Genomic DNA, 141,127 nt, shown 5'->3' with positions numbered 1-141,127 from the left:
CTCAGGGTCACCTGAAATTCAACATGTCCACAAGTGAAGCCATCATTTTCATAAAACCTACTTCCTCTTCTTACTTTCCTCAACTCAACAAATGATTAAGCTCTTAGTTCAGTTGCCCAGGGCAGAAATCTGGGCATTCCCCTTGACTTCTTTCTGTCCCTCATCCTCCCAGCCAATATTGAATACACCCAGTTCTCCCCATCTCTGCTGTCTACACCCTGTCCTAACCCTGGTCAGTTATCCTGCAGCTGGACCATTGTAAAACCTCCTAAGGGGTCTCCCCTTTCCACACCTGCCCACTCAAATCCTCTCTCCCTCCTCTAAAATGACCTCTCCAGTCCTTACATAGACTCTTTCAGTGACTCTTCTTGCACTTGACATACAGAGCACAGTGTAATGTGGCCTGTAGCCACCTCTCCAGCTTCGAGTCACACAACCTCCCATCTCCGTGCAACCCAGCCATAGAGCTTAACTACGCCAGGTCCTTGACAGCGTCTTACTCTCTTCCATCTGCTGTGCTTAGCTCAGGCTAACTCCTCAAGCATCATTTCCTCAGGAAGACTCATCCAGGCCAGGCCTCTCCTCTCAGTGCACCTGTCCCCTGGCCTGAGCCCCCAGAGGGCAGGGACCCCATCTGTTCTGTTCACTGCTATTCGCTAGCTCCCTGCATGGTACCCAAACACCCACTGTTAATAAAAACGTCTCTACTCACTGATTAGCACCAAGCCCTTTCAGCTCCCCCTTCTGAACAGGCCGCCAACGCCATCTCAGTCTGGATTACTGCACTGGCCTCTTAACCAGTGTCCTCATATCTCTCTCTGCATCCTTCCCTCTGTGCCAGCCTTTCTAAAATGCTGATTGCTGATTGCATCAGCCTCCACTGCCTTTAGGATAAAATCTACATACTTGTCTGGGCACAAATTACCAAGCCTTTTATGGCCTGTTCCTGCTCCCTCCCCTGCCTGGCCTCCCCTCCCTCCCTGCCTCACACCCCCCACTCTCCCCTGGGGTGGGTCTCATACTGGCTATGCTCTCAGACCCTCCCTCTCCTACCCCCAGCAACCAGTCACCAGCTTCCTATGGGAAGCCTTCCCTGATAGGGAGGGCTCTTCCACTGGGCTGGCTACCCCACTTTGTCAGTGCACATGGTTAGGTCACTAAATGGACCCTCGGCCCAGACAGTCCTGGTCTATACCCGCAGATCTGGCTTAGTTATTAACAGCTCCCCTGTTCACTCTCAAAACCTACTGCTCTGGCTGATAAATCACTTGATCACTCTAGCAATGACTATTAATTGCTTGTCCGATTGTCTGCCCCCCTCCCCCCCTCCCCCAGACAAGGTAAATAACTATGTGTTTTATGCACAACAGCAACAGGCACAGTGCCTGGTACATAGAAAACACATCTGGGGGCGCCTGGGTGGCTCAGTTGGTTGGGCGACTGCCTTCGGCTCAGGTCATGATCCTGGGGTCCCGGGATCGAGTCCCGCATCGGCTCCAGTCCCGCATCGGGCTCCCTGCTCAGCAGGGAGTCTGCTTCTCCCTCTGACCCTCCCCCCTCTCATGTACTCTCTCTCTCTCTCATTCTCACTCTCTCAAAATAAATATAAATAAATCTTAAAAAAAAAAGAAAACACTATGTTTATTAAACAAGCAAATGTACTTGTATACTGTAAAAGCATGCACTTTCATTAGGATACTTATCGGGTTCTAGTGTTTGCCACCAAGAATCAATTAGCTGCCCCACCCCCACGCACCTCCAAAATTTAACTTAAAAATTATGTATTTCACCAAAGGATTTTAAATATATATTTGGAAGAAATTTTGAGATTTTCAAAGCCTAAATCCAAAATATATAAATCACCTTCTGCACAAGGGCACACTGTGACCAGCTCCTCTCCCATCAGTGCTGACACATTTGCAAGGAACCAGACATGTGCCCACCCTGACCCTTGTGGCTGGCGGCACACGTTCACCAAAGGGCAGACGGCCCGTCAGGAATAGATGGTCAGCACCCAGGGAACTGATTTTCTTTCTCTGACACTAAGGGCTCATTTGCCAACCAACCCTGGTCTCCTATGCACTAGGCTTTCCCAAAGTCCAAAAGAAAATTTGTTTTTCACCAGCCACTTTCTTGAAGATACTTACATCAGATAGCATCGGCTCATCAAGTTCTTCCACTCTGCTCAGGTTAGGTGCCCCATATCGATCACTAATTTCAGCTAGTGTTTTGCCTGAGTCTGATGTTACATCCTACAATTGTTAAAATTCATTTCTTAATTTTAAATGAGTTCAAAAGTAAGACATTAATTTTCTTTTGATTTCGCTAAGAAATGTCTGAATTATAACATCAAAATTCAACATTAACGGAATGCACCACTACCTGTTAATAGAGAATTCTAGAAATAAATGCTAAAACTTAATTAAAAAGTACATTAAGAAACTTAAGATATATCATTGTAAGTAAACATATGGTCAATGAATATCTCGTGACACTCTGGTTTTTAAAAATACAAACAGAAACCAAATGTCCCATTTTTATCCACTTTGAGATATTGCTTTAAATCACATCGTACTTGTGAATTTTTGTTACTAGAACACATACTTGGACTATCAATTTTGATAATTTCCTTATAAAAAGTTTAGCTAGTAATGCAATGTTAAGCTTTGCCTTCTAGGACACTCATTCATTTCACTTAACACAGAATAACTTTTCCTTCTCACCTCTGAATGTGAACTATCTTCACTCTTAGCTATATTTTCTATATTCATTCTCATCTCCTATAATATATAAAAATGAAGAAAAATATTTGAACACACTTTCCGTTTTGATTCCATGTTTTATTTTCAAGAAGTTTTATTTTTATATAATGCTATGATCAATTTAACAGCAAATAGGTCATCACTCTTAAAGGGGTGATGTGAATACATTTAGTACAAAACTGCCACTCGCAGTCTCATTTAACACTTGCTACTAATAGAAAGCTATGTTTTATTTATAATTAAACACAATGCCTTAAAAAATGAAATGATCTGAAACTTTAAACCTGAAGCCAAATTATTAGCCAATGTGACAAGTGACAAAACAGAAACCTTTCTTCTCTCATTTTACATCACTGAATCTTCGCTGAAGAGAAAGGGGGTCTATATCTCCATGGATTTATGGGCATGGGCACATGTGTGTTTATCTTTGCACACCCTACCGCACTCCGACTAAGATAAGCTTAACATCCCTGTTTTTGTTAACTACGTGTTTTTTTAAACTATGTATACAGTTTTGAATTTCTCTTTTTAAGAATCTCATTTTTTTAATTCAATTCATCCTTCCAACTTTTAAAAAAGTGCTTTACATAATGATGTTCTCGTTTAAGCCATGAATACCCATATTTTATAAAACCTACTTCTGTTTTTAATCTTAATTATGGAATAAATAGAGGAGTCACATATGAACAAGAGAGACCAACCGGCTGGGGGGCGTCTGGGTGGCTCGGCCGGTTAAGCCAAATACCCTCACTATTACAAAGAACTTAACCTTGCGCATCCGCTACCCCAGTTAGGAACAGCTGTGCCTGGACTGGAAGGTTGCTTTTACCACCATGAGAGAACTCTGCTGCTCGCAGAGCAGTTTCACACATATGACCATAGCTGATCCTTACAACAAACCAGTGAGAGACTGTTAGTAATATATTGCACTGTTATCCCTCTTTTTCAAAAAGGCGAACTGAGGTTGAAAAAATTGTAAGACTTGTCTCAGCCACGCAGCTAGTGGGTGGCACGTCCCTGAATTCCATGTTATAACAGCTGCAAGAAACACTTTGAGGGTTCTATGAGGTTTTAAATAAAACAGACTTTTTCTTTTTTTTTTTATAAAACTTCAAATTACCGTCTCTAATTGTTCTTGAGCTCTCTGTAGTTCTTCTATTCTTTGTCTCTCTTTCTCTTGCATTTCCAACTCCAGCTGGAACTCCAGCTGTTGCTGAATATTCAGAAATAAATAAGTCATATTAGCGTCAGATCAATTGCAAGGAATTAACTCTAATCACTCTGAAATGTCCCCGGATAATCAAGTTTATACCTACCTAAATTTCAGAAGCTTACAAGAATAAATGATCACAGCCACCTAATACTTTAGCTTTTACAAATATTTCCTGAAGTCTAACATAAAAAAGGAAGCTTCTTTAACCGCTAATTGGTAGCAAAGCACAATTTGTACAAAATCAAGTTATTTTCTCTGTTCTCCTTGAAGCAACAAATGAGATTGCAGTACTTTTTTTTTTTTTTAGATAAAATCCTTTCAAGCATAGATGGGTGTTCAAAGAGCCAAACCTTAGTTGCAGAAGAGTGCATGAGAAAATCTTAAGTATATTATGCGAAACTATAGATAATCAAAAATATACTGGTCCCAACTCAACATATATGACACACTAGAATAATGGTCAGCAAACTAAATTCTGTGGGCCAAATCTGACCCAATCCTGTGTTTGCATAGCCCATGAGCTAGGACAGGTTTTACATTTTCAAACGGTTGAAAAATATTGAAAGAATAATAGTATTTCCTGACACTATAAAAAATTCAAATTTTGGTACCTATAAATGAAGTTTTATTGAAACACCATCATGTTCATTTGCTTACTTATTGTCTGTGACTGTTTTTGCACAATAGCACAGTTGAGTGGTTGCAACAGGGACCCTAGATGGTGCTCTCATCACTTTGTTGCTCAGCATGCTACAAATCACAGCGATATCATTTTATCTCAGGAGTTCTTGGAGTGCCACGGTATCCCTACATCATGACAGTTTTTAAATTGGTGTGTACCTATCATGTCATAACAAGAGAAGAAGTGGACTTTGAATGGTGCCCCTTTAAGATACAGTGGAGAGTATTTTATTACCAAATTAAACGGCAAAGTATGGTGTTTACTAAGCAAGAATACTTTACTAAAAGAATGCAATAAACATCAATATTACCAGACTAAACACTTACCATCACAGTATTCTCAACTCACATGAAAACAAAGGTCAGACATATTAGAATATTTTAAACAGAATTATTTCATCATAGTAAAATTTCTTCACAACAATTAAAAATAAAAATGAGGCTGCAACGAAAGAGGGTTTCCAAGTGGCTCATTTGTCAGCCAAGCAAAGAAGTTCATTTCCCAATGGTGATTTAATTAAAACATGTTTGATTTCAGTGTTCCAAAAAAAATAAACTTAAATTAAGATTATTAGCCTTTTGCTGAAAACAGTTGCTCAAAGAGTTGATGACACTGGGAGCAACATCAACAGTCAATTAAAAACAAGGCAAATTATTTTGAGCAATTTTCCTTGGCTCTTGATGGGTAGACAAATGTTCCCAACACTGTTCAGTTGTTGTTGTTTACTGGTATTAATGCTAAGTTTGAAGTGACTGAAAGATCAGCCTCTATGAATGTCTTCATGGGACAACTACAAGCAAGAGATATATTTTCTTTTTTTTAAAAGATTTATTTATTATTTATTTTGAGAGAGTGAGGATGAGAGAGAGAGAGAGAGTACATGAGAGGGGGGAGGGTCAGAGGGAGAAGCAGACTCCCTGCTGAGCAGGGAGCCCGATGTGGGACTCGATCCTGGGACTCCAGGATCATGACCTGAGCCGAAGGCAGTCGCTTAACCAACTGAGCCACCCAGGCGCCCGAGATATATTTTCTTTATCTTCTTTCTTTCTTTTTTCTTTTCTTTCTTTCTTTTTTTTTTTTTTAGGAGAGGGAGTGCAGGCATATACACTGTGGAGGGGAAGGAGGAAAAGAATCTCAAGCTGGCTCCATGCTCAGCGTGGAGTCCAACCCGAGGCTTGATCCCACCACCCTGACATCATGACCTAAGATGAATGAAATTAAAAGTTGGACTGAACCACCAAGGTGCCCCAAGCAATATTTCCAAAGAAGTTGAGAAACATTAATTCAGTACAACCAGCAGTGAAACCTGCTAAGATGTGTTACAACCAATGGTGATAAAAAATGTGTGTGGAACAGAAAGAGGCTTAGTTGGACAAATTTACAAAGCTTGTGAAAATGCAGTGTTGAAAGCCTAAGAGTATTCATCATGTTATTCAACAGCAGGTGCTCTGCAGAAAATGCTTGAATCTGTCATGTGCTATTGAGCCAGCAGAGCCAACAGTGTCCTTCATTCATTCTTAAGAATGCAACCATCATCGGTTCTGTGGATTTTGTCAGAAACAGAAACTGAATAAATCTTGGCTTGCCCCAGCACACAGCAGTTGCATATGGCTTCACGGTGCTGACGTGTTACTGTGCATTGTGGGGCTCAGGACCAAGACTGAAATTTTTTGGAATGAGAAGAATCATTCTCAATCATTCTCAATCACTATTATCAAACCTTAAATGGCTTTGGAAATAAGCTTTGCTGCAAACTTAATAATATTTTTAAGTCAATTAAAACTAAACTTACAAGGCAAATAGCACTCAAATGTAAAACTTCACACTTGGGGAAAGCCATTTCAACAACTAATGTTTGAATCACAATGTCAAGCTGCTTTATACACTTCCCATGTAGTCAAAACCTAAAACAAGAAACTAGATCCCCCAAATTCCCACACAAATCTGCAGCAGGTATATTTCCCAAGCTCAAACTATAGGCCCAGAGTATTTTGTGGCCTTGATTTCAGTGCAAATGAAATTTCCATATCCCCAAATCCAGTTAACTGGGTAATTGAGAAGCTTTTACCAACCTTCAATTGGAAGTGATTAATCTACAAGGTAATGACATGCCAAAAAGCAAAACAAGATAAAAATCTAATAGAATTCTACATATGCATTCCAAGAGATAAACATGGTCAAAATTATGTGCACATGGACTGATATCAGCATTTGGCAGGACTAATCTCTCAGCTATTTTCAAAGAGGAAATACTAAAATCTCATTACAGATCAGCATTAACAGATAAATGTTTTCAATCAATTTTGATGACAGGGAACGTTTTGAACTCCAACTAAATGAAATGTTATCTCTAAAAAAATAATTTAATTCTCCTCAGCAGTAAGCCTATATTCCAAAAGGAAAATTGTATTCAATTATTATTTTTAAAAAATTTTTATTTCATCGATGTAAATTTTGTGGAAATTTGTTCTCTCTTGCTATATCTACATAATATATCATAATACATACATGTCCCAGTATGTCTTGCAAATGCATTTTTAAAAAATAATATATTCTTATAAATAAAGAGATATAAACAGTGGCTACTATTTATTTACAGAAGGTTGTTAAAGGGAATTTCTTAGTAACTCTGTATTATCCACACTGGGATAAAAGTGATGGGGTAGATGGTTGAAGTGCAAGAACATAGCATTTGATCCACTTTCAGAAACTGGTGGAGGAAGTGAAATGACTAATCTCTCAACAACACTGCAAAATGCAGTTGTTAAATACCAACCACATTGGTCAACAGAACCAGTTTCTTAACATTTTCAGGAAAATTTCAAAGCTCAATTTCTTTCTTCACACAGGAGTAAAACCATTAGAAATATACTCCAACAAGTCAAACAAACAAACCAAAAAGCTTTTACTTCCTCAGTGAGCTCTTAGGTAGAAAATGGCAGTCAAAATACTTCTCTGTTCTCAGGGCCCTGGGCTTACTGGAGAGTGCCTAAACTTTCAAGGAATTTCAAGTCAATGGCACTGACTGTGAGAACAACAGGGAGGGGACCGGAGTCCTGATGCCCCAGCTCACTTGACTCAATGGTGGGCTCAGAACACCTGTCTCTTTGCATCTCCAGCTCACTCTCTCTTAAGCTCTTCTCCAGTGGACCTTCTCTCCACAGGTCCCTTTCTCCTTCTCTCATCTATTTCTGGCCACTACACTGTTTCTTTAATGGGTCATAAAATCTTGTGCAGACTGTTATTGCCATCTTCCACTCTGGACCCAATGTTCAGGGTTCAGTGCCCAGGGTTCAGTGCCCAGGGGATCCCTTCATACTGATGAACACAATACAGCTAGAGAAGTGCTTGATTTCTACCATTGCCAAATTTTACCTAAGTGAGATAAAGTAGATGAGCCAAAGAAAGTCAAGTACCCCCACATTTGTGATGGAATCGTCTTAGGGAAGAAGAACTGCTGAGTTCTCCTCATTCTGAGAGACAGGGGACAGATACTAGCTGTAGAACCTATAAGAGGAAGGGCAGATTCTCACTCAAAGTTGGGGCAATTCTGCAGCAGACACTCACCCATTTGGATGATTGTTTGACACCCAACTCAATACTCTGCAACCTCCCCATAAGAATAAACCAAACGATTGAAAAACGAAGATTCAGGAACAGTAAAGTTTTCAACAGCCATATCCATCTCGGGTGCCTAGAAAGTTCTACCCCAGTGTCAGGGATGAGAGGTTAGGCAGAGAAGCTATTTGCCATGTCTATATTTTCCTTTTTATGCACACACCCAGATAACAGGCTTCTTTCCCTTTTACAAGTGTATAGATTTGAGTCGAGACTCTAGGGTTAAGTACTATGTGGTAGAACAAAAGGGATAACTTAAATTTCAGAAGCTCTCCATAAGATAAATTAGTCCAAAAGCCACTCTGGAACTTTCCCTATCTAGTTTACAATCCGTGACTCATCCCTGAAACCATCTCTTACCAATATCTTCAGCTCCCCAATCCTGCTACCCCAAACGTACTTTAATCAAAAGTTCTGCCCCTTCCACATCGTCACTCAAATCTCTAGGCCTAAGTGGAGAAAATCACAGAATCGTAAAACCAAACCAAATGGCAACATTATAAATGTCTGGTCTCTAACTCTGACAGGGTACTCAGTGCTACCAAGGAAAGCTAAGTTTCCCGGTCAACCCCACCATTCTTCACAGTTACCATTTCAAACCCTCCCCACTCTCCTCATTCCTGCCACTTTATCACCTCATTCTTGGAAGACGATCACGGTCCCTACTTCATAAAGAAGAAAGAGTCATACAGAAACTGTTTTAGACCTTGTGCCACAAAACCTATACAACCACATGTACCTAGACCATCCTCTCAATATCTCTTAACATCAATCATCTTCTGCCCTCTGCTCCCCCCTCCAAAAAAAAAAAAAAACCCAACCTCCTTCCCTGAAAATCTCCTTGAAAGCATTACCTGCACTCACCATCTCCCCTGTTCCACCCCACCCCATGCACACTGCTCCCTCCAAGGTCACCAGTGGTCTTGAATGAGCACTTTGCAGTCTTGCTCTCACTAAACCAGCAGTAGGCATGGTCTCTCCCCATGGCCTCCATGAGAGCACACTCCCTGGGTCTTCCTCCCACCCCACTGCTGCTGTTTCTCCAGCAAAGAAGACATAGATACAGAAATACAGAAACATGAAGATATAAGAGAGCCATTCCTAACTCATTAGAGATAGGGAATTTTTCAACATTTGGGTTGCACCACACTGAGGCGGACACCACTAACTCCAGTCACCCCTGAACTCCCATGCTTGTCTCACCTGCTGGAACAGAAGCTCCTCTGCTTTGAGCCTCTCCATCATTTCCTGCTGTATCACAGCTAGTTCTCTCTCACGCTCCAAGTCGACCATTTCCTTCTGTCTCTAGCAGTGTTTAAAAACAATGTCACGTGAATAATTTGATAGAACAATTTATAAAAACAATCTTGAAAACATGTTAATCACCAACAAGAGGGAAAGGGGAAGCAAATTTTACTGCGCTCCATTTAGAAAATGTGTAATAATTTGGGGAAATGTGTGTTTTATTTGAACAAAGAGCATAAAATTAAAATTATACCCCGGGTATGATCACAATTGTGTAAAAAAAAAGAAGTCTACAAATGCATAGAAAATCTATAGAAAAAAGATTAGAAGAAAATACCTAAAAATCTAAAAAGAGGTCTTCTGTGAAGTATTTTTTCTTCTTTCTGTTTTTTCCATATTGTCCAACTTTTTCATAATAAACGTACTACTTTTATAATAGAAATAACATTGAACTTTTTTAAAAAGCAGACAAATGGGAACAATTATTTTATGCTTCTAATTTTCTAAAAGAAGATCCCTACTTACCAGTTGCTCCATGGTCACATTTTCCTTATATTTGTAAATCCACAATGCTAAATATTCTATTGGATCCACTGGGCGAATTCTTGCCACTTCGGCAAGACCTTGAGTTAAACATGTCCCAAGGCACTTTTGAAGATATATCGACTCCATTTCTCACCTCTGACTTCTAAAAGGTAAATGTTTTTGCATTAATGCAGGGAATGTTCAATAAAGCACAATAAAAGTACAGTCCAATGAGGCCAACAAAGCATTGCACCCTGGCATGGGCACCTCCCATCAGGGATGACACAAGCAAGCTGGCTCCATGAAGCTTCTAACAGTTTCCAAAAAGACTCCACAAATGTCACAACAGCTACCTCTAAGATGTACTTTCAAAATCCTGATGGCTCTCAAGGCCAAGAGTCAGAAAAGAACAACAAACAAAACCCCGAACCAGCAAAGGGAAGGAAATAACAAAGATTAGAGCAGAAATAAATGATATAGGAGCTAAACAAACAAAAAACAATGAAAAAGAAAAGAGTCAGAAAAAGGGATACTGTCATTATTGTGAAATGGCTACATGCCAAGTGCATGTCTCACTCGATCCTCACAACATGGGTAATAAATCAGTGTCATTACCCCCGCTGTGTAGATGAGGAAGCCCAGGCACAAAGAGCTTATAAGTCAACATGGTGAACATGGGATGCATATCCAAATCTTGATTCCAGAGTCATTATCTTAATGATTCAGATGTTCCTACCAGGCCACGAGGGTCAGTTTTAGAAAACATCACAATACTCCACCTCAAAAAAACACAAAAGTCCATGAATCTCCAAGGACAAAGGATAAAAAAAAAAAATTCAACCATCAAAGAATAGCATATGAAGATCCTCACACTTTGGCCCCAATTTCTTCTCAGGCTCACCTCCAGACATCTCTTCTGCCTCCAGCATATCCTGGGCTCTAACTACAGTGAACATTCTGACATTCTGCCAGCATACCTTGCACACTTCCATCTCCAAGACTTTTGCACATAATTATCCCTCACTATCTCCCAGCTTAGATTTATCTCCTCATCTGCAAAATGTAGGTCATCTCTCATTCCCTGAGCCTTCCCAAGCAATGCAAAGGAAATCCTCCTTCTCCAAGCAACTCGCACAGCACCTGTCATCCAACCTGAGACTCATCTGTGTACACACACATCTGTCCTCCCAAGACAAGTTCCTCCAGCTCCTCAAGGAGTGTGTTTTAATCACAGGGTGAGCACACTGGCTTCCCTTGGAGGCAAGTGAGTGAGTTTCTCCACTTTCCCAGTAATGTTTCAGTATATTCAGTTATGATGATGGACAGGAATAATCTTAGACCAGATTTGAAGGAAGGAAAGAAGGAAGGAAGGAAGGGGAAATGTAGCAACCACTGTACTTTGGGTGCTTTGAAAAAACTGATCACCCTCAAGTTATCCTTATGGAATCCAGTCATTTCTAAGAATCTAATGAAATGTATTCATTATTCAACAAATATATACTGAGTACCTACTATAGGTCACGCATGAGCTGAATATGAAGGAATAGAATGCCAGCATGTCTAGTCCTGTCCCTGTACAAATAAATGCACTGAACATTCTGCATAAAATTTCAGAAACAACAACCTCCTGAGGTTCATAAACCCCAGTAGCGCTCTCTCTCACTTGATGGTGGTGAGTGTATAAATTGGTATAGCCCCCACAGAGAGGAATTTGGAAATATCTAGAAAATTACACAGGTATTTACCCTTTGAGCCATCGATCTCACTTCTCACATGTTAACTTGCAAAAATACAGAGTGATGGGCACCTGGGTGGCTCAGTTGGTTAAGCGACAGCCTTCGGCTCAGGTCATGATCCTGGAGTCCCGGGATCGAGTCCCACATCGGGCTCCCTGCTCAGCAGGGAGTCTGCTTCTCCCTCTGACCCTCTTCCCTCTCATGCTCTCTATCTCTCATTCTCTCTCTCTCAAATAAAAAATAAAATCTTAAAAAAAATACAGAGTGATGATATATGCACATAGTTATTTTGCCCCGTTACTTAAACTAGTCAACCCCATCCAAAAGTTCATCCTTAAGGGACTGATGAGATACAGCTGCACAATGGATCACTGTGCATATATATTATATAAAAGACGTGAAGAAGATCTCTAAAACAGGGAGTGATCTCTAGGACATAGTGTGAAGTGAAAAAAAAGCAAGATGCAGAAATTGTAGATAGTATGCCACCTTTTGTATTAACAGCAGTGGGGAAAGGAATGTGTATGTGTGTACATAAATGTAGTCATAAAAACTTAGACTCTACAAACTGGCACGAATGAACTGAATTTCCTTTCAAGCTGGCATTGGTGTCTAACCATACAGAGAGAAGGATTATAGTATTACAAATGAGTTTGAGACACAGTATCTACACTGTGCTTCTTCAATGGGATATACTCTCAAGACAAAAGTAACTGCAGTGACATCTCAATGTCATCTGAAACGTAAAGCAGGTTTCCTGCTGCTGTTCCAGAAAGATAATACATGGGAAAGGGACCATGTCCCCAAGGGAGAAACCTCTGGCCTGAGAGTAGCATCCGATCGAGGGTCTGTCTCATATCTATGAGCATAGATTAGCTGAACCCAGGTAAGCTCGTTACTTGGCTTCTCATGTTTCCTGTCCATGAAATGGAGGTAATAGCCATCTCATAGGTTGTTGTAAGGAATGTTAATTTTCATATACACCAACAGGCATCTCGGCTCAATATAAGAAAGCCCTTTCCCAGAGAAACAGCCACCTCAAGCCTGGAGAGGTTGTCACAAGAAATAGAAAGAAGTCCTTTACCCATGCCTAGGAGAAAGCCCGCCAGCCTAGTGGGAAAAGAGGGGATTCCGGATTCGGGATTGCCAGACGTAGCACATAAAAATACGGGATGCCCAGTTCAACACAAAATTCAGAGAAAGAAGGAATGACGTGTTAGTACAGTGTAGTATAATACAAAATCATTCGTTGTTTATCTGAAATTCACAATGAACTGGGTGTCCCGTGTTTTATCTGGCAACCCTTGTTTGGGGGCGCTTGGGTTCATTTTCCTATCCTGGGTCTACCGAAGAGACTCCCGCCTTCCCCGTCCCCTCGATCCGGAGCGGCGAGGCCAGCGGAGGAGATAGGGGTGGGGGGGGAGGAGGAGGAGGAGGAGGCGCTCCCCAGGGGCTGCACTAAAACTTCTCTCCGCCCGGAGAAGCCTAAGCCCCACACCGCTCACAAGGTCCAACGGCCCAAACAGCCGCCCCTGCGGGAGCCCCGCCAAGCACCAACAACCTGCCTGGGCGAAGGGCGCCCGCGCTCTGGACGCGCACACTCGACGCGTGCGCCTACCCTCGCCCCGCGAGTCGCGTCCCGTCGCTAGGCAACGAGCACGCGCGCCTCAGAACCCGAAACGGCGCACTGCACAAGGGCAGGGGCGCGCGGAGGGGTGAGCGCGGGGTGGGGCGCCGGGAGCGGGTGAGGGGTGGAGAACGCGCGGCGGAGGGGAGGGGCCGCGACAGTCGCGGGCAGACGGCGCGCGCGGGGTGTGGCGGGGGCGCCCCACAGAGGAGGGAGCGCCGGGGTGGGCGAGCAGAGACTCGCCACCTGGAGGCTGGGAGGAGGGGGCGGCAGAGAAGAAGAGTCGAGCCGGCTAGGCCGGTGCACACTGGGAGAGACAGGGGCGGCGGGCTCGAGGGGAGGAGCCGCAGGGGGGCCACCTGCCCACCCAGGGCGAGAAACCCCCACAGCCGCCGGCCGGAGGAGACGATCCCCGGAGTTCGATGGCCCGGGATTTTCACGGCTTCGCACCTTTGAGGTTGCTGGTGACCTCCGCTTGGTTCCTTTCAGAACCAGCTCAGGCGCCCCCACCTCCGGGAAGCCGTGCAGCCTCCACCAAGCCAGAGCAATTGCAGTCTTCCCTGACCTAGTGTTTTGTGTACAGCACTCTGCTAGCATTTCCCACGTTCTGTTTTAATTTATGCTGGGCAGTGCTGGGCAGGAGAAGCCTCCGTAAACGTTGGTTGAGACAATAAGTACCAGAGTGGGCACTGACAGATGGACGGGAGCTTGGGCTCTTGCCTGGGTTAGCAAGAGCCTTCACTGGATTAAGTAAAAAAGTATGTCCTGAGCACCTACTGTGTGCCTAGCACTGGTGATACAGTGTGAACAAAGACCATCTCTATGCTTGTTGCCCTGCCTACTGAGTTGCAAGGCCATGAACAAGGAGGGGCAGTGTGAGCTGACTCCCGGAGGAGCTCTGGGAAGAATAGGCCCCTCCGCCTTGGTAAGTGTGCCTGGTGTTTGTGGAGAGAGGGCTGTAAAAGGCATCCCTTTGGCCCCCTCCCTCTCCTGGCCTCACACTGTGGCTCTGTTATTCTGTCCCTACTGTCTTTGCATCAAGTTTTAGTAACTGTCAGGGCCCCTATTTCATTGAGACCATTGTTGAAAACGTGCAATTTAGAGCAGAGACTTACTTCAGAAAGCCTTAGCCATACCTACACAGAGAAGCAGGCATTCGAGGGTTGTGGGGAAGTGGAGAGCTTTTCCGGAATGCAGAGTTGGTGATCTGTAGATCTGTAACTGAATCATCCGGGGATTTTGTTAGAATACAGAATCTGAATATGTAGGTGTGGGGTGGGACCTGAGAATCTGCGTTTTGACAATCCTCCGGGTGATGCAATGCTGCAGATCATGGACCACACTTGGAGTGAAAGGGAACTGGATCCCAGGACCCTGAGATCATGACCTGAGCCGAAGGCAGACACTTAACCAACTGAACCACCCAGGTGCCCCCCAAATTTAGTAGCTTTAAACACGCATTTATTCTCTTGGTAGTTTTTGAAGCCAGAATCAAAAATGAGTCTTACAGGGCTAAAACCAAAGTGTCAGCAGGGCTGGTTCCTTCCACAGGCTCTAGGGGAGAATCCACATCCTTGCTTTTTCCAGCTTCACAGGCTACCCACAATCCTTGGCTCAAGGCCCTGAATCACATCATCTTTTCTCTCTCAACTTCCACCATCACATCTCCTTGTTCCCTGTCTGACCTTACTGTGTCCCGATTATAAAGACCCTTGGGATTACAGTGTGCCTCCAAGGATAATCCAGTATTATCTTCCAATATAAAAATCTGTCATCACATCTGCAAATCCCTTTTGCCAGACAAGCTAACAGATTTCATAGGTTCCAGGTATTCGGACACTTTGGGAAGCCATTACTCAGTCCTACCACACTGTGTATTTCCAAAGAAAAATTACATTTTCTTACTCATATTTCATTGACCCAAACCAGGATATTTAACCGTGATACACTTTTTGGGGGGGGCGGGGAGGGTGGACATGAGGGCAAGGACATGAGGGCAAGCAGGGAGAGGGGCAGAGGAAGAGAGAGAGAATCTTAAGCAGACTTCACACTCAGCACAGAGAACTTCATTCACACTTAGCACAGAGCCTGACGTGGGGCTCAATCTCACGACCCTGAGATCATGACCTGAGCCAAAATCAAGAGTCAGACATTTAACCGACTGAGCCACCAGGCACCCCAACCTTGATACACTTCTATTATGTCATGTACAATTCACATTCAGTTTCCCCAACAACACTTTATAAAATTCTTTTTTCTGGTTCAGACTCAATCCAGAATCATGTGTTCCATGAATTTGTTAGGCCTGTTTAGGCTCCTTTGATCTGGAATGGTTCCTCCTCTTTTTTTGTCTTTCACGATCTTGACATTTCTAAGAGTAAGGGCCAGTTCCAGACTGTCTCTCAATTTGGCTTTGTTCGTATTTCCTCAGTTAGATTCCAATTTTGCATTTGGGCAAGAATCCACAGAAATATATTTCATCCCCCTAAGAAGTGCATCCCATCAGGAGACACATGATGTCACTTTGTCGCTTTCTTAATGATGTTTCCTTACATGGCTTGATTAAGGTTGTATCGGGCGGGTCTCACCACTGTAAAGTTCCTGTATTTCCTTTCAGAATTAATACATACTTTGTGGGGAGAAACTTTGAGGCTATATGAATATCCTATTCTCTATCAAATATTCATTGAGTTTTAGAACTCACTGATGATTCTGGCTTGATGCAGTTATACTGTGATGGTTACAAAATGTTGATTTTTTTTAAACTCCATTATTCTTCCCATGTTTATTAGTTGACATTCTACCTTAAGAACTTGCCTTCTCTCCCATTCACTCACTTACCAATTTTTTCTTATATCGATTCACAGATTTTTTATTTTACCCAATTAGTTACAATCCATTATAGCCAGTATTTATTTCAATGGTCTAATTGCGCTAGATTGGGTGAGTAGCTGCCCAATCTGCTGGCTCTTGTGTCCTTAACCACTTATTTTCTAGCATTTTTCTACTTTGTGGGACAAGAAAATGCTCCAGGCTTCTTGGACCTTTCCTGCCCCAACCTTAGAATTCAGCATTTCTCCAAGGAGCCCTGATTGTTCTTAAGTGGTGAAGGCTATTTCAAAGCAAGTTCCCTACACTCAGTGTGCTCATTGCTACTTAAGTGTTTTTGCCTCTAGCCTTTTGCAATGAAAAAAGCTAGGAAATATATAACTTTTTTCTATATACTTATCTATGTATCTTTCCTTCCTTAAACTGAAAAACGCCTCCAGGAAATGTTAAGACTGGAAACGAGCCTTTATTATTCATTTTATTATTAACTCTTTTGGACTTAAAATGTGTAAATTTCAGCAATATGGAGGTGATCAGAAATAGGTGTTAGTCCATTGTATGTCACAGTCTTCCACTATAATAGCTAATATTTGTTAAACACGTACTAGGGCACCTGGGTGGCTCAATCGGTTAAGAGTCTGCCTTCGGCTCAGGTCATGATCCCAGGGTCCTGGGATGGAGCCCCACATCAAGCCCCGCATCGGGCTCTCTGCTCAGTGGAGAGCCTTCTCCCTCTCCCTCTGCCCCTCCCCTCTGCTCATGCTCTCTCTCTCTCTCTCTGTCAAATAAGTAGAAAATCTAAAATATATATGTATATATTTATTAAACACCATGTGCCAGGCTAAGTGCTTTACATGTATTTGTTATCTCTTCTAACCCCCACAATTATGAGGCCCATATCTTTATTATTTTGTTCTACAGATGAGAAAAACAAGTCTCAGAGAGACCGGATGACTTGTTGAAGATCACACAGCTAATAAACGGCAGCACCAGGACCAGAACTTGGTCTGTCTGTTCCCGGAGTCTATGTTCAGACTGCGGTTCTACGTGGCCACCCCTAACTTATGGTCTGACTCAGGCTACATTGCCTCTAGCTCTGGAAATCTGATTAATAGTAAATGCCGGGGCATCAGTTCAACCTCAAGTAGTTTCTTGCTTGAGCACTAGAGTAGAATAGTGTGTTATGCACTGGCAGAGCTCATGAGCATGGGTAGCTACGGTGCCTGCCATTCTCCCTCCCTCTGCTCCCCAGGGCTTCTCCGTGGCCCCTTCTGAAATAAATAAGCCTTTCTTATCTATGTCACAGATGACTGTACCTTCCAACCTCACACAGCTTACCGGGTCCTTAGAACCCCTCCTGGGACCTCCTGCCTGTGAAATTATTTCCTCCCTAGAGATGTGTGGGTAAGGGGTAAGTGGAGACCTTAGCCACCCTTAACCACAACTATATCAAGCTCCCCTCCGGCCTCATGACCCCCAGGACCTATTTATTATCTGACCTAAGATGGTCGGAGAGCTTTTAAAAAAAAGTCCATTTAAATATAAGAGCAATTGGCAAGTATGTATTTACTGTTTCTTTTGGGAAGGGTGGCATCCAGAAGTATCTCATATGTATCCTGAAATAAATCCGAATTGACTAGAATGTGTCTATTTTAAAAATCAGATTCCATTTATAAGGTAGTGTGACCCCGGGCCCACAAGGATGGAAACTGACTATCTGAAGAGGTGCTTTGGCAATTGCCTGAGCCGGGCACTGGCAGAGGTGGCAAAGGTTCGGCCCAGTGATCCCGTCGAGTACCTGGCTCACTGGCTTTATCATTACAGGAAAACCACTAAAGCAAAAGAAGAGGTGTGTATGTGCTCAGAGTTGTCTTGGGGAGGGCTTTCCAGCTTTCTCACGGTAATTTGAAATCCAAAGCAAGATTCCAGAGCTAGCCCAGAAAGTTTCTTGGTTTTTTCGACTTGTGAGATCCGTTAGGCCCAGATATTCCTGAAGAGTGGGGAGTCTGGGGGCTGAAGAAGGACTCCAACTCAGAGGAGTTGAGGGATTGGTGGGTTTGGAGCTACTGGCAGGCAAAAGCTGATCACAGGAGCAAACAGGGCCCCCGGCCTGTGGTCTGTCCCAGTGAGAGCAAGCCCATTTGTACAGGCTTCCCAGGGGCTGATCTGACGCAGCTCCCCTCTCACCTCAGGAGAGCCAAGAGATGATCCAGCTGAAGGAAGAACATGATAATAGCCTCAAAGAAACCAAAATGACAGAAATGCTGAAGCAAGAAGAGTGTCAGATTCAACAGCAGCATGCAAAGTGCCACAAGGTAGGGAGGGAGGAACCCAGCAGCGGGCAGGTGCACAGCCCAGAGCTGGATACCGGGAAATCCACAGGTCAGCAAGGCCAGCACCCAGCGGACCGAGGCTCCCAGAGCTTGCTTCTCTCCGTCTTCTTATGGTTATATGTCCACCAATCTTATTGACAATCCTGGTCAATGAAAAAAGGAAATGTCGAGAGGCAATTCCATTTTAGATTGCAGGAAATACCTTAGATGTTACTCATTTTAAAAAATCAGATTTTTAAAAACTCATAAGTCACTTGGAACTCATATATATTTCCTTACAAGATCCTTTGAACCCTTTTCAAAACTTATTCAGTATTTCAGAAACCAAATATGGTTATCAGTGTATAATTCAGGTATATTGTTTTATTTATTATCTACTATATACCTCAGTGTTTTAGTTACTGTGTGCTATTTATTTATGTATCAAGCCACAGATTGTGTCTTCTCTGTGATGCTGTAATACTGGTTGTAAATTATTACCTTCTTGTAGTTGGAAACAGCTGTGTGTTCATTAGCCTGACAAGCTTATCTTTTATTTCCCATGACTTTTGCCACCACCTTCTGAAAAGTACTTCGTGCAGATGTTGTGCTTTCTACAAAGTGCATGATACTGGACAGGGAATCGACTCACGGGGCTTGATATCTGACATTTTTCCAACTATCACTATATCCGGTGCACTAAAATCTTCAGTGCAGTCTCGTACAATTCACGAGCTTTTGCTAGTTTCCAAAGCCGCCTCTGATGAAGAGACATGAAACCATGTCTAACCGCACTAATATGCTCGACTCTCCTCAATAATTCATAGATTTATTTTCCAAGGTTGGGTGTTTTATGGGTAAATTAAGTCAAAAGAAAGTAGTTTCATACTACTGTTTGTCACTAGTCTAAAGGAATTCTCACTCAGGAACAGTTCATTCTTTGAACAGGTGCCAGGAGACGATAAAGGGAAGGTCATGACGCAGAAGCTGTCATCCCCTTGTTGCCCCTTGCTAACACCATGCTTCCCTGTTAACAGAAATATCAATATATATAAGGTAGGGAAAGACTTCCGAAACTCCACCCTGGTTTCACGATGCCTTTATTAAAGAAACCTTCGCTCACATTAACGTTTGGAATTGTCCCACTGAGTTGCACCCTGGAGGTTTTACACCCTGTTGTGATATTCCTTTGCAAGATTTAGATGAGTAAAAGGTATGCTGTTCTTTTGCCAAGTGTGAGACAAAGGCCATTGTCAGGGAAGTTGGGAATGAGAGCCAGCAGGATGCCTGGACTAAGAACAAGTTCTCACTTTTAAGAAAGAACTCATCCACAGATTGTGATTATGGAAGTTGATGCCCTTTGTTAGAAGGAAACAGAGAGGCCCAACAGGGATGTTAAAACAAACTTGCCAGGGAGAGCTACTCTCATAGTAAAAATTGAAAGAACTGGGTAGAGGGCAAAGAGGTGAAGATACCTCAAATAGGATGAGATTCTAAGTTTTCATTTCTCCTTGGCTCAAGGCAAATTGCAAACTATTCCTTGCTTCTGGTCATTTTCAGATTTTGAGTCACTAGTGCTATAAAACCTGGTCTCAAATAGGTCTAAGATGGGTTGCATAAGATTTCAGCCAGGCTACTGATGGGTTTTTATGCACATACTCAAAGCTTTGCAAAATTTCCCTTCATATCTTAAAACCATCATTGCTTGCATATACCTTAGAAAGCCTTTCAGTACCCCAGTGGATTTGTCAAAAAGAGGAGTAGAAACTGCACTATGTGTGGTAGAAATCACATCCAATTATAGCACTCAAGAAGAGATGTTCAGAGGAGATAACGTTTGAGTCAGACCTAGAAGATGCTAGCAAAAGTTGCCTTTGTATTGGTTTCTCTTTATTAAGCTGAGGCAGTTTTGAGTAAGTAAGCCATGATTCTAAGTTTGAAAACAGCCCCTTTGTTTATAAAGATGTAGCCATACAAATGTTTTATAAATACATTTTTACGGGGTCAATTCATAGATTTGCTGCATATAGTTAGAAGGGTCTTACAGATCACATGGACAAATATTTCACAGACCTCTCTGCAGTGCCCCACAGGATCCATTGTACATAGTATCCACTGGACAGTGCACGAAAATGGAAGTAGAAGTGGCTGGGAGAGCATAAGCTCCAAAGATTCCTCCCTAACCAGGGACTGCAATCACATAGATGTAGACTATGGGATATCCTCTTATACCTCACTGAGACCAAATTTATTTTTTCAATCTTTTTTCTCTGTTTTAGTTAGGGTCATTTCTATTGATCTGCCTTCAAGTTTACTGACCTTGTCTCCTATAATGCCCAGCATGCTATTTAGGGAGTCAGTGAATTTTTTCATTTTAGATATTGTACTTTTCAATTCTATAATCTCTATCTGGTTCCTTTCTATAATTTCCATTTTCTCTGCTTATCTACCCTAACTTTTCACTCTTTATGCCCATTTTTTCTCCTTTAAATGTTTGAAAATATTTGTCATAGCTGTTTTAAGTCCTTGTCTGCCAATTCCATGATCATTGTCATTTTGGGGTCTCTATTAAATACTTTTTTTCTAGGATATGTTTTGCATGTCTAATAATTATTACTCGTGTGCCAAACATTGTAGATGATACTTTGTAGGGAGTCTAGATTATGTAGCTTTCCTTTAGACGATGTTGAGTTCTCTTCTGGCAGGCAGTAGAATTATTGGTGAATCATCTTGATCCTTAATCCTTGATTTGTTTTATACTTTTGCTAGAGCAGATCTGTTACAATTTTGTTATTAGTCTTGGGCACAAAAATGGCAGTGTTGTGTTCTTGGCATACTGAGTGTGTTTCAGTCTCTGCCAATGACTCTTTTGCTTTTTTGTTTTGTTTAGCCGCTGGTATCTGTAGCTAGTTCCACAAAGAAGACCGCATTCATACAAGAGAACACAAAACCCCTTGAGAACGATGGCTTGAAGCAGGAATCTCTGCCAGGTACTTCCAACATGATTCCAGGAATGCCTCAGTAGATTCCTTCTCGAGAGTCTTCTGGCTAGACTGACTGCTGTGTCGAAACTCCCCAAGAAGTAAATTCCTAGGCTTTTCAGCATGAAATTGCTCCTCAAATGCATCCTGGCTCCAAATCTCCTTCTTATCAAAAGGTGGATGATTCTCATGACTCTTCTCTCAAAGCTACAAACTGAGAAAATGGCCAGCTAGGGCTCTGACCTCAAGATGGTAACTATGTGAATTAAACCAAGATTGGAGGGGCTGTGGAGTATCTTGCAGGGGACAGACTCTCCAGCCGAGGTTCTGTTCTGGTAGCTATGAAAACCCCTTAATCATGTAAGCATTTGAACTACTGATAGGATAAAATAAACTCATAAGGATTTCAAATAAGTAACCAAAAGACTTTTTCCTCTTGATTTATTTTTTTATTTTTATTTTTATTTTTATTTTTTTGTATTAGACAGTGAAAACACATCCATCTCATCATGTGTTCAAGTCTTGACTTTAGGTGAACTTTCCAGTCCGGCCTAGAGTGTTTACACATGTCCTAGAGTGTGCCTGTGTCACTGACAACAGGTATTTTAAAACAGATCCAATGACAGTAAAGCTCAAAGAGAGGGTGTTGTAGCCACACACCAAGAGGGTATGAAATGGTTATTACTTCCACGATGAGGCTTTTGGATGAGAAGAAGATGGGCTTCCCAAGCTGTCTTGAAAAATGGATTAAGGTAGCAAGGAAAGGAGACTGGCTTGGGGTTTGTACCTCCATCAGGGGTGGACCCAGGTAGGAGTTCCCGTCCTTGGGGAGAGGACTGCCTGGCTTGAAACTCTCGCTGTGCCAAAGTTGGGAGCATCTGAGTTTATCAGCTTGCCCAGATGTGGGGAAGAGGGAGAGTTGAAGTCTACAAGCTGTCAGCAGTCAGACACCAAAAAATGGAGTCAGACTTTATCACAGAGGGCAAACCTGGGAAACTCTGAGTGGCCTTGACCCACTCAGTCTTTGAGTAAAGCACTCTGGGCAGGTGCTGAGGTCCTTACTTCTAATTTGCACCTGGTGGGTAGGCATGTAGCCATACTTTCCAGAGTAGCTGGAAAAAGCGAAAGGATCCAAAAACCCACACATGGAAGTAAAGAGAGCTTTGTGAGGGCCCGGTGGTATCTGCAGCATCCCAATAGAAAGTGAAATCCAGGAAGCTTGTCCTCTACCTGGGAGCAGTTGTCTCTTGGACATCACAACCTGTGTGAGGTAAGTTGTTACTTCTGTCTACTATAAGGGATTCCATACTTTTGCCTTTGATCATTCTTTGGCCCCAGTGTTTGCTCATATCACTGGGCCATGAAAATGTAATCAATTTCTTCTGAGGTTTTGTTGCACCCTTGCCAGATTTGGCTTTTTGGTTGCTGTTATTTTGTTACCGAAAAGTTGTTACAATGCACTTTCTTGTGCACAGATCTTAGAAAGTCTCTGCCGGTCTATCTATGCATTGCTAAATCAAAAGATACCGGTGTTTTGGGGACAAAAGACATGAACAGACATTTCGCCAAAGAGTATATACATATGACAAATAAGCACATGAAAATATACGTTCAACCCCATTAACCATTACATAAATGCAAATTAAAATCATAATGATGCATCACTACACATCTGTCAGGATAGCTTGAGTTAAAAAATAGTGACAACAGGGGTCCCTGGGTGGCTCAGTCGGCTGAGCGTCTGACTCTTGATTTTGGCTCAGGTCGTGACCTCAGGGTTGTGGGATTGAGCTCTGTGTCGGGCTCTGCCCTCAGCAGGGAGTCTGCTTGGGATTCTCTCTCTCCCTCTGCCCCTCCTCACTGCTCTCTCGCTCGCTTGCTCTCTCTCTCAAAGAAATAAATAAACCTTTAAAAGAAAGAAGGTAACATGATGCAGTTAACTCTGGAAGACAGTGTGGCAGTTTCTTATAAAACTAAACATGCAGTTGCCACAGAAGCCAGCATTTGTGCTCTTGGACACTTGTCCCAGAGAAATGAAAACTTATGTCCACACATAAACCTGTATGTGAAATAGATTAAATTGGCAGAAAATAAAAGTAAAATAACTAGCTCAGTGTGGCTCTGCCCCTCCCCTGCTCATGCTCTCTCTCTCTCTCCCTCTCAAAAACAAAAAGTTTAATTTTTAGAAAAGTTGATAAAATTCTTACCTTATGTACACTCCATTTTCGAACATCCTCAATTATCCCAAAAAATGTACTGTAGTTTTTATTTATTTTAAAAAGAAAATTTTATTTTTTATCTTTAATTGCAATCAGTTTTGCCAAATTGTCACCTGGAAAGCTAGACTAATTTACACTCCCATTTGAAAGTGGCCATTTCTTTATCCTCTTGTCACACTGAGCTAGTTATTTTACTTTTATTTTCTGCCAATCTAATACGTGAAAAATAGTAGAGTTCTTTATATATATTCTGGATACTGAAACTTTATCAGGTATATGTTTTGCAAATACATACTATTATTATCCCCATTTTACTGTTGAAGAATCTGAAGCACAAAGACATCAGTTAGCCTGCCTGAGCCCACATGGCTAGAAGCAGGAGAGACAGTGTTCAAACTCCCAACAGTTTGGTTCCAGAGTGAGGGCCTGAACTCCCTCATCAGCACTGTCCTCAGAAGAGCGGCCTCCAAAATCAGCTGGTTAAGGGCATGGGCTCGCAGCCTGACTCATCCCTCTCCCCACAGAGATGGCCCCACTCCACAGCCCAGGATAAACCAAGTCACGAGTGGTGACCAGAGTCTCACAGGCTTTACCAAAAGCTAGGTTTCCCCGGGTACTGAATGGCAAAAAGTAAAATGGCCAAGTCCCTCCCCTTTCCCCTCAGGGCAGTGCCTGGAGTTCACCGTCAATGCTTGGGCTGCCTCTTTCCGATGGACATATTCTCTAGAGGAAGCTCGATGCCTTCACTCAGTGTACGATCTTTCTCACCTCTCTCGCTAAGGTGACACTGTGTGTCCCACATCTGGCCAAGCTGGCTTTGCTTTTAGTGAGCAACTAAAGGCGAACCTGAAGAAGGACAATCACGTTTTCCTCACCTCTGAGCTCTTGTGGTTGGCAGCTCTCTTCATGGGTCCCCCTCTCCTGATGGGCAGGAGCAGTAAGAGATTCAGTGCTGAGTGCAGGGGAGATGCTCACTGACCACAGAATGTCCAGTGCAGGGAGGGACGGCGGCAGAGATGACAGCAGGTGAAAGACACCACGAGGAGCATTTGAGACCCGGAGAAGGACATGTGTAAAGGCTCGGCAGCAGCAGCAAATACTCACTAGAGCGTCAGCAGGGTACATGTGGAGGAACTGCTGGAGAGGCTCAGGGTGCAGGAAAAGGGCTGGATCTGGGAGATGCTGGGGAGGAGGAATCCACAGGAATGGGAAGGAGAAGTCTAGAATGAATCCCAGCTTTTATTTGTTTAGGGAGAAATGAAGAGGCTGAGTAAATTTGCTCCAAAATAATGCCTGATTTCGAAGTGACTTAAAATCAGGACCGTTCCCAAAGAGCAAAGATTTAGGATGGAGTGCTTCTGCCCCCAAAGGATATGTGTTCAGTCAGACTTTCTATACTTTCTTTTAAGTTTTTATTTTAATTCTAGGGTAGTTAACATACACTGTGGTATTTGTTTCAGGTGTATAATAGAGTGATTCAACATTTCCATGCATCACCCCGTGCTCATCACGACAAGTGCACTCCTTCATCTCCATCGCCTATTATACCCATCCCCCCATCCACCTCCCCTCTGTTCACCACCCGTTTGTTCTCTATAGTTAAGAGTCTGTTTCTTGGTTTGTCTCTCTTTCTCTCTTTTTCCCCCAGGCTCATTTCTTTTGTTTCTTAAATTCCACGTATGATAGATGAATGAATAAAGCAGATGTGGTATATATATATATACAATGGAATATTACTCAGACATAAAAAGAATGAAATCTTGCCATTTGCAACAACATGGATGGACTGAGAGTGTATTATGCTAAGCAAAATAAGTCAGTCAGAGGAAGACAAATTCCATATGATTTCACTCAGACATTCTATACTTTCTAAAGGGAATAGGCAAATTCCCACTTATCCTTCAAGTTTATTCTTCCACATGTGTTTAAAGAAAGAAACATACAGTCTAAAAAGCATTATCTTTGTTTTCAAGACTATTATCTGACTAACGTCGGATATTTAATATGTACCATGCACTATGTTAAGTGCTTGACTACATTATTGCATTCAGCTCTCTGAGCACTCCCTGAGTTGGCACTGTAATAATACCCATGTTACGGCTGAGGAAACAACTAAGGCTCAGAGATGAATGGTCGGCCCAAGGTTAGACAGCCGGGAGGTGGCATTTGGGTCTGTCAGGAGCTCACACACTTGACTGCTAGGCTGTGTGGCCTCACACTTACTAATAAAGGAAGTCTAATTACCCTGTCCATGGATATTTTGCTCCAAGTCAATTTACAGTCTTTTTCTTACCTCTTAGATGAAATGAAATCTTCAAAGAACTTTCAAATAATCATCATTATCCAAAAGGATTTAAGCCCACTCATGCATATTTTATTGTCTTGATTATCAGCCAAAATTAACCGATGCTCTAAGCATTTGCAATCCCAAACAGGATACTTCAAAATTTCACCTTAGATCCTTCTGAGATGCTGTTATAACCATGAAAATCATAAAGTCCATAAATTAAAGTTTTTCTCAGTGACAGAATAATATCTTCTAGTAAAAATATTCTTTTGAGTAATTAGTACTGATTGATGTCATTCTTATATTTCTGTATAGATTGTAAATATTTTTCAAAAGGTGGAATAATATCCTATGGGGAAATAAATAACCCTTTTCTATCTTTGGAAAGAAAATAAGAAGGATGACTTTTGGGGAACAAATACAAAAACAATGCTCTCACAACCAGATATGTTCAGCATATGAAAATGAAATAGCTTATATTAACCAACAATGTGGCTTTAAGAAGATGCTTGTCAACAAAGAAAAACTGGTGAATGATTTTCCTGGTCGGGTTAAAATTTATGATTTGTGTGAAGGTAGTTCAATGCTTGAGCCAACAACTCCTCAAGGAGGCTTACAGCTGAGTCATCTTTTATGTCTCATATTAGTAAAGGGAAAGTCCTCTTGGTCTTTCTGCTTTCATGTTTGAGTTCTGTTTGTCAAGAAGAAACTTATTCTGATGTCTTTCAGCAAAAGGCAAGTCCAAATGTCACAGAAAGAAGAAAATTTTAGTTAGTGTTCCCAGAAAGCAGATCTTTGGAAGCTATGGTCAGAAGTCATGCTGGGACCAGATCGGGTTTCTTGGGTCTGCTGTCCTTTAGAGTCATGGTCAAAAGATACCCATCCAAAGAAATGATTAAAAAAGGAAATAATTCTTTGGTTGCCATTGTCCAAAAGGACAACCTTCAGGAATAAAATGACAGGGTTCAAAGACATCATTGTCTGAAAATATCACACGTATAGATAAGTTTAGGCAAAGTGAAATGGAATGATCAAAAATATCAATATCAAGAGATGTACGGTTCATAGTTAGGGGTTGTTGGGGCAAAAATTACTCCATAAGAGGCACTAGAAAAGAAAAATCCACATATAATGCCAAGAAGGTGGAAATTCATGAGAAATCCTTGCCCCTAATGATGAAACCCATGGCTATTTCACCAGACTGCAATAATTCCCCACCCCTCCCCTCAAAAAGTCACTCCTGGGAACATATTCCAGAACCAGAATGGGCCAGAATGAACTATCTCCAGATCATTTGTCTGGAGAAACTAACTACATGGAGGCAAATAGTTGAGAAGAGACTTTGCAAGAATTATCACCAGGGGAGATAAATTCTACAGATGAGCTTGACCAAGGAAAAACCTTCATGAATAATGACCAATAGAAAATGATTTTATGAGAAAAGATAGCCCAGGAAAAATTCCTTAATAGGCATCACTGTCATAATCAGTACCTAAAATCAGTGTTTATGGACTCCTCAAAAATCAGTTTCTGAATAAAGAGATCCTATGAATAAAATTAGCCAGAAAATAATTAGCCCAGGAGGGTCTCTTGGAGGCCTGAGATCCTTGGAGAAACATATTCAAAACAAGGCTCTTCAAAAAGTAGTGCATGTGGGGGTGCCTTGTTGGCTCAGTTGGTAGAGCATGCGATTCTTGATCTCAGGGTCATGAGCTCAAGCCCTGTGTTGGACATGGAGCCTACTTAAGAAATTTTTTTTAAAGTAGTGTGTGTGTGTGTGTGTGTGTGTGTGTGTGTGTAGTTCATTTCTTTTTTTTAAAGAGACATGATTGGGGCACATTCTTTAAGTGACATCAGTGGATATCTCATCAGTGGGCAAATGTGACTGGGACCAGTTCCCCAAGCTGCTCCCTTGGGGAGGCTCTTATGTAGAAAAGATGATGACAAAGATATGATCTCTCACAAGTCTATTCAGGAGCAATTAAATCCCATTAACAGAAATCCATAAGGAAATTCCCCCCAAAATTCTGGTCTGAAAGAAGAGTTCCCTTTAGGACATAATTACAGAGAAAATGGCATTAGAAAGAGAAGCTTCCACCAATAGGATTGGCCAGAAAAGAAGATATTCAGAAAATTCATACAGAAAAATAATACCTAAAGATCAAGATGTTCAGAACAAAACCTCAAAAGAGGCCGGTTCTGAGGGATGATTTGTTGAATCACTGAGAAATGCCAAAACTAAGTAAATCTTGAAATCAGGAGGAATTAAACCAATGCATATAAGGGCAAGCTCCTGGGCAGAGTTTCTTGGGATTACTCTTCAGGAGCAACAGGTTTACCAAAGAGATTCTGCAGGACAATATTCCTGAGAACATGACTTTAAACAAATTAGTGTCCATCTCTAGATCCCTTCAAAACAAAATATCAAAAGAATTACCATTGTCATGGGTAAAGCAACTAAGTAAAAAATCCTAAATAAAGAACAATTTTCTCAGCAAATGTCACCACGAATAGCAATTAAGTCTGGTCAAATAATGCCATCTGGAGATTAAAAGTTTCAGGTATAAGATAGGTCAGGATAAAAATTTTCCAAGCGATTCTTTAGAAGAGGAGCAAATAATGAATACTTTGAGCCAGGGCAATTCTCCCCAGCATATGCTGTCAGCAAATCTATGGAGAGGATCCAACTCAGTGAAGTTCCCTGGCAAACATTAACCAAAGGAAAAAAATCTTTAGAGAAAGATAGCCAAGACAAATGTCTTAGGAATCGGGAGTAGTTTGGAGGAAGGCTGAGCTGCCACTTTGCTTATAATACCATCTGCCTGGGCCCGTCAGGAGGAAGTGCTCAGCATGGTCTCTCCCATGGAAATCACCTCTCCCGAAAAAAGTTCCAGGCCATGTATTCCCACAGATGTCATCTTATAGTGCAAACTCTGTAGTCAGTGTTACACGAGCTAAAGCTTTAGAGGAAGGTCTTCCTCAGTATTTTATGATCCCTTCCTATATGGCCATGAAGGCATGAAGTTTTTCTCCACTTCAAGTTTAATTTGCTTACCTTTCATCCTTCAAAGACAATCTTTTCAAGAGTTTTCACAAGATCTACAATTGCCAAATTATGGAAACAGCCCAATTCTCCATCGACTGATGAAAGGCTAAAGAAGATGTGATATGCACACACAATGGAATATTACTCAGCCATAGAAAAAGAATGAAATCTTGCCATTTGCAACAACATGGATGGAGCTAGAGAGTATTATGCTAAGGAAAATAAGTCAGTCAGAGAAAAACAAATACCACATGATTTCACTCATATGTGGAATTTAGAAATATTACAAACATGCAAAAGGAAAAAAGAAAGAGAGAGAGAGAGAGAGACCAAGAAAGAGAGAGAGAGAGAGAGAGAGAGAGACCAAGAAACACTCTTAACTATAGAGAACAAACTGGTGGTTACCAGAGGGGAGGCGGGTGAGGGATGGTGAAATAGGTGATGGGGATTAAGGAGGACACTTGCTGTGATGAGCACTGGGTGATGTATGGGAATGTTGAATCACTACATTGTACACCTAAAACTAATATTACACTGTATGTTAACTAACTGGAACTTAAGTAAAAACTTTTTAAAAAGTTTTCACAAGAGAGAACTCCAGACTCAGAAATAACAAAGACAATACATCTCAGCAAACAAAATCGAAAGTCATGGCGCCATAGAATGAGAGCAGTCAGAAGGAAGCACCCAAAGAATGACTCCTAAAGATTTCCCTTTAGAGAGAGATGAAGTTCCCAAAGTGTTTCAGCCTTCAGAAACAAGTCAGCAGCTGAGCGGAATGTTACCAAATTGCTTCTCCAGCAGTAGATAGATGTTGGACATAAGGCCAGGGAACAGACACAACTGAGAAGAGATGAAGGAACCCAGCCACACTTCACCAGGAAGTTTCATCACGAGAGATAAGTTCTCTGGAGGCTGTTAATCAAAACCGACTTGCTCCTCATATCCCCCTACTCTGCTTCAAATTCCTTCTCAAAAGTGGTTATTTTATAGGTAACTATAACTTCTCTACTGTGCTTAAGTGATATTCCTTAGACATGAAGAATAATGGTGAACGGCACCTGGCTGGCTCAGTTGGTAGAGCATCGACTCTTGATCCCAAGGTCGTGAGTTCAAGCCCCACATTGGGCGTGGAGTCTACTTAAAAAAAGAAAAAAGCAAGAAAAGAGAAAAGAATAATGGTGAAATCATCTAAGAAACTCTCTTAATAGATTATCAATAAGAAGTGTAACAAAATATCAGGCCTAAAGGTGCATCAAATACTTCAGAAACTCCAGAAGAAAAGTAAATGACTATATGGGTACCTAATGAAGAAATGAGAGGCGTGTAGGCCCTTAGCTCAATGAGGATTAGAGACAAAAGAAAACAAAAAAAGAATTGATAATGAGGTTGGTCAATTTCTACTTGATTTTCCCCTGAAGTAATTTGTTTTTTTTTTTAAAGAATTTATTTATTTATTTGACAGAGAGACACAGTAAGAGAGGGAACACAAGCAGGGGGAGTGGGAGAGGGAGAAGCAGGCTTCCCACTGAGCAGGGAGCCTGACACAGGGCTCAATCCCAGGACCCCGGGATCATGACCTGAGCCGAAGGTAGACGCTTAACAACTGAGCCACCCAGGTGCCCCAAGTAATTTGTTTTTTAATTGGAAAGAAGCACAACAATGATTAAGAGTAAGAATTTTGGGTTCAGCAAGACCTGCATACAAATCCAAGCCCTGGCACTTATTAGCCACATGGCTGTAAGCAAGTTGCTTACCTCTCTGTGCCCCAGATGCCTGCCTCCCCTAAAATTAGCACACTTGTAGGATTTCCCATGTAAGGTTGTTTTGGGCTTTCCATGAGGTAACATGTATAAGTTCTCAATAAACAGAAGCTACTTGTCATGTTTTCCCAGCTCAATAAGGCCTCTGAAAACTATTCACTAGGAGTGATTATTTTAGTGACCTTATTCTGCTTATTAGTTCAGATTCCTCCCTAGATTACTTGTGTCATCCCTAGTGATATGTCACGTGAGCACACATCCAATACCATGTAGTGTCTCTCCTGCTCAGTGAATTTGCTCCCTCTGCTCTCTGAAGGGGGGTTTGAAGGTGCCTGCGGCCAATCAGTCATTGCTCCTTTGCACCTTCACGGCTGCGTCCAAGGGCTGAAACTTCACCCATAGTCCCCAGGCAGAGCTCTGAGGCTTTGGGGCATTCTGGTACAAGTAGGGAAAAGAAACTCTTGCCACTTTGTGCCTCCTGCAGCCCCTTTGTTCCTACAAAGGAAGTGAGGCACAAGAAAGTCCTTGTTAATTTATCAAGATGTATAAAGATGTATGTACAAAGTTGCACAGCAAAATATGTTTATAGTAATGAAAAACCCAAAGCAATGAGAATGCCCACAAATAGGGGGAACGTGGTAGTGTGTGTGAGTGATCATATATTTTGGTATGTGTGTGTGTATGAGTGTGTGTGTGTATGTGAGAGAGAGAGAGAGGTGGGAGAAAAATGAGGGCTTTGCAAAGATGCTATAAAAGGGATTGGGTTCTTTTACCTTATTCCAAAACTATTTTATAAGACTCAGAATCCACATAACTAAAAGTAAAGCTTTTCTGTCTTGTAGTATTTCTTCCTCCTGCCTAAGTAGTGCCCTTCTAGTATCCCAGTGAAGGGAAAAAGGAGGAAAAGACATGACTGGAGGTTGCCGGGCCCAGCACCACCAGGGGGCAGTATCACAGGCTGGAGGAGCGGGACAGAGGTGCACGGGAGGGGCTCCAGGCTTAGGGAACTTTTCCAAGCCCTGCCTGCCCACGTTCCCCTCTAAGGGTTTTGTTTTACATAACTGGCAGAAGAACTCCACAATCTTGCAGTATTGTATCCCAGGTTCCACTATGCTTAGCATCTAACCTTTTCCTAAAACAAAGATAGGAAAATTTCCTGAATAACTTCACAGAACAAAAGCAAAAACATATAAACATAGACTGACAATTTTAAGAGCGGATTACAAAAAGAACTTTGATTTGGTATTTAATGTCTTGTATATTTCAGATAGGTAGATAGAACAAGCGGCATTACTGGAATTCATCACGAAAACATTCTGCTATGATTATGATGCTGCCATTAAAAGCAATAATGTAGAGTGATATGTGAGGACATAGCAAATGTATTATCTCAGGACATATGTTTATGTATGTGAGCACGTGTCTGTGCACAGAGAACTATATAGAAAGACGCTCATTTGAGTGATAGGATCGCTGCTGAATTTTTATATCGTTAATACTTTTCTGTGTCACTTAAACTTTATAATGATCATGAATGCTGTAAAATTAAAAAGAAGTAAAGCAATTTTTCCACTGGGGAAATAAAACTTATCCGTATGAGTCGAAGCAGCTCAATTTCTTTACTTTAGAAAGTCTGAGATATACATTTATAGGCTTAGCCTTCTCCATTTTTTTTTAAAGATTTTATTTATTTATTTGACAGAGAGAGACACAGCGAGAGAGGGAACACAAGCAGGGGGAGTGGGAGAGGGAGAAGCAGGCTCCCCATGGAGCAGGGAGCCCAAGATCCCAGGACCCTGGGATCATGACCTGAGCTCAAGGCAGACGCTTAACGACTGAGCCACCCAGGCGCCCACCTTCTCCGTTTTGACTGTAAGATGGGTTGCTTCATTCCCCGGTCTTCCTGGTTCAACAGGATTCTTCCGCAACAGCCTCCAGAATGGGACAGCAATTCTTCTGACTACTTTCTCCACCAGTCCTTCCCCTGGGAGGAAAACTGACCTCTCTGGTGGTTGAGAGTGTCATGAGCCTGCTCATCGTGGGGTCCCATTTCTCTGCTGGGCAGACTAAGTGCATTCAACGTCACTGTTTGGTCTCCTCCCCTATGGTCTCGGGAACCTGTCGGTCCTTGTCAGAGGCTCTGCCCATCTTCTTCCTCTGGGTTTCAGCTTCTCTACCTGCAATTTTTTGTGGGCAAGTCAGTCCCGTGGAGGGAGCTGGGAGACATGACCTCCTTCTTCAGCTTAGCTGGTTACCTAACCTGAAATACACCATTACTCCACTGAAATAGGAGAAGGAGGACCCACTGAAACTGCTCTCTTGGCATAACGCTGCCCTTCAGATGAGAATTATTAGAACGGCCTTTGCAATGGCCATTATCCATCGCTCACGGCCAGTATTACCATCACTAATAGAACCACCATTAGCTAAAGCCTCTAACTCTCTCTGACGAGGCGTAGTCCGTCTGAGGGCTCATTGTCTAGAAGTCAGCCTCTGGTTATTCCGCCTGTGAACGCCCACCTCTGGCTTTCACTAGCCCCGGCGCCACGGAAGTGAGTTCGTTCCCAGACGTGGGAAATCCTCCCTAGTAGCAGCTGCTGCTGCCCTTCCTGCTGATATGGGGCTAAACTCACGTCATTTTAAACCTGTCGTGGTGTTGGTGGCTGTGGGTCCCCACCCCATCCCTTCCCCACCCCACCCCTCCCCCACCCCCTGCCCCGGTCCCCCCTCCGCGGTGACGAAAGCTCCGGGACTGTGTTTCCTCTCACAGCCATAGGGTGTCACCAGCACTTCACAGACTGTCCTCTGAAAAGGCCTTTCCGTGGGGAGTCTCCCCAGGCCCACGTGTCTGTTTATGCAAAGAACCAGGCACCGAGGGAGAGACCTTTGATGGGTGGCAGACAGGTTTCCTTTTTGTGTTTGCTTTCATAGAATTTTACTTACCACTTAATTTTGTGTAAAATACCCCTGCTTCAGCCTCCGTATTTCTCATTCAGAAAATATACACGTAGACGTTATATAAGGGGCAACTTGCAAATAATAATGGCTATTTGTTGAGCACCTCCCTGGTGCAGGCACTGTGCTAGGGGAGAAAGTTCCTGCCCTCCTGGAGTTTACAGAGTAAACTGAGGCCAACCGTGAAGATGAAGCTAGAGAAGGCATGGGAGCCCCTGTGCAGATCGTCTTGTTCAGTGTGGCAGCTTGAGAATGTGGCAGCCCCAGCCTGGGTCTGGACAAACGGCAGCCCCCAAACAGGCAGCCCATGTCCCAGTGCTGGGCCACGTTGTCTGGGGGAAGCCAGCTATCTTCGGGCTTGCATAGCTGGTTTCAGGTGTGAGGTGGAAATTTTGCAAATGCAATGATGTATCTGTATTTGTGTTTCACTTGGCCATCCATGCATCTATCCATTCATGTGGAGATGAATTGTAACCCCATCTTTACATTTTCCTTGCACCACTATGACCTTAACCAAGTCATTGAAACTTTTTAATCCTCGTCTTAAAAAAAAAAAAAAGATTTTATTTATTTAAGGGAGAGCACAAGTAGGGGGAGTGGCAGAGGGAGAGGCAGACGCCCTGCTGAGCACAGAGCCCGTTACGGGGCGTGATCCCAGGACCCTGAGATCATGACCTGAGCCAAAGGCAGACACTTAACCGACTGAGCCACCCAGGTGCCCCTAACCTTTGTCTCTAAGAGAATAGTAATGCTTTCTTTACAGAACCAATGTGAGGATTCCTAAAGTCATGGATGTGAAATGCAGAACGGGGTCAGACAGGTCATGAGTAGACGGCAGTTGGTAGCTATTGTCTTCATTGTGATAACAGTTAACACAAGACCATTAGGTACCAAGCATGAGCCGGTACCATGCTTGGCTCTGCACACATAGAAAAATTGGTCCAACATAATCCTTGTCCCCAAGGAGCTTCTAATCCGATCAAAGAGCAAATCACATGCCAAATAATAATTACTCAAAACTGGCTGGAATCATGTCCCAAGAGAGGAACCCCAAGTCCCAAGAGAATCCAAAGCAGGAGAAGTTGCTGTGAAGGTAGGAAAGGAAAATTAGCCTAGACCTTTGGATCTAAACACTGGTAGGGAACGGAGGGGCAGCCCCATGTACACAAGGTGGTGCAGAGGGAAGCCAACCCCACCACCCAGGGTTCCATTTGCTGAATAAATCAGAACACAGCCTGCAGCCTGCTATAATGTTCCATGCAATATACTCAAGAAAGCCTCATTCTTCCCTAAGGCTTGTGGTAGCTGACAAACTGGGTCACAAAGGTGTCTCCCTGAGGTCTCACAGAATTCTTGTGAAGAGAGGAACTGTGGAATTTGCTCTGAGAACTTTCCACAGTGCCGAGAGAAAGACTAAGCACTTATCTCAGGTACTGGAACTTCTTGCATTTAGCAAGACCCTGTAACACAGGGTAACACAGTTTCCTTATGGCTAATTATAGACCAGAGCCATACAAGTCAACCAGTAGTACAGATACTTTGCTCCTGGGAAGGTCAGTGAAGGCTTCAAGAAGGGGGTGGCATTCATCTGGGCCTTGGTGGGATCTGGGGTAGATGTTCCAGAAAGGATGAAGAGCAAATAGACAGAGGCAGAGGTCGGAATGCACAGATAGTGTATAGATCTGCTAAATGAGCCTAATCTGGAGCAGAGGACACCTGTGCCACTGACAAGAGCTCCAGTTCCAGGTTCTTCAAAGACTGCTTACATTGTAAGGGTTCTGGGCTCAGGTTTGGAATGCATTATCTCATCATATCTTCCACACACTAGATACTATCATCTCTGTTCTTTAAGAGAGGTTTAGTGAAATAAGTGACTATGGTCTCAGAGAGAAAGGCTGTTAAAACTGGAATTCAATCCTGACCCCAATCCCTAGATAAAGTCATTATGCAATGTTAACTTGCAGTGAGATATGACTGGAAAAGTACATTAGGGTCAGGTCAGGGATGGCCTTAAATACCCAGCAGAGTGTCACGTTCAGTGATGCTAAAGCTCTGTAGTGAGAACATTTTGGAGGTCTGCAAGGATGCAGTGGAGTCTCCTTGAGCCTGAATAGAAAGGTGCATGCAGACTCAAGCCAACAAACAACCCAATGTTTGAGATAGGATGGTGTCTGCTGGGAGTGTGGCTCCAGATCCAGAGCACAGGAAAAGACTTCCCAGGTACTGGGGATGCTCCCTCTGCCATTCTTTGGCAACGCTCTGGGCTTCTGTCATCTTCAGGACCCAGAGGGGCACGTGACTTGTTTCCATAATTATCTATACTTGTACCCAGTAAAAATGAGCCACCCAGGAGGCTGATGGTGGTATAAGAAAAAACACAGTGATCGCCATGAGAATTTAGTGCCTCGCAGGCCCTCTCCCCACTACCCTAGGAGCACCACAGGACCTTCGGTTCCTCCTTTCCCCAATGGAAAAGAAAGGAAACTAAACAGAGCTGTTGGAAAAACAGGCTACTGGAGTACAACGAGTAGCCAGCTGTGAGTCGGGTCACCTTGAATAAATGGATGAAGATCTTGAGCAGATCTCTGTGTCATCGGCAAAACAGTAGGACAGACCAGGTGATCCTGAATGGCCTTCAGAGTTTATTTTGTTGTTGTCATTCCATTTTTTATTGTGGTAAAAAAAATTGCAAAACATAAAATTTACCATCTTAACCATCTTTAAGCATATAGTTCAATATGCTAAAGATAGTCACATCATTCATTGCACAACTGATCTTCAGAACTTTTTCATCTTGTACAGCTGATACTCCATACCCATTAAACAACTCCCCACGTCCACCCCTCCTTTGCCCCCCCCACTTTACTTTCTGTTTCTAGAAGTCTGACTGCTTTGCATACCTCATATAAGTGGAGTCATATGATATTTGTTTTTCTGTGACTGGCTTATTTCACTTTGTACAATGTCCTCAGGTTTCATCCATGTTGTAGCGTGCAACAGGATTTCCTCCCATTTTAAGACCAAAGAGTATTCCAATGCATATATATATCACATTTTGTTTATCCAGTCACCCATAGGTGGACATTTGGGTTGCTTCCACCTCTAGGCTATTGTGAATAATGCTGCTATAAATGTGGGTGTGCAAATATCTTTCTGAGACCCTGCTTGACTCCCAGGTTTAAGACGCAATGAGTTTGTTTGCATGTTTTATTATTGCTTTATTTAAAACAAAAACCAAAAATCACGGAACCTCCTGAAGAGTGAACAAATTGAAATGAACACTTCAGACGCTGCAGGGCGTGTTTATTTTAGGAAATTTGGACACTCAAAACTCATATTCTGACATTCAACAAATTCCTAAAGCTGCACCATGCGAAGGAGCGAGAATAATCCTAGATCTGGGCCTTGAAGAGAGAGTCCTGGCATTCTGTAGCTTAATTATGAACTTCAGTCGCATTATCCTGGAAACCCTTTCAGCAGATAATGGGTATCTATTAATATAAATCATTTGCTGGATGAGCCATGCATTGACTTGTCAGAAAATATGGAAGATTTTATGCCAGTTGTGCAGAAAAACATCCTTCAAATTCAGTCATGTATACTGTACCCCCAGGGAAAAACATTTCGAATCCATATATTTTCCTTTGAAAGAAAGGAAAAAACTCTCCCAGGCAGCATGGTTGAAAGGTCTGGCCAAGGATCAGGCTTGCAGGAATGTTCCTAAGTATTGGAAACTGCTCCTCCAGCACAATGACTCAGTGGGATGGTGGGGGTTTGTTAGACGATTAATTCTTTAGCAAAAGTGTTCCTGCTGGTTGTGGTGGCAAAGTAACTTAAATCACTAATCACAGAGTTCTCTATAGAGAAAAATGTCATGAACCCTAGCTGATCCATTGAACCTTTCCTGGCTGGGTTCATTTCCATAATCAGAATTCCTGTCTCAGGGTGGCATGGGGAAAGCCAAACCATTCTTTTTAATAACCGTCCCAAGCCCCAGTCTGGAAATGTGGATATGAAAAGGATATGCTAGTCCAGTGGGGGAGGCAGAGAGAGGGAGGGGCTGCGGTAGCAGAAGAAGGAACTAACCATGGGAGCTCAGAGGAGGGGAACTGACTCAGGCCGACTGTAAGAGCAGCATAACGCAGATGGATACCTGCCCTGGGTATTGAAGGATGAAGAGGAGTATGACAGCAGGAAAGCTGTCAAGGCTGGGGACACAGCATGTGTGCAAAGATCTCTTAATGTTTGGAAACATGTAGGAACAGCAGTATGGCTGAATAACAGATGGCACGTGAGGTAAAGACATGTGAAGTCCTTTTCATGAAGAGTGGGCACTCCAGAACAGGGCCATGGGACCCACAGGGACCCCCACCAGGAGCCTGCTGTGGAGTCAGTCCAGTTCCAGATCTCCCTGGGTGTCCACAGCATCTGACCAGAGAGAAGCCACAGCTTTCCCTGGGGGCCTGAGTGCCTAGGGCCAAGGATGGAGAATAGGTATTGCCTCACTGGTGGCACAGGCAGCAGTCTGATGGCAACCTGTGGGGAGGAGACACTGAATTACCAAAGAGGAGACCTTGCCAGGCAAAAGCTTTGAGCTGATGTTTCTTCCGGTGAGGCTGAGGAAAGTGTGGAGAATACCCATCCCTTTGCTTTTTCAGGAAGTAGCCCTGGCCACCCCTGTCACTGACCGAAAGCTCACCAACATCCTGGGATGCAGAAAGAGCTTCCAAACAGGTCCCTGGGCATCCTGACAGTGTGCCAACAAGGAGGTGCTCTTGATACCTTGAGAGATTGGCAAGAGTCCATGTGGCCAGGGGACTGGAAGCGGGGAGGAGACTTTCATCTTCTCTCAGAAGGACTGGCTGGTGGCAGTGTGTTATTGTCCAAAGCAGGGCATCTGTGGTTTGGGACACAATGCTTTTTTTTTTTTTTTCCATCCCAAACACGGTTCTTCTGTCTGAGACACATGCTATTCTGAAGGTGGCACTAGGAAAAGAGACACTGTGGACTGTGTTAGGCACACCTAGACTCTCTCTGGGATGCTTTTCCCTCTAAGCATTTTTAGAATGAAACCGAGAGCGTCTTGGGAAGCCAACTAATGAATGGAGCCACCTGTCTCACTAGGCAGGTCTCTCTTTGTCTGGGAGCTCTGAGTACCTTCTCCTCTGCAGTGAAAATGGAGATGGTTTTTTAAAATTATAACTAATAATTAGATGAGAGGTAGGCAGAGCTTGGAGCTGGGAAGAACTATAGAGATCTCCTAGAACAGATGTGCCCAAGATGTGGAGTGTGAAGACACTTTTATTTCTTAACATTGTAGTTATTTTCTCTGTAATGACATTGCTTTAAAGTGCCAACACATTGTTGCCAACCACAAGTGTACACATTAAAAAGTAAATCTCTCTCTTTCTCTCTCATGTTTTATCCTTTACCAAAATGTAACCATTATTACCAATTTGCAGTATTTCCTTCTAGATCTGGTTCTGGGCACATACAATATCAGCAGGTGGATATAGACCTACATAGCCTGGTGTAGACATAGAGAGACAGAACCAGAACTGAGACAGAGATAGGGATAGAGACCCATCTGATGGCGGTGATTCCTTCCGGTTCACCCAGGACAGAGAATCTGAAGAGTAGGATCTTGGGAACAGAGAGAGAGGAATAAGAGTTTTTGTGTCCAGCCAGCAGAGGGGAGGATCCTCACCTATTGGCACATTCCCTCGGGAAGAAGAAAGAAGCCGATATGTGGAGGGGAGGAAAGGCCGGAGAAGCCAGGTGCATGGGGATGTTGACATTTCTAACGGAAGAGATGGGATTAGAGACATCCAACATAATGGAGGGTCTGAGTCCTCTCAGTCTCTGGATTCCTGCAGGATCTTCGAAGAGACTGGACCATATGCACTAAAGCACAAAGAGTGGCTTCAAGGTCTAATGGTTAAGTGTGCTAGCAGTGGAGGAAATCACAGTAGGCAACTGGCAATACCAAATATTAGTGACGATGTGGAGCATTGCAACTCTTATATGTTGCTGGTGGGAATGAAAATCATACAGACACTTTGGAGCACAGTCTGAGTGTCTTATAAAGTTGAACATACACTTACCATATGATCACACTTAGATATTGATCCAAGAGAAATGACAGCGTATGTCCAAACAAAGGTTGTATACAAATGTTCATAGGACCATTATTCACAACTGCCAAAAAACTAGAAACAACCCAAATATATCTATCAACTGGTGAATAGATAAATAAACTTTGGCATATCTATACAATGGAATACTTGTCAGCAACTAACAAGAATGGTATACGATGGACGCTGCAACATGGCTGAATCTTAAAACCATTATTGTAAGTGAAAGAAGCCAGAAGTAAAATACAACATACTGCATGATTCCATTTATATGAGATTCTACAAAAAAGCAAAACTGTAGTGATAGAAAGCAGATCAGTGGTTTCCTGGGACCAGGGGCCTGGGGAAAGGGATTGGCCACCAAGGGGTATGAGAGAACTAGAGTGGGAAATAGAAATATTCTATATGATGATTGCGGTGCTGCTGGTACATGACTGTATACGTTTGTCACAACTCTTCAAATTGAACACTTAAAAGGGGTTTACCTCAACCATAGCTTAATAAAAATTTATATTTTACTAAAACTGAAGATAATTTTTTAATTCAAGAAAAAAGAAGTGACAAGGAAATTGAGACCTGGATTGAGAAATGGGATATAACTATATAAAGCAGAGCTTTCAGAAAATTATTAGGGAACAACTTTAAATAAATACATCTTAGGGACGCCTGGGTGGCTCAGTCGGTTAAGCAGCTGCCTTTGGCTCAGGTCACATCCCAGGGTCCTGAGATCGAGTCCCCCATCAGGCTCCCTGCTCAGCCGGGAGTCTGCTTCTCCCTCTGCTTGCTGCTCCCTCTGTGCTCTCTCTCTCTGTCAAATAAATAAATAAAATATTTTAAAAATACATCTTAAAACTTAGTTGAAATGAGCATTGTTTCAGAAAAATAGAATTTAATAAGCTGACTCAATAGAAAAGTTCTTAACTGGTTTCACCATGCTAGCATAACCCAGATGCCCCCAAAACAAGGACAGTGAGTTACACAAACTACCCTGACTTCTGACACCAACCGCAAGTTCAGAGACCCTGAGACCACACTTGCGGTTGGTAATTCACTCGAGGAACTCATAAACTCATGGAAGCTGTTATGTTCATGGTTATAGTTTTTTATAGGGAAAAGATACAGATCAAAATTAGCCTAAGAAAGAGATTCAAAGAGCAGAGTTTAAGAAAGTACCAAACTCAGAGCTTCCAGCTGTCTTCTGTGGAGTCATGAACAGTGTTACTTTTGCAGCAGTGATGTATGACAAACACACACAGAGTACTGGCAACTGGAGAAGCTCACCCAGGCCTTGGTGTCCACAGTTTTTGTTGAGATTCAATCATGTGAACCTGATTGACTGCTCATGTGACCAACCTCAGTCTCCTTATCATAAATCCCATTGTTACTCTCTGGCTCTACCAATTTTTTTTTTTTAAGATTTTATTTATTTGACAGAGAGAGCACAAGCAGAGGGAGAGAGAGGAGGAGAAGCAGGCTCCCTGCTGAGCAAGGAGCCTGATGCGGGACTCAATCCTAGGACCCTGGGATCATGACCCCGGCCGAAGGCAGCCGCTTAACTGACTGAGCCACCCAGGCGTCCCAGGCTCTACCAATTTTTAAATTCAAGCCAAAAAAAAGGGGGGGGGGAGAGTAAATTCATACCATGACTGAGAAACTACAGCTAAAGCAGAGTTTTTAGACAATAGCCATATTCATTTGAATTACAATGACTTTATGGTATATTTTGATATTTGGTAAGGCAAATTTTGCCTCATTGTTCTTTCATGTTTCTTTCATAACTACTCTCAGACATTTATGTTTCCTTATAAAGTCTGAATTCTGTATTAGTTAAGTTGCATTCAGTTACAAATGCACATTGTTTATGCTCCATGAGTTAAGTTTAATTGCTGTACAAAAATCTTCCAAAAGATTACATTACGGTTTGGCACTAAAATGAAAAAGTTACTGTGAATGAAGAAATTCATATAGGCAGCAGTGGAACATAAATGTAATATTAGTAAAGGAAATTTGTCATCAGAGAAATTACTTCATTTTTCTATTTTCTTGCAAAGCAACAATCAAGAGGTTTAAAAACTAAGAAAGAAAGTTATCCCCACCCCCACCCCAACCCCACATACAGATAAAATCTATTCTGTTTTGTTTCTAAGATGATACAAAAGGATCGTAATGCAATGGAAAATTTGCCAAATCTCTTGAAATAGATAAAATAAATTCCAAAGCAATGAGTGGTAGTGTCATCAATTCATGTGTTTTCAAAGACTATCATTAAGATGTCAAACATCTATTTATCAAAACTTCTTGCCAACTTTGAGCAGAAGACAATAGTGGAGCACTCTTTAAGAAATGTTCCATCACCAGTGTTCCTAACAGCCAAAGGATAATATTGTGTGACAAATGCAAACATCAGTGACTCGGAGTCCAAAAATGATAGAGAAGAGTTAGACTTTGCCTGTGAGACTGCTTTGGAACACCTTAACATCTTTATTTCACTTCTACTTTCCCTTTTAAGTGTGCATGCAATGATGCACGAGATGGAAACTAACCCAGGTTAGACCAATCAGAGTGTGGCAGTACCCCGGCCACAGCGATTGGCCAATCAGAGTGAGGCTCTGGGCTTTGTTCATTCCTGGGTCAACTGACCCTCCCAATACTGGATCTTGAAAGCCATCCTATGACCACAAGAGGAACCAGCCCTAAAATGAAACCAACACATGGATAATATAAAGCAGAAAGCAGAAGAACCTGGATCATTGGTCACATTATGGATCACCTCAGGACAGTCTGAGTTGGGTTTTCTGTTTCTTGCAAATCAAAGTTGCCTAGCCAAATGAAGACTCAGTAAATGTCAAAGGATAGAGCAAATGATGATGAGTGGGGATGCTCGAGGCAGCCTTACTTCCCCAACCTGGGGACACAGTGATCCCACCATCCAGCCCCTAGTCAGTCATTGATTCACCTGGTAAGCCATTGGTTATGTCTGTTGAGGACTCCCCATAGAAGACCCTAAAGGCTTGGCTGTGAGGCACACTGTGGAAGTAGGGCATCTTTATACATTTTTTAAAAAATTAGGAACAGTGGGAATCAGGGATATTGGCAAGTAAAAAGATATTTACAGCTGATATGTGCACATTGTTGTGGTTCATACATTTCTAGATCTTGATTAGACTTTCATATATCCACAGAATGAGAATCTGGGCCTGATGAAGTCAATGAAGTCAAGCACCCATTTTTATTTTATTTTCACTTTAATGCTATCTGCTTCATAAACTGTTCTCACTGAGCCCAGACATACTGCAGGACCAATCAGCTTAAAAAATTGTGTTTTACTGCTGGCACGGATCACTGCTGAGTGAGCAGATGAAGCTAGCTGAATCTAGAAGTAGCTGTGATGCTGTAAGAATCACAAGTCTTTATCCACATCTGCCTCTTGCTAGCAATGTTTTCTGCCTGTCCTATGGGGTTTGTGAAGGACAAAACACTTTCCTAGCCCCTGTCAAAAGGATAACATACCAAAGTTATAGAAGTTGTCACAAAGCCAGTCAATCTTAATGTCTACTCCCTTAAATTCAAAATCTAGGTTATTTTATGGTCTTTACAAAGCTAGAATTACTTTTCTCTTTAAAACTTGGCAGATTGGTGTTTTTGTTTTTAATCCTTGAGCTTTGTAAGTTTTCTTTCCTGTGCCTACTTGCCCATAACTTATTCTTCTGGTCTGATGACTGCTCTTTAATGAGTTCAGCCTGTACCTTCTTGGACAAATCAGGAGTGTGAGGAGTGTGTTAATTAGCTATCAGATCTAGCCTGGCTTTTGAAGTTCAGAGCTTTGGAATGCTACAGAAGTGTAAATATAATCATGTTTTTTTTGCATTTGGTAATTATATTTCAGCTGAAACCTCAGGAAGCTTCCCACCTCAGGATTCTGCTATCCCTGACCCCTGAATGGTTCTGTCATTAATGGCCAGTCTCTGCAGACCCAAACCCAAAGGAAATGTCTTCCTGTTTTGTTCTGAGTGGCCCTTCTTCCTTGCAACCTTCCTAACCGTTGACCAAACATCTTATTTCAGGATGGAGAAAATGAACCTTCTTCCCCTTCCCCTCATGGGGTGAGGAGGAATGATGCAGAGTGAGAAAGTTCATCTGGGGGTAAATTGCCTTCTTATGACTATACCCAACTTGTACCAAATTATACCAAATATTTCTGGGAATTCAAATCAAATATCTACCTACTACTCTACGAAGCCTGCACGCTCACCTAAACTGATCTTTCTCACCCTCAATCTAGAAACACCCTCTTTTTCATAACACTTCCAAGTATGTCCTGGTGCTGGCCCTGGGCCAGACTCTGGGGTCCCATAGATGAACAAAAGAACTCACCACCTGGGTCAAGGAGAGACCTCTTGAATAGATCCTTTAGGTCCATAAGCTCACAAAGAAACTGGAGACCGATTGGGAGGTCAGGGAGGTAAATCAGGGAAGTCTTTGGTCTTTGTACACCAGTAGGTAGTTCCCAGGTGAAGTGGGGGGAAGGCATTGCAGGCAGATGGTCACTCCTGACAGGTGGGTATGCCAGCCCTGCTTTGCTACAACATTCAACACTGTGACTGATCACCCGTTGTCCTAGTGATATTTTAAGTGTTGTATTGTGAGTCAGTTCTTCCTGTCTCAGGAAAGGTGTTCTTCCAACCGCCTACTTTCTTAAAACAGTGTGGACAGTTAACGTATGAGGAGTAAAAGAATGAGTGAATGAATGGGTGAGTAAGTGTAGGCCAAACTAGACCATGTTACTCAGACTCCAAGAGGAGCCCGGCAACATCCCAGGAGCCGGTGCTCCAGGCCATCAGGCACTATCCTCTGCCCAATGGCTAGGATTTGGGGATGAAAGAGAATGTGAGATGGGGTCAGGGGCTATCAATTCTGAATTTGTCCCTAAAGCTTGAAGGGACACTTATTGGAATGCGTCGGTCGTAAAGATTCCTCATCCCTATGCCAAAAAGAAAAAAAAAGTCCATAAAAAAACTGCTCAAAAAATCGCTGAGCTGAAAGGTGTCTTCGGCCCACGGCTACCGGGCAGGTGCTTTCAGATCAACTAAGGCAGTCCAGAGCCTCCTTTTGCTCCAGGCAGTGCCCCTAATGAATGAGTCAAGGGCCTAGGGTCACCACTCGCGAAGGACTGAGCTAAGCTAGCGCTGTGAGAACGAGGGACCGCAGGTGGAGCTGCCCGAGAGTCGCACAGGGTCGAAGGCGAACTCGGTACCGGGCGCAGTGCCAAAGAAATGGGACGGCCGCAGAGCCGGGGCTCCTCCCACAGGGGGCGGGGCCCTGCCGGGGGAGGGGGTGGAGTCCCAGCTCCTTCCAGAGGAGCGGGGCTGGTCACGTGGGAGAGGCACGGCGGCGCCGGCGCTAAGGAGCGCAGGCGCGGGGGCCACCCCTCGGACCCCTGGGGCGGGGGAGGGCTTGGCCCACTAGCCTCCAGGCGCCGGGCCCCGGGGCAGCGGGGCGGGGGAAAGCGGGGCTGGCTGCATGCGCGCAGGTGACGTCCGCTGGGGTGAGCCCGGCCGCGGCGCAGGTGAGGAAACTGAGGCAGGAGGCCCGGTCGGCGCTGCGCGGGTGGACCCCTCGGGCGGCTCCAGAGCCGGCTGGAAGCTCCCTCCGAGCCGGCGGGGCGCGGCCGCACCTGCGAGGCCCCAGGCAGCCCCCACCACAGCCGCGGCGGACGGCGTCCCTCCCGGCTCGGCGCGCCGCGGTCAGCGGGAGAACCCAGCGTTGGAGGTCCGAAGACCCGGGGCCGGCGCCGATCTGACTGGCGGAGAACCACCCCCCTACCCCTTCCCCGTCCCCGGGCTTTGAGGCCGCTGACACCGACCTGCCTGAACTGTTGGGACAGAGAACTGAGAAAAGGACTCCGCCCTGGCGCGCCCTTTCCGCCGGGCCGAGCCCGAGGCGGGCCCGGGGGCTGCCTGGGGGTAGCGGGCGGAACAGCCGCAGGTGAACCGACAGAAGTTGGGGGACCTGGCTCCCCGGCTCTGCGTTTGCATAGGCTCTGGGCTTCCATACGGTCGGTCGTGTGTTTTATGGGGCCACGGTTTTCTCAGAATCTCAGGCACCTGCTCCCTCCTTCCCCTAAAAGCTACACACGCCTGACAGAATTGGAAAGAGTCCAAGTGTACATTTAAAATGCCTGTGCTGAAGTCTGGGAATGAAAAGACGAACAAGGCACCGATCTGACAGTCTCGAGGTTGTTGCAGGGGCAGGGAGGTGAAGGGCAGGGAGAGAAAAGTGGTCGAGGCCCAGCCTGACTAGAGCTCTGGGGAGGGAGCACACCCCGGGAGTCCAGAAGCTGGACTGGAGTTCAGAGCAAGCTGACTCTGGGCCTTTTGTTCCTTCCAGACCATGCTGTTTCTGCAGCTCAATTACTTAGACTTCAATTTAGTGTGTTTTTTTTTTTTTAATTTCAGTATATTCTTCTTTGAACTTGGTAGATGATTAAAAAAAATCACTTAGGATTCATTTTAAAGTGCATTGTCCAGGAGCTTGCTGGATGCTCCTGCTCTAGCCCAGTCCAGGAGTCCAAGAACTGGGATTCAGAATGCAAACCCCAACTCCTTGGAACATAGCCAGTCATCAGAAACCCTCCATCTTGTGTACAAACTACGTTTTAGGGGCAGTCATTGACTAGTCTAGAAATGAGTCAGCATTATACCTCATATTTATGTCACTCTAAGGTAGCTTACAAAGCACCATCTGTACATTTTTAAAAAAGATTTTTTTTTTTTTTTAGAAAGGGAGGGAGGGGCATAGGGAGAGAGAGTCCCAAGCAGACTCAGCCAGGAGGCCCAGACAGCGCTCCATCCCACGACCCTGAGATCAGGGCCTGAGCTGAAACCAACGGTCGGTTGCTTAACTGTCTGCACCACCCAGGTACCCTGCACCATCTGTACATTTAATCATTTGATTGTTACAACTCTGTCGAAGGTAATTTGGGAATCATTCACATTTTACTGTTGCAAAAACCGTGCCTTGTCCAGGTTCTACAACCTGTAGGAATTTGATGTAGATTTTAGTTATTCTTGGTGTGGCTTTTCCCATACACCCCCCCCCCCCCCACACACACCCATAAGGGCATGCATGGCATTAAGATCTTATGCATTGTTCCCTAGGGGTACAGAAGACATTTCTGATGATTGTCTTATCGGCTTGTGTCACTTAATTGGTTCTCAAAATTTGATTAGGACTAGAATTCTGGGGCTTGAAACCCCAGGCTCTGTAAGTATCTCAGAAATAAGGCAGCTCTCCCGCCAGCGAAATTCTTGCCTCTTTATGAAATGTTGAGCTGAGAGACTCCCAAGTCTCCCTCTCCTGAGGCTTGTGTGGCAACAACTGTCCAGAGGCTGGAGGCACTAGCCTCACCTCTGTGCTCAGTGGCCTTTGGCACAGGGAGGTTTCAACTGGGACAGTGCCCTTTGCCTTTCCTGGTGCTGTTAGTGCAGAAGGCATTGGTGACAGGAGCCGCACAGAGGATGCACTGTAGAGTGGACAGCTAGGCCAGAGGGGCCTGAGACCAGCCAGGGTTCCCTCCGGACCCAGAGTTATGCCCAGGAGGCAGGCCTGTAGTAACACAGCTGGGTGGCACAGCTGGAGAAGTTGTTCAGTGTTTTATGTTCTTCAAATGACCTGCCCTCAAAGAACGAGTGAATCTGAGTCCCGCGAAGAAGAGAAAGATCCTGCCTTAAATTCTGCAGTACTAAGAAATAAGTGTTCTGCAATATTTTATTGTGTTGTATGTTGCTCTTGTATATTCTTCCCGACAACCCCTCAAATTCCCTTCTTTTTAGGAAGGAGATACTGAAGGACAAGGAAACCTCTCAAAGAGTAGAAACCCAGGGTCTTTTGTGGTATTACCCTTGCCCTCCCATCCACACCCATATAACTTGACAGAGCTGGTGTTCTGAGCCTGGTCAGGAGGCCGTGCAAGTGAGGGGCAGAATACCCACATATGTTGGGGGGCTGTAGCTTCAATCCCTGATCAGAGGATTTGTTTTTGTCCCAGAGTTTCCCAGTAGCTGATTATGTCCCCTTGTTCTGCTTTCAGCATCTGTTCAGAACTTCCTGACTCTGGCATCTGAGAGGACAGCTGGGCCAGAGCTGGGCAGACGGTCGCCCCAAGGAGCAGAACAGGAAGTTGGAGACTGAGGCAAGTCGGTAAGAGCTCACTGCAAGTGGCCAGGTCTGTGGTCCTTGATGATGAGGGTGGGTGGGAACGCATCCCCTACTGCTCGTGGGGCCCTGGGTGCGCATGTCACCAGCCTGCTAAACTGGCATTTTTAAGCCTGTCCATGTATCATCCAGGATCGACAGGACCTTGTTACTGTGGGGAGGAAAGGTGCAGAATGGCTTCCCAACTGAGAATGGGCAATGTGACCCTTACAAAAACATTTGGCTTTGCACAGTAAGCTGCTTGCAAAGCACTGGGCCTGGGAAAGACTGGTGCTGTCTCTAGCCACAGATTTCCCAGTCCCTGTTCAGGAGCAATTTTGCTTTCAGCCTTCAGGCCAGCGAACAGACTTCAGGAACCACCCCCCACCCCCGGCCTTCCTGAACCCTGATCCCCCACCCCTACCCCACACTGTTCCAGCTACTGCAGGAGTGTCCAGTGCAGGATAGATAGCCATGGATTGGGGGTTGGGAGACCCAGACCTGAGTCCCAGCACAGCCACTGACCAGCCCTACCCCCATGTGACCTTGGACTAGATAGCCCCTCCTCTGGCCTTAGTTTCCTCATTTATCAGTGAAGGAGGGGCTGACCAGAGCTGTGACAGAAGGAGAGGGGACAGGAGAGCAAAGAAGGAAGATGAAACGTCCCTTCCGGCCTCATTCACTGAGGGCTGGAGGCAAGGAGGCCCATGTGCATTCTTAGTTTCCTTTGCCTTCCTCAGCACCCTTCTATTCCTTTTGGCCTGTCTCAAGCCAGCTCATTCTGGCGAGGGAGGATTCCCTGGGTGGGGCTGGGCTGGGCAGATGTACCCTCTGTGTATAGACTACGATGCTGTCTCTACTTGTTTCAGACATGAATTATCCCACCCAGTGCTGATACTTTGTTTTATGAAGACTTTATCAGTTCCTGCCCAGAGGCAGCTCCTTGAACAGGCAGGAATTAGGCCTAGGGAAGCAGGGAGTGAGCATGTGCACATCCCGCAGGAGAGCGCTGGCCGCTGGTGCTCAGATTGCCTTGCCATTGAGCAGTGGGGCTAGGACCCAACCCAAGATCACCTAAACCCCAGGCTTGAGTGTTTGATTCAAGGTCAAGCCAGCCCTGTCCAAAATTACTTTCTGATACTGAGCTGAAATTGGGTACCTCCAAATCAGTTCCAACATGGAGTTTAAAGAATAATATTCAGATAATTTCGTTGGACATTGACGGCCTACTGATGAGCAGGATTTGTGTTAAGTGCTGGGGGTAGCAGCCGCTGCCCTCAGATTGCTCCACCATAGTGTGTACATAGACACGCCAGTAACTTAAAGTACACTGAGTCCATTTGCTTGTGCGGTGTGCAAAGGTACGTGTGCGTTTCCGCACGTGCTATATAATCAGAGGTGAGGGAACAGTTGATAGTGGGGCTTTCAGGAAGACACTTGGGAGACAGAGTGTTATTTGTGCCGGGGCCTTCACATTGTTTGCATGGCGGGGAGGGGCATCCTGGGCAAAGGAAACAGCACAGCAACGGTTCGGAGGCCTAACAAGACATGTTAACGGTCCTTGCGCGTGGCGTGGTCGGAATGCTGTGACGGGCACCATCGGCCGTGCCGAGGAGTTTAGAGAGCCCAGGACCAGGCAAGGATGCGGGCAGGTTGGGGTTTCTACTGCCACTCTGGCTGCAGCGTGGAGAGAAAGCTGGAGAGGACCTGGCTCCGGCCAAGCCTGTTCTGTGCTTAGCAGAGTGGACCAGCATGGAGTAACAGGGGCCTCGGGGGGTGGGGGGCAAACATGTTTCACAGGATGGATGGAACTTCCTGACTCATTAGAGGCGGGCAGCGAGGGAGAAGGAGTGGGCTGTGACTCTCAGCTTCTGGCTTGAGCAGTCAGCTGGGGAACTCCGGAAGAAACACTGACTCTAAGTGGAGGTCAGTGTTGGTCATGGTGCCACAGAGATGACCTCCAGAACCCCCAAGTGCAAACTCTGAGTCAGGAACAGCAATTGGAACCTGGAAGTCAATACCAAGGGGTGGGAGTGAAGTGCTGGAAGTAGGTGAGGTCACCCAGGAAGGGGTGGGGTGAGAGGAGCCACTTAAGTGGAGGAACCAGAAGTCAAGGCAAAGCGGGGTAAAGAACAGATAGCAAGTACCCTTACTCTCAGTGGTGCCTGCTGACTTCTTGGGTGTGGGGTGATGGATGGGGCAAGGAGCAGGCCGCGGAAGGAGCCATGGAGAAAGGGACATCTCTCTTTGATCTCAGTTAGTATGACACGTGGGCGGTGTTAAGGCCTTCACTTCATTGTCTGCACTGGATAGCAGGGAAGGTCTGTTGGCACTTGATAAATGTTACAATCTGCATGACTGCAAATGACTCAAACTTTGTTCAGCTATTTGAAGGGCTGGGGGCCTTGGCAGCTCTCCATTTTGATGTTCTGGAGATTGAGTATTAACAGCTGAAGGAGCCCCAGGGTTTCTGGGTGGCCTGGTCCTGCCCATGGTGTGAGAGAGTGAGCTTGGGGCCATAGGCGGGACTCCAGAGCCCCGCCTCCAGCCCTCCCCTGCAGCCTGATTCCCGCCTGCTCTTGCTGGGTCGGCCTCTTTGTCAGCAGGAGCGGATGTGGCCGCTGTGAATGGTGAGTACCCTGCTCCCTGGTTTGAACTATGGAGGTTGGGGATCAGGGACTGGGGCGGGAAGTGGCTTGTGGCGTTCTGGGCTGCAGGGAAGAAGCCCTCTGGAAATTGAACTGGAGGCGGGGAGAGTTCTGATGGGGACCCAAGAATGTGCAGACTCCAAAATGAGCTGGTTTTGATAGACCCCCATGATGGCACTGGGATGCTTTAAGGAGCCTTCGCATTCACCTAGTCCAGTCCCATCATTTTGGAGTAGAGGAAAATGAGGCTGGGAGAAGGGATGAGCCCAGCTTCGCCTAGGGAACCCAGCTGGGTCTTTTCCCCCTTACCAGCATGCTCTCCCCTCACCAGAGCTGCCACTCTGAGCGGCCACAGCTGTTGTTCGGCTGTGCTTTTAGCATGCTTCACCTTTTGTGGGAGAGGATGAGACCAGGTAAGTCCCACGGTGGGAAACGAGGGCTGTAGCCGCATCAGGTGGGGGCGGGCTTCTCTAGAGACCTTGCTATTACCTCTCAGAGAAACTGACCTTTTCCTTAACAGATGAGGCTAGGAAGGGGAGGACAGAGAAGGGACATCTGTCATATGGTAAATTTCCTTTAATGGTTTGGCTGTATTTGGTGACTGAAAAAACAAGTCAGTTTTTTTTTTTTTAATGCTCTTTAAGACAAAGGGGGATCATACCCCTTGACCCACAGAAACCCACAAATGAATGTGTGGGGAGGCAAGATATGACGGTAGAAGACTGCAGCTTTAGAATCCTAGTGATCTGGGTCCTGGTTACTGTACTGCTGCCTGTGAGCTCTGTGACACTGGAGAAGTCCTGAACTTCTCCAAAGTCAGTGCTGTCCGCTGTAAAACTGGGTAATATCTGCATCAAGGACTGTTGGGTGAATGAAACTAGGCCCTGAGCATCAAGTGACACGAAATAAATCCCTATCTCTCCCAATAGCCTTAGAGGCCCATGTGAAAATGCTTTGTTCTCTTGAGAGAGGAGGGTCTCCCTCCCCTCCCCGCTTTTTGTCCTGGGAATAGCTGTGATCCAGGAGCCTGAGTCAGTCTCACTATGCAGCAAGTTGCAGTGGTACATGCTCCAAGATGGGCCAGGATGGGAATTGCTTCGTAGCTCAAGGAGGCTTGGCTGAGGGGCTGGACCTGCACATTCTCTAGGTGTTTCCAGGGGTGAATTTTCACCGCTAACCCCAGCAGAAGAGCCAGCTGCTAGAGGTCCCCTGGCGTATGTTCATGGAGAGTCCTGACTCACCTCTGGAGCTAATACTGCTCTCACATCTTAGTGCTGCTGGGGCTGAGAGTGAGGTCCACGCTCCTCAAAGGGGTGATTCTTTGCTCACACTTTCTGGGTCACAGCTCGAGGTGGGAGTGGGGTGGTAAACAACACCCACATCTTGTATTCTGGCTCTTGAACTTGAGGTAGGGGGGTTGGGGGCCTTTGGGACATAGAAGTTTGCATTTTCCCAGTGCCTTGAGCACTGATATCCACCCATCTCCCAACCCCCCCAGCCAGCCTGGTCTTTCTCAGGCTTATTCGGCCCAGGCAGGGCCTAGACCTTCCATTCTGCGCCCCCCCCCCCCCCGAGTCCCATGCCAGCCCCAAAGCCACTTCCTTCTGGGTGTTTCTGTGGCTTCCCATATCAGATGGAGCTGGCTCTCGTCCCCATGGCTTCATGTTCATACCTGGCCCAAGCTGCCTCCCCTTTCCACTTGAATTTCTGTTATCTGTGTGCTAGGCCTGTGTGTCCTTGAGGATTGTGTTTCATTTAGTTGTATATCCTCCCAAATTGCCATTTATTGAACAGGTCAGTGCTGAATAAATGATTGGAAATAAATGTTGAGTCTAGTAGAGTCCTGTTCCCTTGCAGTCATGAGCAAACAGGCTAACTGGTTGTTGGTGGGAAGATGGAGCCTGTTGGTCTCTAAAGCCGCAGTGGTGTGTTAGGAGAATGTGGAGCTGAGCGTAAGGCTCTCTGGGCTTCCCGCAGTGCATTCAAGTGTTTTGGGAGTTGAAGCGAGTCCTTTTGTAGGGTAGACGTAAGCTGGTCTTTGTGTGCTGCCACAGAAATGTTATCAGATCTGTGATCAGAGACCACACCATCTGCTCCGGAATCATACACACATGTCAGAAATCCAAGGGTGTTTGGGATGTGTGTAGAAGTGCAGAAATTGTTCCAGGCTCTGGGGAATCTCCTGTTTATAGCACACAGGTGAGAGCTGTGGTGGTTCTGTGAATACCCCTAATTGTTCTGTGAGTTATAATTGAGTAATGTGTTAACTTTGCCTCGTAAAAGAACTGGAAGCCAGGCCGTGGGCTGGAAGGTTCTTTCCTGCTTGGCCCAAGAACTGGGGTTCTCCATGAGTCATCATCCTCATCATTCGATTCTATTGAATTCACTTGTGTGCACAATTTTGGAGAGATCACTGTGTACCAAGCAGGCACTGTGCTGGGCATGGCAGTTCAGAGACGACCTGAGGGACAGAGTCAAAGGTAGATATGTCCACATCTTATGTGGACCGCACAGGAAGTGTACTGGGTATGAAGTGTCTCTTGGGAGTGGTAGCGAGGGTAGGCAGAGCATCCAGGAAGCCTTCTTGACAAGGTGTCAGAGTCCTGAAGAACAGAACCGATGGGGTAGGACATCCCAGGAAGAAACGTGGAGATGGGCTCACCAAGAGCCCCGCTGTCCCCCGTAGTGAGAAGGGAAGCTGGAGGGCGCAGCTCTCCCAGGCCAGCCTGCCCTCATCACTGGACCTTATTCTGCGGCTTATGGCTCACCAAGAGCAAAATCCTGGATTCTTTGCTCTGAGACAGTGCTTCTCCAACTTCTGTGTGCAGGTGAACTGCCTGCCTGGTCTGATTAAAATGCAGCTGATGATTCCTTAGTCCTGAGATAAGGCATGAGCTCTTCACTTCAATGTGATGCCTGTGCTGCCAGGTCAGGAGGCCGCAGTGAGAAGTGCAGTTGTAAGAAACTCCTCTCTCCAGCTCCAGTCCCTCCCATCAGAGGTGCCCTAGCCCCCCCCCCCCCCCTTGCTTTCCCCCTTCCCTGGTATGCTGGTGCCAGATTCCTCTTTCTGCAATGTTCTTTTCATCTCGGCATTCCTCCTCCCCACCCCACTGGCCTGGAAGACCCCTTTTATTTCTTAACTCAAATCCGAACTTTTCCTGCTGGCCTAACACAAGGCTGGCCTACCCTCTCTTCCCGAAGTCCTCACCACCAGATTACTCCCAATCCCACCTTATGGCAGTGGGTCCCTCGAAGCCCATCCTGTGGCAGTGGCATGTGGATTTCTGGGCCTTTGCTTAATCCTGTAGAGAAATCCTCTCTCCAGCCAAGTGCTGGAGGGGAGTCAGAAGTCTTTGGTTGGGGGCACACACATACACACCGGGTCTGTTCCCAGGGACCTCTAACCAGAGTCATGCTGGTACGTAGGGAGGAAGTCCCCAGTATAAGACCCTAGGATGGCTGGAGGGCCATGGCTGGAACAGAAGTATTTTAAGTAGTTGTCAGGAGCAGGCAGGCTGGATGGGGTACCTGCTGCGGTCCGAGGGACCCAACTAGAGGAAGCCTTAGGGAGGCCCTCAGGAGTGAGCTGGAACAAGGCTGGATTCTGCAGGACCTGCCTGGGACTCCACTGCAACTGCAGAGCCCCTTGGCCCATGCAGACGTCTTTCGCCAGCCCCTCTGAGGCAGACAGACACCCAGCACCGTGCTCTTTGTTTACATAATGCCTCCTCTCTGGGCCGACTCCCCTTCACTCAGCAGACATCTGTGTAGTGCTAGGCACACGGGGCAGAATGTCAGATTAGACACTGGTGTTTACTAGTGGCCATCTCTGTTCAACTATGTCATTCAATAGCTGCTAGATTTTCAGGGGACATTTACTTTTCTCATCGACTCTGGTTTTATGTATTGCTTCTTTTTTGATTTTTGTTTTTTTTTTCACTCAGCCTGTTTTATTTGTATAATGAATGCAACATAGAGCTATTCTCAGTTGAGAGAAGGTCCTGAGATTGCCTGCCTACCAGGAGTGAGGCCCTGCCGGGCACTGCCTGGGGGCTGGATAAATGGTAGGGTCTCTGTTTCTGAGGGATTCACAAACTGAAAAGGAAGAAGGATAACATAACAAAACAGTGTGATTGGTGTTCTGAGTATTTCTTGATCAAAGAAGAACAGGCTGCCCCTCCCCGAGGGAGGTGATAGCAGAGACTTCCAGACTATGAAGGAAAAGCAGCCAGCGAAAGGGAGGAGAAAGGGGAAGGAGGCTGCCTCCAGGGGGCCCAGCGTGGACTCACCACAGAGCTGGGAGGCCACGGCCCAAAGTCAAGAGAGGCATCTCAGAGTGCTGTCATTTCTCTGTTATCGGCCTGCCCACGAGTGAGCTCCCTGGGGCAGGAACCTCCACGTGTCTGTTATTTCCCCAGGCTCTTGTGGCAGCAGGTGCTCAGCGGCCCTCATCTGCTCCCGGTCCTATCATCTGCTCCCGTCTCTGATGCCGCTGTTCCCTTCCCCTGCCTCTGGCCTCCTGGTTGGCTGCCCAGGCAGAGGCTTGCATGGAGACCAGATTCCAGATCTCTCAAAGTGGGAGCAATAACATCTTCCTTCCTCTCAATCTCCAGAAATGTCTTTCCTCCAGGATCTGAGTTTCTTCAGCATGGGGATGTGGTCCATTGGTGCGGGGGCCCTGGGGGCGGCTGCCTTGGCCCTGCTCCTGGCCAACACAGACGTGTTTCTGTCCAAGTCCCAGAAAGCGACGCTGGAATATTTGGAGGACATAGACCTGAAAACCCTGGGAAAGGGTAAGCAGTGACCCCACAGGCCTCAGTACTTTTCCAAGGTGCTGGGATGCAGACTTACTCATTTTTTTCCTTATAAAAAGGCTCTCTCTCGCTCTCTTTTTTAATTGAAAAGTCACTATAACAACATTAGGAAAAATGTAATAACATTTTTTAAATTACTGATAAGCCCATTACCCTGACACAGCACTCATTTTTATTTTTGCACATTCCTTTTCATGTGTACATGGTATGCAGTTGGGATCTTATTGGATACCATGTTTTACATTTTAGCTTTTTCTTATCAAAAGCATTTTTCACTTTCTGCTGTTGTCTCCTGGGTCTTCACAAAAAAAGGAGCTCCTGGGTCAAATGCGTTTGAGAAACACTGTGTATCCAATTCCGTGTTCCTGATGCGCAGCACAGGCGCCTGCTTATTGAAATGCAGTGTCTGGATGGTTACTGGTACAGCCATGGGCAGCCCTCACCTGTGGTGCCGCACACACAGGGCGGGGAGTGGGGAGCACAAGGTTGCACTTGTAGAGTGGATCTACCTGGCTCCCTATTGGGAAGCCCACCTGGAGTCCCTGGGGGACAGCTGAGAGCCACAGATTTGCACGTGGTTCCTTGGCTGCCTCACTGTGTGCTCTTGGCATGGGTAGCTCAGTGATGCCAGTGGTGTGGATGCAGTTGGCATGAGTTTGGTGAAACTTGGGGCTCACTGACCAGGTGGTCTCCAGGTTGGCTCCTCAAAGGGAGGCCATGATCACCTCTTCCATAAGTGAGGAAGCCTGTCTACAGGCAGGCACTGTGACTGCAGACTTACAGCATAGGTCACCTTCGTGGAGGACTACGAAGTCCTGTGGAGAGATGTTTGGCTGTGTTCAACCCAAGGTTTCCCAATCTCATTCGATTACAGACCCCAGCCCGCTCCTGTTTTTCCACATAACATCCCACAGGGACACGGATTCTTCTGAGAAATGCCACGACAGTAAGAGTTGCTACTTGCTGAGCCCTCACTAACTCTGTGTTCGCAGACACTGCGGTGGGCACTTTTCTACCCATCTTTTGATGTCCGCAGTGGAGCTGCTGGATGAGGAAACCGAGGTCTGGGGAGGGGCCGGCGTGTGCTCAAGGCCGCCCCACTGGATGCAGGCCCTATCTGACCACGGCCTGGCTTGAACTGCAGAACCTCAATGCCCTGAAGCATTTCCTTGCTGGGCATCTTCTACCCTCTCCTGTAAATAATACTGCAGTTAACATATTTAGGTTAAAATTTTTTTTTCATAAGGGGGCACCTAGGGTGGCTCAGTTCAGTTAAACATTTGACTCTTGATCTCAGCTTAGGTCTTGATTTCAGGGTTGTGAGTTCAAGCCCTGTTTTGGGCTCCATGCTGGTCGTGGAGCCTACTTTAAAAAAAAAATCAGTGTGGGACACCTGGCTGGCTTAGTTGGTGGAACATGTGACTCTTGATCTTGGGATTGTGAGTTCAAGCCCCATGTTGGGTGTAGAGATTACTTAAAAATAAAATCTTAAAAAAATTTTTTTTGGTTAAAATTTCTGTTGACATATTCCCATTGAATACTTTTTTCTTTTTAAAATTAGGGTTTTTGTTTTGTTTTTTTTTTTAATCAAAGTGCAAGATCTCTTTCAGGTTTTGGCCATGTATCTGCCCTAAAGGATCATTAGAGTGTCCACTAGTACCAGCAAAGGAATTTGCCATTTTTCCAGAAATGGTCCAGTTTGGGATGTTCACGTTTGCCAATAGATTTTGATGGGGGAGGGCCCTTTCAGGTATATAGTGGGGTCCTTCCTCTGAACAGTGATTAGTTCCTGTCTGTGTTTCCTGTTTGCTGTTTCCAAGTCCTTTGCTAGACTTGTGCCGTTTATGAGCTCCTTCATGGTTGGGGCCAGGCTGGGCTGGGAGGAGAGAATACTGACTTGCCTTTTCTCCCCAGAACCAAGGACTTTCAAAGCAAAGGAGCTCTGGGAAAAGAATGGAGCTGTGATTATGGCTGTGCGCAGGCCAGGCTGTTTCCTCTGCCGAGAGGTTAGTACATCAAGGATCTGTTCAGAGAAAAGGAGTCTAGCCAAGCAGGGCCAACACATTTCCAGCCAAGACCAAGGGTCTGTAGGCCCACTCTGACCTTTGATCAGTGCTGTTATTTGCTCTAGGTATTTCTTTTGATTTATTCTCTTTGTGTATTCCTTTAACAACTCACCATATTCTGGGGTTAACAAACATACTTGACTCTCATTTGGCGCTCTCTGGCCCTTGTGTTCTTACGGACTGTTTCCGGGGCCATCTTCCCATTTAATCAGGGATGGGGACCAGGTCCAGTTTCGTGTTCTTGATGCACAGCACAGGCACCTGCTTATTGAAATGTAGTGTCTGGATGGTTACTGGTACAGCCATGGGCAGCCCTCACCTGTGGTGTCGCACACACGGGGCAGGGGTGGGGAGCACAAGGTTGTACTTGTAGAGTGGACCTACCTGGCTCCCTGTTGGGGAGCCCACCTGGAGTCCCTGGGGGACAGCTGAGAGCCACAGATTTGCACGTGGTTCCTTGGCTGCCTCACTGTGTGCTCTTGGCAGCTCAGTGATGCCAGTGGTGTGGATGTGTTTGGTGAAACTTGAGGCTCACCGACCGGGTGGTCCCCAGGTTGACCCCTCAAAGGGAGGCCATGATCACCTGTTTGGTAAGTGAGAAAGCTTATCAAGGGAAAGCAGGGTCCAGCCTTGTCACTTTACAGATAGGTGAAGGCCAGAGGGGTTTGGTGACCTGTCCTGGTCGCACAGTCAGTGGCAGAAGACCTAGATTCTGAGATCTGCCTTGCCTGAGGGAGAACTGGGAATGAGACAGCATTGCTTCTCACGTGGTGGCGTTGGCCCTGTCCATGTGGTCTTCCTCCTTCCTCCGTTTGTCCTCCCTCAGCCTGGGCCTGCCTTTCAGCCTTGAGCTCTCTCTCCTGCCTGTGTGGCTGGGCTGACAGAGAATGTACTCACATTCAGGGCACATCAGTGCCTGTTGTCTCCCCCATGTATCCCTGGAAAATACAGCTTGTTTTACAGAGGAAGAAGTGGAGGGACAGAGGTTGTGACAAAGTCACACTGCTGTGGGGAGGTGTGTTAATTTCCTGTTGCTGCTGTAACAAATCATCACAGACTTGGTGGCTTTAAACAACACAAATGTATTAGCTTACACTTCTAGCGGTGCGAATTCTGCAAGTGGTCTCATTGGGCTAAAATCAAGGTGTCAGCAGGGCTGCCTTCCTTCTGGAGGCTCCAGGAGGTAGGTGATTTCCTTTCCTCTTTGCTGCTAGCGGCCATTGCACTCCTTGGCTCATGGCCCCTTCCTCCATTTTTACAGCCAGTGATGGCTGGTCCAGTCTTTCTCCTATTGTATCACCATGTCGCTGGAAGGACCCCTGTGGTTGGAGCCACCCAGATAATACAGGATGGTCTCCTTTAAGATCAGTTGGTTAACAACCATCTACTGCCTTAGTTCCCCCGGCCCTGTAACAAAACATATTCACAGCTTCCTGGGATTAGGATGTGGATTATTATTCTACCTACCATGATATTATTATTATCTACCATGGGTATTATTCTACCTACCATAGGAAAGTGAGGCCTTAAAACTCAGGGCTTTTGGTTCAAAGTCTGTGATGCCTTCAAATACTAACATGGAAACCTGTTGTGACTTGATTTCCCAAGGCCAGTTAAACCTACAAGATCCCAAGAGCAACTGCCCTCCCTAATTACAACCTGCTGGCCTGTGCTCTAGTCTCTGCCTGGCAGAGCATTTTGTGAAAAACGTGTTGGTTGGCAGTCTGTGTTATTTTAGTGGCCCAGACCAGAGGTGTAGGACTGAATTTCCACTTCATGGCCTTGTGCAGTGACACACCAGGGTACAGAGCCCAGGAAAAGGGAGTAAATCCTTTCATCTCACACACAGGTGGTCTTTGGCCACAGCAGACCTGTAGTCCTCTCTGTTGTAGGGCAAAGTCTGCCACTCACTGAAGCTCTTGATGAGTGCATCATAGAGGATTCTGCTTCATTAGCTGTCATTTTCATGTGTTCTAGAAAATAAACAAAAAATTAAATGTAGTTGCTACCATACAGCAACTTGTATTGGAGGCAGATGGGCTGCTATTTCTTTAATTCTGACACCAGTCGTGAAGAATTTGTCCTGAACAGTGAAGCTTTACCAAGACACATGTAGTTTCCTTTCTTCATCCAGCATGTAATTCATGAGAGTCAAGGATGTCTGTATTTATCAGTCCAGCCGCAGTCTCCCTACTACCCACCTTCACCTTCAGATCTTTCCACCTGGTATCTGGTACCTTCCGTGTATCCAGCCATGTGCGAGGCATGGAGGGGTACAAGAAATGGAAGACACAGCGTCTAACTGTGAAACACACTTGGGAACTTAAGTGACCGTGCTCAGCTTGGTGATCACACACAGACTTGGTTCCAAAAAAGTCTCCAAGCAGAAAGATTGAATATGCACAGAGAATTGGGGCTTTCCTCCAGGCTGGATGAGCCAGGGAGAGCTTTCAGAACAGGGACCCCTTTCTGGAGGGTGGGATTTCAGCGGGAGAAAAAGAAGATTGTTGGGGGGTGGGGAGCCAACTGAGAGAAGGCAGCTATTCACACGGCCGAAGTGGGGTTTGTGTCCTAGGCTTTGCTGGTTTGGTCAGGTGCAGGGGAGGGGCATCATGGCTACATGTGCAGGGCCGTGTTTGGGGGCAATCTCTCAGGTACTGGGTGCTCCCCAGGCCATGGTTAGGACACCCATAATAGGAGCCTTGCCTCCTCTTCCCACCCTGGAGAGAACAAGAAGCCTGGGCTGAGGAGGGGGCCTGACACCCTACAACTGCGGCCCTGGTCCCAGCTGGGACAGGCTCTGCTGGGCTCCACAGGCCTTCATTGTTCTGGGTGTCTTGTTGCTTTTGTTCTGCATTCAGTGCCAGACCACTCTGGGTCTGCAGGGGAGCGGGCTTTGGCCAGCTGCAGGACCACAACAGTGTGAGCCCCTGATGTTCCCTGTCTTCTGCAGGAGGCTGCGGACCTGTCTTCCCTGAAGCCCAAGCTGGACGAGCTGGGAGTCCCCCTGTATGCAGTGGTGAAGGAACAAATCAGGACTGAAGTGCAGGACTTCCAGCCTTATTTCAAAGGAGAAATCTTCCTGGATGAAAAGGTGCATCTCCTGTGAGCCTGTTGACACAGACTGGTGGGGACTGTGCTCAGGTGTGGAGAGCTCGTTGGCCCAGGGTATGTCTGGCCTAGAGCTGGAGGCTGGCCTCTCTTTTGGCTGCCCTGGACGTGGAGGAGCTTGTGCAGCCCTCTGGGCAGAGCGTGAAGGGACACTTGACAGGTGTCCTCTCAGTTATTACTTGAGCCCTTCCTGAACTGTGACCTGGGCACGGGAGCCTGGGAAATTGCTGAAGCCCTGCTGGGTTCTTGCACCATGCAGGTGGGGACCAGCACAAGCCCCTGTCCCTTACTTCCTTGCAGCCATATTCCTTTTCCCTCTGCTCTCACCTGTGCAGGATGTTGGGCTGTTAGCACCCTGTCGGGCACAAGAGCCCCGTGTGTCTCTTAGAGGCAGAGTGGAAAGCTGCATATCTGTTTCCCAAGCGTGGACCTGTCCTGGGGTTGGAAGTTGGCCTGGCAGGGTTCTCTTTCCCTGGGCAGTTGGGAGTGCTCCTGAATGGGAGCCGTGTGTGGGTTAGGTTGGGGGGAGGACATGAAGCAGCAGGCTTTGGGTCTTTGAGAACGAATGCCCTGTTGGGAACCTTTCCTCCTTGGGGAAGGCAGGCATACAGGCTGCTCCAAGGGGCTCTGTCTTTCTTGCTCCTACAGAAAAAGTTCTACGGTCCCCAAAGACGGAAGATGATGTTTATGGGATTTATCCGTCTGGGTGTCTGGTACAACTTCTTCCGAGCCCGGAACGGAGGCTTTTCTGGAAACCTGGAAGGCGAAGGCTTCATCCTTGGGGGAGTTTTTGTGGTGGGATCAGGAAAGCAGGTAAATTCCTCATGTTCACTTGTGGATCTGTGGGAGTCTGTAGGCACAAGACCCCAATGTGGGGAGTGACCTTCCCTACTTGGAGTCTTGCAGCCTTCCTTCTAGAAAGCCCGGGAATGTGAGGAAGGAAAAGGGAGGGGAATTACCCTTTACCACACATCTGCTCACAGGCCACCTCACACTCGGATCTCCTCACTCATCACAGTAATGTCCTGAGATGGTCTGGGGGTTCCGCGGGCCAGTAACTGGGGACTGAGAGGTGTGGGTGAGCACGTGCCTGCATCCGGGTTTCCTGATGTCAAGTTCTGTCTTCGGTGCTTGAACCAAAGCGTTTTCATTCTTTAAAGAACTTGTTCCCCTGCAGTTTTCCCAGGTCATCAGGGATGGACAGTAGAGAAAAGGAAGAGAAGAGAAGGAAGAAAAACAGGCCGAATTAGGGGGAGTAGCAAGGAGATGTTGGGGGAGACAGCACTTTTCCCTGTGGGGTGCCGCTCTGGAGAGGTAGCAGACTTCTCCACAGACAGGCTGCTCTGGGCCCTGGCTCTGAGGCTCCAGGGTCAGCACAGGGACCCTGTGGGCCCTGGAGGCAGGTGGGTGGCTGCTCCGTGTTGACTGCAGGCAGCCTCGAGCTGGGGGCATTCCCCTGTGCTGGAAGGCAGTGCCTTCAGATGCCAGAGCAGGCGTGGGGCGAAGTGGATGCAGTGTCAAGGGCCCGACAGGAGGACCTCGAGACTGATGGCCTGACCTTGAGTCCTGTCTCTCCCAGCCTTGGGCGTCACGTTCACACTAGGCCGCCTTTGTAAAAAGACAGTATTATTTGCATTGGTGGGTCTCACTGCTAATGTTAATAATTGCACACTTCTCTCAGTTTGGGAGGAATAAAAGCTACTAGGAATCGAAATCTTTCAATTTTAAGTTCTTCTAATCTCTTCCTTTTAAACCTTGGTAGCTGCTGTTGCTTGTCCGTATTAGAATCTTGCATGGATTGGTGTCTGATATAATACAAACCTATTTGCTTCCTTTCTGGTGAATATACCGAAATGTGTTAGTGATCATGGCTGCCAGCGAGTGCCCGCCTTGTTCTGAGTCCTCATGTACCCCATATCATACCTTCCTCACAACCAGTCTGGGATGTTAGGGATTTTTATTCCCATCTACATGTAAGGAAGGGAATTATGAATGATATGAAATAACTCCGCCAAGTCAAGAGAGGGTGTGTCTCCCTTTTCAGATGGTCAGAGTCTGACCTCTGAGCTTCACTTGCGCACCTTGAGGCTTTTCTCTGGAAGCTCATCCGCCAAGAGATACACAGCTGCTAAGTGGTACAGTGGAAATGGAACTCAGGAACTCAGACACGTCCTCCTCCAGAGACCCCCACCCTTCCCCTGCCCAAGGCCTCTCCTCAGCAGTGGTTCCCAAAGACCCCTTCCAGATGCCCTTGTGCTTGGGCAGGCCCCTTCCCGAGAGGATCAGTCGCCCAGCCTCTTCTGGCTCTGGCGCACTGGGATTTGGGATTCCTTCCTCTTCCCTTGCTCTGCCTTCCCTCAGCCTCCGGGGCAGGGCAGAGCTCACTGGCAGCCTTCCCTTGCCTGCCAGTGACTCATCTGGTGCTCACAGGCCCCCCAAGCCCGGCTGGCACATTCCTGGTGCTGCTAGGTGTGTTGTTGGACTTTGTTGGTGCTCCCTGGAGCGCAGCCTTCTTCCTTTCTGGTGGCAGGTGGACTGGCCTGGCTGAGCTGCTAGACTTTCCTCCGGGATTCTGGAGAGCAGAGTTTTCGTAGTTTTCCTTTGTAATGGTAATCGTTAAAGCATGCTTACTTTAAAGAAGCAATGTGTTTTCAACATAGAAAATTTGAAAACACAACAGTAGAGGGTGAGGAGAGCCATTCTGTAAGCCGCCATGCACAACCCGCCAGAACAGAACAGAGCTGAGAAGCCTCTTATTTTTGTGTGGGTTTTTGTTTGTTTGTTTGTTTTTTAGAAAATCTCACTATTCTTTTTTCATTTAACAGTGTATCATGAACATTTCCTATTGTCATTATATATTCTTTCTCAGTATTTTTAATGTCCGCGTACTACTTTATTAGACATGTAAATATAGTTTCCTGATCTGCTTCCCTGTAGTCACCTCAGTGTGGTGGGACTTTTTGGGTTTTTTAAAAAAGTCTTTATAAGTAATGGTGCAGCAAATGCATTTATGGATGTTTGTTTATTTGTTTTGTTAAGATGAGCTCCCTGATGTCCTGGGTCGAGGAACTTTTTTACAAGTATTCCTCGATACTGATCTCAAGCACACTATTTTATGTTTTTTACCACTTTCGTGTACTTTGGTGTATCCTCTCTCCTAGAGCATTTTGCTTCACAGTATCAGGAGCGGCCTCTGCTTTCTTAGGAAAACTGAAGTCAAGAGAGGGTGTGTCTCCCTTTTCAGATGGTCAGAGTCTGACCTCTGAGCTTCACTTGCACACCTTGAGGCTTTTCTCTGGAAGCTCATCCTGTGTCAGCTCTCTCTCCGCCTGGCGTGTTCTTTTACTTCAGCTCTACCTGTAGACACGTGGCTGTCTTCCATGCTGTATCATCTGTGAAGCCTTCCCTGATCACCCCATTATATTGCCCCATGTAGATGCCCCTCCTGACTTCCTGCTCCCACAGTGCTGCTGGAACAGCCCATCCGTTGTGATGTGACCTTCCCTGGTCCCGTTTTGCCACCAGAACTGAACCCCTCAGGAACAGAGCCAGGCCTGACCCGGATTTGTGGCCGCTGCTGCCCAAGCTGCCACTCAGTGTCTGTCCCATGAATTGAGTGACTCAGAGTGAGGACTGATGTTCCTTCTTGTTTTCCTTTTAGGGCATTCTTCTCGAGCATCGAGAAAAAGAATTTGGAGACAAAGTGAACCCAGTTTCAGTTCTGGAAGCTGCTAGGAAGATCCAACCCCAGACTTTGGCCACGGAGACAAAGTGATTGTGTGAAACTGCTCAGGGATAACTAGGGGCACTCACCTGTGTCCTGGGACATGTCGTATCTCCACTCATGTCCCCAGAGAGTTAGAAACCCACTCATGCCATATTGTCAGTAGAGATCATTAATGTATTTTAATACTGTGCTCTCTTTAGGCCCAATAAAGCAAAATAGCCCCCACACAAGACTGATAAGAATCTAAGAAACCAGTGAAGGTAATTTCAGCTAAAACCTGGAAAATATGAGGCTTAGCCTTGACTGCTGTACCTCCTTACAACGTACGTGGCGTGAGTGCCCTTATCAGAAATGGCTTTTATTTTCATGTTTTCAAAAATCTAAGAAAAGTTGATGATTGACTTGAAGATTCAGGATATGAAGGCTTGGGGCTTGTGTGTTCTCCATTAATGACCTGTTACACAATGTTAAAGTAATACTCACGCAAAGGAATTGGCAGGCACTGGGTGGCTTACTAAAAGTAAATTATGAAGTGAAATCTGTTTTTTCATCGTCTTCCGTTCTAATCTCAGAGGTTTGTTTTTCTAGAAGAAGTGATCATCTCTGGCTCTAATAAAATTATGTATCAGAAATTGCCTATAATACAAGTTTTTCTGATAAAACTAACAATAAAAATATTTACCAGAATGGTGGCTGAATTTAAATCATTGGTGCCAAAGACGTTGAGTGTGAAAAATCTGGGTTCTCCATGCATATGAGGTAAGGGGTACTGGTGGGGGAGCCCCTCTAGTTCTCATGCTCTAGGAGGTTTGCAAGTGGCCAAAGAAATTCATCCTGTCGTTCGTGTTAGTGATTTTGTTGTCTTCCCTAGGGAAATGATGGTTTTTTTTTTTAATTGGTAGCTGCTTTCCTACTGATAGTCTTTCAGCCTAATTTGAGGTGAATGAGAAGGGACAGAGAGGATGAAATATAATTTAATTCATTAATTTGTTACATTTGAATTTTTGTCATATGTGTAAGTACGAGATCAGCGAAAGCCCAGAGGTGGGGGGGGGGGCTCTGCCCTGGGAGTGGGAGGGTGGGGATGGGAGTCCAGTGAAGAAGGGACCAGGGAGCAGACGGGCCAGGAGCAGGGGAGTCAGTGTTTAGCCAGGAAAGCAAGAATGGGGACAGTCGGAGCTGAAGCTAGAAGAGCATCAGCAATGAGCGCAGAGTGTAGGGGCAGCTGGTGCAGGACTAAGGCCGGGTACGGCTCTGACGTCACGCGGAGCCAGTAGCACCGTGTGCACACAGGCCTATGAAGGGCTAGGCTTCTGCGGGCTTTGAGCAACCCTCTTCAGTCCTTGAGCAGGGTTGGTGTAGTGACTCATCCCCCAGTAGTTGTGCTCCCAGGGACTCCAGCCACAGGTAAGAGAACTCGGATCAGAATTCCCCAGTGCCTAGACAGTGCTTGCTTCCGAAACCGTCCTCTTGCAACTACAGAAGAGTAGAACCTGCAAGGACATGGCGGGGAGGGTGCACGAAGACAGGCCTTACTCCTTCCCCCACAGTGTCGTTGCTGGGCCCTCATGTGCAGTGTGCTCTTCTCTCCCATTAGCGCCATGTCGTGACTGACCCATGAAGTGGCTTCCAGTTTCTGGTTTAACCGTGTGACTGAGCAGAGCTCTGACCTTCAGCTCCTTCACTAGTAAAATGGGCATCGTAATTCCCGTCTAGGATTCAGGGCTGTTTATTAGAAGTCATTGAGGGAATGATGAATATAAAACAGTGCTTCTCAAACTTTAATGTACATGCAGAGGCACCTAAGAATCTTTTTAAAATGGAGATAAAGAAAAGCCAGATGCTCGTTAAAGGCAGGAAAGACAGATTGATTCGGTGACCACTGCAGTAGGGGAGAGGCCTCCGTATGGGACTGAGCTCAACTGGGCTCTGTGCAGAGATAACTGGAATTTTAAAGGGTGATGAAGGAAGGGACAGGAGACAAGCGATGCCTTGAGCAGAGTCAGAGAAGTGGAAAATTACTGAAAGTGGGTGGTGGGGATTGGTCAAGGTGATGAATCTATCTGTGTCTGCTAACCGGCTAGCTTATTAAGCTTATTAATTAAGCTTCTGCCCTCCCACAGAGACTGGGAGATGGAGCCCTATCTGTTTTGAGGGTTATGCTTCAAAGGGATGACTCTCAGGTCCTTGGGACAAACACTCCTGGGTTTCAGGAGATGCACAGATATCTCAAAGGGACAGAGAAAGAGTTTACAATTGTAATTTTTTTTTAAGTAAATGCTCTAAGGAAAGGGAGGTCAGAGGGCTATGGTCAGGTGTTTGGCTGAAACAAATGGTAAATTCTTTTGGCAGCCTTGAGTTTTCCAAGGCAGGGGCTCAAGGGGTGCTGGGTTGTCCCAGGGAAACAGTCTTGAGCTGCTAGAAACTATGCTAGTGTTTGTTCAAGTCTCCTAGTTGGGAGGGGGTAGACAAAATTGTACTCAAAGTTTTACAGTTCTCAAGGCCAGGGTGGGGCTGGAGTTTTTGCATTCTAACAAGCTCCTGATGGTCTTGGTGTTCTCTTAGTCCGTGGCTCACACTCTGGGAAGCAAGAATCTAAAACACCCTACAAATTAAAGACATTAATATCTGTGGGCTTTGGACATTGAAGCTTCAGCAGCCTTTGACAAGCATTAATTAGCAGGTTCCCTTTTCCTTATTTGAAAAGGAATTGACAATCCATAACAATGCAAACTACCAAGAGAATCCAAGAAAGAGTCCTTGCTGGAAAGCTGCTGGTTCTCAGTTTGGATACACAGTAAGACCACCTGGGAAGGTTTAAAAAAAATTCTGATGCCTGTTCACACCCCCAGGCCCATTAAATCCAAATCCTGGGCTAGGACACAGGCAACAACATTTCTTAAAGCTACAGGATGATTCCAATATTCCAAGGTTGAGAACCATCCCCAAAGACCTCAGTGTCAAGTTTGGAAGACCAGTGCTCACACATCTAGGAGAACTTACCTAGAACCAGGGGGCCCCTGATAATCCCTGAGTCTTCAGGTGGCAAGGGTCAGGGATGGTTTAGACGTGGATGTGGGGGAAATCAGGCTAAAACTGAATTTTCAAGGTGGAGATTTGGATAAAGACCTCATTTCAGGCAGAACCAAGTCCCTGAACCAAGATGTAGTGAGCGAAAAGGTAAATAGTAGGTATGGGAGAACAGGGAGTGGTCTCATCTGTTTTGCTTACCTGATTCAACTTCCTCTTGCCCGGATTTCTCAAAAGGAGTGCCCTTTCCACATGGATGACTATTTCAAAATAAAACTATTTTACTGGGGGTGGGGGTGGGGCAACTGGAAAGCAGTGCCTATTTTCCCAGAGCTAGGCATATTTGGGGTGATGGGGGGCTGGTAGAGAAGGTGAGCTGTGGGGAAGAGGTGGTAGGGGGTTGTGTGTGTAGAGGGTAGATTGGATCAAAGTGTCCAGCTGAACACTACTCCTCAGCCCTGGCTGTTTCCTCTGTTCTCAGTTGCTTATGTCCCATGGGGCAAGTAGACAGTTACGGACTTGTGAGTTTATGTTTGGGACGGATGGGTAAGGATAAGTTGTCTTGTTCTGGTTTGGTTCAAATCCTTTTCTAGGTTTAAAGGAGAAGGGTGTCTTTTAAGGTTAGTTTATTTTTAAAGCAATTACCATAAAGGATGATTGTGGGAGGGATCCCTGGATTGGGGGGAGGGGGATCCATTCAAGGACACGCTCTTTCCCAGGTATACCTGGTGACTCTTCTGTGTTACATAATGATGGTCCAGGCCAACCCAACAAACTAGTTGAAAGTGGGAGTCAGTTCTTCCCATAATTTAGTAAGAGCACAGGGAGTGATGGGATGGATGTCCTACTGGAGACAGTTGGCCAGAGGGGGCCTCTTTCATAACATATTTGGGCAGACACCTACGAGAAGTAAGAAAGCAGGTCTTGTTAACCTCAAAAATATGTGCTTTTTAAACAGCAAAAGTGGGTTTTTTCAGGAGTAGCAGAGAACTGCAACTCATGACACACAAGCTGTGGCAAAACCCATAGGCAAGCCCAACAAAGGAGCGGAATGTTATTTTACGGAGAACAAGGAAGAAGTTGGGAGGGGTTATTTTGAACCAAAGTCCATCAGAAAAAAGCAAGGTTTCAGGGCGACAATGTTTCTCATTGGCTGAGTTGCAAGGAGTTGTCAATTTCTTGTAGGAGATGCAATATACATATTTTCCTGTTGGAGCCTGAAATTGATGATTCTTTCCTGTTGTGGATTTTGTTATTGACCATTTTTCCTGTAGTTGAGTGGTATGGCTCCCCCTTCTAGCTTGCCCACTCTACTTAAATGAAGTTTCTTTTTATTAATTTTCACAGTCTTTGTATACTGGAGGAAGACCATTCCAGGCAGAGGAAGCAGCAACAACATACAAAGGCCCAGAGGTGGGGATGAGATTGTTATGTCCAAGGGACAATAAGAAAGCAAGAGCAACATGAGTAAAGGAGGAAAGGTAGGAGGTGAGATCAGAAGGTGGGGAGATGGTAGAAATGCATGCCATGTTGTTCTGGCAAATTATGGTGAGAACTCCTGAATTTTACTAAGAGAGATGGGAATCCATTGGAGGGTTTTGAGAAGAGGAGTAAAATGATCTGATTTATATTATCCTGTCTGCTTTGAGATGATTGTAGAGGATCAAAGGTTCCACCAGGGAGACCACTTAGGATCCTGTTGCACAAATCCAGGCAAGATAATGGTCGAACCAGGTGGTACCAGTAGAGAAACTGCCTGATGGCAGGTATGTTTGAAGGCAGAGCTAAGAGGATTTCATGAACAACTGGATGTGGGATGAAAGAGAAAGTCAAGGATGACTCCAAGATTTGGGGCCGAGCAACTAACTGCACATGAATTTTGCAGTAGAGGGGACAGGAGTTGATAAGCTGGAGGAAAGGCTTTCATGTGCTACAACAGTTACAGTGAATGGACCAGAGATGTAAGTATCAACTCGGGATGCATCCAAACAGCGCTAGGGTGGAAAACAAGCTTCCAAATGGTACATTCAATAGGATGCAATTTTCATAAATTTTTAAGACACATACAACAGTATTGTTTAGAACTCCATATATACATAGTGAAGTGTAAAAACATGTATGGGATGATAAACGATGTGCAGCCAGGGTTGAGCACCATCTGATTGCTTTACACTTTAAAAAATCCTGTTGCTCAGGACAGATCCTAGAATGTCTGGGGATGGACCCAGGTGTCATTTTTTTTTAAGCTCCCTGGGGATTCCACTATGGAGGCAAGGTGGAAAACCACTGCCTTAAATTGAGAAATGACTGAAATCTGGGAAGCACACGGAATTTTCCTTTTATGTCTAAGCCTTGGACAGACATGTTTTATTTATTTTATTTATTTATTTTTGTTTTACAGTTTGTTCATTTAAGTAATCTCTACACTCAACGTGGGGCTCAAACTCACGACCCTGAGATCAAGAGTCGCATGCTCCTCTAACTGAGCCAGCTAGGCGCCCCTGGGCAGAGTATCTGTTTTAGAGTTAGGCAGGAGACACCCATGCCCTGATTTCCATGTTGTTCAGCCAGGAAACATGAAGAAACTCCATCCCCAGCCTGTGGTCTTCTGACATCCAATGGACTCCTTGGAGAAATGGCTGACTGCAGGCTTGGGGCAGAAAGTGTACAAGAGAAGCCTGGAACATCTTGTACCAAATGTGAATCAAGCTCTCAAAGACCACCAAAGGCTTGTAAGAAAACACTCAGGATCCACTGGATGGAGGTTCTTTCTTGCTAAAGATGGGGCAGTTTGACTATCATAATTGCGATGGATTAAAACACGTCAGATATGTTTAAAACCATAAGTTCATAATGATCCTTTAAAAAAAAGAAAATTTTTGGATGATGATAAGAAATCAGTTCATTTTAATTCGGGGCGGGGGGAAGAGGTAAGCATTTAACCTGCCCTTCTTGCTTCAAAGTAACCAAAGATTTGATGAGAAAAGTTTCTCGTTATAGAAGTACTCCCTCAGGGCTGGTCTCGCCATAATTAGAAATGGTGTGGGAGGCCACAGTCCTGGAAATGCCTCCCTGGCTCTGTCTATAGGGCAGCTGCCTACAGAGCTTTCCCGGCCAGCAGATGAGGCCTCTACCAGCACTGTTCATCCAGCAAGATGTGCTGGTCTGCTTCCTACTCTAAATGTTCCCTAACACAGATCAAATCAGTTAAAATCTTGATCCTACCCCTCACTTTATGGAAGGAAAACAGTTCTGTGGAGACAATATTACAAGACCCAATGCTGGTCAGGAATAGCTTTTTGATAGAAAAGAGCTCTAACTAAGCCTCCAGAACTGGACCACCAATTTGCCATGAAACATTGGGCTGGCCTCTTCCTTCTCTAGGCCCATTTCTCCATCTGTACCATGTAGCCACCGGCCCTACAGTTTCTTCATCAGGACCAAACCTACAGCCCAGATCTCTGTGTTGTTGTTCCGTCCTCCATTGGATCAATGGATTGGACATTCCAGGAAAGCAGGGAAATGTTCACTCTGGTTTCCCCAGCAGCCAGGACAGAGCCTGGCACTCAATAAATAATAGAGCTTGGATGGCATGACAACCATAAGCAAAGTCAACAGACCAACAAACTATTGTGAAAAAACCATTTAACTGGAGCCTAACCTGATGCAGTTTTATCAGAGCCTAACTGACCCAGGGAAAGTGAAATACATTAGTCCTCCTTATCTGTGGAGTTTCTGCAGTTTCATTTACCCATGGAAGCAGATGATCCTTCTTCTAACCTATCATCAGATGGTCAACAGTAACCCACCGCTACATCACATGCCTGTGTCAGTGACCTTAGTTCCTCTATCGTATAGGCATTTTATCATCCCACATCATCACAAGAAGAAAGATGAGTACAGTGCAATAAGATATTTTGAAAGAAAGAGACCACATTCATATAACTTGCTAGAGTATGGTGTTATAATCATTCTATTTAATTATTAGTTATTAATTTCTTATTGTGGCTGATTTTTAAATTGAACTTTATCGTAAGTATGGATGTATAGGAAGAAACAGCATATATAGAGTTCAGTACTGTCCATGGTTTCAAATATCCACTGGGGGTCTTGGAACATATCCCCTGCAAATAAGGAGGGAGTACCATATCTAACTCCGGCAGGCTTTTGCTTTCCATGTAGGAGAAGGGAAATGCCTAACCATGACCCACTGTTGCCATCCTGTGCCGTTTATGGGGGTTGGTGAGAGCTGGGGTGCATAAGAAGCACATGTGAAGTGTGCAGTCCAGAGCCACAGGCTCAATAAGAGACTCACACTTCATCATGGGACTACAGAACACGGTCCCCTGCCAACACACACATATTACTAAATTTTATCAGCATATTACTAAAGGACTGCTACAGCAATTCCTTCTACCCACTGAATCCTGTCCAGCCCTTTTACCAAGAAAAAATTACAAGGTATACTAAATGGCCAAAGTCCAAGTTTTAAGAGATAAAATGAGCATCAGGAAAAGACTCAGATATGGTAGGGATGTTAGAATTATAAGATTGAGAATTTAAAACAATTATGATAAATATGCTAAGGGCTCCAATGGAGAAAGTAGACAACATGCAAGAATAGACAGACAATGTAAGCAGAGAAGTGGAAATTTATGAAAGTATAAAAAAGAAAAACTAGAGATAAAAGACACTGTAATAGAAATGAAGAATGCCTCTGATGAGCTTACTAGCAGACTGGACACAGCTGAGGAAAGAATCTCTGAGCTTGAGGATCTCTCAAGAGAAACTTTCCAAACTGAAAAGCAAAGAAAAGAGACTGAAAATAATGGAACAGAATATCCAAGAACTGTGGGACAACTAAAAATGAGATATAACAATAGGCATAATGAGAAAGTATAGAAGGAGGAGAAGAGAGAAATAAGATAACTGTTTGAAACTATAATGACTGAGAATTTCCTCCAAATTAATGTCAGATACCAAACCACAGAATCAAGAAACCCAAGGAACACCAAGCAGGATGAATAGCAAATAAAAAACAAAACCAAAAAACACATAAACAATAACAACAAAAACCCTACACCTATGTACATTCTATTAAAGTTGCAGAACATCAAAAGTAAAGAAAAAAACTTGAAAAATCAGAGGAAAAATACCTTACCTATCAAAGAACAAAGATAAGAATTACACCTGACTTCTCTTCAGAAACCTTGCAAGCAAGAAGAGAGTGGAGTGTAATTTTTCAAGTGTTGGGATGGAAAAATACCACCACCCTAAAATTCTGTATCCTGTGAAATTATCCTTTGAAAATGAAGGAGAAATAAAGACTTTCTAAGACAAACATAAATTGAGGGATTTTTTGCAAGTATATCTGCTTTAGAGAGAAGGAAAATGATATAGATCAGAAACTCAGATCTACATAAAGAAAAATAGAGCATCAGAGGAATGAGTGAAGGTAAAATAAAAATATTTTTCTTATTCTTAATTGATCTAACATAGGTTTGTTCAAAACAATAGTAACAGTACATTCAATTATATACGCTTATATCTATGCTTATGTGTAAGGAAAATGAATGACAGCAATGATGCAGTGGATGGGACAGAGGAATTGGGATTTTGTCACTCTTAAGGTACTCACAGTGCTCATGAAGTAGTGTAATTTGAAACTGGACTTGTATTAGTTGCAAATGTATACTTCAAACTCTAGGGCAATCACTGAAAAAAGTAAAAAAGGAAGAATAACTGATATACTAGGAAAGAGAAAATGGAATCATAAAATGATCAGTTAAAACCACAAAAGACAAAACAAGTGGAAGACAAAAATAGGAACAATAACCAAAAGAGCAACAAATATGATCAATATTAATCCAACTATATCAATAACCATTTTATATTTTTAAGATTTTATTTATTTATTTATTTATTTATTTGAGAGAGAGTGTGCGTGTGCACACGAGCAGGGGGCAGAGCAGAGGGGGAGGAAGAGGGTAAGAATCTCAAGTGGACTCTGCAGTGAGTGTGGAGTTCAATGCAGGGCCAGATCCCACCACCCTGAGATCATGATCTGAGCCAAAACCAAGAGTCGGATGCCCAAATGATTGAGCCACCCAGCACCCCTATCAATAACCACTTTAAATGCAATGGTCAAAATACACCAAGAATAGAGATTGTCACAGTGGATGAAAAGACAAGACCTGACTGTATGTTATCCATAAGAGATGGACTTGAAATATAAAAACACAGATACTTTAAAAGTAAACAGAGGGAGAAAGATATACCATGCTAACATGAATCCAAAAAAAACAAAAGTAGCTGTATTAATTTCAGACAGAGCAGACTTCAGAGCAAGGAAAGTTATCAGGGATAAAGACAGGTATTACATATGATACAGGCATTCTTCTCCAAGAAGACAAAATAATCCTAATGTGTATGTGTGTAAGAGGTCAAAATATTAGCCTGGTGATGGGTATTAAAGAGGGCACGTTCTGCGAGGAGCACTGGGTGTTATGCACAAACAATGACTCATGGAACACTACATCAAAAACTAATGATGTAATGTATGGTGATTAACATAACAATAAAAAAATTTAAAGAAAAAAAGAGAAGAGATCAAAATATATGAGGCAAACATTGATAGAACCATAGGAGGAATAGATGAATCCACTATTATAGTTGGAGAGTTCAACACCTGTGTATCAGAAGTAGAAGTGGCAGGCAGAAAACCAGTAAGGACATAATTGAACTCAACAATAATCATCAGTCAACTGGATATCATGAGCATCTATAGACCGCTTCATCAAAGAGCAGCAAATACACATTCTCCCCCAGCTCACGTGGAGCATTCACCAAGATAGATCACAGTCTGGGGCATAAAACACAACTTCATAAATCTGAAAGAATAGAAATTATATAATGTCTGCTCTCAGACCCCAGTGGAATTAAACTAGAAATCAGTAACACAGAAATAGCTGGAAATCTCACAATACTTGGAGATTAAACAACACACTTCTAAATAACATATATGCCAGCGAAGAAATCTGAAGAGAAATACGAAAATATTTTTAGTTAAGTGAAAGTGAAAATGCAACTTATCAAAATTTGTGGGATGCAGTGAAGGCAGTGATTAGAGGAAATTTATAGCACTGACTGCATATATTAGAAAAGAAAGATGTAACATCGATTAATCTGAGCTTCTACCTTAGGAAACTGGGAAAAAAAAAGAGCAAATTAAACTCAAAGTAAGCAGAGAAAAGAAATAAAAATTAGAGTAGAAATCAAGGAAATTGAAAACAGAAGATGAATAGAGAAAATTAACTAAACCAACAAGTTGATTCTTGGAAAAGATCACTACAATTAGAAAAGAGAGAGGACACAAATTACTATCATCAGAAATGAAAGAATGGACATCAATATAGCCCCTTGGACATTAAGAGGATAAAAAGAAATATTATAAGTATCTCTATACCCACAAATGTGATAACTTACGAAATGAACAATTTCCACCTAAGTCATAATCTGCCAACACTCACACAAGAAGAAATAGACAATTTGAATAGGCCTATATCTATTGCAGAAACTGAGTTGATAATAACAGAAAGCACAAATTTCAGATGGGTTCATTGGTGAATTTCTACCAAACATTTATAGAAGAAATTATATCAGTTCTCTACAATCTCTTTCAGAAGATAGAAGTGGAGTGAATACTTCCTAACTCATTCTATGAGGCCAGAATTCTCCTAATACCAAAACCAGACAAATACATTACAAGAAAAGTAATGTCGAATATCTCTCATAAACATACATGCAAAAATGCTTAAAAAATTAGCAAATTAAATACAACAGTGTGTACCAAGAATTCTACACCACAAACAAGGGGGATTTATCATGGGTGTATAAAGCGGCTCAACATTCAAAAATCAATTCATGTAATCCATCACAAGGCTAAAGAAAAAAATTACATGATCATATCAATAGATACAGAAAAAGAATTTGACAAAATCTAAAACCCACTCATCATAGAAACCCTCAAAAAAAAAAAAAAGAAAAAATAAGAAACCCTCAGTAATTAGGCACAAAGGGGAACTTCTTCAACTTGGTAAAAAAAAAAATCTATTAAAAACCCCACATAGATGATTATGTCATCTGCTCTTTATTCTGTTCCACTTCTCTATATGCCTGTTTTTTTTATGCCAGTACTATCTTATTTTGGTTATTATAACTCTGTAATATAGCTTGAAATCAGGAAGTGTGATCCTCCAACTTTCTTCTTTTTCCTTGGGATTGCTTTGGCTATTTGGGGTCTTACGTGGTTCCATACAAATTTTAGGATAGTTTTATCTATATCTATAAAAAATGCCATTAGAGTTTTGCTAGGGATTGCAATGAATTTGTAGATTGTTTTGGGTAGCATGGACATTTTCACAATATTAATTCATGGGATATCTTTCCATTCCTTTGTGTCTTTAGTCTGTCATCAGTGTCTTATAGTTTTCAGTGTACAGGCTTTTTGCCTCCTTGGTTAAATTTCTTCCTAAATATTTTATTGTTTTTTGATGCTACTGTAAATGGTATTGTTTTCTTTTTTCTATTATCATCCTTTTATTTCTGAAAAGTTCATAATAATGGTCCTTCTCTTATTCATGATTTTAATAATCTGAGCCTTTTTTTCCCTTTTCTGCATGATATTGTATCCTGTGACATTACTGAATTCATTTATTAGTTCCCAGTAGTTTTTGGTGGAGTCTTTATGGGTTCTTATATCATGTCATCTGCAGAGATAATTTTACTTCTTCCTTTCGTATCTGGATGCTTTTTATTCCTTTTTCTTGACTAATTGCTATGGCTAGGACTTCCAGGACTATGTTGAATAGAAATGGTGAGAGTGGGTGAGTCTTGTCTTGTTCCTGATCTTAGAGGAAAGACCTTTAACTTTACACCACTGAGTATAATATTAGTGGCGAGCTTGTCATATATGGCCTTTGTTATGTTGAGGAATGGTCCTTCTACACCTAATTTGTTGAGAATTTTTATCATGAAAGGATGTTGTATTTTGACAAATGCTAAACATCCTTCTTTCCATTAATATATAACCTGGAAGGTTGTATCTAACTGGCTCAGAGGAGCACGCAACTCTTGATCTTGGGGTCGTGAGTTCAAGCCCCATGTGGGGTACAGAGATTACTTAAATACATAAAACATTAAAAAAAAGATATAACCTGGAAGGAGGTGCACATCACTTTTGCTTACATCCCATTAGCCAGGCAGGACTCAGGGCTGCACTTAACTGCAAGGGTGACTGGGAAATGTAGTCTTTCTCAAGGATGGCTCTATATCTGTTAAACATTCGTGACTCTATCCCTAAAAAAAAGAAAACGGAATGGATTTCAGGGTTCAATCAGCAGTGTCTGCCATAACATATTGATGGGAAAAGACTTGGAAATCGGGTAACAGCATCTGTCTCTAGGAACAGGGTACTGGTGGCTGGGGATACAGATGGGAGGAAAATGTCCCTTTTAAACTCTAATTTGTTCCATGTGAATGCATTGACTAAACATTTTTAACAAAGTACTGAAAAATTTTAACAAAGTACTGAAAAAGCACACACTACCTTATGTGCTTAGTAAATCTCAAAGCTGGTTCACTGACCAGAAGTTTCTGTGCCCTCGCCCTCACCCCCTCAAAGAGCATTATAGATGTGGCGTGAAACTCAGGCTGCAGCAAACTGTACAAAATTCATTTGGTTTGAGGAGCTGGGGAAGCCCCATTAGCCTGCATGGGTAGAGGCCTGAAGAGAAATGCAAATTCAGATAAACGTGGGAGAGCTGCTCTTCTGGAGCCAGTGGACCTAGTTAACACCAAGTCTTCCTTGTACCCTTCCTGACTCTAGTCTTGCTTGGGGGAGAGAAGGCCAATTCTGCTGCCAAGCCCTTCCTCAGCACGGCTCACGCACGGAGGGAGGAGGAGACCAGAACCCTTTGGGCGGGAGGGGTTGGGAAGCTGGGCTTGGAGACATGGCCAGCTCCCAGTGTAGGCGGTGCTGCTTGCCCTTTGAAACAAGGAGCTTCTGAATCTTCTGCCAGGCAGAGGTCTCAGCTGCCTTTATCTGACTCTCATCTCCTCTTCAGGCTTTATGACTCAACCATGGAGCAGACTTCAGGCCTGCGTGAGGTGAGGGCGGGGGCACCACCAGCAGTGAACCCCTCAACCAAGTGCACGGCCCAGCTCCTCCCACTGGTCCCAGCTGAGCCGGATGGCACAGCACGGAACAGACACCCTCCCATCCCCCAGTGCTGCCTTGACTGGTTCCCAGCACCCCAGGTGGCTCCCCACAGCTGTTCTTTAAAGCCCAAGGGGCTCTGCGCACAAAGAGAAACACGTCTAGTTCTACACCTTGCCTAATGTGCAATGGAGGAAAATGGAAACAGTTAGCATTTCTTTACATATTCACATTTGGGCATACCTCAGAGATACTGCGGGTTTGGATCCAGACTGCCGCAGTAAAGCGAGTATCACAATAAAGCAAGTCAAATGAATTTTTTGGTTTCCTGGTGCATATAAAAATTATGTTTACACTGTAGTCTATTACTTACGTCTATGAACGGCGCTACAGCATTATGTCTAAACAAACCAGTGTACAGACCTTAATCAAAAAATACTTTATTGCTAAAGAACACTAGCCATCATCTGAGGTTTCATTGAGTTGTAATCTTTTTGCCTCGGTGTTGATGGCTCAGACTGATCAGAGTGGGGCAGCTGTGGCAACTTCTTAAAATAAGACGACAATGAAGTTTGTTACATTGATTGACTCTTCCTTCCTTTCGCTTGAACACTTGGAGGCCATTGTAGGGTTATTAATTGATCTAATTTCAAGATTGTTGTATCTCAGGGAGTAGGGAGACCTGTGGAGAGGGAGAGAGATGGGGGGGAATGGCCAATGAGTGGAGCAGTTAGGACGCACCCAATACTTATCAACTGAGTGCTCTGTCTTGTATGGGTGTGCTTCATGGTACCCAAAACAATGACAATAGTAACATCAAAGATCACTGATCACAGGTCAGCATAACAAATACAATAATAATGAAAAACTGAAATATAATATGAGAATTACCAAATGTAACACAGAGACACAAGTGCACAAATACTGTTGGAAAAATGGCACCGACAGACTTGCTCAATGCAGGGTGGCCACAAACCTACCATTTGTAAAAAAATGCAGTATCTGCAAAGCCTCACAAAGCAAAGCACAAGGCGAAGTATGCCTGTATTATTTCTACAACTAATAAATTGAATTTTTATGATTTTAACAAAGTAGATTTCCCCGAACACTTAAACATTACATGTAATCAATTATGCTCTTCCTAATTCTAATGATTCAGAGTCTCAGAAATGTTTCAACCGCCTTTAAAAATCGACTAGTAATAATACAGTCATCACAAAACCGGATCTGCATACTCATACTAAGACTGGTTACAAAATGCGAATGCCTGGATCTAAATTTGTTTATTATCTGTAGTCAGCAGCCCTAACAGCAGACAGGATAGACATGTGCCCATATGCCACACATCACTGCCCTCTCCTGGGGATCTCAGAGAGCTGGCATGTTACACTTCCTGTGGAAGGCCTCTCACCAGATCCCTGTGTCACAAACCACCCATCATGGGCCCAGTGACTGGACCTGGGATGGGTTGTAGACTCTAAGTCAGGACCTCATGAGCTGGCTAGGCACCTATGAGACTGGCACAAAAGTTCTGCCCGAGAAAGGATATGGGTGGCGACAGCTGACCAAAGCAACCAGCAACTCACTTGGGGCACCTGAATGTGCCTCTCAGAAAAAAAGGGGGTGAAAGCCAAAGACTCCCAGAGGCGGCAGTAGGCAGAAGCTAGGCAGGAGCCCTGGGGAAGGTGGGGACCAGCTTGGCCAGCAGCAGCTGGAACAGCAGAAACAAAGCGAGACCCCAGTGTCAGAGTAGGAAAGATGCTCTGGGAGTTGGTGACATGGATACACCTGTAGGCCTATTCTGAAGAGCCTGGCTAAGGGACTAGCCTGAGGGGTTTTCTACTTCCTGCATCTTCACACAGTCAAAGGGAATGGACAAAAGATGTTCTGAGTTGAGGTGATGGCATGTGTGGGAGGCCAGGCATACAGGAAACAGAAGTGGATCCAGTGACTCGTGGGCAGGAAAGTGAGGGGAAGCAGGATGGGGCATGTGTGTGGGGAGGGGAGGCGGGGGGGGAGAGGAACTGTGAGGTCATTCCAAGGGAAGCCTGAACTGACCCCCTGCGGAGGCAGGGGCTGGGCTCACTCAATTGTCTGGAAATGAGGAAAGGGGGCTTTGGTGAGCGTTGGGTCCTAGGGCCCTGGGCGAGGTAGCTTCCTCCTGCCAGGGGCAGTTCCCTCCCGAGCGATCCGATTCCAACACCTGATCCCGAAGGGTGGTGTGCGCGGCAACCATCATGCTGGAGGTGGCAGCCAGGTCAATGAGTGTGAGGGCAGCCTGTGGTCAGAGATGTGGTCACAGTGACCAGACCCGGTCAGTCTCTGTAGAACATTCAGTGAAAAGAACTTCTAATGGTTTAGGGGAGAGGGCTGACAGGATTAGATTGTCATTCTAGACTGGGGTGGCATTTCAGGAGAGAAAGACTGGCAATAAATGTGAGGTGTGGCCAGTGTCTGGAAGAGATCAAAAGACATAGGAGTGGCAGAGCCTGTGGAGGTGAGGGGTGCAGGGGGAAAGGGCTCAGTGCAGAGTCTGGAAGAGCAGCAACACTTACGGGGGGATCAGGAGACTCCAAGGAGTTGGGTGTGCAATACGTGGTATTCCCTCGTGGGTAAATCGCAGAGCCAAGAGATCGAAAGCTCCAGGAAGGAAGGCGACACCCACAGTGTCAGACAAGGACTGAGAAGCCCTCCTCCCTTCCTCCAACACACACGCCCAGCAGGGGCTGGATAAACTCCTTTCAGCCAACTGCCCCTAGATGGCAGTGTGCGCACGTGGCAGGAACTGCCCAGCAAAAGTCCCTAGGGACAGCAAGGCTCTCCCATGGGACCAGCGAAAAGCTGTGAGAGGGACCCAGAGGCACCCATGATGCCTGCAGCATCCACCTATGCGCTGCTCTGCTTCCGGGGGGTGTGGGGGAGCCTCTCTCTCCTTTCCGGGGTGGGGGGGGTCCTATCAGGATTCCTTCTGGCAGGGCCTGAGCACAGAGGTCCCAGCAATGCAACAGCCCCCCAAATCCCTGTGTTCAGGACTTCACAGGGGCACAGTCTTGGATGGAGGATTGGACATAAAGCTGATGGTTCTGGTTCTACCACTTATGGGCTGCGTGACTCCCTGAGACTGCTCTCCACATTTATTTTATAAATGCATAGCTTTGTGAAGGTCAGTTCACATGAGATTATTCCAGAAGCAACACTTTTTACACCGCCAGGTGACTTTCACTTTCTGTGTATGTCCCTTATTTCCAAGCTTCCAGGGACAGAGCTGGGGGTTGAGTGCAGGCAGTCTCATGGGTCTGTGTCTTAACCTCTCTGATCTGTCCCCTCCCTCTCATGTCCCATCTGGCCACATCTGGGGGCTTCCTCTCGGCAAAAACCATCTTCTTTCATCTGAAGTGATTACGGAATGGGTGACTCACAGATGGGCAGGGCTGGAAGGGCCTAGGGAGGTCATCTCCCGAACAAGCTTCCCATTCGGGTCCCAGGTCCACCCTGTAGGTCTCCTCTGGCTCGCCTTATTGAGGAAGTTGTCCTCCTCAGAGCCAGCCTGTGGTCATACGAAGGCTGCTTCAGCCCTACTTCCCACATGCATTCCAGATGGGCCGAAGCACAAAAAGGACAGAGCGGCAGCACCTGTGTTAGGAAAGCGAAACTTTCCCAGAAATCCCCACAGACACCTGCTGGTGTCTCCTTGGCCAAGTCGGGTCACATGGCAAGGCTTAGCTCCAAGGGAGGCTGGGAAGTGTAATTTTGAAAAACTAGGTTCCCAGGCCTGCTGGAAAGAAAGGAGAGGACAATGGATATTGAGAAAGTAGCCCATGAATGGTAGTTAAAACCATGGGGGTAGAGGGAATTACCCTGGGACTGGGAGATGTGAAGGGAAAAAGACCGAGGCAGAATTCTGATGAACACAGACTTGGAGAAGATCAGGAAGAGAAACAGGATGGGGACCAAGGAGACCGAGAGAGAAGCCAGGTAGGAGCAGAGCCAGAAGCGTGCCGCGTGCACCAGTCAAGGGGGACGAATGTTTCAGGAAGGAAGGAGTGATCCCCAGCTTCCAGGACTGCATTGTGGAGCTCGGACCGGCTTCGCCCAGCTTACTTTTAGACTTCTCCAACACTAAGTCCCCGCTTCCGCTCAAGCTCCTTCCTCCCCCTGCCTGGCCCCTTGCCTGTCCACAGACAAGTGCTGCAGCATGGAGCCCAGGGATAGCGAAGACAGCACTGGGACCCAAATCGGAACTCGACCAAGACAGAGGGGTAAGGAGGAAGTCAGAGGACCATTAAGACGAAGCTCTGCCATTTAACATTTTATTTATAGCCAACTACAGGTTCAGGAACAGGAGAAGAAACTCTCAGCTTCTTTCTCTTCCTTTCTGTACCGGTTTTTGTGCCCATAATCCATACCTCAGGCTTGTTGTAGTCTGCACTATGTAATTCAGCTATATTCTTGGTAATTACAGTTCCAGGGGCTGGCCTGGAAACTAAGTCACTGGTTATAATACAGCCAGCCCTTTTAGGAATTGGCGCTGTCCATCTCTTGATTCTTCTTATTTTTTTGAACCAGGAAGATAAAAAGGGCCTGCTCTGCTTTGAGTATCCCTGAGGCTCTGAAGCCACTCATATTGCTATAAAATGGGTCAGGTAGAGCTTAGTGGGTCTCCTATGGCACCTGGGAATGGCATAAGTAACTGTCAGGGGAGGCCTGGTTGGGGGCGGGTGGAGGCCATGGTGGCTCTGTGGGCATTTCCTTCACCCTCTTTTTTTTTTTATTAAGATTTTATGTATTTATTTGCTAGAGAGAGTGTGTGTGTGTGCACGAGAGCAAGCGAGAATATAAGCAGGGGGAGCAGCAGGCAGAGGGAGAAGCAGACTCCCCGCTGAGTAAGTAAGGAGCCTGATGCGGGACTCGATCCCAGGACCCTGGGATCATGACCTGAGCCGAAGGCAGCCGCTTAACCCACTGAGCCACCCAGGCGCCCCTCCTTCACCCTCTTCATACCCTGCTGCAGTGTGGCCGACTAGTCCACAAGGGAGTGGACTAGTCTCTGAGGGGCGCTTTGGCTGGCAGGACCTCTGCCACCTAGGTCATGGTGCTTAATGGTGGGTTAACCCTCTCCTTCCTCCTTGCTCTAAGCTCATGACCTCCTTCACATCCAGAATTCAGCAAATACCATCAAGTGTGAATGACTGCCTTTCCAAGGCCAACTTCACTGGAAACATCTCTGCCTCCATACTCCCCTCAATAATGGTGGAGGTGTCCCTCCATCAGAGGTGTCCTCTCCCTTACGGCCCAGGTCCCATCTCTCTTTCTTCAGAATCCTCACTCCTGCCTTCCATTCTGGATCATTCCTATCACTCCATAAACTTGCTCTAGCAACTTCCATATTTCAACAAACCCCTCTGTATTCTAACAAAAGTTAAAGCTAGATATGGTCACCAGCATCAGAAAACAGAGGATTGAACAAGACAGAAATTTTCTTTCTTCCATAGACAAAGTCAAGAGGTATGTATTCCAGAGCAGGTATGGTGGCTCCCTAAACATTAGGAACCCAGATGTATTCTAACCTGTGGCACTAACATTCTCAACACACGCCTTCCACTTCAAAGTCTAACATGGTTCCTTGAGCTCAGGCTACACCTTCACGTATTCCAGTGAGCGGAAAGAGCAACAGCTGAGGAGAGAACACCATGGCCCTTGAAAGCTGGTTCTCAGAAGTTGTACGTGGACGCCTCCCATTGCTGCTGGTTGGCTGGAACTCAGTCATGTGACCACACCTACCTGCAAGGGAGTCTGACAACTTGCTTTTATTCTGGGGAGCCATGTAGCCAGGGGGAGAATGGCTATTAGGGTCCTCTAGCAATCTCTGCCAAAGTCTCCTGTGATTCCACATCCGTTTCGAGACCCCTCCCAGTTCTCATTCCATGTTAGACAAGCTGTCCAAACAGGATAGCTCCACCATGGTCTGGCTCCCGTCCCACTACTCCAGGAACACTGTCCTTATCACAGTCACCAATGTCTTTCATGTTGCCAGTCAGTGGATCCCTCCCTGTCTTCATCTTATCTGAGCTTTAAGTAGCATCTAACACAGCCGCCCACTCTGTTCTAGAAACTCTTTCCTTTCTCCGTCTCTGGGATATAGCAGTCTCCTGGTTCTCCTCTTGCCTCCTCAGCCTCTCTTGCTCAGTCTTTTTTCCTGCTCTGGCTCCTTTGGCTCCTCTGGGTTCCTTTTCAACCCTCTCTTCTGTGACTACCGGCTCACCCTAGGTGACTTCCTCAGATACCACAGCCTTTACCATCTTTAAGATAATACCTCCCAAAGTGCCCCCTCCCCCCCACAGCCCAGGCCTCCCTTCTGAGCTCCTAGTCTCGATAGTTGAATTGGGTCTTTGATGGACATCTCAAAGTCAACATGGCTAAAACAGAATTCTTGATGCTTCTCCCTGAGCTATAGTCTCTTTCCTCCAGGCTACCTCATCCAATCAATGAGGCCCTGTCCACCAGCTTACTCCAGCCAGAAATTTGAAAGTTATCTTTGGTTTCTCCCTTTCCTCCCCTGACATCCATCCTACCAATATGTCCTGTTGAGTTCATGTCCAAAATAGCTTCTCTCAACCACTCATCTTAGTGTGGCCACAGTTTGGTCCAAACCACCATTATCTGTGGCCTGGACTGCCACAATAGTCTAATTGTCTTCTTGCTTTTATTTCTGCCTGCCACCCACCCACTGCATTCTTCACGCAGCAGTAAATCAGAACGTGTTAGTCTTCTGCATAACATCCTTCAATGGTTTAATTAAAAAGCCTCCATCCCTAGACAGTCTTGCATGCCCTGACCACCTCCCCATTTCATCTTGATCCTCCTTCACAGGCTTGCTATTCAAGCCACACTGATTTCTTCCAGCTCCTTCACACGTCCAGAGCTTACCTTTTTCCAGGACCTCGGCACATGCTGCTCTCAACCTGGAAGGTGTCTGCCTGGCTTTTCTTCAGGCTGTCTCCTCATCCATTTGACTTCGACATCTCCTTCTCAAAGACACTCTCCCTGCCAGCTCCATCAAAAGTGGCTCCTATTCTCTATCCCAGCCCCTTGTTTTTGTTCCAGCATTTATCTCAACTTGTAATTGTCTTCCCCACTAAAAGTAAGCTTTATGGAGCAAGAGGCTTCAGCAGTCGTTTACTGTTGTATCCTCAGCATCAAAATAGAGCCTAGCACAGATGAGGCACTCAACCAAGCCCTCAGTATCTGCTTAAGGGTGACTGAATGGACAGGTTCCCCATGGACATCCCTGAGCAGCCTGTCACAAGCAGACTGCCTCCCCTTTAATAAAAGCAACTGAGAATGGACAGTCTGCATTGCAAGATCTCCTTACGACTCGACCTGTTGGCTGCTCGTACTAGAACGTGGCCCAGTTTTGATAGATGCCACTTACCTATTGCCCACCTAGCCCTCTTCCACTTGGATGAGTTTAAGAGTCAGAAGTGTGCCTGTGCCTCATTTCAGAGAGGCAGGAGGCGACCGCTGAGGTTAGCCTTTCTAATACCAGTACCCGGCCAGCAGCGTGACCACCCCTCTGCAAGCTAGCTATACCTCCAGTCTCCCTCCTTCCCCGAGAGTGCTCTCAGCCATCTCCCCAGGGCAGATCTTAGGAACAAATTTCAGCAGGCGGTCCAAAGAAAGGTTGGTATTTTTAGCACCAAGGCAAGAAGGAGCAGGTCTTTGCTGCCCAGTGTGCAAAGAAATGCAAAATGTTAACTTACTACCTTTCTCTTGAAGCAGCCCTGCCCCCCCCCCCCCCCCCCCCGGCCAGGCAGGAGCGCCTATTTTCTCTCTCTCTTTTTTTTAAGTAAGCTCTATGCACAAGGCGGGATTGAACTGAAGACCCCCAAGATCAAGAGTCACTTGCTCTACCGGCTGAGCCAGTCAGGCGCCCCGCCTCCTATTTTCAAAACGGCCATTTTTCTAATCCTGCGCTCACCCCTACCGGTCACCCCCGTACCCCTTGAGATGTGGCCTCCCCTCGGCCCCCACAACTCGGATTTCTCGCTGGCTCGGGGGCCCCGCCGAGTCCTCGTTAAGGCCGTCGGCGCCCGGGCGGCGCACTTCGTCGAGCACTCGCAGCGGCCTCAAAGCGAGACAAAGGGGCGGGCCGGCGAACAGGCCCCGCCGCCGCCGAGCCAGCAGCGCCGGCGGAAAGGCCGGGCGGCCTGGGGGAGGGGCGAGCCGGGGGCGGGAGGGGCGGGCCCAGGGCGTGGCCTTCCGGGGGGGCGGGGCGGGTTCGGAGGCGGGCCCAAGGCGCGCGAGGCGGCACTGCACGGTGCGGAGAAGCGGCGCTTTTTTCTCGGCTGCCCCCGGCGCCGCGCCCCCGGCCCCGCCCCTCCGCGCCCCGCCCCCACCGCTCGGACGGCCCGAGTCGCGCCCTCCCACCCCGCGCCTCCGAACTTGCTCTAACTTCCTCGGCCAAGCTGGGCCGAGCCGCTGCCGCCGCCGCGACCGCCGCCGCCGCCGCCGCGCCCGGGTGAGTGGAGCGCGGAGCCCCCGCTGGAACGTCGGGCCTTGCCCCCCTCATTGTCTGAGGCCGACCCCCCCTCCGAACATCCTCTTGGGACTAGGACTGCTCCCCAGGTTCGGGCTCGGCCCCTCCGGCTTCCTCGCCTTTGCCCCGGAGGCGGCCCCGCGGGCGGCGCTGGCTTTGTCTGTGTCCAGATCGCTCGCGAGGGGCTGGAGGCCTTGGCCCGGACCCCGCTGAGCCGAACTCTGGCGCCGGGCGGAGTGGGAGCCGCCGCGGGCGACTAGCCTGGCGCTGGGGGTTCTGTCGCCCTTGCCCTGCCCGCGTCCCCGGACGGGTGCGTGCCGGGTCCGCGCGGGGGTGGGAGAGCTCGGGGAGAGAGGGGCCGGACCGCCGCCGCCCCCTGTAGGGGCTCTGCCTCCTGTACCCGACAGCGAACCCAGGGAGGGGCATTCTTTTCGGCTCGGCCAGGGACCCTCGGCTCCCCAGAGCTCCGGCCAGGGGTAGAGGGTGGTGCAGACTTGGGAGGTCCGTCCCCTCCCCCGCCCCGGAGTGGGTGTGCACCGAGTGGCTCACCCTGGCGGTGCGCCCCACTCTGCCCTGCACGGATTTGGGGTGGCCCGAGTTTGAGTAGGTGGTGACCCAGCTTCTTCGTGCTGATCGTTTGAGGTTGTGCTTGGGAGCAAAGCCCGACTCCTGACCTAACTGGAGCTTCGGTGGAGTTGGGTCTGTGGTTACGGAGTTGGCTAGTCTCGCGCCGCTCCTCCTGCTGGGGAGGGGTGGTGGTGCGGGTGGGTCGGAAGTGGGTGTGCGTGGAGGGGTGGTGGTGCCGCCGGTTGGGAAGTGTGTGTGTGTGTGTGTGTGTGTGTGTGTGCGCGCGCGCGTGCGCGTGGAGGGGTGGTGGTGCCGCTGGGTGGGAAGTGTGTGTGTGTGTGTTAGGGTGATGCAGTGGGTAGGAAGTGTGTGTGTGTGTGTGTGTAGGGACTTCAGTCCTGGGACCTCCGAGACTCGTGTGGAGTTGGTCTCCTGCTAGAAGCGGTTCTTGCTGTGGGGAGTCTGGGGAAAGGCGTGGGCCCTGGTACTGGCCTGGCCAATGGCTGCCGGCTGTGATGAGTGCCGCGGCATGTGCAAGCTCAGTGGCTGTCCCGCGGTGCTGGTGACGGGGCATCAGGGTGTTTTGGGTCGTGAGTGCAGGGCGTTACACGGGAGCCTCTGCTGGTGTGCTCTCTCCAGTGGTCTGCTCTCTAGAGGTCTTCCTTCCCGGATAGGGGTTGCTTGGGCTGATAGGAGTGGGTGTAGCTGCCTGCCAAATCCTCAAAAGTAGCCTTCCTCCTACCCTTTGACCTCATAGGGGAAGTTAATGCCTGCTGAGTGCTTGGGCCACCCTTCCCTATTTGTGTCTAGGCTATCGCAGCACTCCCAGCACTGCTATATCCCTTCTACTTTCAGCAAGCCCTGTGGTTGGCAGAGGCACCCTTCCTTCCAGGGATCCTCCTGGGCCCTGATGCGTCCTCTTCAGTCTTGGCCCCATAAGCCCTTCTAACTCCTCTCTCAGCTGTCTCCAAACGTTGTCCCAGTTTGAGGATCCCTGGTGTCTGGGAGACAGGCCACCAGAGGGATTTTTCCCTCCCCTCTTCCTGCATCACCCTTTCTTGCATCCCACCTTCAGCTGGAGAATTTCTCCATCTCTCCATCTCTGCATTTTCAAACTTCACTGCTTGGAACATCAAATGTGACCTTCACGTCATTTAACAAAGCATGATTGAGAGTCTGTGGGATACCAGAGGTGCCAGGTGCTGTTTGCAGGCGCTGTTCTAGGCTCATGACTCCCTGACTGGCCCGTGGGCCCTGTGTGGTCTTAGAGCCCAGGCTGAACATAGGTAGTAGGTGCTTTCTGGTGTTTTATTGCTCTGCGCTTGATCTCAGCTTAAGCAGCATCATTCAGACAAGCAGGACTCCAAAGTGACTGGTGTTTCTGGAGGTGGCTGCCTTGAGGAAGAGAAGGCATGAAGAAGAAGGGCCTTCAGAGAGTTGGCTGCCCAGGAAGGTTTCCCTCCTTTACCAGCTGGGCAGCTGTGCTAATCTCTGAGGGCAGGTGAGGGTGCCTCCCTTCCCATGTTTGAGAATGGGAGGAAAATCTCATACCCTGTGTAGGAGGGGAGGGGGCCCTGCCCTGTAGGTCATGGTGATAGTGGAGGCCAGGGAGTTCTGGAAGCCCTGGGTTCTGGAGACATTTCCTGAGGCCTCCCTTGGTTCACTGTACGCTCAGGGATTTGATGGGTTTTCAGTTTGGCTGAGCCTACAGGGTACCATTGTGCCAGTCCTGGGCAACCTGGCTGGAGTTAAAATCTAGTGGAGGTTATGGACAAGTTTACAGCAGTTCTGTGGAAGGTTTAAGAGTGTTGTATCAGTTTATTGAGACTTACTCTTTATGGACGCATACACCAAGCGCTATCCTAGAAGCTTTACTCGCATTAACTCATTTAATCCTTGAACTGACATAGTATGATAGATAATGTATCCGGCCCCTGGGACAGAGGAGGACACTGTTCTAGAGAGGTCACAGAGTAACTTGCTCCAGGTGTCAATGTGAGCCGCTCTCGTTATTTCAAATTTAGACAGAGCCTTCGTATGGAAGGTGTTTAGGACACGGCGCAAGGCTGGCCCACAGTGGAGCTGGTAGGTCCTTCAGTGCAGGATCCTTGATCCCCTGCTTCTGAGAGCATCCCATCTGTCTAGGCACACAGCCGGCATCCCTGGCCCCCTGTTGAGGGACTGGTGATGAAGCTTTTGTCTCCCTTGGGCCAGGGACTGGGAAGCCCAGCACTTCCATGCAGAGAAGATTGGGGAGTGAGTCATGGCCTCTATCTGTCTAGATAGATCAGGGTTTGCTGTGGTAACAATCCCCAAATCTCAGAGGCTTAAAGCAGCAGAAGTTTATTGCTCATACCATATCCATTGCATATCTGCTTTCTGTTGTTCTCACTGCAAGCCCATGCTGATTAATTGGAACATTCCCGGACACTTGGACAGAGGGACAGAGAGCGGGATCAGTCTCACCCCGGCTCTTAAGGCTCCCACCCAGAAGCGGCATTTCACTGGTCGAAGCAGCCATGTGGCCCTCCTGACACTCTCCTGTGGAAGAGGATTGGGGACATTTGGTCAATAGCACTGAATGCCTCCCATCTGCCTGCCACTGTGTCCTGCCTGTGACTTCTTCCCAAGGCCTGGGTCTGAGTGTCACATTTCTGTGTCACTAGAAACATGGATCATGAATTGAAGAAACACTGTTGAGGCTAAAGATGAATTGGGGTGCCACATTTGAAGGGCAGAGGGAGGGTGAACGAGACCGTGGGTTAGGGTGGTAGCGAGTAGTCTGCAGAGGCAGACTGCTCTCTGACCCTGGGCAAGTTACTTGAGTTCCTTGGGTCTTCTTTTGCTCATTCATTCATTCATTCATGGGCCCAAGGACTCATGGTGAGTCCCAGGCCGTGGATTCTTACTCAGCACATGTTCAGCTCCTGCCCCAGTGCTGAGGCCTGTGCACTGGGATGATGATCCCTGTTTCTGTTACGGGGTCCTGGTGGTCTTTAAAGAAGGATGTTAATGCCGGTGGGGTGGGAAGTGGGCTCCTGCCCCCCATCACTGCCCTGGCACGTCAGCCCTGATGTTCTGGACCCCCCATGCTTCACCTGTGTGTGGCTGGTAGGGCAGCACCTTTTCTAGAAGCGGGAGCAGGTAGAAGGACCCCTATAGGCCTTGCCCTTCCTCTTCCACTTTGGAGACTCTCAGGCTGAGCTTGTAGGCCTGTAGGAAAGGTAGCGAGGTCATCAAAAGCTGGAGAACAAGCTTGATTGGGTGTGGGGCTGGGATGGTTGTCTGGCCTGTAGAAGGGGGGAGAACCCCTCTGTTAATTGCATTTTTCCGCTCGAGTCCCCCTTGTGGCATGTTAAAGAGCCAGCCGTGTTATGGAGCTTCGCTCTTGTGCTTTGTCACCTGCTTGGTCTCTGGTGACTTCCAGAAGGGCCAGGAAACACTATTGGAGGTGATGAGATTCCGGGTACTTCTGTACTGGTTTAACTTACTATTCTTAGTCCTAATTCCTTCTTTTTCGGGGCCTCTCTGCTTTCCCATCTGGAATAGAGGGAGAGGTCGTGGGGGTTTATAGCAGTGGCCTCACTCTTGGCTGGTCACCAGAGTTCCTGGAGTACTATGTAGACAAGTGCCTTGTGAGTCTTTGGCCTAGACGGATGCCAATGTTCCTGGTTTGTCTTACCTTCCATTATAGCAGGGTCCTCCCCGAATCAGTGTGGGGTATTCATAATGTCCATGTCCATGTCCATTTTCTACCTAACAGCAAATTTTTTGGTTCAGCACAGGCCCTGGCTGGGTGGCGGAAAGTGTTCAGTGCCTCTGTCAGACATGAAGACAAATAACATTGTCCGGCTTGTAGGGTGGACAGTGGGGAGGCCAGCTTTCAGGTTGTGTCTGCTTTCTAGCTTGAGTGACCTGGACAAGTCTTTGATTCCCTTTGATTCCCACCCCCCCCTTCCTGGACTTGATTTTCTCATCTGTTATAAGAGAAGAATCTGCCCTTCCTGTCTCACATGGGGTTACTGTGAAATGCAGGTACACACTTCACGTCCGAGAAGCCAGAGCTGAGCCCCGGAGTTAGGCCTGACACTCTGGTTTGGGACTGCTGCCATCACATTGACAGTTCTCAGCGAAGTGTTCACCGGCAGCTGATTATGGGGACCCCACTTCCTCTACTCCTGGCCTTGGTGGGGTGGGGTGGGGGTGGGGCTGGGCCAGGCTCTGCTGTGCGGCAGTTTTTCTCTTAGAGGCCTGGTCAGCTGTGCTTCAATGGGCCTGGGCAGGGTGGAGTTAAACCCTTCACTTCTCGAGGTCTGTTCTGCCTCCCTTGCTGAGCAGCCAGGGAGAAGGCTTATTAGAGTCCTGGTGTCCATCAGCGGGATAACGGGAGGGACTGGCTCCTCTCTCGTTGGACTCTGCCAGCCTGCACTGTGGGGCCCAGAGCCATGGCAGCTGGCTCTAAAGTGGCCTCTGGGATCCTGGGTAAGAGGTGAGCCCCTGGTGCTCCCTGAGACTGTGTGTTCCCTGGAATTTGGGGGAGCCAAGGCTGGGCTTTCCTACACGGCCAAGGTTTGGGGAGAGGCAGGCTGGGACAAGGGGCTGCGCAGGGCTGGAGCCTGAGGAGTGGTTTGAGGACCTCCCTGGGTTTTCCCTGATGACTCGTACCAGCTGCTGGGACCTGTGCCGAGCTACTCTGCAGGGCCAGAGAGCTTTTTAAAAAGAGGCTTTGAGGAATTCCTGGTCCTGACACCTAGGAGAGAGTTGCTCGCAGCTGCTGGAATTAAATGAGGGTCCCCTGAATCTCTTTTATCTACACCTGGAGGTCTGAGCCGTGAGCCTGGGAGGGCCGAGGGCCACAGCGTGTCACAGGATGTGCCACCCCAAGGCAGGGTCTTGGGCTCACAGCCTCAGAGGCCCTTAGGGGTGCCTGAGGAGAGCTGGGCTTACCAGAAAATGGCATGAAGGAAAAGAGCCACCTCATGTTCAGATTTGGGCCTCCTGAGGAGGGGTGACTGGGCCCCACACACCCACTGCAGCGGTTCATGCCACCGTGTGACTTCAGCAGCAGGAGCGTCAGGATTCCCCATCTGTGGTGCCCTCGCTGTGCTCAGGACTCTGCTCATCCTGTGCCTCTGGCCACTGTCACCAGCCGCTCTAGGGAGAGGCTCTGGTTGCCTGCTGAGTGGCCGTTGTTGTGAAGAGACCTCCCTCATGTCTGGCCAGCCTGCAGATTGGCTGTCTTAGTTCAGCCCTTTATTCTGGGGCCAGGCAGATGGCTCTGTCCCTGGACCTTGGTGGGGGAGGCCAGCCTCAGCCCCAGACCAAGTGGTTCCCACATTTTGGGTCCAGGAGGACTTGGAGCTCCGTGTTGTTAAGGAAATAATTATTCAGACACTTGTTAAAGCAGTAAAGCGGACATTCTGTAGGACTGTTGCAATAGGTAGAAGGACTTCTAGTCTGGGGTTTTGCAGTAGGGAAGAGAGATTGGGCTCAACCTCAAATGCAGCCTGGAAAAGGGGTGATTAATAGCCAAGGAGCAGAATGGAGGGGGTTGGTGGATGGAAAAATCTCTCAGAGGGTAGGGTAATCCTTTGCTGACAGACCTCAGGATTCTGTCGGAGGCAGGCTAGGGTGATCCGCTGTTACCCGAGGGTTGTTGGAAGATGAGTTGCTGGTCAGACATGGAGGGTGAGGGATTCTGGCCAAACGGACTCAGCAGGATTCTTGCTGAAACTGGACTCTGCGAGGACGGAGATGGAAGCCCAAGGTCAGGCCTGGCTGAGCAGAGGGCTCCAAAGAGCCTAAGTCTGGTCAAGAAGAGACGGTCTGTCAGGGTTCTGAGGCTTACAGCAGCCTGCGTTCAGCCTTGCTCCTGGTTCTCGCACTGGTCTGAGCTCGTCACTGTTCACACTTGTTTCTCAGGAATGGTGACTCTCCCCTTTACCAGAAACCTGGGTCCTCGTCTTTTAGCATCTCCTGGCTTCTTATTCTCGGCCTGTTGGACTGCCCCTCAGCACCCAGGAAACAGTGTAGACCTGGGGCTTGGGTTCCCTGCAGCTCCCCACCCCTAGCTCCTGTTGCCAGATCTGTTGGGTGCCAGAACACAGCCCCTTGACGCTGGACGACCCTCCCTGTTTGACCCTTGTTCCTCGGCTTCTGTACCTTGTATTTCTTGTTCTCTCCATCCTGGGCAAACCAGTCCAACAACTTTGTGGATCACCCTCCTCCTAGGGACTGGACTGCCTCACTTGTCTGAGCCGGGCCCAGGGAGGTGCTGTGTGTGTGTGCGCGGGGGGGTCTCCTTCCCCTGCCTGGACTGTGTACTCCGGGGCCTTCTGGTGGGAGCCCCCTAGCCTCCTTCCCCTGTTTAAGGCCTTCCCATCCCTGCATCCAGCCAACCACAGTGTGATGCTCCTTGTTTGCTCTCTGCCCCTCCTCTCTACTTGGTCAGGCCCCACTGATGACCTTGTTTGGTGTGTCTTCTACTCCTGGGGCAGCTCCTGTCTCAACAGCCCAACTTTTTGGGAAGGAGGCCACCTGCTGTTGTGAGAAAGAAGGGTGGATGAAGAAAATCTGTTGGCTCTGGGTTGGGGGCCTTCCTCACTCCTGAAGCCTCCAGGCCAGAAGCTGGCTCTGTGCCCTCATCCTGACTGCCACAGTCACTGCCGCCTGCCTCCTAGGTACTTCCTGTGAAATACAAGTAATGGTGTAAGCACAGATACATTTTGAAGGGGCATGTTGACAAGGGAGTCTGGTGGTGGTAGTGGTGGGGTTTTCATGCCCCAGGGAGCAAAGAGGGAGGGAGTGGCTTGTACCAGGTGCAGGGGTGGCTCAGGGCCCCTCTGGGTTCGGGTAGCCCTGAACTGCTGTCTTGTGGGAAGACAGATGAGGTTGTGGGGCAGGTGCCAGCTGAGGTGCCACAGGATTTGGTGTGTTGAGGATCAGTGCTTACTTGGGGGTGAGGGCCTTGCCCACTCATGCAGGAAGATAGTTGGAGAGGAGCCGGTCTTGGTCTAATGGAGGGTTCTAGGATTCTGGGCAAGAGAGCCAAGGGGTTGCACTGGTCTCACTGAGAGGGGCAGGGACTTGCTTCCCAGTAGCTGAGGTTTGAGGGCTCCCAAGTGCCAGCCTGTTTCTGCTTGTTGTGAAATCTCATTTGTGCTCTTTAATTGGGGGGCTACTAGTTGAACATTGAGCAGTCATCAGAGAGCATCTTATGGCCTAGGGGAGCCAAACATATACTCCCCCTCTTTCCAGTCTTCTTTCCCTGTGGCCTGGGCAATCTGTGAGCTTGACGTCATTAGGAAATCTTCGCTGGGGTGGCCTGGGGGTGCTGGCAATAAGTGGGGGCCTATTTCTGCGAGGTAGGGAGAGCTCCATTCATGAACCACTCCCTGCTTTCCAAATGGTCTCACCCAAACCGTCTGGTCAGTCCTGGTTGTAATAGGCATTGTGTCATACCCTTCAGAAGCAGGAGAGACTGGGATGGTTATTATATTGCTCCTTAGGGGGAAAATCACTTGGAGGAAATACATCAGTGCTTCTGAGTGCAGAGTGTTTATTGACGTGCAGTTAAGGGAGGCTTTTAAACAACATATGTGTATCCCTTTAGTAAGGAATAAATGCACAGACCCATCACCCATCTCACTGACTCCATTTTGCAGTTCCATTTTCCGAAAGGTATATACATGGGGTTTAGTGGCTAAGGGATTGGGGTTTTTGAGCTGGGATTTTGGAGAAACTGTTTTTAGCCCGTACTTGGAGTTGGGCCAGGCCCAGAAATCTGTTGAAATAGTTTTCTTTAGCTGCTAAAATTGGGATGGGTTCATACTACTAGGATTTTGAGCCTCACCAATGGCTGGGGAGGGCCCTGCGAAGGGTCCCTGCTGGAGGCCTGGGCTGCCCGAGGCTCAGCCTCCCCCATGCCTGCACACATTGCCTGAAGCTTGGGGTCGGCCAGTCTCACCACAGAGTAGACCTGCCCCCAGGGGGTCCTCCTTGTGGGATCACTTCAAGTTTCCTTTCTGCCTTTGGCAGAATCTGCTCTTGGTCTTCCTGGGAAAACTATTTTGGGACCTGGGGAGGAGTTGTGAGCAGGGAGCTCCCTGAGTTGGTACTCTTTCTTGGTGACAGAAGCTGGCAAACACCCCCCCCCCCATTTCACCCCTGCCCTCTGTTCTAGGGGATGCCAGAATCTGCATGTGGAGGGTTACAGGTGTGATTTTTGTGTGTGTGCCTGCAGTCACAAACTTGAGGGATTTTATTTTATTTTATTTATTTATTTTTAAACTTGAGGGATTTTAAATGTCAATTTAGGTTTAACTTTTTAATTAAAAAATTATACACGATTAAAAAAACACATAAAGATACACAGTGAAAATTAGCATTTCCATGCCTGACCCCTTCAGCTCTGCTCCCCTGAGGCCTCCACCACCAGATGCTGGGTGCCTAGTCAAGCGTCTCCTTTCTGTACTCCTCTTGTTTGTCCCCTTGCTAGTATACTAATTACTCTGTTCTGTACTTAGTGATTTTTACTCTAAAGCTTATCTTGGGATTGTTCCATTTCAGCTCACAGTTCAGTCCATTCTTTTTAACAGCAACACGTTCTTCCGCTGTGTGTTAAACCGTGATTCACTTTGTCAGCCTCCTATTGCTGGACATTGAGGTTGCTTTCAGTACCAATTTTGTTTCTAGAAGCCAAGCTGCAGGAATGCCTTGCACGTGCTCGGAGGTCTATGATAGATGGCTGGGAGAGGGGTCCAGGCATTGAGTGCTTAATGAGAAAAGAAGCACGTTGTTTTGATTCCAAGGGGGAGAAGGAAAGTTTCCAAGCTTTTCTTTCGGAGGGATCTTGTATTTATTTCTGCAGGCAGAGCCCAGAGCTGGAGGGAACTCGCCGTGGGTGTGCTGGTGTCCTGGTTCCTACCGCAAGTCTTGTTTTGGTTCAGCTCAGGTTAGCCTGTCTCTGCAGAGCACCTGTTGTTTGCAGCCCTTGGCTGTGCCCTGTGCATACCCAAAAGTGTGATATAAGAGGAGGCGGCCCGAGCCAGATGAGGTCCGGTGGGGGGAGGAGAGGCTTCGCAGATGGGGGTTTGAGCAGGCCCAGGAGTATGCAGGACTTGGGTAGGGTGTGACCCAGGAGTCTTGGCTGAGAATCCAGCAGGGGCTGGGCATCCACTTTCTCCCTCAGTTTCAGGGGTTGGTGTGAGGGTTAGGCCTCCTGTCGTGGCCTCGCTGGGCCTTTTGTTGCTCTAGGATGCCCCCACCCCCCACTCCTGGTCTCCTGCCTGCTCTGCAGCCCCAGCTGCATTAGGCCACTTCGGGTCTGACTGCCACCCTGTGATTTTAAAAAGCCTGGGTGGAAGGCACCTGGTGTAAATAATAGATGGGTTTTCTCAGGCGACTTCCTTTCCTAGCAGAAGCTGGGGGGGTGGGGAGGTGAGGGCAGCTGAGTTTTTCCTCTTGGGTTGGGCTGGGGGGGAGGGAGGGAGGAATGTGAGAGGGTGCATGTGGGAGCCTTGGCCCGGCATCCTCCTGGGAGTTCTGGGAGCCCTCTGTCTGTTTCCCCATCCCCGTGGCCACTGTGCGCCTCTCAAGTGACCACAGTCTTGCCCCCTGTGGCTCTGGCCGCCTGGGCAGGGCCGGAAGCAGGGAGATTTTAGGGCTGGCTGGCAGATGAAAGGGGGCTGACATGACCCTGAACTGGTGGGTTTGAGGCCCGTGCCCCTGCCCTGTGTCTCCCAGCACTGGCATCACTTGCTGCCCCTGTGAGAAGGCCAGAGCTTCCCATGCCCACAGCTCAGTTGTATGGGGCTTGGGGCCTGGGCAGCACAGAGGTTCCTATTGTGGCCGCGTGGCAGCTAGGGCTGACCTGTAGGGCCGAGGAGGTGGGGCCTGGGGACTGACAGTGGAGCTATTCACAGGCTCTGCCCTGGTTTCCTGCTGCCTCCCTTTGTGGATTTTTTTTTGGGGGGGAGGGGAAGAGGAGGGGGGTGGCCAGTGCTGCTATTGTTGTAGGCGGCAGGAGCCCTTTATGCTCCTAGAAGTCTTTTGGTAGACCGGTCTTAGCCACTCTGGGACCCTTCTTGTGTTTTGTGATGCTGGGTGAGCTGCCCAGCCTGGACTCTGCCCTCTCCCAGTGCCCCCCATCCCTGGAGGTCTAGGTGGGCCCTGCTTTTTGTGGTTACCTCCATCAGGATCTCCCTTCTCCCCTCAAGTCTCCATGCTGTGCTTGGAACTGCCCCCCCCCCCGCCCCCCAAGAGTTCAGAGCATCTGGGCAAGGAGTGGGAGTGCCTGTCCTATCAGCCACCTGCCTGCCACCTCCGGGACTGGGTTCAGCCTGAGCTCTCCTGGGCCAGCTGTGGCCTTGGGTGGCATCTGGGTGGCGTCCAGGTGCGTGCCTGGGACGCGCTGTCAGTCTCTCAGGCTCCACTTTGCTTTGCACCTCGGTGCTCAGCCCAGTGTCCCCGGTTCCTGCCTGGCACGCTCAGCTGCAGAACAGCCTGCTTGTTGGCGGGCTGGCCTGTAGCCTCCACGCTGCCTGAGCCCCGGCCATTTTCCTTTGTTCTGCCGTGTCCGCACTCTTGAATCTCAGGCGGGCGGCAGGCTGGGCAGGCAGCAGGCAGTGGATGTACAGCACCAGCGGCAGCCCTTAGGACATGAATCTTCCCACGGAGCCAGAGGCAGGCAGTCCCTGGGCTGCACTCCGTTCTCCCAGCTGTCCCCCCATCTCCCCAGGGGTGCCGAGATCTCTCTTTGATTAGAGACAGTCCCCCCCTCTTACTGGATCAGAATCGTGGCGACTTGTACAGTGGGGACCTGGAGAGGTCCCACCTGTTTGTGGCCACGGAGGGGGTGAGAGAGAGAACACACAGCCCCTTGGGAGTGCTAGCCTCCTGGTCTTTGACAGAAAAAGCTACTCCCAGGCACCAAGTGTGGTCTTCCTTTACCTCCCGGCCCTCCTGCATGAAGGCCGTGATGAAGTCCGTGGAGGATCTCTTGGCTAAATTTAGTGGCAGGGGTGGTTGAGAAAGTTTCTTTTTACTTTGGTCTATGGTTGTGGGAATTTTTCTCCCAACTGAGGGGACCCATCCCCTGCCCCTGTGTCTCACCTCCCCCAGTCTTTGGTGGGCATAATGAGCTTCCTCCTGGGGGGCCCGATTTTACCCACGGGTGGGATTGCAGGCAGGGCTGAGGGCTACTCCCGGGTACCTTTTTCTGGAGTTGAGCCCGCCCCAAACCAGAAGTCTCTTGCTTTGCTTTCTAAACGCAGCCAGAATCTGTAATAGTCACCTGCCTTTGAAGTAGAGTTGTTTTGCCTGAGGACTAGTAACTTTCACTATTTTTATTGTGTTTAGCATTTTATGTTACCCTTCTAAAATCTATCCATCTTTGAGATCAGCCTGCCTCACTGAAGGGAGGAAAAATAATTTTTCCTCTGCCCTTCTGGGTTCTTGGCTGAGAGCTCCTGTAATAAAATAAAATAAAAGATGAACAGGAGAAAAACAAGTTTAGTAACAGGTACACCTCCTGCATACATGAGCGAGATCCAGGAGAACTTGAGGAACTCCCTGAAATGGCCCAAGCCATCACCTTAAATATGTTCTTCAGCTAAAGACACAAGAAAGATGACTGGGGCTGGGAGGGAAGACCAGGAGACGGGGTTAGGTTGTTATGCAGATTTAAGTTGGGCTCTGTTTACATTGATAAGAGTTTATGATTTAGTGTCACCCTAGTCTTCCTGGTATTGAAAGAGGAGACACCCTTACAAGTGGAGACTTCCCTTGTCGGTGTAAATTTCCCTTCAGTAACTTCTCCTTGGTTTTCAGAGCTTCTCCCCTGCCTGCTGTCTTTAAAACAGTAACCAGGTCAAGATAATCCTTATGCCATAGAGGCAGATTTTGGGGTGGCAGATTCTGCTCCCCTCCTCATTAGCCAGGTCTCACAAATTAGGAAGTGAGTTCTAGCCCTGGATGGGGTTGTACTTTGGAGTGGCGTCATTTCAGCAAACGTCCAAGACGCAGCAAAAAGAGCTAAGTTTACTTTCAAGTGCACTGAAACACAGGTGCTGCTTTTACGGTAGGTAGTTGGACCCAGACAGGGTTGGGCAAAGTCATGATTGCGGCAGCACGGTGCTCTGGAGAAAGCAGATGGAGGTAGAAGGCTGGGGTTGAGTCCCGGCTCTGCCACTGGCTCTTTCTGGGTGACCGTGGCAATTCATTTCCATGGGCGCTGGTCTCTGGAAAATGGCAGTGTTGCAAAGATGAACTTCAGAAACATTTTAGCTGTGACTCTGAGCTCTTTGACTCTAACTCGAAAATGGTTGGTCACTACCTTGAAAGCCCCTTTTGCTAACTCAGGATTTTGGGGGGAAGAAATGTTATCAGATGGGATTAGCAGAAGGTATCTCTTCTTTAGGTTTTTGAGAGGTGGTGGTGATGGTCACCTCCACAGATGTTTTTCACATGGAAACTCACCCACCCCGAGGGCCTAACCTGTACTATCAGTTCTCAAGAGCTGGGTGTGGTACGAGTGAATAACTCTTCTCTTCGAAAGGCAGCATTCCCTCTGAATCATGGGGTCGGGGAGGAAACTCAGGCTCTGCATTTTGCCTTCCCTTAAAGTGAGGCCCGGCTGTTAAAAGTAAAAACAAAAACATGGACATAGAGACACCCTCTGTACCTAAATTTCCCCTCTCCTCTTCCTGCGGGGGCGGGGTGGGGGGCTGGGTTTAAATTTTGTCTCCATGTTGGGTTGTAGATTCCAGAAGGCAAAACCATCCTCTTGCTGGTGCCCCTTTAGGGTTGGTTCCTGGCCCTTTATCTGCCCTTCCGCACCCAGCCGCCATCCCCTGGGCCTCCTGAGCCTGCCGGTCCAGTGGCTTTCCTCCCATTGTCTGCCTCACCGGGCTCGGCCTCTGTGTCACTGCCCTGGGCTGTGTGTTTCTGTCAGACCTCACAGCAGGCCTTCTTGGAAGATGCCCAAGAGGCAGGGAGTCCCACTTCTCCAGTCACTGGGTTAGAGTAGCTTCCACAGCTGTGAAATGGGAACAAAAATAACCTGTAAGGATCCAGTGAGATGCACTGAAATACCGAACAAAGTCCAAAACTACAGCACAGCTCCAGGAAAGTGGATTACATCCCGGGTCAGTCTGCTCACAGTCAAGGTGGGTGGTGGCCTTTCCTCCCAGGACTTGCCCTAATGGTGGTGGCTTTTCTGTTAGGCATCTCAGGTCCGCTCCGCTCACAGGCCTGTCTTAGGGCAGCATTGGCAACACCGGGCAGAGCTTGTCGAGCTGCAGCATTGACATTTACACAAAATTCCCAGGTGATTTGCATACACTTTCAAGTTTGAGAAGCCCTGGCGCCGACACCTTTGTTCCGCCCACCTGTTGCTCTAGCACCTTCCTTAGTCTGTTTTGCGGTTTTGCAGACCTCGCCCTCTTGCCCTCCTGAAAGTTGTCGACTTCCAACAGGTCTGGAGCTCTGGCAGCCCCTGTCCCCTCGGGTGTGCAGTTTCCAGCAGCTCTCCCTGGGTGCTGGGGGCGTCTGGGAGGTGGGGCTGGGGACTGAGAAAGGCCCCCTCGGCCGGCAGCCGCGGGCACCTCCCCCAAGCCTGCTGGCGAGGTCATCTTTGGGGTGCGGAGCCCCCGGGGGTAATGGGAGCCCTCCTTTGTGAAAGGGCTGCAGGGAGCCTCCCTCAGCCATCTGGTACCACTCGCCCCGCCCCATCTGTCCCAGCTGGACGACAGGATCAGAATCAGGTTGTAAATGTTGTTTTCTCCTAGAAACACAAACCATTCTATAGAAAGATGGTGTATGGTATGTTGAAGTTCAAATAAATCGTTCAGAAAGGGGACTGTACATTTATTTTTGGAGCAGAAAAAAGTTTGATACGGCTCCCCTGGTATCAGTAGGATCGCCTGCCCACCTCCTGCCTTCTGATGGGGGTTTGTGGGCCTGAGTCCGCCAGGCTGGCGGAGACCTGGCTCCCTGCACAGCTGCGGGGGGGCGGGGGGCTGGCCTGCTGGGATTCTGTTTAGGGGCTGAGCTGCTAATCCCCTGACAGACCCTTCAGCCTTTTTCAGCAGTGTCCCACCATTGATTTGCATTTTTTAAAAAAAAATCTACTCCCCCCCATTCCTTTTATCTTTATGTTTTCAGTGCACAAAGTTCTATTTATTTTTTTCGAGCAGGCTTCATTTTTCTTAGCTTGTTTAGGAAGTTTGTTTTGTTTTCTTTGCTCTTTGACCCCCCCCTCCACCGCACCGGGCTGTTTGCATTGCTGGGGAGAGGCCAGAAGCCAGGCTCTGCCCTGGCCTTGGAGAGCTCCCACTCCGGAGCAGGATTCTGGGGTGCTCCCAGTGCTGTTCTTGGAGTGAAGTGGGTTGGTTGTCTTAAAACACAGGATGTTGTAGCAGACTGTGCAGTGTTGGGTACAGGGATTTTTAACATTTTACAACCATAATCTTTATGCGTTTCAGGCATGGAAAATTAGAGGAAAAGGAGTCAATGTATGTAATTGTCAGTTCTCTTACATGGTGTGTGTGTGTGTGTGTGTGTGTGTGTGTTGGGGGCGAGCAGGCGGGGGCGGGGCAAACTCCTACAAAGAGAACATTTCAGGTCTACAGGAGACATGCAGTCAAATCCTTGTACCTACTGGAGCGCCGCCCCCCCTCCCCCCCGCCAATGGCGGCAAAGACTCAGTCATTAGAGCAGAGTTGTTACCTCCCCACGAGTGGGCCCACTTATCATCTGGAAAATCCGTGGTGGGTAGGGCCCCAGCTGTGTCAGCTCTGCGGGGGCAGCCATGTGGGCGTGTCATGATACTGTTGGCAGGGCCTGGCCCGGAGCGGGGCACACACCGGGGACTGTGCTGCTAATGGCCTTGGAGAGTCTTGTGGGTGAGATGGTTGGTCTGTGTTGCGCTGCAGTGTAGTGTCCCCATCTCAGGGCAAGTTGGTGACTGTCTTTGATGTGGAGCGCTCATCTCGTTCACATTTAAAGCATCATCTCTGTAGAGCATTTCCTGACTGGCTTCCTGCCTCCTCCTCCCTTCCTGTGCAGGATCCTGCCCTCCAGCACCTTCCTGATGCCGGATTTCGTAGAAGGAAGTGTGTCCCCAGCCCCCTGAGTCAGGCACCGGTCTTGCTGTGAGTGCTTGGCCTCCACAGCCTCTTTCTGGGCGCCTTGCATGCAGCAGGGGTCCGGACATGCAGAAGTAAGTCGGAGGTGTTTGTCTTCCACAACAAAAGCCTTTGCATGGGGAGGGACCGGCCTAGCGAGTTTGCGCACTGATGGATTGCTCCGCACATCATCTTCACTCGAGGGAGCCTGGGCCCCAGGCCCTTAGTTGAGAATTTCAGAGTGGACAGAGGGCCCGGTCAGATCCTCCTGAGGTCTAGACTCGGAGGCGTGTTGGCCTCCTGGGGTCTTGTCCCCATTGAAGATGTCACTGTGAACTGGGCCCAGATTCTCTACATCTTGTGTACAACCGGCTTCGGGGTGTAGACATTTCACGTGCACTTAGGGTTTCAGAGACGGGCCTGCCGTGATGATCGGGCACCATGCACCGTGGCATCAGGGGCTCCCTGTCCTGCAAGCCACGGGCTTCACCTTCCACGAAGGAGGAGATAGCAGCTGGGAAGACAGGAAGGTGCCGGGCCTCCTTTCACCCAGCTTTCTGAGAAGTTGGGGGGCAGCAGCTGTGGGTGACTAAGCCCTGCCTCAGCTGGGTGGGCCTGCACTGTCTCCGTGCTGCTGATGCCGGTGGATGAGCTGCCTGATGAATCATCCTCAAGGTCTCTCTCTGGGCTCCGGGCTTGCTTTTTGTCCTAAGGTTGTATTTCCATTTGTTGTTGTTTGTTTGTTTGTTTAAGGAAAATGGCCACAAGCTCTACCTTTTGACTTGAGGCCAGTTATTTTGTAGAATCTCCCTTAATTTGAATTTCTTGGATTTTTCCTTACGATTAGATTCATGTTCTGCATTTTCATCAGGAATACCACAGAAATGAGGTGTCTTCTCAGTACATCCCCTCAGGAGGGACCCGTGTTGGTTTGACTCATTACCAATGATGGAAACAGCAATGACTTAGTTAATAGGGTGGTATCTGCTGGGTTTCTCCACTGCTGAGTTACTATTATGTTCTCTGTAATTAATAAGTGTCCTATTGGGAGATACTTTGAGATGATGCAAACATGCTGTTTCTCATCAAACTTTCATCAACTAATTTTAGAGCCCACTACTGTCTGAATGTTTGTGTCCCCCAGATTCACATATTGAAATCGGTGCCCGATTTGACTGGCCTTTGGAAGGTACTTAGGTCTGGAGGGTGGAGCCCTCATGAAGAGGATTAGCACCCTTAAAAGAGACACCACAGAGCTCTTTGCTCCTTCCACCACGTGGGGACACAGCAGAAGGTACCAGCTTTGAACCAGAAAGAGGGCCCTGACTCGGCCATGCTGGTGCCTTAATCTTGGACCTCCTGAACTGTGAGAAATAAATTTCCATTCTTTATAAGTTACCCAGTCTGTGCTACTTTGTTGTAGCAGCTGTAACGGACCAAAACAGAACCCACTGATGATTCTTGACAATTCTTTCTGTCATGATTGCTGAACAGTGATATTTTAATTCCGTTAATTCCTTCTACATTTATCATTTGGCATTCTCCTGTAAAGAAGAGCTTTCTCTTCTCCATTTGTTTATTTATCCATGTATTTGTGTATATCTGAGTGGACTCATGGATTCTTATTTTATTCAGTGAGTTAAAATCCATTACTATAATTGTTTAGTCTGATGCTCAGATATCTTCCAGATTTGGCCAGCAAGGGTCCCTTCAAATTGACTGCTGTGAAGGACAGCTTTTAAAAATGTGAGTTTCCAGGTCTGTCACAGTCCTATTGAACTAGTCTCCATGTGCAGTTTGGAAAAAGCTCCTTGAGTGATTCTCATGTTCTTTGGAATTTGGGATCCTCTGGACCAGGCCCATTATTTTCAAGTGTGCATCTCACGGAGCCTCCCCTTTCCTCCCAGACACCTGAGATGAGTGACCTGCTCTGCCTGTCTTCATGCTGGGTTTCTGGGTCAGAGTTCCTTTGAACAAAACCTCCTGTAGCTTACAAAGTAGTAAAAATAGTAAGTTTGAAAATCACTGGATTAGGCGACCTCCATTCCAGGCCCAGCATTGCTCCCGCTGAGCCCTTGCCTCTCCGCTTCCCTTCTCTGACCCACTTCCGTCCCTCCCTCTGCTGCTTTCCCGGTGACTGCACTGAGGTAGACAAAGGTCTCTCCTCTCATCAGAGCAACAGGGAGGCCCCTCGGTGCGCCTTAGACTCAGCAGGTTTTGGGTTGTGGGTTTTGGTGGTGGAAACTCCTAATGCTGTGTTTGCTATGTTCAGGGTTTCATACAGGAAACCAGGCGCTTCGAACACCAGGCCCATTGGGGAGCCTGCTGGGGTTCAGAGCTGGTAGCCTAGGCTTTCCTGGACCCCCACATGGGCCTCCAGTTTCTGAACACTGGGAACCTCCCTTTCCCCACACCTGTGTGCCAGGGGCACGATGACCCCGTGATAAGGGAGGGTGGCCCAGTCTCCACACCCTGTGTGGCTTTATAGTGTCTTCCCTTTATAGTCTGCGGAAGAGTCAAACTTCTGGATACCTCTGAGTGGCTACTACCACCATGTCCAGGTCACACTGTTTCTGGTAGACCCTGGCTGTGAGGGGAATGGGCTCGAGTGGGACATAGAGACTTCTGACTCTGAGTGTGACTCAGCAGTTGAGAGCCTGTGGATCTGAGCCCTTCCCCTCTCAGTGGGTGGCTGTGCTTTGGGGCTGAGGCCACATCATTCCTGTGGGCAATGAGGCAGCTACTCTGGCCTGCCTTTGTGAAACACCCCCCCCCCCCCCCCACCGAAACCTCTTCCCCTTCATATTCACCTCTGCCTTCCTAAACTTGTCACCTTAGGCCTGCCTGTTTCTTTGGCCTGAGAATGTTCCCCAGCTCCCAGTGGGCTCTGAGGACTCCCTTCTTGGGTGGTAGGGATGTCCAGGGCTAAAGGTATGCTATCTGGAGGTGCAACAGGGCCCCCAGCTCCCTTGGCAATATGGCTGCCCTTCCCTGGGATGGGCTTGTGACTGGGCCAGGTCCAGTGCTGGGAGCCTTGAAAGCCACGTGGAAAGGTTGAATCTTGGTGAATGGTCGACTGGAGAGTGGGTAGGTAAGGAGACCACAAGGGCAACTTGGGGGGTGGGGGTTCTAGGTTATGGGTGGATGGTGCTGTCCAGGTACAGCATAGTTCAGCTGGGATCTCTGCCTAGGGTTTCACATGGTCCACATCTAGGTGTTGGCAAGGTTGCATTCCTTTCTGGATGCTCTGGGGAATAATCTACTTTCAAACTCATGCCGGTTGTTGGCAGAATTCAGTTCCTGACTGTTGTAGGACTGAAGCCCTGCTTCCTTGCCGACTGTCGGCCAGGGCCACCCTTAACTCCTGCTCTGTGCACATGGCTTCTGGAGCTCAGATCCAGCAATAATGCACTGCATCCTTCTCATGTGTGGAACCTGACTACCTCTGCCCTCAGCTGGTAGAAAGCTCTGCTTTTCAGGGCTCACATAATTATCTTGGACCCACTCTGATAATTTCACTGTTTTGAGGTCAATTGATCAGTCATCTTAATTACATCTACAAGGTTTCTTTTACCCTTTCTTTTATATGGTGATAAATTACACTTTCTGGTTTTTCACTTTGTTCTGTAAAAAGATGGCAACTAAAAATATTTTGAAGTCTTCCTAGAGATCTGGGTAGATTGATGGATTGAGTGGACACGCCTAATTTTACTTTATTATAGAACCTCACAGAAGTTAAGATAGAAGGAATTTGTATTTTTATTTGTTTTTTTAAGATTTATTTACTTGAGAGAGGGAGAGAGCGAGTACAAGTACGTGGGGTCAGGAGCAGAGGGAGAGAGAGAATCCTCCAGCAGACTCCCCGCTGAGCACAGAGCCCGACATGGGGCTTAGTCCCAGGACCCTGAGGTCACGACCTGAGCCGAAACCAAGAGTCGGCCACTTAACCAACTGAGCCACCCAGGCGCCCCAAGATAAAGGGAATTTTTAAAAAGGAATCAGTCTCGGGGCGCCTGGGTGGCCCAGTTGTTAAGCGTCTGCCTTCGGCTTAGGTCATGATCCCAGGGTCCTGGGATCGAGCCCTGCATCAGGCTCCCTGCTCAGCGGGAGCTGCTTCTCCCTCTCCCGCTCCCCCTGCTTGTGTTCCCTCTCTCACTGTGTCTCTCTCTGTCAAATACATAAATAAAATCTTAAAAATAAATAAATAAATAAAAAATAAAAAGGAATCAGTCTCTGAGGACAGGGGGAGGGAGAAGAAACAACAACAAGAAAAACTTTGCTAGCCGGGAAGAGATACATGAGTGACCCAGTTTAAAATAGAGAAGTTGGTGTCACTACATTGTTATTTTGGGGTTCGGGGGCAGAGGAGCATCCAAGGCGGCTAAATGTAAGAATTATTGCCGAGTAGCTGATGTGGTTAGATACCTAGATTCCTTTCTCCATGATGTTTGGTGACACCCTCTCCCCTTTAGCTGGACATTGGAGATTTATTGTGCTGAAGGATAAACCTTCTCCAGAAGGTAGGATTCCAGGTATTCCTGGAGGTAAAAATGGAGATCACATTCACTTCCCAGCCTTCTACTTCCATTTGGCTTCTACAGTACTAACAGCCAGCCCCGTCCATTCCAGGGAGGAGATTAAAAGAGACCTTACTGGGAAAACCTGACTGGCCTAAGAGGAAAGAGTTAATGATGCCAACAACTAGGATTTCCCAGCAAATGGCAGCCGGATCAGCCTACACAGAAATACATCAAACACACATCAGGAATCTGAGTGGTTTCATGTCTTCTCAGCATGCTGGAAAATAGAAGATGGTAGAGTGGCACCTTTTCATTACTTGTGACATTGATTCCAATTGTATACACAAACTTTTGTTCAAGAATGAGGGTAGTATAAAGGTGTTTTCAGACATGCAGTGTCCAAAAAACTTGCCTTTTGCACAGAAGGGTTTCTCCACCAGGGAGAGCAAAGACTGGATCTCTCATGGGCTGTATCCCAAATTGAGGTAAAGGGAATTCTGTACACCAGTCCAGATCGAACGCAGTAAGCTCCAGGAGAGTTTTCTTCTGGAAGAAGAAATGGAAATAGAACATCTGGTGTGAATGAACGTACTGAGAGGAGACTTGGACAACTGGCATTGAATCTGGGGTCGAATGTTGATAAATTTGCAGGAAATTAAACAGGAAAATAACAGAATTATTAATTCCAGAGGACAAAAAGTAGGAACAGTAATGATGGTTTATATGGCTCACTCTGGTGGCTCAAATGGTCATAATAATGTAAACTCTGAAAATCACTCCAGCCATTGCTGGAGTTTAACTATAATTGGGGTGGAGATACAGGAAAGGAGAAGAGTAAGGGGTTTCAGGGGACAAGTGGTTTCTATGGGAGTAAAGAGAATTACATCCTTGCCTTCCAGGGTAGGAAGTGGGTAGGTAATACCTAGAACTGAAAAGCCAGGGAATAGTAACACGAGCATATTATGTACAGAAATTTCTAAGAGCTATTGTATGGGGTATAAATACCAAGATCAGCTAGAAGTTAAAAGGGTCCCTTGGAGAGGGCGAGCCCTGGCCCAGGATCTGCTCTTTTTCTCAACACAACTTTTACAGTAGTTGCTTCTTAGATAATGTGCAGGCGTGATCTTGAAAAAAAAAAAAGACGGAAACAGCAAATCTAGAACGCACGGCATGCAATAAGGGGAGGGATTGTTTTATGAGCTCAGTTGAGCATGCGAGTATGTGGGCGCTGGCTTGATTTTGTTAGTGTGTTTCTTACTGTGGGTCATGGTGAAAATGTGAAAACCAGTGTTTAGTGGTTTCTCATTGCCAGTTCACTTCTCATACTTCTGAATTGTTCACATATTTTACAGTGGAGCATGTGCTGCTTTTTTTTTAATTAAAAATGGGAGCTGGGGTGTCTGGGTGGTTCAGTCGGTTAAGCGTCCATCTCCTGGTTTCGGCTCAGGTCATGATCTCCAGGTTGTGGGATCGAGCCCCGTGTCAGGCTCCGTGCTCAGTGGGTAGTCTGCTTGAGGATTCTCTCCCTCTGCCCCCACCCCCATGCACTCTTTCTCTCTCTCTCAAATAAACAAATAAAATCTTAAAAAAAATAATAAACAGGGAGAGGGAGAAGGAAGGACTCTTACAGGTTGAAATAATCCCAAAGTAGATAAACCCTGGCTACAGTGCTGGTAGAGGTCATCACGTTGAGGGGCCATAACCTCTGAGGTAGGCACACCCTTCTCCCCAGCAATGGCCAGTTTGCACTTAAAATGCAGCGGTGGTGATGGTGAGCACAACAGTGGAAATGTTTTTACAGAATCACTTAGAAGTCCACCGCCCCATGCAACCATTTCCATACTTTTATATTCCATTTTGGCCTTCAACCACATGCTTACAAATTGTTCCATAATTGTAAACCGTGATGTTCAGATTTCATACTTAATGCATATTCCTTTTCCTCTGTTGGTTTATTTTCTGGAGGCAAGTTCTTAGTCATGACTTTATTGGATTAAGGGTATGACTTTTTGTTTTGTTTTGTTTTGAGTATCTGTAACCATATTGCTTACCCAAGGGTAGTCACAGTTGACTCTGCTGCCAGCAACGAGGTATGGACTTGCCACCCTCACCATGGGCTTGCGGGCAGTAGTGGGGTGATTTTGTTAAACAGTGTAACATGAAATAGTATCTCTGGATTGTCTTTAGGTTTCCCGTCCAGTGATGTTGGATGTTTTGCCATCTGTTAGTTATATTGTCCTTCCATTTCACGTAATGTCCATATCCTTTGTCCTTGCAACACTGGAGTCTTTTTTAAGTATGGATTTTTATGTATTGTAGATTTTTACCCTTTGTCATAACTGCGGCAGCTGCTGAAAACATCATTTGTATTTCTTTTTGTGTTAATGTTACTTTTAATTATATGGGACTTTGAAAACTATTTATCTGTTTCATATTGATATTTTTATACTTTGTATTCTTTCCTGTTGCGTCAAAGAAGGGGATGTCCTGAAATGCTCTGTTGTGCTGTGTGTGTGTGCTTGCAACCTTAAATATTTAGATTTATTTTGGCTTATTAGTTAGCTCTCAGACTGCTAGCCAGCTCTCTCAACACTATGACATGATTCTAACCTTCCCCCTTGTTTTGAGAAGTTGCTGTTTTGACAAACAACATGTCTATTTGCCATGTAAATGCTTTCTTCTGTTTTAGTAAGTTCTGGAACTGAGACAGTTTCAGGACTTAGAATTAAATTTTTCTGATGATTGTTTTCTATGTATTTCCACAGAGTACGAAAGCTACAGAATAGCTTTTGGAGATCCTTCTCTGTTGCAATGTTAATTAGTATTTGTGAAAAGTTTAGCCATCTTTTAGGATATTTTGTTAAAATAAGATTCTTTGTGTATATTTTAAAGTAGATGGTCTTGATTGGTTTTTTTTGTTTGCTTTTTTAAAGATTTTATTTTTAAGTAATTTCTACACCCATCGTGGGGCTCAAACCTACAGCCCTAAGATCAAAAGTTGCCTGCTCTACCTACTGAGCCAGCAGGTGCCCCTAAATGGCCGTGGTTTTCGTTGAATTCCCTAGTTGGTGGAGAGCTAAGTTCTGCCTTCCTCTGATGTGACTGGGTTGAGCAAATAAGGTGAGCTCTCAGGGAGCACAGTCACTTCGGAGTTGTTTCGGCTGAATGTTGAGTCAGATCTGGGTTCTAGTTAGCACCGGTACGTTTGTCCACTTCTTGGGGTTCTTTGTTGGTATGGGTGACTCTCAGGTTGGCAGCTCAGGTGTACTCATCAGTCCTTTTTCCTTCACTGAGGCAGTGAGGCCGCTGAGCCAGACCTTGGGAGCTCAGCGCTGGCTTTGTTCGCCTCCAAATGGGCCCCCACCGAGGACCTTGTGTTGGAGGGTGTGGCTTAGGCTGGGGTCCAAACAAACCTTCCCCTTACCTCCTTACCTCATTACCTCCTCTAGTTTATACCCTGGGTTGCGCCCCTGTGGAGACGGGCTCTTTCGGTGACACTGAAGTTCAGGATCTGCTTCTCCCGCCTCTGGCCAGCAGGATAGAGAGCCATGCGAGGGTGAGAGGCAGCTTTTCCTCCCTGCTCCTCAGGTCCACGGGAAGGGGCGGGCGGGGAAGTGGGCTAGCTCTCCCCACCCCGTGGTAAGTTGAGTGCCTTATCTTCCCATGGGGAGGAATAAACAAGTGGGTGAAGAAAGACTAAACCGTTTTCCCTCAACAGTTTCCTCATTTGTGAATGGGATGGGGAAATGGTGTCATTGGGACATCGCCACCCCTAGGCCGCAGAGGGTTATCTTGGTTCAACAGAAATGGTGTGATGCCCCGTGTGAATGCTTTGGGTTGTGCATGGCAGGTGTATAGGGGACACGTCTGAGTGTGGTACACTGTGTTGTGGATGCTTAGGGTGTTTCTGGTCCTTCCTTGGTGTGGACCTGTCTAGTGTCGTTCCAAATGTCTGAGTTTCCAGGAAGTAAGGGAGTGTATGTCTTGGTTGTTGAGATTCTCTGGGTCTGGGTTTGGACCCTGATGTCTGTGAAAGCAGTTTTACCTGGGTGGTTGTGTGTCTTTGTGGGGTGAGGTCTTTGGGGCCACATGAAAGAGGGTGAAACCTAAGGTGAGGGAGGCCAGGTGCCCTGCGGAGAATTCCCCCCGCCAGAGCCTGCATGCCCATGGAGTTTCCTGTGCCCTTTCTGTGTTCTCCATGGTTAACCAGTCAGAGCTGAAGAACAGGGATCTCCAGGTTGAGAGTCCCCACATCACCTCAGGGTAATCATTTCCCAAAGGCCCCAAGCAGGGGGCAGGGATGAGGTTGCCAGTACTCTGGAAAACAGAAAGACGTGCTAATTAGCTGGTTTCTCTGTGGAGGAAGAAGGGAGTCTGGCTTTGTTTACTGCTTCAAAGCTTTTGAGGGAGAGCTTTACCATGGTTAGGTTAAATGATACCCAAGGAGTACTCTCTAGGACTCCTGAGCTTTGGGGTACTGTGCCTGAGCTGCCTTCCCCAGTCGCTGGGGTCCCGTTCCACGGAGGGTACGGCCATCCACCTTCCAGACTTCTCTAGGAACCATGAAGAAGAGGAGGCTGTATTTGACAATTCTAAGAAGCAGGGTTGTCTCGTCCATAAAAAGGAATAGGTTTTCTACCATTTAGATTACTGTCCTGCCTTCTAGGGCATTTCTGGCCAAGTTGACTGTTCTCTGTGATAAACTTGCCTGAGCTTTAGGTTAAAAAAAGTTTATTTTTCTATATGCATGAAGCCAGTCATCTGTAGTTGGAGAAAACCCCAGTGCTTTGGGGTTTTTGTCATGTGTGCAACACAAATGGGTGAATGTTGGTTCCCTTCAGTTAGTTGCCTACCACGAGCCATCCCGACCCTAGCCCTGGTCTGCGTGCTGGGCTGCAGGTAACAGGGTCCTTCTGCCTTTTCAGGAACCCCAGAGGGACTGCAGGCCTTGGTGCCCAGGCTAATACCTGGTACATTAGGCATGTCAGAATCACTGGGGAGTTTGTCACAAATGCAGGTTCTGGGCCTCACCCCACACCTACTTCTCAGAACCTGCAGCGGGGAGAGGCCTGAGGTCTGTATTTGTAATGAGTCGTTTGATGCTGCCAGCTGGGTCCCTTAGCTCCAGGGATGCTAGGGATCAGTTTTAGTTGAGGAGGCTGAGGCCTGAAGGAAGGAGCTCGGCTCTCTGCAGCCAGCCCGTGTGGCCCAGGCTGTGTTCAGGCCTCCTGTGTGCCCTGTGCCCAGGGGTGTCCCTTGGTACCCGGGATTGCAGTCATACTCCCTCCTTGGAGGGGACTTCTGTGGAAGTGCTGTGCTGAGGGTGGGGCTGGGGGCTGCTGGGTCGCAGTCCCTTTCCTGGCTGGTTTTTGAGGCCAGACGGGCCAGACTCTCGCATCCCTGTCAGAGGGAGGAGGTGAGCAAACGGAGGCGTCCAGACTGCTGTGCCGGTTGATGCTGCCCCGTGACCAGGAGGTAGAGTGGGCACAGCACCCATTTCCAGAGTGATGTGGTTTGCATGTCCCTGCTTGGCATCACTTCTCAGAACATTACAAGCCCGTGGCCAGGCCACTGAGGCCGCTCCCAGGAAGGGATTTTGCAGTAGTCACTCCTTGCGGCAGCAGCTGGTTTCTTCCTGGCAGTTGTAGGCGGGTTGTCTCCTCACTGCCTGAGTGGCCTTGTCTGTTTTGCTTCGGGCCCTGTTACGATTTGCCCTTATCCTTGCCCAGGAGGTGGGAGGGGAACAGAGGGGGCTGAGGGCGAGCATTCCCCTGTGAGCCCTAGGTCCTGCCTGCCCCCCCATTAAGGCCCCCACCTCCTTCCCCACCACTGAGCCACGGCTTTGGCAGCAAGGGGTGGTGGAGGAGTTAAGGGCCCACCTGGATTGCTTTCGGGTTCCAAAAGGAAAGTAATGGGGACACCTGGTGGCTTGGTCAGTTAAGCATCTGCCTTGGGCTCAGGTCATGATCTCAAGGTCCTGGCATGGAGCCCCACGTCGGGCTCTCTGCTCCGCGGGGAGTCAGCTTCTCCCTCTCCCTCTGCCCCTCCCCCTGCTCATTCTTTCTCTCTCTCTCACAAATAAATAAATAAAATGGTTAAAAAAATAAATAAAAATTGGCATCCTCCATTCTTTCAAAAATTCTCTTCTTTTTTTGGCTCTCTTTGGAGAGTTGACTTAACATGATTTTCGCCCAGTCCGTAGCTGGCACTGATAAGAAAGCAATATCTGGACTTGTGCAGGAACACGGAAACGATTTGGAGACTTCTGGAGTCTGTGTATGAACCTCACCTTTGCTCTTTCTGGGGGAGCAGGTTTGGGGGAGATGTTTTGCAACTGAACCTGTCATCTCATCACTCCCATGTCTGTCCACAGATCCTGCTTCTCAGAAGATGCACTATTATAGATACTCTAACGCCGAGGTCAGCTGCTGGTACAAGTACCTCCTTTTCAGCTACAACATTGTCTTCTGGGTGAGTCACCAAGAGCAGCCTCGGGTCCCTCGCCTCGTCCTTATTCAGTAGATCATGATTGTTCACGTACTGCTGATTGGCCAGGGCCCCCGCGTGGCTTAGGAGGAGAAGGTGGGCGGGGCTAAGAGCCCAGCTCGGGCAGAACCAGCAACAAGTTAATTATAAAACAGACTGTTAACAGTACTGTGACAGGGATGGCCAGGGTGATCGAAAACCAGGTTAATGGGCCCCTATGCCAGCCTTGGAGGTTCAGGAACGCTCGGAGCTCTGGCCCACATGCAGGTCTGTTTTCCCCCTTCCCTGCCCTGGGGATGCTACCAACGAGACATCGGCAGCGGGGCACTTTGTGCCCTCTTGACTGTGGGCCAGGCCCTGCTCTGGGAGGTAGGAGTGGACAAGGGTGGTAGAGCCCTGTTCCTTTGGTGCTTGTGTTTAACCTGTAATGGCATTAGCCTCCTGAGCAGCAGAGCAGGGAAGGGGAAGCTCCTTGGCTAGGGAGGTTGGGGAAAGGCATTCCAAGGAGTTGCCTTAAGGACTAAGACCAGAGTACCCGTGAAGAAGCAGCCAGTGGGCGTCTGGGAAGAAAGCTGCAGGCTGGAAGAGCAGCATTTGCAAAGGCCCTGAGGTAGGAATGCACTTGGCATGTGCAAGGGACAATGAGAAGCATGTAGCTGGAGCTCAGTGAGTACAGGGGGAAGGGACACAAGCGAGGACAGAGAAATGAAGGAACCAGGTCATGTAGGACCTTGCAATGCTCAGTAAGTAGGTGGAATTATTTTCTGCCTCTTTTAGTAACTGTTGGTAGGTTACAAGTTGGATCTGATTTTGGAATGATTCTGCCGAGTGAAGGGATGGGTGGTGGTACCATGTTCTGAGAGAGAATTTTGGGACAGACGTGTTCAAATGGTCTCTTGGCCACATGGAGGTTTCCGTTTCCTATGTCTGTGACCATCTTGGAGATGAAAGGGGGCGCGGCTCGATGCGATCATGGAGGGTGTGTGAGAAGAGGAGAGGTGTGACTGTGGAGTCTTGGGATACTAGAGGTGACCTTACACAGCAAAGTCCATTCCAGAGTTGGCTGTGAGTGGGTGGGCTGAGGGGAGGCTAGGAGACTCTGAGGCCTTCCGCGTAGAGAGGACAGTCAGCTGTGCCACAGGGGGGTGACATAGGATGAACACAGAAAATGGGCATTGGCTTTGACGAGGTGGAGGTTGTTGGTGACCCTGACCAGAGCTGCTGTGTGCTCTGGGGCCGGATGGAAACCCACCTGGGGCTGGCTGAGGAGCCAGCAGGATGTGAGGCGGTGGAGACCGTGACTCAGCGCAGTTCTTTCAAGGACTCTCGCCTTGAAGAAGACCAGGAAACTCAGGCACCGGCTGGAGACGGTCAGGGTGTCGGGAGGTAGCATGGCACGTGTGTGAAACCAGTGGGCTGGTTCAGGGGAGAAGCAGACACGGTGTCCGTGCAGGTGGCTGAGGGGACGCACATGGTCGCACATCTTCAGCAAGCGTTCCTTGTCAGCTTCTGTGTGGGGGACACTTGGAGAAGGAGGGACAGAATGATCGGCCATCATGCCACATTTTTGCTTCTACTGTGGGTGTCGGCATGCCCTGTTTGGACCTTGTTTGCCTTGCAAACAAGGAGATTTGCTAAGACATCTCAGCTTTTACCCTTGATTTTATAGCATCATCTCCCAGTGATTTATCTCAAGGTTTTGGGGGGGTTTCTGTCCTGGAGAAGCAGGGTGGGATTCAGTGGGTTGGTCATTCACCCCACGTCTTTTTTCTGTGCCCGGACAACCTGTCCCCAGCAACTTCATCATTTCCCTTGAAATAAGACAGCACAGGACATCGTTCCTGTGGGCTTCTCCTAACGGGAGGCGTGTGGCTGCCTCATCCCCGCAGCGTATGGCTTCCCAGACCGGCCCTGCCCCCTCCCTGGCCCCACCTGGAGGCCCCGCCCACCGGCCAGGTGTCTGGTGGAGGGCCCCTTGGCCTAGGCAGGCAGTCTGACACTTGGGACACTCGGACACCTAGCTGACGTGTTGTTCTCGCCCACCCCCAGGCTGTGCTTGCTTGGTCTTGTGCCGTGTCCTCCGAAAGTCATCCTGAATTTTGCAGCAAGAGCAAAACTTCCCGCTGCTGTGGCTGAGGGCCCACTAATCTCCATTTCTTCACATTCTCTTCAGAACAGATTCTTTGCTCTTGGGAAGCTCTTTTCCAACTTTCCCAGTAATAACAGCTCGGCAGCCCCAGATTCGAATAGCGGAGCTCCTGATTCCAGAATCGTAGCAAGTCTCCTTGATTGAAGGGTGCTGCCGTGTCATCGGTCTTCTGCAGGATTGCCAAGTCTGTGTGGTCGAGAGTGTTTCTCAGTTGGTGTGCCCTGGGGCCCAACAGGAAGGGACAAAAAGCAGTCAGGAAACTGAGGCACAAGAGAGCTTGGTTGGGGAAATGACCCAGGCGCCTCGCTGCCAGGTGTCTAGCAGTGATTGCTCTCTTCATCTGCCCAGGAGCTCAGGGGTGGGGTGAGGCCTGAGAAGCAAGGGGTAACCACCCGGGTGCCAGGCTGGACTCGCACCCACACTGAGTGATCCCAAGGAGTCTTCGTGTTTTCATTGTGAAATGTTGATGTCACAGGCCTGCCGCCTGCCTCCCAGGGTCGCTGGAAACAGATACAGTCGTATGCCAAGCCTTACCTCGTCAGAGAAGTTTTCTCTTTGAAATGGAAGAAATAACCAAAATCAAACGATCTAACAACCCCCCATGTTCCCATCACCTCTCTTCAACATTTATCCACTCATAGCCGATTCTGTCTAATTTATATCCCCCCGCACACCCCCCTCCGCCCGTTATTTTGAAGCGAAGCATAGATAATTGTTTTGTACAGAGAGTTTTTGTATTTGTTTTGTTTTGGTGAATTAACAAAGGGACAGGATTGCAGCTTTGCTGGCCGACCTGGGCTCAGCGAGGTTCAGAGACACAGAAGGCACCCGTCGTTTCTTTGACCAGTGCTAAGAGCTAGAACAAACAAGGTTTTATTGAGCACTTTACCCCATTCAGAATCATTTGCACACTGACATACTTTACAGCCAACACCTGTACACTCTAACAGGGATTTTATTTATTTATTTATTTTTAAAGATTTTATTTATTTGACAGAGAGAGAGAGAAGAGCAGCGGGAGAGGGAGAAGCAGGCTTTCCGTGGAGCAGGGAGCCCGATGCGGGGCTCGATCCCAGGACCCTGGGATCATGACCTGAGCCGAAGGCAGACGCTTAATGACTGAGCCACCCAGGCGCCCCTCTAGCAGGGATTTTAAAGCTCTCTCCCTCCAGTTCGGGGCTGAGATTTTTCCAAGAGACTGTTAGTACTCGCTTGGGGTGACAAACGGGGATGCAGTTGATGTCTGCGTACGGAGTGAGCGGGGAGCCGGGCTTCATGCAGTTCTCACGGGGTCGTCAGGTAAACAGTGCTTCTAGACGACATAGCATTGTGAGGGCACTAGCACTTTCTACCTTTTTTTAAAAAGATTTATTTATTTATTTATTTATTTATTTATTTGACAGAGATAGTGAGAAAGGGAACACAATCGGGGACAGGGAGAGGGAGAAGCAAGCTTCCCGCTGAGCAGGGAGCCCATTGCGGACTCGATCCCAGGACCCTGGGATCATGACTGAGCCACCCAGGTGCCCCACTTTTTACTTTTTTTAAAAAATGTATTTATCTATGTATGTATGTAGGCTCTATGCCCAACGTGGGGCTCAAACTCACAACCCCGAAATCAGGAGTTGTGTGCTCCACCAACTGAGCCAGCCAGGTGCCCCTCTACTCTTTTTTCTTTTTTTAAATCATAGCCATTCTTTGGTTGTATTAATGAGACCTGTTTCAAGTGCAGAATGTCACTTTGACTTAAGAAAATGCAAATCAAGGAGCGCCTGGGCGGCTCAGTCTTTTAAGCGTCTGCCTTTGGCTCAGGTCATGATCTCAGGGTCCTGGGATCCAGCCCGGCATCTGCTCCCTGCTCAGCGTGGTGGGGTGGGGGTGGGGGTCTGCTTCTCCTTCTCCCTCTCCCTCTGCCCCTCCTCCCTGCTTGTGCTCTCTTTCTCCTTGTGTCTCTTAAATAAATAAATAAATAAATAAACAAATAAATAAATAAATAAATAATCTTTAAAAAAAGAAAATGCAAATCAAAATGGCAAGAAGATACCATTTTGCACCCATTAGGATGGCTATTATTAAAACATACAAGCACACCCCCCCCCCCCAAATAACAGATGCTGACAAGGATGTGAAGAAATCGGAACCCCCGTGCACTGTTGGTGAGAATGTAAAATGGTGCAGCCACTCTGGAAAACAGTATGGAGGTTCCTCAAAATGTCAAAAAATAGAATTACCATATGATCCAGCAATTCCAGTCTGGGCATAGACCCAAAAGAATGAAAGAGCGAGATGTCTGCACACCTATGTTCACAGCAGCTTTATTCACAGCGACCAAAAGATAGAAGTGGCCCAAGTGTCTACTGACAGATGAACAGATAAGCAAAATGTGCTCTGTACATGCAGTGGGATCTTTTTCAACCTTAGGAAGGAAATTGTGCACATGTGCTACAACATGGGTGAGCTTTGAGGCTATCACGCCAAGTGAAATAAGCCCGTCACAGAAGGACAAATCCTGTACGGTCCCACTTAGAGGCACTACCCCAGAGTGGTCGGATTCACAGAGACAGACCGGACAAAGGGGGTTGCCAGGGGTGGGGGGAGGGACAAGGGGAGGTCAGTGTTGAGTGGGTACAGAGTGCTAGTTTTGGTGGCGGTGTTGCTTAACACCATGGCCGCCCTGAGTGCCACTGAGCTGGCTTCGCACACATGGTTCAGATGGCTGAATTCTGTATTGTGTCTACTTTCCCACGGTTCAGATTATAAAGCAATCTCTCTGACTTGCAGAGGAGGGGCAGCTGGGAGAGGTATACCCTGGAGGAAGGGCTGTGTAGGGCCCTGTTCTTTGTTCTCACCCCACCTGGTTCCACAAAGAATTTGAGCCCTCCTGGTCTGGCCCGGTAAATCCTCTGGAGGGGATGATTCAGATGATGTCTGCAACTGCAGGATCGCTTCCCACCGGCATTGAGTTTAATCTGCGAAGATTCAGATAAAGCCCTTGTCTGGATCTGTTTCAGAGTTGGATTAAAAGTGAAGAACTGAGGCCCCTTGTGGCACAGACAATGAGCCCATGTTCCGAGGACAGGAGAGCCCCCTGCCACTGGCCTTCTCAGAGACACGGGTAGCTTCCCTGTGCGGGGAGTGCGGGCATTAGCTTCGGAGCCCGATGGGCAGCCTGTTCGTAGGTGAGCAGAGAGCCACAGGCCTTTGGACTCTTGACCAGAGTCGCTTCAGGTCCCTTCCTTCAAAGCCACAAAGGCCTCCCATGAGTAAGGTGACAAGTCGGGAAACTTTTAAGAGTGAAAGAGAGGTTATTAAGAATTCGGCCAGAACAACAGGTGTACCGCTGGGCTATCCCAGGCACACCAGGACATGTGGTCACCCTACCCAGGAGAGGCAGAGCAAGTCTGACATGGAAGGAGTGAAAGGTCAGTCCCCTCCCCCTGCCCCCAGCACCTTTGTGGGTAGAGGGTCTAATTCTCTTTGGCCTTATGGTGTGCCTCCTTTGATAGGGGACTCCCCACATCTTGCGGTGAGCTTGTGTCTCTGGATCACTCTGACTGATCTAGAATTGTCCTTATTTGAGCTGAACTCTGTTCATGTAACACCACATCCCAAGGCCTGACCCCCAGATCTCAAATGCAATTTCTCTGCTTCTGTCTCTGGGTAATTAGTGCAATCAAAAAGGAAAGTCTAGGGCTTTAATAATGAGTGTAGAGTATTTTCACTTTCATTGCTGAGAAATGGTACCTTTTTCTCTTCAAGTTTTATTTAACAAACTTTTGTAATTGCATGGAAATTCTAGAAGACTACACAAGGACCCCCAGCTTTGCCCCATTCCCTCCCCATGCTCCATCCTGTCTTCAGTCACACGTGCTTTCCCATCTTTGTGAGAGCATCCTTGCAGTCATGAGGTCTGCGTTTTCATGTCAGCATCCCCTAGCATAGAACATTCTAGGTTGCCACATAGTTTTCCTGATTGTATTTTTGGAAATTCCCATATTGGACATTTCGGTTGTTTCCAATTTTTTTACTATCCTAGATAAGGATGCAGTGATTATTTGGTGTAGTACAGATTTCTCCCTTTGGTCAAGGGAGGGAAATTATTTGCTGGGATAGAGTCCCAGGAGTGAGACTAAATGGGTCAGGGAATGTGTACGTTCTTTTGACCTGGCTGACATATTTATATAGTCAAAATTACTTCTCTAGAAGGGCTGCCCCAATTCATAGGAAATAGACCGCCTTATCTCCTAGGGGTGTGTGTGTATTTTTCCACATTTGCACTTGCCAAGGCCAAGGGCAAAGATTGCTTAATCAGGGATTCCACTAGAGCGCCCTGATGCTACTCCCTGTAGGCTTCAGCCCCTGATCTCACTTGGGCACGTGGGAGGCCGGGATCATCAGCAGGGATTTCTGACGAAGGGCTGTTCACAGCGCACTGTGATCATTGCCCAGTGCATATGACTATTGTACGCTCCCGGGGTGGTGTCAAGTCTGGGTAACTGGTGATGTGTATAACTCTGCATCCTTCCCTATGTAGATAGCCGGCAAGGCCCAGTCTACTGATTTGTCTTGTGTGTGGGAGTGCCCTGTTCCCATATTGGTTCCCATCTTCCCACCTTCTTCTCCTCTCTCTCTCTCTCCCTTTTTTCTTTTTTCGCTCTAGGGAGGTGTAAATATCACCTCTATGGAGGTGTAAATTTGATAGAATAATACCCACTTCCAGTGTATAGTTCGATGAGTTGACAGCTGTATACTTCCATGTAATCACTGTCACCCCAGTGAAGACGTAAAACCTTTCTGTCCCTCCAGAAACTGTCCTGTACCCCTCTGCAGTCCTTCCCTCCCACCCCGTCCTCAGGCCGACTGTCCGTCTACCTCCTGTCACTCTAGTTAGGATGGACTCTCGGATCTGACTTCATTTAGTGTAGGAGGTGTTTTCTCTGTTGTTCTTCTGTTCTGAATTTCACTGGTATCTTTAAAGACTTTAAAAAGTATTTTTAAATTTTATTTTTGAAAATTGTAGTAAAGCATACAGAATGATTTAGAATTGTTGTCATTTTTCGATTCACAGTTCAGGGGTATTAGGTGTGTTCACCATTGCTCTGCAGCTGTCACCACCATCCATCTTCAGTCTGTTTCATTGATTCCTGTTCCTATTTTTTAATTATTATTATTATTTTTAATTTTTTTTTTTATTTTAGAGAGAGCATGTGTGAGCATGTGGGAAGGCAGAGGGAGAGAGAGAGAATCTCAAGCAGACTCCCCGCTGAGTGTAGAGCCTGACACGGGGCTTGATCTCAGGACCCTGAGATCATGATGGGAGCTGCAGTCAAGAGTCTGAGGCTTAACCGACTGAGCCACCCAGGCGCCCCTGCGCCTATTTTTATTTCCTTGATTCTACTTTGGGATTACTTTGCTTTTTTTCTAGCTGGGTAAGATAGATTAGATCATTGATTTTAGATCTTCTTTCCTAGTATAGGTATTTGATACTCTGTTTTTTGCATCCCGCACATTTGGTATTTTCATTTCATTTGGTGAAAATATCTTGTGTATGTGTCCTCTCTATGTAATGTGTCCTTTCTTCTCCCTCCTGGCTCACTTCAACAGTTTCTCTTTATTACTGGATTTCAGCAGTTTTAGTATGATATGGGCTGGTGTGGTTTTCTTTATTTATTCTGTTTGGGGTTTGTTGGGCTTTTGGGATTTGTGGGTCTATAGTTTTCATCAGATTTAGTAGTACTTTGACCGTTATTTCTTCTAATATACACCTCCCCCCCTTTTTTTTTCTCAGACTCCTTGTTGTCTCGTGGGTCACTGAGGCTCTGTTCAACCCCCCACCCCTACCCTTTAGTGCAGATAGCTTCTATTGCTTTGTCTTCAAGTTGACTCATCTTTTCTTCTGTAGTTAGTGTCTAATTGCTGTTAAACCCATCTAGTGAATTCTTCATTTCCAGTGTTGTATTTTCTATTTCTAATAGTTGCATTTGGACCTTCTGTTTTCTATTTCTTTCCTTATTATGTTTATATTTCCTTTTAAATCCCCAAGAGTGTGTACAATATCTGTTTTCATGTCTTAGCTAATTCCACCCTTCTTTGTCATGTTTGTGTCTTTCTAGTTACTGAATATTTTTCCTTGTTAAAGATCAGGAAAAATAGATTTATTTCCCTTCTTGCCTATCTAGTAAATTTTTGTATTTTTTGTAATTTTTTTATTTTAAGTAGGCTCCATGCCCAACTAGGGCTTGAACTCACAGCCCTGAGATCAAGAGTCCCACACTCTACCTACTGAGCCAGCCAGGCTGGCGCCCCTGTCTAGTAACTTTTGATTAGATGCTAGATATAGTTTTCCCACTTAAGCATTCCTCCTGTTTTGGTCAGCTCAGGCTGCCATAACAAAATACCATTGACTTGTTGACTTCAACGACAGAAATTTAATCTCTCACATTTCTGGAGGCTGAAAGTCAAGGATTGGGGTGCCGGCACAGTTGGGTTCTGCTGAGGCTCTCTCCTTGGCTTGCAGATGGCTGCCTTCTTGCCATGTCCTACGTGGCAGAGAGAGCTCTGGTCTCTCTTCCTCTTAATAAGGCTGCTAATCATGGAGGCCTCACCCTCATGACCTCATCTAACCCTATTTACTTCCCAAAGGCCCACCTCCAAACACCATCACGTTGAGAGTTAGGACATCAACATACGGATTTTGGGGAACACAACATCCAGTCCATAACACCTCCTTAACAGTATGATGTCTTCTGAATCTGGCATTTTTTGTTCACTATTATGTGTGAGATTCATTCATGCTGTCGTATGTAGTTGTGGATCATTGGTTCTCACAGTTGTATAATAGCCCATTGTGGGAATTGGATCATTTGAGATTTTTTACAGTTTTAGGCTATTTATTATGACCTGTTCAGGTACTATAAAGACAAGACCAAGTTGGAGACCTGAATTATAGGGAAGCCCGGGGGTTTGTGTGGCCAGGCTGAAGGAAATCCTGTCTTTGGTCTCGAGGTCCAGATGGTTTCAGTGTGAAAGTTCAGTGCAGGACTAGGCAGACTGCGGCTCACAGGCCTGGCTCTCGGCCGGGTTTTGCACGTACAACTTTATTGGAACACAGCCCTGCCCATTCATTCGTTTACGTATTATCTCTGGCTGCTTTCCTGCTATAAAAGCAGAGTTGAGTGCTTGAAACAGAGATCATCAAGCACAAAGCTGAAAATGTTTACTATATGGCCCTTTACAGAAATGTCAACTGCTGGCCTAGTATTTTGGTTTTCTCCCCACTGTTCCTCACTGAACTGTGCCGGCAGTGGTAGAGGCTGGCGTGAAGGTGGGGCTGAGGCTGGGTTGGGGTTCCTTCTCTCTGTTGCCTGGGGAGCTGCCTCTAACCTCCCTTGGATGACTCTGCCCTTCCTCCTTCCTGTCAAAGGCCTTGACACAGTAATTCCTGGGCGGGGCTTGGTGGGGGTGGGCTCTCTGTTATCTGGAAACTCAGAGACATCTGTGGAAACTGCCCTGAATCCTCTGGGTAGTCCTTCCCCCTCCTCACTGGGGCCCCTAGCATGTGTTTGCTGGCTGTGCTGGAAAGGGCACACATGCTTCTTATTTTCAGAACCGCCCTTCCGGCAGGAGGAAAAGCTGGTGTGTGGTAGCTGTGTGACCCGGTGCAAGGCACTATCCTGCCCTGCGCCTCGCTTCCCTCTGTAATGAGGAAGCTGGGCTCCAGTGCCCCTTCCGGCTCCCAGACCTTCCAAACTCCCACTGAGAAGCGGCTTAGTTTTGACTCTTTGAACGTGGGACTATTTGAAAGTGGCATTCCCTGTACTCTGTAGGGTTCAGAGTGGCTACAGTCTTGAAGGGCGAGGCTTCCTAACCCCGAAAGATCTTGAGACTCACTCTCAGCCCCCTGGGCTCTCAGGGTCAGGTTGGGTCTAGAGTCTTTGCCCTCTGGAGTCCTTTCGGGCCAGTAGTTTGAGTTGTTGGCATTTCACGTGGCCACAAGCTCTCTGGTGTTTTCTGAACTCACCAGGTCTAGAGTCAGGGTTTCCTATCCTGGAAAGTGCCTGGACCATGGGGTTGCCACCCTGGCATGATTTATGAAGGCAGAGCTTAGGCCGTGGGAGGTGTACAGCCCTTTGCAGATTACTAGTCTCCAGCTGCTCAGTTTTGCAGACTGGCAGACTGAGGTCCAAGAGAGGGATGGTTTGCTCAAAGCCACAGGGTGAATTAGAAACAAAGCTGAGATTCTGTTCTAGCTTCTTCCACTCTGTCCTGTTTTCTTTCCATCATTCTTTCTTACCTTACTTAAAAAGACTTCAGAGGCCCTGTTTCCCTAAACTCTACTTCACTGTTGTCTCTGAGACCCAATAAAACAGATGCCTCTGGAAAGAAGGACTTTGTCTTAGGACAAAGGCTGGAGCTGGGAGTTATTGGGGGGGGGGGCGCAGAGAGTCTAAAGGCCAGCAGATGCTGGTGGCATCTGGAAGGCCCCTCGATGCTTCTGCTCTGCTCTCCTCCCTTGCAGGAGGGCAGGGCTCCCTTGGACCGGCTCCATGCCCTGGGGTAAGCATGTCACTTGTGATATACTTCCTTCAATCCCTGCAACCCTCCTATGACCCAGGAAAGGTCGTTCCCATTGTGCAGAGGAAATCATAGGCACAGAGGAGTTCCTGGACTTGGCACGAAGTCCTGTCACCAGACAGTTGCAGAGTGGAGACTGGAGCCAGGACCAGCTGACTTGTGCTGTGTGTTCAGCACTACTCCGGCCTTGAGTTTGGCTTACTCTTGGGTCTCCTTCTGCTTTTTATTCTGAGACTCCCATAGGCAGCCCTGTGAATGTCAACCTCTTGACAACCAGGGGATTTGCAAGAACCAGAGCCAGTGGGGACAGAGCCTGAGAGCGTTGCATTGCTGCTGCTGATTTGCCTTGAGCTCCCTGCAGGTAGGCCTCTGAGGCCTGCAAGAATTGCCCAAGTCCTTTTACACACCCCGAAATGAAATCTTGCAAGGGGCCAAGGCCACTGAAGTGTGGGCGATGAGGGGCTGCTTCTGAGCTGCTTGGTTTTGGAACCCTGCTCCTATCCAGCCTGGCCAGTATCCTGGCCAGGTGTCTACACTTCGGTTGTCACTTGAACCTGCTTGGGTGAAATGCCCCAGGCTTGCTCACATGGGGAGTGGATTCCATGTAGCTTCCAGCCCAGAGTGTCCAGAGAGGACCCCTCACCTTCCATAGGGGGCCTTTGCCTCGGGGGGAGGGGGGTCAATAATCTTTACAGTGACACCCTGCTTCCTGGCCAGAGTGGGCCACAGAGTGACCCTCACCACCTGAGGATATAGGTCGTGGGCTTCAGAGTTGCACAGCCCGAAAGCATCTTCTGTGGAACTCCCGTGCCGTGGGGCCCCTGTGCCTGTCCCTTGCGGTGAGGGGCTCAGGCGGTCGCTTGTCTTCCTGGCCCGGATGGCTGCCCTGTGGGGGTTGGGATAATGTGCTGTCAGGAGGGTCAGAGACACCCGATTTGGTTTGAACTCTGCCACTGGCTAGTTGTGTGCCTTTGGGCAAATTACCAAGTCATTCTACATCTGAGCTTTCCCGTTTGAAAAGGGGTAATAGTACACACACCCGTGATGGGGTGTGAAGGGGCCCTTTAAACGTAGGAGGTGTTGAATGCTGGCCTCGGCACCCAGGAAAGAGTGGTACCACTTCCCATGGTGACCACAGTGGTGTACATACCTGATGGCCCAAGGCTGGCCTCCCTTTGGGCTTAGCGGGAGTCTGGCCCCATCCTTTGGGAGGGGATTTAATCAGGTCATAAAAGAGAGACAAAGGAGGTTACTCTGAGGCTGGAAAGTACCCAGCTGAACTGTCGCTCCCAGATGGTTGGCCGCCAGGGACAACAGCCCAGCGCCACGGACCATCTGCCCCAGAGAGATCCAGGGAAGGGGCCCCACTGGAAGCTGGGTGAAGCTGGCAAGTGTCCCGGCCTGGCTCATTCACGGGGCTGTTGGGTGAGCTCCCAGACAGGCCACTTCCCCTGTCTGGTCCTCCCTCAGTCTTCTCATCTCTAGAATTGGTCCCCAAAGTTCCTGCCTTGGGCCAGTGTTCACTGAACCCATGATTGGACATGTGATCCCCCCCACCCTGCCGGTTCCTGTCTTTCTGGTGCAAGTTCACATTAGTTCTTTCTTTAAAACCGAATGGAAAAACCCATGAGCCCTTTTCTTAGTGCCCAGTTGTTGTAAGAACAAGGAATCTGGGCTGCAGTGGGAGGGAGCTGGTCCTGACTCAGCCAGGGGTCTCAGAGGGGCAGGATCTCTCACCATCCACCGTGGTGCCAGGTGGGAGGTGGCTGTCATGGAAAACGGTTAGGAGGGGCTGCAGTGCTGTTGGGGACACTGGATGAGGCATAGGGAGGGCCAACCTCCAGGACAACCTCCTGTCCTGATCCTGATGCCTCTGTGCAGGGCGTGACCATGGACCTGGCCCAGGCTGGGCTTTTGCTTGGCCCCCATTTGCTCTGAATGCATTTGGAGAGCATGAGGTATAGGTTTTCTCATCTAAACAACCCAGTGAGGTGGCCGTGGTGCCATTTAATTAGAAGGGCAAGAGTTGGCAGGGGCTGGTTGGGCCTGGGAGAGCAAGGCTCCATTTGGGGCCATGTGAAGACTGAAATGTTGTCAGCTATCTTCTGTGCACAAGTCAATGTGGACATTAGGTATGGAGGTTTGGATTTGTGGGTCAGCTGTGTAGAGATGGTGTTTTCAAGCCATGTGAATTATAGCTTCGTCTAGAGAACCCAGGGGAGGGGAGGGGCCCCGAACAGAGCAGTGAGGCTTGCCAGCATATAGAGGTGCCTGGGGGAGGATGAGCCAGCAGGAAAGGCTGAAGAGTGACCAGTGCTTTGTGTCGCCAAAGCTGAGCGCCTCCGCACAGGAGGGAATGACCAGCTGTGCCTGGTCAGAGCAAATAAACAGAAAAAAGACTTGACCTCTAGCTCTGGCAAGAGGCTAAGTCGTTGGGGACCTTGAGGAATGGCGGGGAGGGAAGCCTACCGGATTCAGTGGGCAGTGATTGGTCACCTTCAGGCTTGCCTGCCCTGTAGTGTAAGACGCTTGGGGAGGGAGAGGAAGCGCTCATGCACCCCATCAAGAAAAACCAAGGCCTTTAGCCACTAGTTAAATCAGCAGGAGGACCACAGAGTTGTGAAACCAGGATGACATAGCCAGACCGCGTGTTGTTCCCTGGAGTTGAAGCTGCAGCAGCGTCGGGGGCTTTGTCTGCGTCCTCAGTGCTGGCCGCAGAGCTTGGCATTTAGGAGGGCCTCAGGCAGTATCTGTTGAATAAATTGCGTTCTAGGCCCTTCTCCTCCACTGCTGGGTGTTTTCATCTTGGCCCTCTTGGGCCCATGTTCTGCTTTGTAAAGTGGACGAATCGGGTGCAGGCAGGGCTTCTGTGGGAACCAGCGGTGAGGGGTCTGTGAACCCTCTGAAATCCCATCCCAAGTATTGGGCACAGAAGCATTCTGTGAAGGTGGTCTGTGATTCCAAAGAGGTTGCGATCTCCTGGGGGCTTTCTTTAAAGGGCCTTCCCTTCCCACTCCAGCCCCCTGGGGCCAGTAGTGAACAAAGGAGACATTAAAGTGTGAGAATACTCCTCGGAGAGGTGAGTCCTAGACAGACCTGGCCCCATTATTTATCAGGAGGTACTGATGAATGGCAGGCAGATGCTAGCGTGGTATAAAGAACTTACGCAGAAAAATAGGCAGCTTAATTTTCAGAGACCAGGCGTTTTGTTTTATACAGAAAAAAATCTCTGGTTTAGAGACATTTGTGGTGTATGGGGGGGGGCTTTCTGTTGTGGTACAGGTGAAGCAGCCTGGTTCCAGTGGGGTGGAGGGGTGTGCCTTTTCTGGGGTGAATGCGTTGTTTAGCACAGGCCCATTTTAGTTCAGTAACAAATAACCCAGTAACCAATAACGCGGAGCACACATGTGCCCCATGTGGAGCGGAGGTGCCCAGGGCTCTGGAGAGCCTGTGAATGCATCTGGGGGGCTGTCACAGAGGGTCATGTCTTCTTTATACCAGATCCTGCACTGAAGTGAGTTCGGGGGCTTTGGGAATGTGGAAGAAACAGGGCAGGGCCATCATGATGTGTCTCTGACTCCATAGTGTCGAGGGCAGACTCTGCTCTGAGATCTTCCTCTCTGCTCTCTGGAGCATGGGGGCCATTGAGTTTGTCCAGATGTTCAGGGAAGGTATGTGTAAGTTACCCCAAACGCCTGGCCGTCCCTTTGCTCTGGGGTAGAGTTCGCGTCGTCTGCAGGGACCGAGGGCTTGCCTTGCCACTGGCCCGCCTGCACGGACACGAGCCAGGAGCGTCCCTTGACTAGCAGTGTGGATGTCCCTCCAAGAAGCACGTTCATGGTGCTGGTTGCAGACTTAACTAATTCTCGCCCTCTCTCCCTCCTTCCCCACTTCTCCCCTTCCCTCCCCTCCTCCCCTGCTTAGTTGGCTGGAGTTGTCTTCCTTGGAGTCGGACTGTGGGCATGGAGCGAAAAGGTAGGTGTTACTGTTACCAGCACTGTGGAAGCATCAGGTCGCCTGGAGCAGGTGTGTTCAGCTTTAATTGCTCCTTCCAGACTCCTCCCTGACAAGCATTCTTGCACGGGGTAATGGTTTGTAGCCATGGGTTGTCACAGAGCCAGCTCTGGGAAATAGTTACTGAGCTTGTCTTGAGACCTCCTGGGGCCCTGGGACTGGCTCTGCTTCCCTGTGGAGGGGGTCACTGCTAGAGGCCATGGCTGGGCTGGGCTGGGCTGGGCTGGTTGGGTTTTTGAGCTCAGTGAGTGAGGAGAGCCCTCTCTGCTGTTCCCAGAAGCCTCAGACGGCCTGGGGGCTTGTCTGCCGTTGTGTCTGGGGCAGTCCTGGGGCCGCCTTCTGTTCCTGTCTGTGCCTCTGGGAGCGAGCACCTCCTTGAACACAGTTGTGTTTATTCCTGAAGTTCTTGCCCTTCTGAGATCGGGAGCAGGGCTGTGTTACACGCCCCCTGGGTGCCCTTCCTTACACACCTGTGAGCCTCCTTGCCCAGCCTGTGCAGGAGAGGGGAGGTGGGGAGACTGGGCTCTTCCTGTCCAGAAGGACAAGGGGCAGTGGAGGCTCTGAGGAGGGGACTGGACTCGTGAGCTGCGGTGCCAGCTTCTGCTCTGCTGGTGGGTGCATGCCAGGGACGTAGAGCTGAATAGGACCCTCACTACAGGGCAGGCAGAAGAGGGGAGAGAGAAGGAGCAAGGCCGAACAAGGTGCCCTGGGCCAGGAAGGAAACAGTGGGAACTAAAGCATCTTCAAGCCTCAGGCCTGGGACCCTCTCTTATCCCTTCAGTGGAAGCTCCCTTTGGTTCCAGGAGAAGGAGGCGGGAGAGCTTAGATCCATGGGCTTTCTTGCCATGGCCTTAGGAGGTGAATAAGGCTCGCCTTGGGGTTTAGGCATCTTCAAGGTAGCCTGTGAACCCCTAAAGGGCAGGAGCTGAAGTGCAATGTCACTTTGTCCTGCGGACAAACCCTGCAAGCCCATGCAAACCGTGACTCATATCGCCACCGTGTGGCCATCTCCTGAACGGCAGCAGCTCCGGCTGGGGCCTGAGCAGAGGCCTGGCTACCTGGGAGCCTGGGAGCCGCTGGGTGCTGGGCTGGTGGCTCCTTTCTCCTTCCTCCTTTGCATCCTGTAGAACTCCTCAGTCTGTTTTGGTTCTCACTAGCCACATGTGACTGTATGTATTTAAATTAGTTAAAATGAAACATGAGTCAAAATTCAGCTTTTCATTGCCCTCAGATGCTCAATAGTAATGGGGCCAGTGGGTACCATTTGGGACAGTGCTGCCTTCGTCTCCGTGGCTGTTTTCCACCAGGGTGTGCATACTGAAGCTGCTTTCAGCTCAGGATAGTGGGGTTCTCCACGAACTGAGTGCAGAGTAAGCTGCCACATGGCCAGAGGTCAGGGTGAGGCTCTGGCCCTAAGGTGCCCTCCACTCCAGGCCTGGCATAGGGATCTTGCAGTCTCCAAAAAAAGTGTGGGTTCTGCCTGGGAGGGACTCACAGCCAAGGTGCAGCCCAGGATTGCTGCATGCGAGGGCCCTAGGAGCTGAGGCGGGCAAGGATCTGTGGTTGGAGGGGCCCCTAAGAGGGCAGGTGGGCAGGGGCCATGCTCTGTGTTCTGGCCTGACTGTTAATGAGAGGGCTGAGCCTCAGAAGACAGGTCCCTGTCCTTATTTTAGCTCTGGACACAACCAACCCCCCCCCGCCAAGGCACCCTCGACTCCATGAGGCTGATGCTTTCTCTGCCTCTTTCAGGGAGTGCTGTCTGACCTCACCAAAGTGACCCGGCTGCATGGAATCGACCCTGTGGTGCTGGTCCTGATGGTGGGCGTGGTGATGTTCACGCTGGGGTTCGCTGGCTGCGTGGGGGCCCTGCGGGAGAACATCTGCCTGCTCAAGTTTGTGAGTAGCCGCAGATACAGGGGCGGGAGGGGTGTGGGCTCTGCGGGGCAGGCTTACCCCTTATCCGGCCGGAGAGGGTGGCAGCTCTTACAGTCCCCCCCCCCGCCGCCCCCCCACTGGGCCCCAGCAGTGCGGGGAGGAGACTGCCCACCAAACAGTAAGATTTCAGGAAACAATCAGCTGAACCAGCTCCTCATCCCTGGAAAAGTTGGGCCCCTCTAGTTTTCAGCTCCTGGAGGGAAGAGATGGCTAAGCAGCCAGCTCCTCTCCCCCTCCTTTGCCTCTTATTTCCCTCAGAAGTTCTAAAGGAATTGTTTGTTTGCTACTCACCTTTGCCCTTCTTGGCTAAGATCAAAAGATGTTGCCAGTAAAGTTAGGAAACCATTTCCTCCTCCAGGGTGTGTGAATGTGTTGGGATGTGCAATGCAGAATCCTTAATTTCCTGGCAGAACTGCCAGTTACGAAGAGTTTGGTTGTATATTTAGATACAAATTCACGTTGAAATGCATTCAGTTAAAATTAAATAGCACCTGGTGGGGAAAACACATAATCGTGTTTTGGAATATATTATTTGTTGAATTTATTAGATCAAGCCTTCTCTTCCCCAGGCTTAATTTAAAAAGCGAAACATGTGTTGTTGTTGTTGTTGTTTTTCTCATTTTTTTTTTCCTCTTAAAAATATATGTAATATCTTCTGTGTGAACGGAGGTTGCGTTTTGGAGGGCTTTGTGCGTATGGATGTTTGTGTGTGTATGCGGGTATTTCCCCTTGTCTTATTCTGAGACCTTTGCCTGCCGTGGCCTCGCTGCTTGGAGCGCAGGGTGACCAGTGGTGGTAATGGCCAGGAGAACTCACTCACTGCTGGCCGGACGTCTGCCGGATGGGAGAGGTGCAGCTGTGGGGGGCCTTGGAGAAGGCCACCACTGTGGTGGCCAGGGGCGCTGTGCTTCTACAGAGGTCTTGACACGTACAGAGGGACTCAGATGTCCTGCATGAGCTGCGTGACCTCAAGCAAGTGACATGCCTGAGTGGTTTCCTTGTCCCTAAAGTGTGGGCGACAGTAGATTTCTAGCAACTTGGATGGTTGTGTGTGTGAGGAGAGTGGTAGATACTGTGTCTGGGCCCCAGGCTTTGCCCTTAAAGGAGCTGATGGCCTGGTGGGGTAGGTTACCATTGATTCCCGGAATGGGGCTTGTTGGGGGAGGCTACCTCACAGGAAATGGGTGACACGGTGGCTTGGAGCTTTCTCGTCCTTTCACTCATTTCTTACCAATGATGCTATGATGTGGGTGGGGGTGCACATCTGCATTTACAGATGGGGTGGGGCTGCCAGTCGGTAACATGAGATACCCGGGGGCTCCGGCACTGGGCTCTTGGGTGTGGAGCCCACACTCTGTGGCAGGCACCGATCCCGGGTTAGATGAGGTTCGGCCCGGCCGGAGGCGTGATGACCCTCGGTCCCGTGCTTGCCCCATGCAGTTCTGCAGTACCACGATGACCCTCGGTCCCGTGCTTGCCCCACGCAGTTCTGCAGTACCATGATGACCCTCGGTCCCGTGCTTGCCCCATGCAGTTCTGCAGTACCATGATGACCCTCGGTCCCGTGCTTGCCCCACGCAGTTCTGCAGTACCATGATGACCCTCGGTCCCGTGCTTGCTCCACGCAGTTCTGTGGCACCATGATGACCCTCGGTCCCGTGCTTGCTCCACGCAGTTCTGTGGCACCATGATGACCCTCGGTCCCGTGCTTGCCCCACGCAGTTCTGCAGTACCATGATGACCCTCGGTCCCGTGCTTGCTCCACGCAGTTCTGTGGCACCATGATGACCCTCAGTCCCGTGCTTGCCCCACGCAGTTCTGCAGTACCATGATGACCCTCGGTCCCGTGCTTGCTCCACGCAGTTCTGTGGCACCATGATGACTCTCGGTCCCGTGCTTGCTCCACGCAGTTCTGCGGCACCATGATGACCCTCGGTCCCGTGCTTGCCCCACGCAGTTCTGCGGTACCATGATGACCCTCGGTCCCGTGCTTGCCCCACGCAGTTCTGCGGTACCATGATGACCCTCGGTCCCGTGCTTGCCCCCACGCAGTTCTGCGGTACCATGATGACCCTCGGTCCCGTGCTTGCCCCACGCAGTTCTGTGGTACCATGATGACCCTCGGTCCCGTGCTTGCCCTGTTGCCCCACGCAGTTCTGTGGTACCATGATGACCCTCGGTCCCGTGCTTGCCCCGTTGCCCCACGCAGTTCTGCGGTACCATGATGACCCTCGGTCCCGTGCTTGCCCCACGCAGTTCTGCGGTACCATCGTGCTCATCTTCTTCCTGGAGCTGGCTGTGGCCGTGCTGGCCTTCCTCTTCCAGGACTGGGTGAGAGACCGGTTCCGCGAGTTCTTCGAGAGCAACATCAGATCCTACCGGGACGACATTGACCTACAGAACCTCATTGACTCCCTTCAGAAAGCCGTAAGCACTGCCGGCGCTGGCCTCCCGGGTAGAGTGTGGGCTTCCATGGCTGGGGACGGTGCTTCCGGCCTCGGCTAGTGGGGAACCCTGGGCATCCATCCTCAGCCCGGCAGGTAGCGGGGAGGCCGTGGGAGGTGCCGCTCCCGCCTCTGGTCAGCTTAGCTTTGCCTGCCCGTGGTTGCCTGGCTGTGTGGGCGTGTTCACAGTGTGTCCTCCACCATTTGCATGGGGCAGGCAGTCTAGCTGCCCCTGTGGCCACCCTCCCCCTGGGGCCCAGGTCTCTCCAGTCCCGGCCATGCAGGCGGCCGCAGGTCCCTGGGCGCTGTGGGTACCCAGGGGCGGAGCGTCTCCTCCCCCCAGTGCGTGACTCACCGTCTGAGGCTATTCCTGTCTCCTTCCTCCCTGGGACCTTTTCCCCTTCCTGTTCGACAGGGCAGAGCAGCCTGGAGGAAGCTTCCCCAGATGGGGAGGAATGTGACCTCCCTGGAATATGTCCCCAGGGGGCTGTCTAAGCCATCCCAGGCCTGGGCCTTGACTCCATCTGGCCCCTGTCTCCCCTGTGTGCATCTGCACCTGGAGGCTTGGACCACAGCCATCCCCGCCCTAGGGGGGCCCACTCCCCACCACCGGCTGGGGCAAGGCCATCGTGTGATCTGTCTGTGCGCTGCCGGAAAACCTCGCTTCCTCAGGGACTTCATGTGGAATGCTTGGGTTCTGAGAAGAAAATAAGCAAGCAAGCATTAAAAATAACTCTGGTCCACTCTCATGTTCACGAAAACTTGTTTACCCTTATGTCGTGTATCTGGGGATCCGGCCAAACCCACTTATGTGACCAGAGACCCTGTGTCGTATAGTGACTGGCACTCGTCTGCGACAACCCCATCGCAGCCACTTCCTCCCGCCCCTCACTGAGCCCGCCCGCGGTTCCCGTTGTCCCAGCGCCTCGCTGTGCCCGGGCGCTCCTGCCCGCACCTGCCTCGAAGCCAGGGCGCTCTTCTTCAGTGCCGCCTTTCCCCTCGAAAGTACGTTCTCCAGAGGCACTCAGTAAATTGTGGAGATTCCTCATGCTGAGATACTCGGGAATCATGAAAACAGCTGGAACAGGGCAGGGTAAAGGGGGGGATGGGATTTTATCTTAGAAGTGAAAGAAGACAGCCGGGAATCCTGGTCCTGTGTTTGTTGTGATCACGGCCACAGCCACGTTAGCAGTCAGGACAAGTGTGAAAACGGAGTCTGCTCCTGCTCTGGGACGACCTTGACATCACCGTGCTATTGTCGGTGTTTGGCTGTTTTACAAGTTTTAGATGAGTGGCGATTCTCTTGGTGACTACACCAGATAATGGGGGTGTGCAGAGACCCCAGGTTATGGGGGACAGAGCTATGATTGTGTCACTGTCCACCCCGCTCACAATTCTGGCCTTAGGAGTCAAACGTCCAGCAGCTGTGTTTTGTAAGGAGGCACCTAAGGGAAGTAAGGCCAGCTTGGAAATTTCTCTGGGAGGGAGCTGCACTCAGAGCCCACAAGGTGGGGTTCTCAGGGGCACAAGAGAACTGCATCAGAGGTACTGAGTGGCCTCCGAGGAGGGTGAGGAATCCGCTCTGGGTTGAGGGGAGGGGAGGAAGGGGAAGCTGCAGGGGGAGGAGGGTCTGGACCAGAGTGCCGTGTCCCAGCGGAGGCCAGGGGGCACTGCGGAGCCAGTCCTGCCTGCTGGACCCGGCGGGGACGGGGGGGGGGGGTGGCGGTGGCAGCTCATGGCCGAGTTTCCTGGTTTCCTTCTTAAAAGGCTGCCTGGGTCACCATGCTCAGCATCTCTGTGCATGCAGGAGGTCAATGGGGGGCGCTTCCTGTCGTGTTCCCGCTCCCCTGTGGGTGGTCACAGTTCTGGCTCAGAGCCGGAGCCCCTAACAGCTCTCGGCTTTTGTGATCCCAGAACCAGTGCTGCGGGGCATATGGGCCCGAAGACTGGGACCTCAACGTCTACTTTAACTGCAGCGGCGCCAGCTACAGTCGCGAGAAGTGTGGGGTGCCCTTCTCCTGCTGCGTGCCGGACCCTGCGGTGAGTTGGCCTGCCCCGGGGCACGTGGAGAGCAGTTCCGGGCTCTGGAGGCTCCGGGCTGCTCCTCTTCGGACCACCCTGTGCTCCCTCTGCACACCGCCGCCTGGCTCCTGCAGCGCCCAAGTCCTCTGTGTGTACATCCCAGCAACGGTTTTGCATGACCTACCCTTGCCCTAGTGTTCTGGGTGAAGCGGGAGAAAACCAGTCGTGTCGCCCCCTCGAGGGGCTCTCACGCAGGGCGCCTGGATGAAATGCTAGAAACGCGGTGAGCCCTGGGCCGCCCTCTTCACTGTCCTCTGGAGAGAATGCCCGGGCAGTGGGGGTACTCACCGTCTGGGGGTGGTGGAGGATTCTCGCCTTTCTTCACCTGGTCTCTCTCCCAGCCCGTGGCCTGGGTCCCTGGGTTCCAGAAACGGGGCTCTTGGGGTGACCTGCGAAGGGGCAGTGAATGTTTGCTGGAACTGTGAACGCTTTACAGCTGTGGTACTGGGCCCCGGGGCTCCAAGCAGGCCCGCTCCGCAGCCTAGGAGAGGCTCGGGTCTGCTGCGGCCACACAGCTAGGGCCTGAGATCCCCACTGTGACCGTGAAATACTGAGCGAGCGGAACTTGCATCTCCCAGCGCAGACACTAGCAAACTATGACCCGTGGACCGGATCCAGCCTCCTTTGTGTAGGATCTTTGAGCCAAGAACAGTTTCACCCATTTTTAAATGGTTGACAATAAATGAAAGGAAGGATAATATTTTGTGATAGGTGAAAATTATATGAAATTTGAATTTCAGTGTCCATAAGTTAAGTTTTGCTGAAATATGGCCATGTGCATTTGTTATGTATCATCCATGTCTTCCTTCATGCTCTGTGAGCAGAGTTGAATAGTTGCTATGTAGACAGGTCTCCCTCACACACACAGCTGGCCAACCTTTGTCCTAGTATGAAAGGTTAGTTGGCATCGGGATTAAAGGATGTGAGCTATAATGGAATTTGTAAAGGTGTTTGCTGATGTTTGTTTGGGACTTTTCTAGAGCCTTCCACCACTGGCTTCCCAAGAGAACAAAAATGACCAATTTCTTCCTGCTTTTCTTACAGCAAAAAGTTGTGAACACACAGTGTGGATATGATGTCAGGACCCAGGTGAGCACCTGATGCATGCAACTTTGAGTTCGTCAGGTTTATTCCCTGTGGTCCAGCATCCTGATTTAGCACAAATGCATACTGGAGTGGGTGAGACTCGGGGAGGTGCCATCTAAGCTGGGAGCGAGCTGGGTAGGAGCCGCTGGTGACAAGACTCCCGGGAACAGTGAGGGGGGTGATTCCCAGCCCTGTGAACTGCAGTCACAAAATCTAGCAGTTGCTGCATTAGCGGGAAGAGGTCAGATGAAAATTTCGGGAACAAAGGCTATATTTTTAATGAGTCCTTGGAGTCCCAGGAGGTGTCTGTTCTCTAGGAGTTCAGGATGAAGCTGTAGGAGCGCGTGGCTTGGTTTAGCTGCCATACTGAGGCGGGGGTGACAATGAGCAGGGAGATGGGTCTTGGGGCAGGAGAAAGGCTCAGTCCTCGGCTTTCTTCAGGCCACAGGGGGTGTGGGGGTGAAGAGAAGTGAGTGTCCCCCTCCCTGCTGGCACTGCTCTGTGGCCTTTGGTGGTATGAGTGACTGATGTTCTGAAGGAGGGAACTTGGGGAATCCGCGGAACTTGGGGAACTTGGGGCATCAGGGATGTGTGCCTCCGGTTTGGGAGGCCCGAAGCCCTTCTGCAGAGATCTCTGTCCGTTGGACAGGATGGGCCTGTACCAGCATTGTCCTCTCATTGCCACTTGCATTAGATTCTAGGGCTGTCATAACAAGTAGCACAGACTGTGGCTGATACAACGGAAACTTCTCTCCTCAGAACTCGCGGTCAGAAGTCCGACATTAGGGTGTTGGCAGGGTTGGTCTGAGGCCTCTCTCCTGGCCTTGTGGGTGGCTGCCTTCTCCTGTGTGTGTGCCCACCTCGTCCTCCCTCTGTGTCTTTTGGTGTCCTGATTGCTTTTTTTTAAAGATTTTATTTATTTATTTGATAGAGAATGAGAGAGAGAGAGACCATGAGAGGGGGGAGGGCCAGAGAGAGAAGCAGACTCCCCGCTGAGCAGGGAGCCCGATGCGGGACTCGATCCCGGGACTCCACGATCATGACCTGAGCCGAAGGCAGTCGCTTAACCGACTGAGCCACCCAGGCGCCCCTGATCACTTTTTAGAAGGACACCAGTCATATTGGATTAGGGCCTACCCTGATAACCTCATTTTAATTTATCTCTTTTTTTTTCATATAGTCTTTCTCTTTCTCTGACTGATTTATTTCGCTTAGCATAATACTCTCTAGCTGCATCCACGTTGTTGCAAATGGCAAGATTTTATTCTTTTTTTATGGCTGAGTAATAATCCATTGTATATATGTAACACATCTGTTTTTCCCTCAGATCTAGAGTTTGGGTTCGGTTTAGGGCCAGCGTAATGGTTAAGGTGTTAGGGTTGGGGACAGTGTGAAGGTATCTGCCTATTATCCTGCAGTTCAGAGACCTCTGTGGAGGGATAACTTTAGAGTTAGGGTTATCATTAGGGTTAGGGGTTAGGGGCTAGGGTGAGGGTATGGGTATGTGCCTGGTATCCTGCTGTTGAGAGATCTCTCCAGAGGGTTCAGTTTAGCGTTAGGGTTAGGGTTATGGGTTATATTACCTATTTAAACACCTGCCTCCAAATGCAATCACATTCTGAGGAATTGGGGGTTAGGACTTCAACGTCTGAATTTTAGGGGGACACAGTTCACACAGTTCAGCCCCTCACCCCACTGAAATGGATTACTAATCCATCAGTATTGCCATGGGTGAGGCTGCATGCGGGTGAAGGTGGGCTGTGTGTGCTGAGGGCACCTCCTGTGTGCCTACTGAGTCTCCACTAAGGGTCAGGATTGGAAGGAGCCTGTGGGCTTATGACCGTTCCTGTGACCCTGGCTCCTGGAGCCAAGCTTAACTGGGTGGGGGACACACTCTGGGAAACCACTGTCCTCTCCTTCCCCGGCCAACTTCTCTGACTTAGAAGATGCTGAAGGCCCTTCTAGTTTCTCTCTTTAAAGGCACATCTTTCTTCTTGAGCCCTGAGGCCCCTCCCTCCCTGTCCTTCAGATGTGGGCTCTGGAGCTGTGTCCCTCTTTCAGTCTGGGGAGGCCCCACCAGGACTGGGTAAAGACCGCCGCCAGGGAGCCTTTGTTGGGGCAGAGTAGAAGATGCAGACTGCCTGGGGAGATGGGAGAGGGCAGAGACTGGGGCAGGTGGATGCAGTTCTCCTGGAGAGTTCTGTCCATCCTTGGCACCCACCTTCCAGCACCCTGGCTCCCACCGAGCCTCACCCTGCCCGCTGCGGGAACCCTCTGGGGAGCCGGGGTGGGGACGCCCCACATGTCTTGGGCTCAGGTCACTGTGGTGTTTCCCTGTAGCTGAAGAGCAAGTGGGACGAGTCCATCTTCACAAAAGGCTGCATCCAGGCGCTGGAGGGCTGGCTCCCGCGCAATATTTACATCGTGGCCGGGGTCTTCATCGCCATCTCCCTGCTACAGGTTCGTTCCCCCTGCCCTTTGTGGCTTCCTTCATCCTTGCGGGTCGCACCTGTTCATTTGAGCCAGATCGCACGTGGGAAGACTGGTGGCCGAGAGAACGAGGAGGGGGAGGGGAGGCAAGAACTCTGCGAATCAGAGAAACCAGGAGTTCTCCGGGGTGCCCAGGGCTTGGGAGGAGAAGCCGGCAGCCCCCAAGCAGCCTCCGGGACGGCCGCCACCGCCGTGGGGAAAGCTCATCGTTCACCTCCCACGTGGTGCCGTGAAGAGGGTGCCTGACGCGGCCCGGGGCCTGCTCACCGTCCACACACTCCTTCGTCCTTCACCCCGCGAATGCGTGTTGAGTGATCTCTGAGGGAAGCTCAGACACAGAAGCACCTAGAAAAGGAAAGAACAAATTTACTTGCCAAACGGGCAAAGCAGTCAGACTTCAGAAGGACTGGCTCATCAAATATAAACCACAACAAGAATTTAAAGGGGAAGTAAAATTCCAAGATTTCCGAGTTCATGTTGGTCTGTTTCTGGTAGAAAAACTGTCTTCCCACATGACGATGCTGGTCACCAAGGTCAGATGGCAGCACTGCTAAAATCAGGGAGAACCTTGTTTTTATTGTGGAATCCAGGTTTACAGGAAACATCAAGATTTATTATTTTGCGTCAGAACCAGTCAGGTGACTCTGTTATTTTTGGTTTAACTCTGGGTGCAAAGTATGCCCCAGCTCATGGTATGTGACGTGCATGGCCCTGTCAGGGGCAGGCCTTCTGTGCTGCCTGCCATGTGCCCCAAACTTCTAGGCCCCAGGGATATAGCAAAACAGACCCCAGGTCTCACTTTTTACTGGTGGGTGGGTCTTGTTTTGCCACAGGCCTGGTTGTTTTTCTGTGTGCCTCATCCTCAGTGTGCAGAGCAGGCTTCCCCGTGCACCTTGCCGTCGGGCCCCAACACTGACAGCCTGTCTGGCTTTGGTTTCAGATTTTTGGCATCTTCCTGGCGAAGACCTTGATCTCGGACATTGAGGCGGTGAAGGCAGGCCATCACTTCTGAGGAAGAGAGGTGAGCAAGCAGAGCTGAGCCACGCTGTGGAGGCCAGAGCCCTTCACTCTTGTCAACTCGACATCCAGAGGGAGAGAAGTGGACGCACCCAGCCAGAGCCAGCACCCTGTCTTCGGCATCACCGTGCCGCAACCTCCCTGTTTCTGTTTGCTGGTGCTGAAGACCGAGGGGCCCCTCTGACCTGCACGGACTTGGGACGGAGACCCCCCCCCCCCCCGACTCGGGGAGACAGAGAAAATGTCTTTAAGTGGGGGTGGTGACTCTGAGGGACAGAAGGCTCCCGTGGCTGTGAAAAGGGCTTGACTTGGTTCTCCTGGAGACTAAGCGTGTCTGCAGGGCACCCTGGCCTCCCAACTCGTGTCACCGGTGCTGGCCTGGAGGGCAGCCTCATCTGCTGCGGGTGGGACATGGGGGCGGGGGGGTGGGCCCAGCAGGCACGGACGAGGCTTCTCCCAGCAGCAGAAGGACCTGGGGAGGGCTAGGGGCACAAGTGGACCGTGCCAGCAGAGCCTGTGCTGTCTGCACAAGTTGGGGGATGTTTGCGGGATCCTCAGCCGTGTCCAAGTAAGCCTGAGCCATGTGTGGACGGGTGCCACGGAGCACCCCCTCCGCTGCCCCTGCCAGGGCAAGACCCGCCTCCAGTCTCACAGAGGTGTGCCCGATGGCACGGGGGTAGGGGGGCGTGGGCAGCGTTCTCCTCTGAGTCGGCTCTCCCTCTCTGAAAGTGTGTAAATAGTTTATTTATAGGGATAAGAATGTTCTCACACCGTTTCTTCATTTCCTCTGGCATTCCCTCCAAGCAGCCTTACATGGTGTCTGGGACTGAAGCCATCCCTCTCAGTTCCCTCGAGTGTCTCAAGAACCAACCCCATCACTTCTCCTTTTCATGCCTCACAGCCCAGGTGCACACGTGTGCTCCCTCTTCCTCTCTGCACCCCCAGCTCACATGCACCCACTCCCCTCCCCAGCTTGGCCTCACTGGCTTCTGGTCTTGGTGCTACTAAAACCGCCACCCGGAACTTGAATCCTGACCCCCCCCCCCCGCCGCCTGCCCCAAGGCAAGGGCCAGGGAGCCCCAGCCAGAGGCGGCCAGCCCAGAACCTGTGACCAGGGCTCCTCTCGAGGCCACGTGCTAAGGGCCGCTGGTCGGCCTGGCATTTGCCTCTCCCTGGAGAGCGGACCTGTGGCCGGGCCCCTCTGTGGAGCCGGAGACCTCAGCCTGCAGCTGTGTAGAAGAAGCTCGGGATGGTTCTTTTTTTGGCTAACTTTTGTGATGACCCCCCTCCACTGTCCCCAATCAGGATAGCTGTGGTGATCATGTCCACCCTCCCTGGCAGGGCTATCCTGGGGCTTGCTCTTGGAAATGAAGTCTGTCTTATGTACCGAATGGTTTGTGCGTCTTTGGCTGGGCTCCTAACGCTTCTCTGGATCTTGTACCAGTTCTGTCCTCATCGTTCAGGGATTGAGTGCTACCTTCACTGACTTGCCGAAGTGTACATGCTAGTGTGGTATATACTGGTGGGTGTTTGTTAATGATGGTATGATTTTTGTTTTTGTTCTTGTCTTTTTTTTTTTCTTTACAATTTTCTCTGTAGACTAGAGGAAGAAGAATGCTTGTGTTTTCAGGAAGTGTGATGCTTTTCTTTGACTGCCAAACTCTTTTATGGAATATATCTTTATATTAATGCTGTTGTCCTGGTGGTTTTTATTTTGAGTGATATCAAGATGTCATTAAGCATTGCAGGGGTAAACTCAGCTGCCCAGGGAACCAGGGGGACTGGGTGTGACTCGACACAACAGGACAGTGGAGGGTAACGGCAATCATGGCATAATCCGGAATAACTTTCATCAAGTGATTCGTTTTAGATTCTGTATGCCACTTTCAGTTATCCTTTGTGTGGCGGTTACAGCTGGAACAAGCAGGCTTGTGGCTTGGTTATGCCCAGCTGGAAGCACGAGGCAGAACGTTGACTCTGCAGGCTGGGAGGAAGTGCGTTAGGCTACCTCTGTCCAGCCCCGGGCGGTATGATCCAGGCAAGAGAGCTTGGGGACCCTGGGTGGGGATCTGGGCACAGCTGCTACACGGGTATGTCTGGACCTGCTGGCCCAGCTGTAAAGGGTTAGTGTGCCTCTGACCCATCCTGCCCTGGGGGAGATGGTGGCTCTGGACCCAGCGCTGCTGGTGCGTGGACACCCAACAGCTTAGCTTCTGGCACCGCTCCTGCTGGCCCATCTCTTGAGGTCGACCGGGTGGCCGGACCCCTTGCAAGTCTCTTGACAGCTCACAGTCCAGCTCTGGGTGAAGACTAGCTATGACTTTTTCGAAGTTGAGTTTGTTTTTCAATTAGTTTCCAAAACT

The 141,127-nt window shown here is 48.1% G+C and overlaps 4 protein-coding genes and 1 long non-coding RNA gene across 17 annotated transcripts in view; 3 read left to right on the top strand and 2 right to left on the bottom strand.

The window, feature by feature from the left end:
• Positions 1–10,192, bottom strand: part of DYDC1 (DPY30 domain containing 1) — a 10,846-nt gene extending 654 nt beyond the window's left edge. The window contains exons 1-5 of the mRNA XM_028109492.1: positions 10,046–10,192; positions 9,479–9,580; positions 3,883–3,975; positions 2,724–2,780; positions 2,148–2,252 (exon numbers count right to left, since the gene is read on the bottom strand). Of these exons, the coding sequence (XP_027965293.1) occupies positions 2,148–2,252; positions 2,724–2,780; positions 3,883–3,975; positions 9,479–9,580; positions 10,046–10,192 (504 nt within the window). The remainder of the gene's footprint in view (positions 1–2,147; positions 2,253–2,723; positions 2,781–3,882; positions 3,976–9,478; positions 9,581–10,045) is intronic.
• Positions 10,193–17,936: 7,744 nt separating this feature from the next.
• DYDC2 (DPY30 domain containing 2) lies at positions 17,937–21,748 on the top strand. Its single transcript, XM_028109517.2, is given in 3 exon segments — positions 17,937–18,086; positions 18,430–18,552; positions 21,440–21,748. Coding segments are annotated over 3 exon segments (579 nt in total). The 5' UTR covers positions 17,937–17,939.
• A 23,581-nt stretch (positions 21,749–45,329) lies between these two features.
• PRXL2A (peroxiredoxin like 2A) lies at positions 45,330–65,180 on the top strand. 10 transcript variants are annotated; one of them, XM_028109622.2, is made up of 7 exons: positions 45,330–45,500; positions 48,024–48,125; positions 55,406–55,568; positions 57,504–57,595; positions 60,609–60,749; positions 61,415–61,579; positions 64,428–65,180. In XM_028109622.2, exons 3-7 carry the CDS (start codon positions 55,424–55,426, stop codon positions 64,539–64,541), a joined length of 657 nt encoding a protein of 218 aa, XP_027965423.1. In that variant the 5' UTR covers positions 45,330–45,500; positions 48,024–48,125; positions 55,406–55,423; the 3' UTR covers positions 64,542–65,180. The 10 variants fall into 10 exon arrangements, with proteins under 10 accessions (XP_027965423.1, XP_027965418.1, XP_027965413.1 ...); XM_028109617.2 differs by having other exon boundaries at positions 55,389–55,568; XM_028109612.2 differs by having other exon boundaries at positions 48,024–48,133; positions 55,389–55,568.
• A 12,983-nt stretch (positions 65,181–78,163) lies between these two features.
• Positions 78,164–85,333, bottom strand: LOC148162163 (uncharacterized). Its single transcript, XR_015767117.1, has 2 exons — positions 84,667–85,333; positions 78,164–78,421 (listed from the first exon to the last, which is right to left on the bottom strand). It is a non-coding gene; the product is annotated as an uncharacterized LOC148162163 (long non-coding RNA).
• An 834-nt stretch (positions 85,334–86,167) lies between these two features.
• On the top strand, positions 86,168–140,453 carry TSPAN14 (tetraspanin 14). Of its 4 annotated transcripts, XM_088019941.1 has the most exons (10): positions 86,192–86,257; positions 101,909–102,062; positions 112,861–112,958; positions 127,621–127,671; positions 129,460–129,606; positions 131,902–132,072; positions 134,004–134,129; positions 135,216–135,260; positions 137,598–137,717; positions 138,688–140,453. In XM_088019941.1, exons 3-10 carry the CDS (start codon positions 112,878–112,880, stop codon positions 138,757–138,759), a joined length of 813 nt encoding a protein of 270 aa, XP_087876067.1. In that variant the 5' UTR covers positions 86,192–86,257; positions 101,909–102,062; positions 112,861–112,877; the 3' UTR covers positions 138,760–140,453. The 4 variants fall into 4 exon arrangements, with proteins under 4 accessions (XP_087876066.1, XP_087876067.1, XP_087876069.1 ...); XM_088019940.1 differs by lacking the exon at positions 101,909–102,062 and having other exon boundaries at positions 86,168–86,257; XM_088019943.1 differs by lacking the exons at positions 86,192–86,257; positions 101,909–102,062 and adding an exon at positions 110,022–110,043.
• The last annotated feature ends 674 nt before the right edge of the window (positions 140,454–141,127 follow it).

The sequence above is a fragment of the Eumetopias jubatus genome, unplaced genomic scaffold (assembly GCF_037043125.1).
Source record: "Eumetopias jubatus isolate StellerSeaLion01/CBP00866 unplaced genomic scaffold, mEumJub1_p1.0 scaffold_17, whole genome shotgun sequence".
Lineage (NCBI taxonomy): Eukaryota > Metazoa > Chordata > Mammalia > Carnivora > Otariidae > Eumetopias > Eumetopias jubatus.
The sequence above is the reverse complement of the archived record's forward strand: the minus strand, read 5'-3'. Positions and strand labels throughout refer to the sequence as shown.

Excerpts from the sequence above, each read along its gene's own strand:
- PRXL2A (XM_028109617.2), top strand. The coding sequence starts at position 55,391 with ATGTCTTTCCTCCAGGATCTGAGTTTCTTCAGCATGGGGATGTGGTCC. Across the intron at positions 57,596-60,608 it reads GCTGTTTCCTCTGCCGAGAG|GAGGCTGCGGACCTGTCTTC; the intron begins GTTAGTACATCA and ends TGTCTTCTGCAG. Across the intron at positions 60,750-61,414 it reads AAATCTTCCTGGATGAAAAG|AAAAAGTTCTACGGTCCCCA; the intron begins GTGCATCTCCTG and ends TTGCTCCTACAG.
- TSPAN14 (XM_088019940.1), top strand. The coding sequence starts at position 112,878 with ATGCACTATTATAGATACTCTAACGCCGAGGTCAGCTGCTGGTACAAG. Across the intron at positions 129,607-131,901 it reads ACATCTGCCTGCTCAAGTTT|TTCTGCGGTACCATCGTGCT; the intron begins GTGAGTAGCCGC and ends TGCCCCACGCAG. Across the intron at positions 134,130-135,215 it reads GCTGCGTGCCGGACCCTGCG|CAAAAAGTTGTGAACACACA; the intron begins GTGAGTTGGCCT and ends CTTTTCTTACAG.